Genomic DNA, 144179 nt, shown 5'->3' on the forward strand with positions numbered 1-144179 from the left:
CCACCTTTCGGTCCAGCTACCCCACTACTCAGTATATATCCAAAGCAATTAAAATCAGCATACTACAGTAACACAGCCACATCAATATTTACACAGTACAGTTCACAATAGCTAAGCTATGGAGCCAAACTAGGTGCCCTTCAACAGATGAATGAATAAAACAATTGTTATACACACACACACACACACACACACACACACAAGGAATATTACTCAGACATAAAGAAAAATGACTTTATGATATTCTCCAGTAAATGGACGGATCTGGAGATTATAATACTAAGTAAAATAAGGCATTTCCAAAAAACCAAAGGTCATATGTTTTCTTTGATATGTGGAAGCTAACCCACAATAAGCGGAGGTTGGGGGAGATAGGAGATAGAAGTCCATGGGATTAGACAAAGGGGGATGAAGAGAAGGGAGGAGGGACAGGAATAGGAAAGATGGTGAACTGAATCTAACATAACTTTCCTATGCACATATATAAACACCTCAGCGAATCTCACCATTTTGTACATTCATAAGATAAGGGTCCTAATTAGAATAAGATATATGCCATGCTTGTAAAATTATATCAAAATTGATTTACTGTCATGTATAACTTTTAAAAAGCAATAAAAATAATATTAATAAAAATTTTACTATTTCAGTCTTCTCACAAATTATTTCAAAATCACTTCTCCAACTCACTTCTCTATATCTATACCTTCCTACTTTCATTCTATCCTCTTTAAATTCTGAAATTCTACTACTTATGTAAGAATGTAGCATTTATTCCAATATTCATTTGCTGTTTTGTAAGTTTTTAATTTAATGAAGCCTGAATCTCTTATCCGTGCTTGTAGGGGTGTTGTGTTTGGGATTGGGGTTGATGACTACATACTACATGGTTGTGGCATGGAAAGTTTCTGTGCAAAGGCATAGGATGCCCGGTTGCTATGGTAATGCCCTCCATGCTAGAGTCTTATCAGCTTTGACCTTATTCTTAGGCACATAGCTCCTGGGAATAAAGAACTTGCTTGCTTGATAACTACAATGTTTCACCAAGCTCTCTGCTTCTGGAGCTGCCTGCCAAACAGTAACTTCAGACAATGGACCTTCTTGAGAACTACACAAAGCTCCTAACGTTGCATATTGTAACTATGAAATGTAACTGCAGAATAAGCAACCTTACTGATACTCTAAACAATAATGTGGTTATGGTACTAATGATCTAACATAACCTATTGGTTTAAATAATTGTGGCTGTTTGGATAAAGAGCCACTCTGCCATTTTCCCTGCCTCTGCACTTTGTCTCTTTGTCTCCTTATTATTATTCTTTACAACTGGTGACCAACATTGGGCACAAGAAGAATTCCCTCCCCCAAAGTCCTCCCAGGCCACAGAGAGTTTGGGACAACAGAATTCGCCTTAATAGAGACCCTCCCAGAAGTTGACAAGTAACAGGGGAAGAGAGTAGCTTACTTCTGCCTGGAACAGGTTTTTGACATGTGTCTCTTTCATTGGCTGCTACTGATCCTTAATCAGTAGACTATGGGTAATTGTCTATCCCTATCTGACTCGAAACAATGTCATCAGGCTGAGTTTTCTCTCCTACTTAGCACGGCTGGACATACTATAAGTGACAATGATCTTACTGCCTTACTGACAGAGAAAAGCTCTTGTTGTCTTTTTTATCCAGAAAGTGGGACGACACTAAATTTAAAAGACTGGGAGAAAATAGGTGAAACACTACATGAGAAGCCAGGAATTTCTATTTCTGGGCTTCAAACTTGGTTTCTCTGTAGAGATGCAATTGATATAACCTCTATTTATCAACCTACCTTCTCGTCTCCTCTGTGCCTGGCTATGCATATGCAGCCCCTTTAAATCTGCGACGGCCCCCACCCCCACCCCCCAGCAGCGGCCCTGCCCTGGCAACAACACTCTGCCAGGAACTGTCCTGGAGCCTCCCACACATGTGACCCCTCTAACTAATTCACTGCCATTGCCTTCATGGTCAGTTGTGGCAGCTACCCTAACCCTAGCTAGATCCCAGTTAATTCAGTGTTTGGAACAAGCTGTGGATGAGGGGGAGGGTCATAACATACCTGCCTGTACTATTAAGATAAATTCTGCTAACAAACCAAAATATGAACAGTTACCTTTTGCTGTATTTAAAGAGTTACAACTTTTAAATGAAAGGGAAAATACAAGGTTTAACTCTACTGTCAGTGAAACATGTTTGTCAGTTACTGCAAGTAGACCTACATTAACTCTTTGTTTAAATGAGCAGTCAGTTACAGGGTTATTGGACACAAATACTAATGTCATGGTGATATATACCTCTATGGTATGGCTTAATGCATGGCCTCAAGAGGCCACCTCAGTCTGGGATAAAGGAAACAAAAATAAACAAGTGTCCAAAAACTCCATGTGGCTACCATGCTCTGTCCTTTCCAATTCACAACAAATCATTACTTATATTCAACCACACATGGAAACTGTTACAAGATTTACAAGATTCAAAATAAAAAGAAAAAAATGACTCTCCACAAAATACGTAAACTATAGTATCATGCTTTAAGAGAATTATCTTATAATAGGAAGGGAAAAATGGTTACAACAGTTTCACTTACCTTTTAACTTCTGCTGGATCTCTAATTTTCCTAGCCTTATATTTAAAATGTAAATTAAGGACCTACAAGATTTAATAGGCTTATTAAAAAAAAAAAAAACAGTTACGACAAAAGGAAAAAAGTATCTCTTATAAATCCAAACTGCTTGGCTGACTCTCTTCTGTGTTCAGCTGGCTTTCTTGACCAGTTTCTCCCTAATGTTACAGCACAGAAAGACAAATATTCTAAATGTACAAGCTTTATTTTTGAAAAAAGTTTTTTCTTAAAAATTTCACAGGCTTCCAACTGGCTCTTATCTGAGCTAAAATTTTACTCTGACCTGATAAAATTTAGTATTACAGTGATGTAAGTTTTAAATATTCTACATAAGTTGATGTATTTTTCTGATCAGTCTTGTTTTATCTAACTATAAAGGTTTGTACATTCCGTCTTTATCCAAAGACCAATTTCTCCAAAGTTAACTCTCAAATACATTCAAAAATTTCTTTTAATAAATCCTTAAGAGAATATAAATATGGTTATGTTGGAACCATGAGTCTGATAAGTATCAAGAACAAAAATGCCGGCTAACCTGAAACTCTTGATTTCAGTGTCCATGATACCTGTTAATATTTCTATACCTAACATTTCCAATTATACAGGATATATATATACACACACACACACACACATATATATATAAAATCATGTACTTGATATCAAAATTCACATTTATACAAATGAGCACTAATAAATAAAAATTAAAATAAAAAATGGATCCAAATGACTAAATTCAAATCAAGTAATGAAATTAAAATATAAACATCTTTAAGGTTCTAACTTATGGGTTTTTCTAGGTGACCAAACAATAAAGCCTTAATTTCTAAAAAATATCTATAATATAATATCCATTACTACTAAAATTTTTCTTCAACAAAACAGGGATGATTAATACTATTAATCATGTTTTTCTTATGTTTTTATGTTACAATTAATATAAGTAAAATTAGATCTAACAAATATGGGATTAATTTTCATAATAGAGTTTCTTAAAAACATAAATTAAAAATTACAGCTAATGCCAAACTGACCTCTCATTTTTTTCCAGTAACAACAAAGAAACAGGACATTGCCTCCTTTCTTGGTTTAAGTCCTTCTTTAAAATAGGCTTTACAAAAAATTAGGAAGGATTATCAACAATAATGGTGAATCACTATTCAATATCTAATGTGCCATTGTCATTGATAGTTTTTGTAAAAAATACCTTATGCTTTTACAACAGTAGTTACTAATTATAATAAAAAATTTTATATGTTAAAATAATTATGTTGTCCTCATTTTTCAGGCTATGATATTTTGCCTTTTACTGTTATATATGCCCAATTAATTACTGATGGTCATACTAAAATTTTATCCTTAACAGACCTGGACATTCATGTTTTATGCCTTACTTATGGAAAAACTTTTACAGTTCTTCCTCTACTATCAAGTTGTATTAACAAGTTTTTTAGAACCAATTGAACTTTGCATGCCTCGTGACATGTAAATAAATAGAAAATTCTATTTGTTATATCAGGTTATACATTTCCCTTCTTTCTTAATTTTTATCATTCCTCTTATAAACAGATTAAAGGTGTATACAAATAGAGGTAAACAAAGAGGAGTAATACCTGTTCTTATTAATGATAAATGGACTGACTATTATACCCTACCTCAAATCTCTCCACAGCAAGCTGAGTTAATTACCATTGTCCTGGCACTAAAACTATTTTCTACTACTTTAAACATTGTTACAGATTCTCAATATATAACTAAATTTGTTCCTCATATTTTTATAGCTGTATTATGCCCTCCTTTGGATTCCAACTTACTATCTCTTTTGTTAACCCTTCAAACTCTTTTACAGTGCCATATGTCTCCTATCTTTCTCTCTCAGATACACAGCCACACCAAAATTCCAGGACCTTTGTCAGAAGGTAATGCTAACATGGATAAAGCTATAAAATCCCTTTGTCCTTTATTTTCAGAGGCTGTGAAAACCCATGGATTATTTCATCAAAATGCTTGATCACTAATGAAAATGCTTTTCATCTCTTCTCAACAGGTTCATGCTGTAGTCAACAACTTTTCTCACCTTTTGGGCCCCTATGTAAAACTATGTTTATCCACGAGGCCTACGTTCTAATACACTTTGGCAAACGGATGTTATCCATTTCCCTCCTTACTTCTTTCTTCATGTTTTTAATTGATACTCATTCTGGGTTCATTTGGGTTAGAGTCCAAAGGTCTCATAAGTTATCTACTTACATTTCTCATTTATTATTTTGTTTTGCCACCAGGGGCAAGCCTATTCATTTAAAAGTGTATAAGGCCCCTACATGTACATCGTGCTTTTTCACAATTTTGTAATCAATAAAACATAATTTTAAATCATAAAATTCCTCATAATTCTACTGGACAAATTTTGGTAGAATGAGCACATTATACTCTTAAAACTTGTCTTTAAAAAGAGGGGAGGGGAATTTAGCCTCTCTCATATTAATAATGCTTTAGATGTTGTTTTATTTATAGTTAATGCGCTCAACATGCAATACAAAGTTAATACTCACAACTGGTCATCCACTTTGGATAGACATTTTATTCCCAAATAGCCATTACAAAAAAATTTATGTAAAATATAGGGTTCCCCCAAACCCAGGATGATAAGACCCTATGCTTCTGATCACATGGGGAAAAGGATAGATTGCTATGCTGACACCAACAGGTTCAGTTTGGATTCTAGCTCCATGCATGAGAACTATCAACTGTGAATGGACACCAGGAACTTCACAACCTGATCCCCAAGTTTTGTTTGATTGTGAATGAAGAGAATCCCACCAAACAAAAGGACAATGATCACTCTCCTTCAAAGAGAAAATACACTGAAAGAGGATCTCAAGCTACTAGACTTCCAGTGACTTGAGGAGATATAAAATGACTAACAGCATCAGCTCAACATGGGTTGGCTCAAATGGGGTTAAAATGTACTCCAGAAAATTTAGTTACTGCTTTGATTGCTAAACTCACACAAAACTCGGTAAATGCTTTGGTCTTAACAATAATGTCGTTCTATTTTTGTACCCCAGCTAGGGAAACTCAGTACAGTCAGACACCTTAACTTCTAAAACCCATTAAAGTATCTGGGTTTGCTTGGCTAAAATTGTTATATACCTACAAAAATATCTTCTGGTACCTATTGTTGTCTTAAAGGCTAACTGTGTTCTTACCATCCCTATAGGATTTAATAGGCCAAAATCCTGCCTAATATATTCATAAAAGGGCTATTCTCCTTGATAAAAACTGGGATGATTCAGTGAGCCTTCTCTTTAAGGCAAAATTTGATCCCTGGAACAGCTCTCAGGGCTTACAAAACCACTATAAAACTGGACTATGCTATGGTAAATAATATTAATCATACCTCTATGACAATTAATATGCTTCATGAAAAACAAAAACAACATCATCAAACAATTGGGCTGCAATTGATTATTTGTTATTACATCATAAAAGCTGACAGGAGTTTAATAATACGTGTTGCTTTAACTTAAGTGATAAGAGTAATTCTATTTCAAAGGAGTTAGATTACTTTAATGATATCATTGATAAGGTCTGACAAGATGATGGAGGTTTAGACTTATTGGATTGGCTAACTTCATGGTTATCCAGCTTTACTTGGGTCAAACAATTATTCAAAGGTGGATGTTTACTAATACTAGGATTGTTATGTTGTGTTGTGCTTGCTATTGTCAATGCCTACCCTATTTTTTGCCTCGACCAGTATTAAGAAGAAAACAAATATTATTCATCCGAAAGGCCTTAACAAAACAATAAAGGGGAGCTGTAGGAGTTCTGTGTTTGGGATTGAGGTCCCTGATGACTTCATGGCTGTGGCATGCTCTTTGCCTGGGAAAGTTTCTGTGCAAAGGCATAGGGTGCCCGGTTGCTATGGTAATTCCCTCCATGCTAGAGTCTTATCAGCTTCAACCTTTTTCTTAGGCACATAGCTCCTGGGAGAAAAGGAACTTGCTTGCTTGATAACTACAATGTTTCACTGAGCTCTAGTACTCCTGGAGCTGCCCCCAGAAGAGCAACTTCAGACAATGGACCTTCTTTAGAACTGCACAAAGCTCCTAACATTATACATTGTAACTATGAAATGTAACTGCAAAATAAGCAACCTTACTAATACTCTAAATAATAATGTTGTTGTCATACTAATGACCTAATGTAATCTATTGGTTTAAATAAATGTAGCTGATTGGACAAAGAGCCACTCTGCCATTTTCGCTGCCTCTGCACCTTGTCTCTCTGTCTCCTAATATTATTCTTCTTTACAAGTGCTAGTTGATTATATTCCTTTTAGGGCCCATGTTCAAAAAATGCAGAATAAATTTAGAAGTTCCTGTGTACATATCTGAATAATAAGTTCATACTGATGACGATGCATTAATGATGGTGTCTGATCCATCAGGTTTTTTTTTTTTCCTCATTAGCTAAGTGATAGATGCTCTTTTACCCCAACTCACAATATATGTTGTCCAAATTTGTGTTTCATCTTATTTTCAAATCATGGTATACTTTGAATCTTAAAGTCATTCTAAAATAGTCAAATATCAAATACAAAAAGCTTACTGTATCTTTTTTGAGCTGCCCCGCCATGTCTTTATCATTGGATTCTATCACTAGAGAAAAGGTTTAGAAATGAGCTGTTCTTAGACATAAAAAAATGTAAGTCAGATGGGTAAGGGCACCTCAGTATACTATCTTTAGAAAAGACAGAAGAATATACAAGGGCTGCAGTGGCCCATGAATGAGTAATAGGAAAATCAAGTTAAGAAATAAATCTTCAGAAAAAAAAATCAAAATGAATAAAATTAAGCATCATTCTGAAAGAAATTTTGTGTATATACAGTCAGGGTGTTATTATTTGGATGAGAGGTGTTCCCTGAAAGCCCAGGTGTGAGACAATGCAAGAAGGTTTGCAAGAGTAATGACTGGGTTATAGCCTTAGCCTAATTAGTAAATTATTCCCTGATGGGACTAACTGAAGTGGTAGGGTGTGGCTGAAGGAGGTGGGAATTAGGGCGTGGCTTTGGAGTATATATTTGTATCTGGCTAGTGGAGTGTCTCTCTCTCTCTCTCTCTCTCTCTCTCTCATCACCTTAATGTGGACTGAGTAAATGTTAGTTCATCAATTTTATTGCTTATGATGTATACACAGAAAGGAAAAGATATATACATTTTAATGGATTATTATAAAATGAATACCTGTGAAACCACTCCCTCAAATCCAGAAATATATCATTACCTATCTTCTGGAAACCACCCCTTGCTGCTTCCTATAAGAACCCCTTCATTTCCCCAGAGGCAACCACTGACATGACTTTTGTGAGAAGAGTGTAATTCAGTGTCTACATGTTTTTTTTATCACATGTATGTATCCTTATGCAACAGTTCTGTTTCCCCCATTTTAGAATGCTATATGATTAAAATCAAATGGCATTATTTAATTATTGCTAAATTTTTAACAATTATAGCTGTAATATTGATCTTATCTATTTTCTGTATCCTTATTTGATCACAGTAAGACTAAATCCAGCATGTCAGTACAGTTCAACATATCCAGCTCAATATCAAAACACTGTACTTTGGGGTATCATTGTCTGGGCAGCAGCACATTCTGAGAACTCTAGTTCTGGCCTCTTCAGCCTTTCCCAAAATTTAATACTTGGTTCCCTGAAGTACATATCTCTCTTCTCAAAATCCCTCAGTACTTTAAAGTATGCAGGGTTTTGTTATAGGTCATTGAACTCTTAGTGACATCCAAAATTTTTAGAAATTGATAAACTGGTAGAAAATTAACTCTAAGTAAGAAAACTTTGAGTTAAATTTAATTTCTTTCTCTAATAAGTAGAGTAAGAAAACTTTTCCTGCAAAGGTGAGATTAAAAAGTATTTTAGGCTTTGTAGACAGTACACTGTCACAAATACCCAGCTCTGATGTTGTAGTGAGAGTAGTCATAGGCCATATGGTAACAAAAAAAAGGAAGAGAAGAGGAAGGAATAGGAGACATAGAACTATATTACAATCAAATTTTATTTATGCAAACAGGCAATTGAGCATAGTTTGCTGACCTATAGAAAGGATAAGATAACCCAGAATTTGATGAACATACGATTAATCAAAATGAAGTGCATATATAACATTCCCAGAATTCTCATTTTGTTTTGCTAAATAATAGAAAACATGACTTAAGTAAATGTGATTAATAAAAAAATAATTCTCAGTGAATTAGACAAAGGGGAATGAAGGGAAAGTGTTCTGTAGAATATAATTTATTTAAAATCTTATAAACTATTCTCAATTACATTTTGTGAAATTCTCTAATATTTTAAGGTGCTCTGCTTTATTTCAAATTAGACAGTTACCATTCTAAGAAATAGTACTTTTTTTAGTACCGGCTTAGAAATATATTTTTTGCACACTGTCGCATGTGATTTTTGGTATCATGCCATTTTCTTTGCCACAAATATTCTAAGGTTTAAAAATATTTACCATTGCAAGATTGTAGTATGCCTTCTTACCTGAACTGACTTTTGCCATTATCTTAAACCCAAACTGACTTGCATTACTTCTATTAATAATGTTTTGATCCTAATAGCCACATGGATCCACAAGTGGGCTAGAAATCATAATTTTCCAAATGCCTAGGAAGGAAAAAAGAATCTACTACCAGTAAGTACTAGTAATGTCCTCCACATATATCCTTTCTAGATTTTAAATCTAAACATAGGTGTGTTTTCTTATATTTATTTCATCAACCTATCTACAAGGTAGTCAAACTAGTTACAGAAACTAATACATATTTTTTTAAAAAATATAAGCAATATCAAAAATGTTGAAATCTACCCAAAATTATATATATATTATATATAGATTTTTACCATGATGTTATAATACTAAACTCCATAAGCAAATAAGTCAATGATGATAGTAAATACAACAAAAATATTTCTAAGCATTATAATATTTATATTATCTATTTAAAATTCTGAATTGTCAAGGACAAAAAGAAAACTATTGGTAGATAAGTAAATAAGAAAGTAGAAGATAGAACTATCCTTTTCTTTTGTTTTTATCAAAGTACTCTCCTCAGTTGATTTCACAGGACAATATAGTATGTCAATACTTAATTTCATCCTCATTTCATATATGTGTGTGTGTGTGTGTGTGTGTGTGTGTGTGTGAGTCAAAGGCCCAGAAACAAATGCCAAAAATTAAAATATAATGAAATCACAATAAAAATTATTATAATAATACTAATAGTGATAATTAGCTCATAATTGCCTACTAGAGGAAAGCACAGCTACAAACTCATTTATTTTTCACAACAAACCTACAAGATAGATTACTCCTTTTTTCTTATCACAGATGAGGAAAATGAGGCACCATGAGGTTTAATAATTTTCACAAAGTCACATGTGGAAGGCCATCCTTACATGTGATGGAATTACCTCCCCCACTGGGGGAGAGGCACTTAGACACATCTTTGTGTTCAGAGCTTTCCCTACCCTTCTAGGTCCAAGAGCTTGTCCGTGTGGAGGCGTGCCTGACCACAGGCCCTGAAGACCCAATCATCTCACCTGAAATTGGGACACTGCCCCTCTTAATCTTCATTGGATGGAATTTTCCCCAGAATTTTTTGTTCCCCAATAAAAGTCTACTCCTGGCATGTTCTCTGTCTCTCTCTCTCTCTCTCTCTCTCTCTCTCTCTCTCTCTCTCTCTCTCTCTCTCTCTCTCTCCTCTTCAGTAAACCTCACTACTTTAATAGGTAGCTTAAGGCTGGGGGTATGAGAAGCCATCCTGGAGCTGGTTTAAAGGTAATTAGAGTCTGTCTCTTTAATTCAAACTCCCTTTGGATTTCCCACATAGCCAAACCTTCACCTGTGAAGCCTGTGCTGGCCATGGGCTAAAGTCACATAGTTAATAAGTAGTGGATCCAAGGTTTGAAGCCAGATAGCTTAGCTCCAGAATCTGAGATTTTTACCACGATGTTATAATACTAGACTCCATAAGCAAATAAGTCAATGATGATAGTAAATACAACAACAATACTTCTAACCATTATAATATTTATATTATCTATTTAAATTTCTGAATTGTCAAGGACAAAAAGAAAACTATTGGTAGATAAGTAAATAAGAAAGTAGAAGATAGAACTATCCTTTTCTTTTGTTTATATCAAAGTACTCTCCTCAGTTGATTTCACAGGACAACATAGCATGCCAATACTTAATTCTCCCACTGTCAGTTACTGAAGATGAAAGAATCTTGCAGTTCAGTTAACATTTCCTATGAGATAGCTCCTTTAGGAAAACAATATGAATTTTAATGGAGGTGACTCAACGTTGGTTTTTCGTTTTTAAATTTTGACATTTTAATTCATACTGTTTATGATTTGACAATATACTTATAGATAGTATACTAGATATGAGAGACAATTAAATATGCTTAAAAATATGAACTCATCCCCTGGGTTGGATCCCTAGGAAGGCCAAATGATGATAATAACAATATGCTTAATTATAAAATAGGTCATTTTAAAAAAAGTCTCATTTCACTGATGACAAACTGAGGTTAAGTACCTTGCCTGATGTCACACAGTTAGCTCCAAAGACAGCATTCTAAACCCAGCAACCAGATATTAGTGTTCATATCGTATCTTCCACACTATACAAAAAAGAATTAAATATATATATAGTAATGAGCAATTATCACAAAAAGATAAAAATGTTTGGTTTTTGGAAATACTGAGGATTCTATAATGTGTTTCTTAGGTAAACAATGCCATCTTTTTTATTGCAATAGTTTTCTACTAGCTGATTCATACAGTATCATTAGAAGTCCTGCATTCCTCATTTTTCTTATGATTTGGATGCAAAGAGTTTATTTCAAGACGTAAATATAATAATTTCAGTACTGATTTTTGAACAATTCTCTTTCATCTTTTTTAGGTACTAGGTATTTTTAAATGTAAGAAATACAGTGTTTTGCGATAGATATTTAAAGACGGAGATGCCTGTTTCTACCACAGTTAACCAAAATAAAATGAACAAATAAGCAAACAAAAATCTCTTCCATGTGATGTGAAAACAACCAGAGAAGACTGCTCTCTTGGGTTAAGATAATGCCATGTGAAGTGCTATGTAAATTTGTTGTAAGCATTATGACAGATGGGGAAGAACTCATTTAAATTTTCAAAAAGCTTTTGCGTTGCAAAGGAATTTTCTTAAGATAATTTGTATTCATATCTCAATAATGGAAGGCTCAAGATTAAGCATTGCAATTGTCATTTATATTACAAAGACAAATGCAATCTTGAGCAATTTATGCTTGTTCCATTTCCTCATTTTTCTAAATCATACTCTTCTTTGAACTATTATTCAGAGGATGACATTGCCTTTTGTCTTTGTGGGGGTATCCTGAACTCTGGCTAATGATAAACAGTTGCCATTTTCTTTCATCCTCATTATCATAGGCATTGTTCTTCTTCATGGGGTGCTGTTTTAGATGACAGCCTTGTCCTGCAGAGAGCTGCAGGATTCCACCAGATCTCTTCAGGCACCTGAGCCTAATTAATGAAGTTTTTACTCTTTTTTTTTTTTTTTTTTTTTTTACCAAAAATTTAGTAAATGAGAATAGCCACTTCTAAGTCTCTATGGGTTAAGTGACTACTTTAAAATTGGTCATTACTAAAGATCTCAAAGCATATCTCATACCTAAGATATATCTGATGAAGAGAAATAGAATATGAAAAATTTTCACATTTATACTGTTTATTCATACTTCCCATGATTTGGCAGAGAGCTCGCCAATATAATTGGGAAAGTATAAATCATTAAATTTTGAATTATAAAAGCTGAATTTGAAAAGGAAGGAAGTAAAATGGGAAAGTAAGGGAAGGGGATGGAAGGGAGAAAAGGTGGAAGGAAGGGATGGAGAAAGAGAAAGTCCTGGAAGGTGGTGTTTAACCAGGTAATAGTGATCCATATTCCTCAGACCATCTGGTTTCTCTGCATCTGCTTCTCTTTGTTTACCTCAAGAATCATCACTGTTGTAGTACTTTTTGTGAAGGGGTTGACATTCTTAGAAAAACTCGCATCTGGAGGAAAGTGGTTGGTCTGGTGAAGAGTCCCTCACCAAACTTAAACAATCAGAGCTCATTTTTGAAGCCATTAGACTTGGAATCATCTGTAAATTGTGTTCCTGGATCAGAAACAATGTTCTGTAATATGTATCTTTGTTGAATGAAGGATTCAATGTAGAAGAAGCATTGCAAGAAAGAAAGGCAAGTTCATATCTTCAAGTCCTTTTTGTTTGATTTTGCTTTTCCTCAGTGAGTCTTAAGCATGTCATTTCTCTCTGGAAGAAGCCAACTATGATCAAAGACCGTATCAGGTATCAGGAGGTAGCAATGTTTGCCTTGGCTGTTAACATACAGCAGGACATATATTGGCCTTGTTGAAAGAAAAGTCCTTGCTCAACCCATGTAGCACTTCCAGTCTCTGCATCATGACTGTTTTGTATATGCTGTGACTGAGGAAAGATATTAACTAATTCACCAGATGGGCCATCTCATCAGTCAGATTATTGGTTAAGAGCTCTCTAGTGGGTATTTATATGGAAAATAAACATTTTCACACTCTGGTCCATTTTGAGAATTTCAAGCACAAATCATTCCCTCAGAGTCACAACCTTGCAACATGAATAGTTGATTGTGGCCCTGATCTCACCTGTCCTCCAAGAGGTGGGATATTGCTCATGGATTACCATCTTGGTGAAGAGGGAGAGTTCAGAGGCTTCCACAGTTCAAAAAATATCAATATGGATTCTTCCAATCGTCAATTTTATATCTTCTTAGTACATATTTTGTGTCTTGGGAAACAAACACAGAATGAGTCTACAATTCCCATAAAAGTGGATTTGAGCCAAGAAAGCACTCAAAATGGTAGGAATGCTGAGTCTCTATTAACAAGTTCTGGGTAGTCACTTTGTGATAATGGCTCAGAGATGTTATATTTCCCTCTAGAGATGGCTTCAAGGAAGATCTATAATACATTTTTTTTCTTATGGACTGAATTGTATCTCCCTCAAATTCATATGTTAAAGTCCTAACGCTTTTGGGTCAGGATGTGAGTATATTTGAAGACTTTTACAGAGATAATTTTACAGAGGTAATTAAGCCAAATTGAGGCCAATTGCATGGATCTTAATCAAATCTGAATAGTGTCTTTTTAAGAAGAGAAAATTCAGACACATTAAAAGCACTAAATATACACTTGGAGAAGTGACCATGTGAAGAGACAGAAAGAAGGCAGCTATCTGCAAGTGAATGAGACATTTGAGAGAAATCAAATCTGTGGACTCTTTGCTTGTGGACTCTGGCCTCCAGATATGTGAAGCAGAGACTTGTGTTTATTAAGCCACCCGGTGTGCAGTATTATGACACCCAAGCACACTCCTATAGTACTGTAATAACTTTCTTTTTCTACTATGATGTTAGCACAAACCTAGTAGCATAAGAGAATACAGATTTATTATCTCACAGTCCTATAGGATAAATGTTGAAAATGGATCTTACTGAGCTAAAATCGAGTTGTCATTATGGCCACATTACTTTCTGGATGCTTTATGGAAAAAATGACTTTCCTAGTTTCTATGTAACAACCATATTTTTGGGCAAGTGGCCTTCATTCTCCATCATCAAAGCCAACAATCTTTCATCTGTCCAGCTATTCTTCCCCCATTACATCCTTTTCTTGGACTCTCTTCCTCATCTCTCTTCAAATGTTAAAGATCGACTGATAACACTGGACTCACACAGATAATCCAGAATAATCTTCCTATTTAATGCCATTTGAGTGAGTCTAATGTAACTGAGATTTCACATGCAACCTTATTCCTCTTACCCTGTAATGTAACACTGTTTCAGAGAATTAGGATGTAGATGTCTTTGGGGGAAGAGCATTATTTTGCCTACCACAAGTCTTACTGCAAAGTTGTTGGAGAGTTCCTTAAAGAGCCCATCATTCAGGAACTGGAACAATTGAGGAACTCTTGTGAATCCCCACAATAAGGACAGTCAGATTTCTTCTCACCAGACCCAGAAATTTTCTATTTATATAGATCAAGTAGTTCCTTAAGAGACCACCCCACATTCATTTACTTCATTTTTTGATAATTATTTCGCATCTACTTCATTTTTTTGATAATTAATATAGAAAATTAACTCTCCTTCCTTCTACAAATGTCCTGCTCAATTGTCTTTTTGCCAAACCCAATCAGTAGCTAGAGGTCTAGGGGGCCACTTAGGGAAACTAGAGGGGTGAAGGAAGGAGGAGAGTGGGTCCTGCATAATAAGTGAGAAATTTCCATCTTTTGATGGAGACCAGGAGGCACAGGTCTATCCTTCCTGATGAATAGATTTCAAAGAAATAGCATTCAAGTCCTTGAGAAAGATTCTCCTGAGTTATAGGAGATGTGAATACAAAGGGTGAGAGAGAGAGGATTTGAAATTATATATCCTTCTTATCAAATGTTCTGAGAAAGAAAGGTCAGGTGGAATAAACAGTGAATTCTGTTGATAACTGAACTTTCCAAGACAGGAAATCAAAGGGGGCCTGGCTTGCCCCATGGGCGTGCCTTTAAGCTGCTAGCAGCCATGACAAAGTTTGGTGAAATCTCCAAGTGCAGGGTTTTCAATAGAGTGTGCCTGGAAAGTAAGTGTCCTTACAGTCCATATTATCTTCCCCACATGGTTCTTGGTTAGAATTTGCCAGTGAGTGGTCCTCTCAAGAGACCTGGGCAACAAAGGACAAAGGGACTTTTCTTCTCTGATTGTAAGCAGATGAAAGAACAATGAAAGATTTGAGCTTTAGAGACACTCCTGAAAATTATCAATAGTAACTTCCAGAAATATAATGGAGGGAAATGGGGATGTATAGCATATGCAATTATGTGTGTTCAGGAAGGCTAAGTGACCCATGTGGCTTATTGGAAAAAACTTCATGGAACAAATATTCTAGTAGGGGCTCTGTCACTGTCAGGTGACCCTAGATAATTTATTGAAGGGACTTTCAGTTCTCTCATTTCAAAATAAAGCGGTTTGGCCTTGAGAATAAAAAGATATGAAGCATGTGAAGTTGTTATAAAGCAAATGGTATCCACACTGCTTCAGTCCACTTGGCTATGGTTCAAGTCCCATTTTATTTTTGAGCCCCTAGGCAGACATCCTATAACAATTTCAGAGGCTTCTGGGTAAGAATTTGCTTGATGCATTTTACTCAAATTTAAGTTAAAAGACACTTTTTCAACATTTAAACTTTGATCTAAACCGCTTGGTCTTTCATCACAATTTTGAAGCCTTACTTCTCTAAACTTGATGCATGTGCATTCATGTTTTTAAAATAGCACAAGAAATAGGCTCACATTCACTTTTTTCCTTATATTTTTGTCTTTTTAGTAAGACAGGATCACGAGGAAAGGGTGGTTGTGAACATTGCTCCTGGTAGACAGCTGAGCTGGCAAGGAAATTAGTCACTAGCACTTTGCCTATATTTTACTTTTTCGACTTCCCTAATTGCCTAAGGAGTGTGTGACTTTAGGGTGGGGATATACTTGCTTGCCTTTCAGTCTGAGGTCTCATGTTCATCTGGCTAAGAGATGGGTTGTGTTTAATGGCTGCTGTAGGTACAGCTGTCAGGGGCTAAAATTTCCCCCACTGGCTTTGTTTTTGTGTCCTCTATTGTCTTTGGGTTTCCCTTCAGACTTCCCTTAAAAAGGACCCTAGAGGCTTTTTTAGTTGCTATCCCCTGGTGTAACACTGTAGCTGCTGAGGAAGTGGCAAAGTTTGGGGGAGGAGAAGCAATCTGTAATTTTAAGCATTAAATCTTAGTCTTGTAGTGAATCCTTTTCCTTGCTTGGATTGTGACCTGCACAAGTGTTTCTTGGCTTTCTGTGTTTTTAAAAAATTTAGTATTATTATTTTTCTATTCCCCTATCCAGTTGGACTGACAGGCCATCAGGAACTAGAATTGAGTAATTGCCCTTCAGCTGTTCAGGTAAGGAGACTGATAAAGTGTTTTCAATGGAGACTAGTTATTTGCTATTGAAAACACTCAGGGTATATTTTTAAATGATTGCATTTCCCCTACCTCTGCCAGAGACATTGAGTGATTTTTCTTAGCTCTACATTTTGAAAGCCTGATGGGATTCCTGGAGGTAAAGCCCATGAATATTTGAGGGGGGTGTGCCCTGAGACGGCAGCCCCTAGGAGTCTTTTGTTCTAGTGCTGGTCTACACTCAGCCTTCTGGAGTTTGCCAGAATTTCCTTTTAAGTTTTTCTACTAGGTTTTAACCTCCAGTGGCTTTTTGCAACAGGAAACTGGTGTGATTCTCTGTATCTGCCCATCTCTCCCAATGTCAAGATGGTGATTTTTCCCTGAACCTCAATTCTTTGATGGGTCCAAGAAAAGTCATTGATTTTCAATTTGTTTTGCTCTTTTCTTGGTATGGCAATGTTAGTAGCAACTTGTGAGCTCTTTAGGAATCCAAGCTAGAACTCTATATCTTCTATACACTTTCTTTGAAATGCTGACTGTGTGATATAGTCTAGTGTTTCTCAAAGAAAAGTAAATATGTTGGTCCCTCCACCCCAAAGAATGTTAATTATATTACCTATTTACACATATAAACAGAACTATAATAAATGAATGCATATAGATAGTCCATGTTTATATATGTAGAAAGAGTGAGAGATTTTTGTAATGAACAATTAGATTGGTGAAAGGGTGTGGAAGTAATCAAATAGAGAAGTGGTTAGCATTGTGGAAATACATCTTATACGTAACCATAGTACAGAGGCATACTAGAAATAGAGCCCACTCTGACCTAAAAAAGTCCTCAGTAGGAATTCTATGAATTTTGGAAAGTTGGTGTCTTGGCTTCTTTTTCCCAGAGTCTGATTTTTCTAATCCCATACTTGTGACAGGGTGTTCAAATTCAGCAATATAAAGAAGGAGTTCTTAAACTCCAGATTTTGAAGAACCCCAAAGGATCATATTTTCCAAAGATATATATATATATATATATATACAAGTGTTCGCAAGGGAAACGGAGTAAATTTGATGTTAGTTCCTTGTCAAACTTCACCAGGAATTTCTTGATAAACCATTGTGACAAAGGAATAGCCTAATTAGCCTTCAGACCAGTCCTGCCTGGCTCAACTTGTGATACCACTTCATGTGGCTAAAAATCATGTGGCTTGTTTTAATGCTTCTCTTACTATTTGCTTTTATTTGTTAATTTATTTTTTCTATGGAGCTGGGGATAGATCCCAGGGCTCCACATATGCTGGGCAAGAGCTCTACCTGAACTGTATGTCTCCTGTTCCACTATTAGCCTTTTAGTGACTCAGCAATGTTGTTGGTTTGTGTCTCTCAAATGCTGTGCACCACTCTTGAATTCTTCCTAGCAGCCATACTGTCTTCTGAGAGATGATGTCTATGGGCTTGACAGTTTGGGCTATCATTTATGAGGAATTATAATCCCGTCCTGTTTAGACACCAAAAAGGGCCTGTGGAGTAAAAGTAAACACATGCTCCCAGAACTATTATTTATAAAATTTAGCTCATCAATGTCATGTTGAATGCTTTCCATGTGTGTCTAATTTGAACTTGTTGAATGTTAATAATTAAACAAGTTAGAATGTATGCAACTGTGACAGGGCAGAAAATAAAGGGCTTTCCTCTCCCATGTCCCCATGCTTGACACCCTCCTGCTACTAGGACAATAACTTGTTAGGGGCTGAAAAGAGAGATGATGCTAAATTCAGTACACAGAGAGTCAAAGTGAGCATTCTTTGATTATTACTTTTATTTACTAAGCCTCATATCCTTTCCTTTTGTGTTTTATGCTTTAGTGTAAGGATAAAAGGTACAGGAGAAAGATGAAACAAACATGGTCTTCTTTCTATATTATATAGTATGAAAGAAGAGTTAGTGGGACTGATGAATGCTAACAGGGGGCATGAATAACTTATTAAAAGGGAAAAGTCAATCTCTTATAAAGTATGCACCCTGTTCCAATACCCTTGTTGCTTATCATTTTTAGTTCTCTCCCTCTTTATTTTTACATTCATTCATTCATTCATTCATTTATTTATTTATTTATTTATTTATTTATTTATTTATTTATTTATTTATTTATTTATTTATTTATTTATACTGTCTTACATGGGGAGAAGGAATGAGTTATCTGACAAATTTAGATTTTGCAAACCAGTGCATTGATGAGAGCACTACTGAAATACATTGCTAAGAAATTTTTCAACACAGGAATGTGTCATTTCCTTTCTTCATAGACCAGATGCTGAAATACTATGAGATAAAGATTTTGGGTTTCAATTGTAAAGAGAGGGAAGTGGACAAATCAGAGCTGCCTTCTTTACAATCAACGGTAAAAGATACTTATTTTTTCCCTCAAATTGCCTTTATTGATTGCATGAGTCTGGTGTGTGTGTGTGTGTGTGTGTGTGTGTGTGTGTGTGTATGAATGATAGAGAGTGAGAGAGATACTAGTGATACTACATATGATCAATAGTTCTAGTATAGTGTTTTATTCTATCACTAATAATTTGCTTTCATTGTTTTGAATGGTAAAATATATTTCTGTTCAGGTTTCCATGAGTGAAAAAAATGGATGTGTGTGTGCAAAATACACTAAATACTTTGTAGTTTAAACTGGAAATTTTTTGTCATAAGATTATTCATATTTTGTTAAAAATATTGGCTTTGTTCCAAGTATGATTAATGAATTTTCATTCTTCTTTCTTTCCTTTTCACCTGACACTTTTGGCTATAACTTTAAGGGGTTTATGATCCTTACTTGCTCATAGAGCAAATATTAGCTGATTACCTACTATATGCCATTGGTTGAACTAGATGTGAGGAAAGGTTACAAGAGATGAAATACATTTTTATGTGTGTTTTTAGGAATTACATGATCTAGTGCATGTATCCAAACAGGTGTAATGCAGTTTGAACACCCTAAGGAGCATAAAGGTGCTGTAGATAACTCCTAAGAGAATATAGGAGAAGCCAAATTATTTCACAGGAAGAAAGTACTATTAAAAAATCCTCATAGAGATGCTAGAATTTAGGTTCATCTTTAAGACTGGGCAAGATTTACACAGAATAGGATAGGGGTGGTTGTTGTCACCGGCCATGGTAGAAAAGTCACAGGACTGAGATTCTAAATGTCTTGTACAGTGTTCAGGAGTTTTTGTTTGTAGTAGCTAAGGGCTGATATTCTGCAAATATACTGCCTGTTTGCATTTAAATCTCCACACCCCACTTCAAGTTATATAATATTAAGGAGTTACATGAAGCTTCAGTAAGAATAAAATATTTTAAAAATGAATTTTAAAATAATGGTGATTTATTTGCTGATGCTTTCTGTGTACCAGGCAATTTATTGATTGATTGGTTTGAGAAAAAGGAAAAAAGATTTATTGCTTTGCTCGCAAAGGAGAAACACCTGGGACTCCTGTCCCAGAGGCTGTGATTCTGCCAATCAGCAGGAACAGGTGGCTTTTAAAGAAGTAATTTCATGTATTCTCTGTTGGAGTTGTAATTCAATTGATAATTTGGGAGATAGTCATTTCCGAGATCTGGTACCATCCCCAAACCCTGGATTACTTCTTTCCTATGGTGAGTATGTACTCAAGGACAGATTAACTATGTCTAGAAAAGAGAAGAAAGGTAATCGTGCTTCCCCTGAGATTAGGGAGGGGGAGAAATTAGGGAGGCGTAGGAAGAGAGGAAGAGAAAGAAACATGTCCTATTTAAAAATAAGTTTCAGTGGCAGAGCAGCAAGGGATATATTCCAAGCATAAAGTGGACCACTGTTACATTTCCCCACTTTCAATTTCTACATTCCATTTCTATGGAAAAATGAGCATTGGTATCTCCAAGCTGCTTCCTGCTGAAAGAGGGCAAAGTTGAGGAAAGTAACCCAAAGTCCTTGTTCTCTATCAGGTACAGCATGGACAGTTAAGGGTAGTCAGCATCAGAGCAGTCCAGAGGTCCACAGTGGCAGGTGGCAGGTGACAGGACAGGATATATATACGGCAGGGATCATGCTAAGGAAACAATAATCCTAGACAGCAAAGCATTACTTCTTTGTAAACACTTAGAACATAAGCAATTAGTTCTTCAGCCAGTCTCTGCAAACCATGAAGACAGTAACTCAGAATCATATTTATGAAAAAGAGATCAAGTTTATCATTGTAGGAGGAGAGGAATATTTGTAGATCTTGAAAATCAGACTCAAATTAACTCAGGACAAACTTGAAACTCTAGAGTCTTTTGTGATTATTATTGTTAGGCACTCCCACACAAGTACTCTTTCTTTATAGACTCCAGCTTTACTTACCTTTGTTGGGCTGACACAAGTGTACATCTTAAGCTACATTAAAAAAAAATAATCTTGTAAGTTGGTCAAAACTGACCTTGTTCCTATCTACTCTTAATAGTCAGCTGAGATTCCTCAGAGATCACTCTTGGGGATGCCTGTGAATCCTGTTGGCTTCTTTAGCTTTCCTCTACCAGTGGTGCCATGTGCCAGGACAGGTGAGGGTCCTGTTGATCATATATGGCTTCTCTTAGAAATATCAGGTACATTTCCATCTCCAATGACCTTCCTCTTTGCAGAATGTGCACTGCACCAGGCAATTTACCAAAAATATTTTTAGGCCCCATAATAATTTTAAAATTGATTTTGTAATCGTATATATATGTTTACATATGAAGAAATTGTGATTCAAAATTTAAATATTTTCCTAAGATCACACAGCTAGGTAATGTCATAGCCAATATTCAAGTCTAGATTCTGATTCCAAAATCAATGCTTTTTCTTCTTTACTCCCAAGGATGAATACCACTGCCATCAGGTACAATATAGATGTTTCTTATTAGAATCCTTCCCACAGACATATTCTTTAAGGGTAGAGCAGTTGGCTGTAAAGATATATTGATTAAAAAGTTTACCTACACTTTCAACTATTCTAACAAAACCAAGGCTTTTATTTTTAAATCATAAGGAAGCTTCCAAAATAACTCTTCTAACTTAATGGGGAATTGACCTTAAGAATATGCTGACACATCTAAACAGGGCACAATGTTAGAAGAATATACACCAAATTTAAAAAGACATGTGATAAGTATATGCTACAGATAGAAAAGTTATTACACACACACACACACACACACACACACACACACACACACACACATTAAAGCTGCCCTGGGGATGTCCAGCAGTGGATATGAATTGACAAAAACCCAAGAAGTAAGGTAAATAATCAATACTTACATGGAATATCTCTTGGGTGGTAATAAGAAAAAAAATGAAAATAAAAGCCACCTTGAAGTATTATTTTAACTTGTCTCAAAATGTAAATAATTTTTAATTATAAACATTGTTAATCAATGGTGCTGAATTTTGTTCAAAACTTCCATGCTCAATATGACATAAATATATATAAAATTTAAAACAAAAGGCAGTAAATTCCTAGAAGTTCAAGATAGTTTTCCTTTTGCCTATTAGTTCAACATATATATGGCAAAGTATCCTAAAGTGTTTGAAAAGAATAAGGACAAATTATGAAAATATTTCATTATAATTGTATTAGCAAAAAGTAGCCCTTTAGATAAAAGGGAAAAATTTTTTTAAAAATTTCATGATAAGAAAGTGGCTATATAAATAAGATATGTATATATAATCAATGAATTATTAATAGCTCATTATTTTAAATATAAAATATCACTTGAAGAATAAAAATGCTGATATGATTTTTAAGGGAAATGCATAATACTAAATAATTTGAACTGTGACAGCAACAATATAACATGTATATATATGTATAAAACTCAAGTTTCGTAGGAAAAATGAAGGTATTCTTTTTCCAGTGCTATGATAATGGAATGACAGAAATTTTGTTTTTACCTTTCCTTTAATATTGTTACAATATTTTCACAAACAGTATCCAAGAAAAATAAAGGGTATGGTTTCCAAACACATTAACCTTGAAATGCTTTCATTATGGTTTTCCTGTTTTTGCTTCTGTAAACTTTTCACCCTCTCTATGAAAAGCTGATATTGCAGACATGTGTTTCACTTCTCATGAGAACATGCTTTCAATAGTTTGTACAAACCCACAGGATTTCACAATCCCATATAGGTGCATTGACATTTGGTTGGAAAAGTAACTTTGGTGTAGTTTCTTTTTCTTTTAACTTTGGAAATGATAGTTAAAGGCACACTGGAAAGGTATGTGTTGTCTTCTGTCTGCCCTCCCTTGTGTATGTGTTTTAACGTTATTTTAAAAATTATAATAGTCAGAATAGAATTGAAAATATCTGGTAATTCTAATAATGAACACCTCTAAAGCAGAGTGAGGTCATTGAGGGTGATTTCTTTTTTAATTTCAGTTTACAAATTACATGCAATTCAGAGAAAAAAAACCCACTTTATCTTCCAATATGTAACAGAATTTAAAAAATATTTTCAAATTAATGAAATGTGAACTTTTCTTCAGGCATACACCAAGATATAAAATTTGGTCATCTTGCAAAATACTTTTTTTTCATCTGTGCAATTTTTTATATAATATAATGGATACTTCATAACTGTGAGAAACTCTCTGATTACTAACTAAAACAATGAAAATCCATATCAGGCACCTAACTTAGGTGAGAGAAGACACACAACAGTTAAGACAAATAAGGGAATTTTATTTGTGTTAGATGATGACACTTTTAGGAGGAGAAAAATCAAGACAGGAAGGGGAAAAAAAGAGGTATGATAATATGATATTTATTTTCTGATTTTCCACTATTGTTTCTGGTTCATACTTCCCTCCTGAATGCACACATAGGAACTCCACCTACCCTTAGTAGTGGGTCATAAGACCCTTATTATTCCACAGGGGTCCTTCCTACACTCTGGTGAGAGGATTGCTTCACTGAGAGGATTGCTTCACTGACAGGCCAAGAAGAATCTGAGTAGGCAGGCCTTGCTAGATTTCCTCACTCAGACTACCAGCCATCATGCCTACATGTGCAGCGAAGGGCAGATTTGTAAGAGCTTCCAGAGAGCTGAACATGTGCAGGTTCTTGGAGAGTGGAGCACCTGAAGAGAGCATGGAAGCTATGTGCCTCTTCTCCCATACCTTACCACATACATGTCTTCATCTGGCTGCTTATTGGTGTCCTTTTTACAATATCTTTTTCAATACACTGGTAAATGTGTTTCCCTAAGTTCTATGATCAGCTCTAGCACATTAGTCAAACCAGAGGAGGAGGGAGGTTATGGAAACCCTGATTTTTACTTGGTCACTCAGAAGTACAGGGGATACAATTGGGACTTGGGATTGACATCTAAAGCCAAGGTGGGGTAGGGGGCTATCTTGGGGAATGAGCCCTCTACCTGTGAGATCTGATGTGATCTCCTGGTAGATATTGTCAGAACTAAAATGGAGTAGAGAACCATCAGCTAGTGTTGGCTGCTGCAGAATTGCTTGCTTGTTGGTGAGGCAAAATCCCTACACCTCTGAGGTCACAGAAGTAACCTGTGTTGTGAGTGTCACAGGAGAATTTGAGTCTTGAGTGGTAGTAGTGGATTTGCCTTTTGTATGTTTATGAAGCAAAATGAGAAGGTTCTAATTCTAAATCTGATGCTCAGGAAAGGCCTCCTTTTGGGGGGAGCAGGGGAATGACATGATGTATCTACTGGAGAGAATCGCTTGGGAGACTGTGTGGAAAAGGAAGTATGGAGTGAAGACTGAAGTGGCAGATTGGAGACCTAATAAAATAGTGAGCAGGACGAAAGAGGATAAGACTTGGACAGGGTGATTGGGGGAATGGTAGAGTTGCAGTCAGCTTCTGAATTGGCATATGGCCAACAGGATCTGATGAGGAATGGCAGGTAAGAGAGAAAGAAGACCTCTAAGTCTGTTGTTTATGCCTTCATGCCTTTAACGTTAACTATTCTGCAATAATTTCACCCTCTAAGTGTGGAGCAGGTTAGAAATCTAAGTAGTCATGTTAGGCAGTTGCATATAAGGGTCTAGAGTTGAGTGGTCTGGGAAAGAGGTAAAAATGGGAGTGTTCCCACCCGTGTAGGTAGTATTTAAAGCAATGAACCTAGTAATATCACCAAGGGAGTGAATATGGAGATTAAGGGTTACAAGAACTGCACTCTAGCACACTGTGGTGTTAAGAGATGAAAAGATGAGGGGGAATACCTAGGAAATATTAAAACTCCACTCAATGTAGTGTCCCAGAGCATAATCAGCAAATCTCTTCTCAACAAGAACCATGAACATGACCAGCTTTCTGGTATACACACAAATCCTTTCATTTCATTTTATTTATTTATTTTTTGTGACATTTAAAAATTCTTTTGAATGATATACAAAATGGTATATTTTGACATATTTATATAAACATGGAGTATAACTTTTTAAATTAAGATCTCATTCTATGGTTGTACATGGTGTGGAGATTCACTGTGGTGTATGTCCATAGGAAAGTTATATCAGGTTCATTCCACTGTCTCCCCTATTTCTGTTCCTCTCCTTTCCCTTCATTACCCTTTGTCTACTTGCTGATTTCCTAAGAGTCTGTGTCTGCCTCTGTTAACCAAATGAAACAGCTCAAATCCAATATGGCAAGTCATGGATGTCATTGCATGTCTTGAAATTCTGTTATTTTCACCTCCTTCATGACCCTGACCACTTTTTTGCTCTACTTTTATGGTATCAAAAAATTCTCCCTTGTTTTTAGCTGGGTCTTCTTTTAGTCACCTATTTCTCTCTCTTGGGTTTTTGTCCTGAAAAAAGTACTTTCTTTTTATTGTATGATTTGATTCTCCTACATTGTTAAAATATTCCATTAGTAAACTTTAATTTTCTCCTCATTCTAAAAGCTCTTAGATTTTCCCCTTAATTTTCTATCCCGTTGTTACCATTCAAGATGCCTGGCTGAGGAGATAAAAATGAGCTAACATATAAAAATAAGGATAGATCACAGGAATGGATTCAAGGAGGTCAGTAGTTGTATATAAGTGAACATGAGTTGTGAAGGTGAGTGGGGTCTGGAAAAAAGCCCTGGCTTCTGGACTGAGTGACTGTCCCTCTAACTCTTTCTTCTATCTTGCCATATGCATGACTTTATCATGTGTTTCCACAATGAAATAAAATGATGATGATATAGTTATAATAATAGATCATATAAATGGATAACATGTCAACACTAAAAATCCTAGAAAATGAAAAGATGGGTTGGTGTGAAAATTGCACCATTATCTCTTTTTAAAAATCTGATTCTGAAACATGAGATTCAAGCTGGATAATTACTGGCTTGGTTGGTACACAGCAAGTAGTTCAAGTCATCAAAGTAGATGAGACCCCAGAAAGAATATATAGAAAGTAAGAAGAGAAAAGTAACAACAAAAAACACCAGCAATACGATGACAGCAATGTCTATACTGGGTCAATACCTAATTTCTTTTTATGGAAAAAAATATATATATCCTATAGTTCATGATGAACTGCACTACATTGTCCCAGAAAGAAAAAAAAATAACAGAACTATCATTACACCAGAATTGTCAAGGGGAATATTTTTAATTCATCCACCCACACATTAGATTTTGGTGTTCATCTCCCTTCCAGTCCCCTATACATGTCTGAGGTGTTACACAGACCAAATATGTTCATATAGGCTAAAGCACATATAGACACTGATTAGAGAATTTTCTTTCTGAAAATTTTAATGTCTTGCCAAAGAAACCTCAGTTTATAGATACAGGCATCTGTGAACATTTCTTATAAAATTCCAATTATTAATTTCTTATTAACTGAAACAATTATTATCATTAGTATAAGCTATAAAAAGATAGATCAAAACTTAAAGAAAAGCAGAACTAAATTTAATCTTTATTTCAGGGCAAAAGAGAAAAGACAAATGTTTAATAGACAATATTTATTATCACTACTGATATTAATCCAGGTTACTACAGTCAGAGCAAAAGAACATGTTATATTTTACTAATTTGTATAGTGACTTCAATATATTTTGGAAATCCAGATTGATTTATGCAATCAGAAAAATGAGAGAAGTCAATGAACAGGGTCCTGCCAGTTACAAGCTCTGCAGCCTCTCGCTTGGCTCTGTACCCTGAACTTCAGTTTGATGATGCTGATCAGCTTAAAGTGCCATGTTGTTCATGCCTTCATGCCTTTAACGCTAACTATTCTGCAATAATTTCACCCCCAATTTTTGCTTATTTTTTAAAGTGCTCCCCAAATGTCTTTTTTTTCTGTTTTTTTACCATGGTTACCTAGTTTCCCCAAAGAGTAAGTCAATACCTTTGGTATTATGCCTGTGCCTTCTTTGTTAAAAAAAATTATATATATGTATATATATGCATATATATCCATATATAAACATATATAAAAACATATTATGTGCATGTATATACATAGTTATATATAATATATAATATATAGATATATACACATGTGATATATCATGTGTATATATACAAATATATCACAATGCCAGGTGATTTTTTATAAAGAATACAGTCTTCCTAATTAGTACATAAATAAGATCTTTGGGTTACTAAGAGTATTCCATATAGATTGAGCTTGGCCTCCTCCTCAGTTGCACAGAACTTATTACAATGACTTGATATATAACCTGAAATAATATCAAATTGTGTAGATAAAAATACATTTATGCCTTGATAAAAGGCCAAGATTAGATCACTGCATCATCATCCTGGAAATTTTCATTTCCCTTTTCTTTAAAACATAACATGTTTAAGTTTTGTTATATAAGAAACATTCATACATGCTTTAAAGGCTCTCTTACACACACATACACACACATAAACACACACACAGTGATTTGAGAGATACTGCCACACAAAATTTGATTAATCTGTATTGTTGTTGAAACTCATGAAGATTTTTTTTTTCCATAAAAACTAATGTTATTCAGGATGCATGTAGCACAGTGATTCTCAAAGAGGGTATAAGTTTGGAAATATATAGAGTTGAGGTTTGTGTGGGGTAAGAGTTTTGCAAAACATTGGTGTTACAATAATTTAAGAGATATTACTGACATTTAGAGGGTGACAACCAGAGTTGGTAAATATTTACACAACTAAGATGGTCCCTAATTTAAAAAAAAAAAAGTTGTCCTAACCAAAAAACAAGCGACGTTTTCTTGAGAGAATTGCAGTGGGATATGGTCAAATCCAGTGGCTAAGTGGTACAGCCAAAATGCAAACAAACATAGGTTAGGAACAGGACAGAGGCAGTGTCTCAACAGTATAATTCAGTTCTAAGGAAGCTATCAAAAGACTAAGAATGTAAATTAGAAAAAGAAAAGCCATAAAATCTGAATCACAGACAAAAACTATTTGCCAAGAATCTATCAGAATAAGCACACCTCTTCACATTCTTATATTTCCCAAACATCCATCTTACCTCATACACAAAAGCAAAACTAATATATAAAACCAATGCCCTATGAAGCCAAATCATTCATTCAACAAATATTTATGAAATATATTCTATGTTCCAGGTTGTTTTAAGCATGTGAACAAAAACAGACATAATCTCTGTCCTTATGTAGTTCAGTTTAGAGATATTTTAGTCTTTGTTTTATGTTTTAAATTGATAAATAGATACTCTGGTAAGGAAAAACTGACTTACAAAGATATGCTTAATAAATTCAAACCAGACACTCTGATAAGAGGTCACAGGAAATATTTGTTCCAAATATGCATAGCTATTTGTTCTAAGGGAAATTATAATATTCTTTTCAGCCAAACAGTTTTTTGTCACTTGGGAAAAAAAAATTCTTTTATCTAAAAATCCTACCTCCACTCAAACTCAAAGACACACTATCTATAAACACGGAGACACGTTTGTGCATTGACAGATTCGCAAGTTCCACATAAGTCTCTTTATGGGAAAGTTAAAATTTATGTTTAATACATTGCTATATATGACATGTGTATTCATTTTACTAATAGTTATAAAATCAAATGTTAATTATAAATTTCAATTTGAAACATTAGGAAAAAAAAAACCCTAGCCAATTCATGTGAAATTAATATATTTTTCCATGTGTTTGATAGAAGTATGGAGCAGCTGGATAGCTTTCCTGACCAACTGGAGGACCTGGATACCTATTCAGAATCTGTGAAATTTGATGCTCGTTCAATGACAGCACTGCTTCCTCCCAGTAAGTAGAAAGGGGACAGAGTGCCTATGGGCAACAGGTAGCTTGTTTAGTTTTTGAGGGCCATGCTAACTGCCACAAATTGGGTAGCTTAAATTTTCCTCAATAGAAATTTTTCTTTCACAGACTTGAATTCCAGAAGTGTTAAATCAAGGTCCCTGGAAGTCTCTGCACCCTTGTAAAGGCTGAGGGAAAAATCCTCCCAGGGTTCTTCTCAGCTTCTCTTAGGCCCTGGCAATTCTTGGTATTTCTTGGGCTTCTCGCTCTATCAAACTCATATCTGCTTTCTTTTCCCCCCTGTGTAACTCTGCTCTTTTCTATTCTTGTAAAGACTCCAGACTTTAAGTTAGAGCTACCCTAGTCCAATATGACCTCATTTAAAAGAGAATATATTTGCAAAGACACTGTTTCCTATCAAGATTACTTCCTTGGGTATATGAGGTTAGGAGTTCAGCATATCTTTTGGGGGCACACACAATTTTGTGTGTGCCCCCAAAAGATATGTTGACAGATGAAATACATGTTTATTCAGGTTATGATAAAAGCTCAAAGTATTCAACTGTGTCAGGACAGAATTGTTTAGAATTCCAGTATGCCTTAAAGGATGAATATCTATATCCAAGGAAATGGAGAGGGAGGAGCAGTTAGAGAAAGCAGAACACACAAAGCTAAGGACTCCTACGTGAGTTTTTACTAAGGCAAACCTGGAATATAGCTCTCAACCCCAGCTGTGTGCTATGCTAATGATTGATGGGAGAAGGTGGCACCAGTGACATACACATTAAAAGATAATAGTAAAAGCAGCTATAAACAAAGATGCTCCATGATTGAGGAGGGAGGACAAAGGCATTGGGAGCAGGAAAAATAAGAGAAAAATCTGAGTTATTTAAAAGATAAACTACTCAGAACTTGTGATTAATAAATTGTACATGAGAAAGTGGATGGCCCACTGGCTTCAGGTTTAGTCAACCTGAACAATGGAATATTCCATCTTGCTTCTGTTATGGGTTATTCTTTTTCTTTTTCCAGCAATCTTTCCTTTTCTTTCCTTTTCACAATTTTTCTGCTCCTCTTGATCCTTCATAAAACATTATTGAACAACATGTCAAATTTTGTTTTTAAATTAGAAGTCAGTAAACAGAAAGGAAGTTACATTTTTATTGAACAATAAAAGAAATAGCCACAGAAAAGAAAATTTTAATGGATGTTTTATTCATCTAATCAGACAATTTGTCTTCCCAAACTACTGAGCTTCCCTTGTATGTTAATGTATTTCTACCACAATTATCTTTCCATTATGTGAATCACTGTTCCATATAAATGCATCAGGCTACAAAGTTATGGTTAATATGTTCTGAAATATCCAGAAGATAAGCTTCATTGATTCATTTCAAAATTTAGTCAGCATGTAAATTCTTTTATTTCATTTCAAAAATAATTTTGATATTATATTCAAATCATAGAGGTAAACAAATACAAAATTATTGAGATGGAATTGATAAAGAAATATTTTGCCTAGTGGTCATTGAAAGTAAATATTTCTCTAGTTTCAAAATATGAAAAAAATCATAATCATGTTGCTTGAGGAATTTTATTTGACCCAGAATATATTCCCATGAAGAAGAAATATGAAGAAGAAGAATATTTATGCCAACGTATGTTAGTACCAATATTAAAATTTACCAATTAATCCTCCCAAATGACATAATCGAACCTTGTAGAGGGGAGTAACTTTCTTTTGGACTTTCAGTAAATAGATAAGTGAATCAAGTGTTCATAGTCACACCTGAATCAGCTTTTCCTATGACTGTCCCTTTGTTTGGTACAGAGTAACTAAGAATCTAGTTTTCCTTTGTTTGGTTACAATAGGCTTGGTCCTAATCATATAACTAGAGATTATAAAATTTTAATCACATAAGAGCAGAAAGTTTTCTAACAATAGTTTTGGCTTTTGTGTTTTTTGTAGATCCTAAAAATGGCCCTGCCCTTCAAGAGAAACTGAAGTCCTTCAAAGCTGCACTAATTGCCCTTTATCTCCTTGTGTTTGCAGTTCTCATACCTATCATTGGAATAGTGGCAGGTATGGAATTCTAGAATATTGAAAATTAGCAATTCATCTTGTGAATTATTAAATGTAAAAAAACAGCATTCAGTTTTCTTTTAATATGGTAGATGCATAAGGAAAAATTCATGTGTAATTATTTCCTCAAGTTTGTTAAATTAAAAAATAGATTCTGTGCAGCCATAGTATAGAGATATTCCTTATTTATTTTTCCTGTAGTAATTTCCAAAAGTAAGCCCTAGAATCCATTTCAAATAACCTGCATTTGTAATCACACAAGAAAACTATAACACATTATGGGGAAAGAAAAAGGCAATTTTTAAAAAATAAAACCTTTTTGTTTTTTCTTGAAATAAAAAAAATAAAAAATAGATTCTGAAATGTTAAGTGGAAGCAAATAGATATTTTTCAAATTAAGAAAAAAACAGAATATGAAAGAATAAAATAAAACATAAACATGTGAAGATGGGAAGATTTTTAAAAATCTGTTACACTCCGAAGTTCTATGTATATAGGACTAGCAATGGACCATAAATTTCATTGCCGATGTGAACTATTCTAGTTGCCAATGTGAAGACAAACATGATCATTTACACTGACAATGAATTTACCATTAAAACAAGGCTGTTGTTCAGAAGATCTTCTAAGTCTAATACTGAGAGCAGAAAGAAATATTCCCACTATAAAGCAGTGCCTTACACCTACTTTTTAGGTGCAGTTTTTATAATTAACATGATCTCATACTTCATGAGCTATTACTTAAAATATCTTTAAAAATAACATATTGGCATCCTTTCACATCGAGCTCAAGTATATATTCCTTTGGGGAGTCTGACTTGGATTGGGAATAGATTTGAGGATATTGACAAAGGCAAATGGCTTGTATGTAGTTTATATATACATGTAAATATTTTTCTCCTAAATAACATTTTTATGAATTTGATGAATTTAAATTGGCATTTAAATTTATATGCCTTGTTGCTGTCCTCTTCTTTATGGCTGGGAAAACATATGGTCATATGTTCTGTCAAGAAATAAGTTTGGAAGAAGATGCATTTTTATGGCTATATTAATCAGCTTAACAAGAATATACTCCTGAATAAAAGTTCAAACTTCTTTTATTAAGAGGCAATGTAAGAGGGTATTCCAAAACAAAGCCAAAATTCCATACCAAAAATATAATACAGCAACAACAACAATTGTAATAGCCCCTGTCATTTTTCTTTTTTAAACATTTACTGTGTTTAGTTACTAGGCTAAAAACTCTCCACAAATTTTCTTACTATACCCTTATACTTTAAGCAGATGCTATAGTGTCCTCATTATCTGTACAAGAAAACTGAGATTCCTCAGTAATGGAGCTGGAGTTCCTATGACTTCTGAATTCTAACCTCTATGGTCTGCTGTTTCTCTAGGTTTTTATAACAAACTTGAATGGTCAGTAAAAATAAAAATAACAATAGCAACACAATGAGTTGTGATAATTTTAGCCAAGAAAATGGTTTCCTCAGGAAAAAATTATCTGATATTTTAGCCATTAAAATACAAATGAAAACAGAAATTGAACCATAACATCCAAACCAACAAGCAAATGCACTATATTCATCTAAATTAAAGGATTTGATATATCTAGCAGTAAAAAATCAACTTCCTGATGAGAAATAGTTATCTGTATGCTATTTGTACATCTGCTTATCTCCAATGTGAAATGCATAACTGAAAGATGCATCACTGTTTGGGATTACTAACTACACCAAAAATTGGATACATTTTATTTTTTATATAAATCACAGACTACAGAGCCAACCTCAGGAACTGAAGCTTCTGACAGTTCCATGCAGAAGGCAGGCAGGAATCTAAAAAGATTTCAGGGATTCTGATCAAGGTCCAAATACCTAGACTATTAGAAAGCACTGTAAGTGTCAACATATTTGCTCTAGAGTTGATAACAATTGATCTGAAGTAGTTTGTTTCCTAAAATCACAATAGGCACCTATTAAGATTGAAGAGAAGCTAATATATTCCAATATTATTAGTTTGCATCAGTACCAAATCCATGAGAATTTGGAACAGAACTCACTGTATCTGTCATTTATTCATAATAATAAAATATTGATAATCCATTTATAACTCAAAGTTGTAGATCAGAATATTTTAAAAATGAACTAAAATATAGTACATATCTCCACTTGACAAAAAATATATTAATATAGACAAAATATATGCCTAAGTTAATAAAAGGTACTCCTTTTGGAAAATATGAATTAATGAGCCCAAACAATAATTGCACGTGAAAACTAAATGTCCTCTTAGTTATACAGTTTATTCCATATGCTTTCTGTCCTTAAAGAAGCTGCTGAAACATTGTAAGAGCATAACACATAATGCTTTCCCATAACAATAAAATACAACCTAGAATTGATGTGTATAAATTGCTCCTGAAATACTAAAAATTCGTATTCAACACAATATAAATTTTGGATAGGAAAAGATATTACCAACACGAAAAGAGTAAACATGATCTGTAGAATCAAATATAACCCTCTCCCTAGATCTTTGCATAGGCCGTAAAAGTTTGTCTTCTTTCATATATGAAATAGGAAAGTCACAAAATGCCAGTTCTTTAATAAAAATGAAAGAAATGAACTTCTGAAAAGGAATGAACTCTGACCTTCTTTATGATAGCATTAAACATTTTTAAAGAAAGGAAAGTGTAAGTTAGTTTCATTCAGGTTAAGGAATTAATCAATGTTGTGTTTTTAAATCTATAAGCAAAAGATAAGTCTTTATTGTCAACTCTTTTTCAACTTGTTGCCAAATTGTTGACCTTTTCCAAAATTAGTTCTTCTCTTTCCATACAGTGAAAAAGACTAACGTTATCTGCATGAAACAAATTTTTTTTCATTAAAGCAAAATTACATGGTGAGCAATTAGAGTAATTCACCTAGTAAAATAAAGCACAGTGACTACTATATTCATGGGAATATCCAATCCCAGAAAAATTTTTATATTATACAAAATTAATTTTCTAAAGTTAATCAGTATGAAGCATATAGATAATTGGATCACATATATTGAGTTAAAAATTATAATGACAAAAACCCTCAAACTTATCCAATGCCTATTACATGCCACAAAGTGGTCTAAACATTGTATATTTTATTTATGTAAACACTGAGATAACACTAGATAATATTCCATTTAAACAGATAGCAAAATAGAAGCACTGACAAATTAAATAACTTGTTCAATGCTTGTCTACTTTATAAAGGGCAGAATCAGAGTTGCTAATGATGTAAGTTCTACTTCATAATCCAATCAACTGCTACCCAAGAAGTAATAATTATCATAAAAAGAAACAAAAAGAAAATTTTAAGAGGCCATCCAAATTTTTTCCCATATTGAATTTAATAAATGTAATGAGATGTGGCAAAGAAATACATTTTTATGTACAGTTTATTGATAAATAAAGAAATACAGAGTAACACACATTTAATACAGCCTCTATTGTATATCATATTAAAACATTTTACCTGAAGTTTATTAATTCAGGTAAGTTGATATTGAAGAACTGTAACCAGGAAAAATATAACACATTTCTAAAAATTAAAATTGCATTGCGTATAAAATATAGCATTTCTCAATATAATATTTAATATACTATATATTATGTTATATATAAAATATAGCATTCCTCAATATAATAATAGCAACAATCATTACACAAAGTTTTAACTAAAGGTAGTGGCTACAATGAACTCTATGACAATATCTTTTATGCAGAAGGCATTTTGTAATTGAATAGATTTGAAATATGGTCCCATTTGCTGCTATGGGATTTACATGCTTTATTTCACCAGATTCACCACCACAACTAAGGTAAGTATCTCTTTTGTATCTTTGAGGAAATCTAAGCAAGATACTCTTTTTATTGTTCCCTACTGTCATATATGGACAATCTGATGCATCCAAACTAACAAGAATGGGACTAATATTTGTGTACACGAAACGTCTACATTTATGGAGATATAAGTATACATATATGGAGATATAAATATACATAAGATACAAAGAACCATTGCAATTTAGTTTTAAAATGACATTTAACATTTTTTCATTGTGTATAATTGTGTATTATTTTTATCTGCAAAGTTAATGCTTGTGATTTATTTTTCTTCTTTCCTTTTAAACAAAAGAGCATATTGCTTTAGATCATTTTGGAATGATAATTATCTTGTTTAGAGAACATATGCCCATTTGGAAATATGTATCAGCAATTCAGTATGTTCCCCAAATGTCATTTAATAGCAATTTTTTTCTTCAGTAAATAATTTATCACAAGATTGTTCATCAAAATACCAGATACATTACTGGAAACAGAAGCAAACTAAATGTAGGTGGGTTATTAAATAAATCTGAGAGACCCATTCATAGAATACAATGTAGTTAAGAAATTATTTTTGTAAAACAATATTAAATAATACTAAGAAATGTTTGTGATATTGCATTAAATTTAAAGTAGCTTCCAGATTTATATAAAATATTTTTATTTCAAATAGTAATACGATAGTAGAAACAGAGAACAAGATTTGATATCTATACATCAAGATATTAGGAGTTTTACTTAGAATAGTAAGATGAGGATAAATTATTTTTTCTTATTATCCATATTTTCAAAATTTCTGCTGTGAATATATACTTTATAACAGGAAAAGAAGAGTTTGATGAAAACAATATATTTTTAAAATGTAAGAAAGTCATTTTCCCAGTTTGCTTCTCCACCAACTGGGAGTTGAACCTGTGAAAACTAAAATGACAATTCTCTGTCAGCTTAAGCTATAGGATGAAGGAGATGAACAATTAATCCACAAAAAGGATGATGCTCCTGCTTGTGCTTCACCTTTAACTACATATTATTTTGGTCAACATCATAGCTAACTTGTCCAACCTGCTTACCTCAGAAAATATGTTGAGCATTATCTCATTATATCCTAACAATAGTCTGTGGAGCATAATATAACAGATGTTTATATTTTTTAGAATGTTCTCTTACTGGAAAAGCTAAATTTAATGGCCAGGAAGCTTCATATAAGCAGAAATTCAGAAATAATGACATAATCCTGGAATAAATTCTTATGTAAAGAGGGAAAGGAAGGCTGTGTGCTACTCAGTAGTATACTATTATTCACATGTAGCATTTTTAAAATAAATGCAGGGTTTAGGCTATTATCCCACATGCAATGAAAATAAAGGAAAGGAGTTAAATGGAGTAATATAATGTATACTTTTAAGAACACAGGTCATGACTTTATTAATTTTTACTTAAACATGCAGCTCATCTCCTGAAGTGGGAAATGAAGAATTGCACAGTTGATCCAATTAATGCAAATGATATATCTCAAAGTCTGGGACAAAGAAATGGCAGTGAAGCTAAAATGAAATTTCAAGAATTTGTAATGGAAAGCATGGTCAACATGGAGAAGAGAATCCAATCTATTTCAGATTCAGAAGCCAATCTCATAAATTCAGAACACTTCCAAAATTTCAGTGTGACAACGGATCAAAGATTTAATGATAGTCTTCTCCAGCTAAATAACTTGGTTTCCTCAGTCCAGGAATATGAGAATACAATAGGTGAAATCTCCAAGTCCTTAATAAATCTGAATAGCACCTTACTTGATTTGCAGCTCAGTATAGAAACACTGAATGGCAAAATTCAAGAGACTACTTTGAAACAACAAGAGGTAAGAATTATTGTATTTGAAGGCCATTTTCTGGAATTAAATCTATCCAGATTCTGTTTCTTCGGGCAGTCCAGGACAAGGAGAGTTGCAAACTCTGTTTCTACATCATCGTCTTTACCTTGGCTCCTCTGGCAATCTTTTCTAAAGGTTTCAAGTGGATTTATCTAGTGCCTTCTCCATACTCCCAGCAAAAGGGATAATTATCTTCCATTAGATGTGGTCTCTTTAAAGGTATTTTCGTTTTATAAACACTATTATAGTGTCTTGTTAGGTTGTCTAAAGCAATTGTAATTTTTAGATTATTTTAGCAGACCTGAAGAGGTAGACACCCTGTATTTGTAAATTTTATATAGACCTAATGTTTTATCATTCAAGAATGGAAACCTTATTTACATGGGTATTTTTTTTAAAAATCAAATTTCAAAATAATTTATTTTGCCACTCCCAAGAGGTACACTCATGTTCTTATAAATAATTATATAAAAAACTAAATTTTGAGTAATTTATATAATGTTATCTTCATAAGCTCATAATAGAATAGTAATGTATGCTTATCATTATTGTTGGATTAAACATGCTAACTTTTCTACTTCTACATTATGATATTCACTGATCATTGGGAAACAGCAACAAGAAAAGCACTAGCATAACGGGGCTGGAGAATGATCAGAGAGTCCCCTATAATAAGAGAACAAGACATAGTACAGACCAGTTATCATCAGAATTTCTCTATCAAAGATCAAGTGGCAATATTTTAGCTTGTAAGGACCACACAATTTTTTGTCTCAACAAGCTGATGCTGCCATTGTCGAAAGAAAGCAGCCATTAGCAACATGTAGAGAAATGAGCAAAAGCTGTGATAAGATCAATATTTATTTACAAAAATAATCTGTTGGTTAGATTTTGCCCAAGGACTATAATTTTTCTGTCCTTTGCCCTAGACCATTCCATGGTTAATTCTGTCAAAGATCTATGTTACTCTATACTTATGAAAAAAATTAAGAAATAAGTCATCAATTCTAAAATTTTATTTTTATCCAGTAATACCATTTGTTTATTTTCATGAACAATAAATGTTTGACCTAAACTTCACTACTCACTTGAAAAAAATAATCTTCATATTATAAAATACCTAAGGCTTATGCTCCTTATAGGAAGCCTGTATTTTTATCATTAGTTAAGAAATGCCAGCATCATTGGAGTGGATTTTATTTGAGTAGATCCATTCTTGATTAATGTGATTGTTTTCTGTATAAACATATTACAACTCCTGATTTTAGAAAATGGACATCACTAGTCCAGCAAAGTTAAAAAGTTACCACTTTGGATGAACACCAACTAAACTACTGACTGAGAATAAACAAGTTAAGAAATAATGTTCTGCACATTTATAATTTGTAAGATTCAATCATTCTAAACTTTTTTTAAAAAAATTTTCCTCACCTTAAGAATGTCACAAGACAATGGCATGAGTGTTTAAATATGGGAACTCCGTTGGCAAGCCTCATTTCAATACCAGCCTTGATGTCCTGCTCCTCTTTCATGTCTTTCCTTCTCAACCCTGCCAGTGTTTTTCTCAGCCATTAATAAGGATCTGAGCACATCAAGACAGACTGGGATATCAAAGATTCAAGATAACGGGAGCGGGTAGTGAAAGACACAAAGAAGAAACCTTCCAGAGAGTTGAGGGACACAGGAGACAGACATGAAGATGAAATGTCAGTTACAAGAGTCAACTTAAAGTTGGAGAGAAAAGAACTATTATTTTATGTAGAAACAGGATTAGAGGCTCACGGGGGTGAGGTGAGAGGAGAGAGAAGCTAGACAAGATGAAAGAACAAAGACACAAAGTACATTTGGCAATGTACTAAATCCAGCAGAGATGATAGACTGTATTTGAACCCACTGTTAGTGAGGTATTCTAACCAAATTGAAAACTTTTTGAATGAAGTAGACATTCTGGACATATTTGAAGTGATAATCATTAGAATCAAAGCCTCATAATCAATAAGCTTTTCTTAGTTTGGATAGATTGCTTTTATATTTTTCAGGAAGTTTCAGCCTTCCAAAAGGGGGTGCAAATAAATAACTGCAAAATCCCCAAGCTACATACATTTTTAAAGGTAGCAGTCACTTGCAGCAATTGAGACACAAAGTTGGTAAGGCGGTGCCATTGAAAGTGCTTGCATATGCATGCATGTGTGCTTGGAAAACAACCTTGATGCTTTGATCCCCGTTGCTTGAATAATTTTATTGATCTTTGAATCTTGATCTTTTTTCCTGTGGTGCTGGGGAGGGAATCCAGTGCCTCACCATAGTAAGTAAGCATGCTACCACTGAGCTACACTCGCATTACTGATCTTTGATTCTGTAGCCCAAAGAGGGAATAGGCAATTAAATGAATGGCCAATCAGCAAATGCTGTTTGTTGAAAATGCTTATTGGTAATACTCTCTTACTATCAAGGATGACCAAATATTGATTTGAAAGGAAAAAAAAAAAAAGAGTACTGGTACCATATGAAAGAGAGTGTGGAATTTATCATCTCCATTTTTCGAGGAAATGACTTTAAGATGAAAAAATTACATATCCATTTTTATCAGGGCCACTGTTGATAGAGTGTGGAGAGTATGCATGGATATCCTCAAAAAATACTTGCAAAATTATCAAGCATACTGTGAGGATTTTTAAAAAATCAAATGCATTTTCCATCATTTGAATGTAAATAATTCCAAATGAAACTTGTTAAATGTGAGCATCATGTGCAGATTCTTTTTAAAGTGAATAAATATGAATAAATAGGTAGCTTCAGCTTTAGTATGAAAAACGATTGATTCTAGGTATCTAGGAAGTCAAATTGCTAGTTCTCTGACCTCCGCTCTGTGGACTTCTGAAATTATCTGACATATTTCCATCAATTTTTAGCCACTTAATACAGTTGAGCTTATCATGTTACTATAACAGACATTTCATCATTCTATCTTTATTATATGTACCATTTTGTATGAAAAATGCTAAATGGCCAGGGAAGGAGGACCTGGAGGGTAGAGCTATTCTAATGTACAGCAAGGTGCCTGTTGGAGGGAGACATAGCTTGAACAGACAGGATATTCTCCTTAAGAAAAGTGCCATTGGAGAGGGAAATCTGGGTAAACCTTTGTTTCTTGATCCTCACCATCTTGATCCTCTCATCTCCATTTGTCCAGTCCAGTCCAGAGAGATATAAATTTATTTTAATGCATGGAGAAAGAAATAATATGCTACTGGCTTGTTTCTATGTGCAGAGGGAAAATAATAATCTATCAACAGTTGAACATGGAAATACTTGTAAAATCATAAAGCATACCATGAAGACAGGATGGGATAAGTGCAGAAGAGAAAAAAAGAAAATATTACCATAACACATTAGAAGACTTGGTGCAACAAAAATAGAACCTAATGCTTGAAGAGAAAAGTCAGCAAAGAATCTGAAAGAAAAAGTAATAAAGAAAAGCATTAAGGGTCAGGAACTTGATACTTGGATACTATAATTTCATTATAGTTTGAAAAGCAAATTAAGTCACAGTGATTTATTATGTATCTGTTCTTACTCTCCAAATTTAAATATGTTGATGGTACCTAGTATTTGAATGCAAAAAAATGAGTACTGATACAAAAAAGTTAGGAAGAGAATTAATATGGTAACATGCATTTAGAGGGCAGTGTTGCAGTATTGAATAAAAATTTTAATGTTTTATCCCTTTGGTCAAATCTACTTCCAGAAAGCTGTTATATAGAACCTGTATGAAAATGTAAATGTATAAAAAATGGTATTCATTGCAGCATTGTTTAATGTTGTAAAAAGGGGCACAAGCTCTAATCAATAAGAATCTTAATTAAATTTTGAAAAATACACCCAATATGGTTCCACTGTTATTGGAAGTGTCAGTTTTATAGACTCTAGTAGGTAAATTTTCGTAGTATATCATTGCACAAAGATAAAAACATATTCCAGAGGATAGTATTCTCTTCTCACATTTTCACACATTCTGTACATGTATACACATACATGTACATAAATATGCACAAAATATATATGTATTTGATACTGTAAAATAATAATGAAGTCTCAATAACAGAAGTATAAATAGTGGAAAGTTAAATGCTACTCAATTGAATGTAAAAAAAAATCTATTCAATGTTCATTACCACTGACAATTACAACATTAAACTTTGGTTATTGCTGCAAAACAATTTCATACATAAAGTCATAAAATAGAAATAAGTTGCCATTCTAAGTACGCTCAAAAGAAATTCCACTTCAGATAAATTATTCTTCACATTTTGATATGTACATATTTGGAAATAGAAGCATAACTTAGATATATATTCAAATGATTTTTTGTTGTTATTTTTGACTGGGCACGTAAAAATTTGTCCATATAGTCAAAACAAGAAATGCTTTGCAACCAAAGAATCACTATTTTAAATACAGTCTCTTTAATTTTCATGTTCTTATTTCATAATATTCCTATAATATGTGGTATAAAAACAGAAATTCCAAAATTTCTTGAACTTACATATTTGATAATTTTGTAACAAAAGTTGTGAATGCTCACTATGTTTTACAGGAAATCAATAAATTAGAAGAACGGGTACACAACACATCAGCAGAAATTAAGTCTCTAAAAGAAGAACAAGTTTATGTGCAACAGGAAATAAAAAGAGAAGTGAAAGTATTGAATAACATCACTAATGATCTCAGACTGAAAGACTGGGAACATTCTCAGACATTGAGAAATATCACTTTAATTCAAGGTAAAATGTCTTGTGAGTCCTCCAAATGACACCTTAAAATGCACTGATATACATAGAGATTTGATTTTCAAAATGCAGTGGTTTAAAATAGTTTTCAAACATACATACATTTCCTACATTTCTGCACAGCAGATAGAATCTTAAGATTAGATCAAGACATGGTAAGATAATCAGAAGCATCAGTAGCTTGGTATCCTTGATAAAGGGATAAATAAATGAAATACTTCCTAAGATCCAACAAGCCTTTCACTGTTGAAATTGCCCCATTTATACTGAAGAACAGTGTAAGCTTTTCTGTCACTACAAAGTTCTCTACATGTTCATAACCCAAACTTGTTAATCCTGTCGGTCAATATTTCCATATTTTTCTTACCTTTTACGTTACTATATAATTAATTAGGAACTTTGTTTGAACTCTCCAAAATAGTGATAATTTGTCAATTTCTTCTTTAGTTCTCATTAGTAAAGCAAGGAGAATTGGATCATACTGATTTTTGAATAATATAAGTCACTTTAATTTTACACTAGCTTTTAGGTATTTTTACAGCATAAATATTAGTCCATATTTTGCTTCAACTTTTGATATCCTTTGCTCTAGCTTTGTCATTTGTAAAGCACATTTATCTTTTTTTTTCTTAATCTTTTTTGGTTTGCTTGTTTAATACAATGTGATAATTTCTTTTCACTTTATTTATGTTTATCATCTTATTTGTTCTTTTTAGTTATACTTGACAGTAGAATGTATTTTGATATATTAGACATACATGGAGTATAACTTATTCTAATTAGGATATTATTCTTGTGATTGTACATGATGCTGAGATGCCTTGGTAGTATATTTAAATACAAGGGTAAGAAAGTTATGTTCTATTAATTCTACTGTCCTTCCTATTGCCCTCCCCCATTCCTTCTCTCTTTTTTTTCCCCTGTATCTAATCCAGTGGACTTCTATTCTTCCTCTCCCCACCCTCCCTTGTTGGAGTTAGCATTCACATATCAGAAAGAATATTCAGCCTCTGTTTTTTTTCGGACTGGCTTATTTTACTTAGCATGATATTCTCTAGTTCCATCCTTTTACCACTAAATGCCATAATTTGATTCTTCTTTACAGCTGAATAATACTCTGTTGTGTATATATACCATGTTTTCTTTATCCGTGCATCCATTACATGATCATCTCATAATTATCTCATAGTTTGGCTATTGTGCACTGAGCTGCTATAAACAGAGATATGGATGTGTCACTCTTGTATGCTGATTTTAAGTCCTTTGGGTATAAGCTGAGGAGTAGGTTAGCTGGGTCAATTGGTGGTTCCATTCCAAGTCTTTTAAAATGGATAGTATCCATACTGCTTTCCATAATGGTTGCACCTATTTGAAGTCCCACTTGCAAAGTATGAGTACCTTTCTCCCCACATCCTTGCCAAAACATATTGTTGTATGTATTCTTTATAATTGCCATTCTAACTTCAATGAGATGGAATCTCAGTGTAGTTTTAATTTGCATTTTTCTAATTGCTAATGATGTTGAACATTTTTAATATATTTTTGACCATTTGTATTTTTTCTTCTGTGAAATGCCTTTTAGTTCCTTTGCCCAATTATTGGTTTGGCACTTTTTTTGTGTGTGTTATTTTTTGAGTTCTTTTTATAACCTGGAGATTAATGCTCTGAGCTGCAGGTGGTGAGAATTTTCTCCCATTCTGTAGAGTGAGTGTTCACATTCTTGATTGTTTCCTTTGCAGTGAAGAAGTTCTTGAGTTTGACACCATCCCATTTATTGAGTCTTGATTATACTTCTTGTGCTTCAGGAATCTTGCCAAGGAAGTAGATTCCTAGGCCGACAAAATGTAGTGTGGGGCTTACTTTTTCTTTTAGTAAGCTCAGAGTTTCTGGTCTAAAGCCTAGGTCCTTGATCCACTTTGAGTTTTGTGTAGGGTGAGAGCATAATTCACCACATCAATATACTTAAAGACAAGAATCGCATGATTATCTCATTAGATGCAGAAGAAACATATGACAGAATTTAGCATCCATTCATATTCAAAACACTAGAAAAACTAGGGATAGTTAGAAGATACATCAACATTATAAAAGCTATATACACTAAACTTAAAGCCAACATTATTGAAAATGGAGAAAAATTGAAAACATTCCCTCTAAAAACTGAAACAAACAGGAATAACATCTTATATTTATATTCCCCAGCCACCCTCCACCCCACAAGTTTGTTTTATGTTTCCTTTCTTTTTCTTTCCTCTCTACTTTGGGACTGACATGAGGTTTTTGTGAAAATTTTGTAGTGTATTTTTGTCTTCTTGATTGTTGCCTGCAAAAGTTATTCTAACCCTCTAAAGTCAATCATCAACATATTACTATACAAGGAAACAAATGTTTCATCTGATGATCTCCTTATGGTTTCCTGCTGTCTCTTAATGTAGCTATTTCTGGTTTGTTTTTGTGTTTTTTGTTGTTGTTGTTTTTGCTAGAAATTTAGTCATTGTTTTTCTTACTTTATACAGGCAATATTTATTGATATTTGTCTATGAGTTTACCAATTGTTCCACCTTCTCAATCTCAGCCATCCATTCTGATGTCATTTTCCTTCTGTCTAAATATATATCTTTTAGAAATTCATTTAATGAAAATCCATTGATGGTGAGAGGTTTTGTTTGCATTTTCTCTATTTTATTCTTGATATTTAAGATTGTTTTACTATACACGGATTTCTCAGGTTGACAGTTATTTTGGTTATTTTTGTGTTATAGTTGTTGGTCAGCATCTATGAGGTATTGGTTCTTTCAAGCAAAATGGTGGATGCTCAGCTGAATATGTAAACTGGCTTAGGATTTGTGCGTAACTTATGTTCATTCTCTTGTATAGTTTAAATCACTTCTAGATTGTTTATAATACTTAAAACAATGCAAATTCTACATAAACGTTGTCATACTGAATTGTTTAGGGAATAATGTCAAGAAAAAAGTCTTTATATATTTAGTACAGATGAAAAATTTGGGGGGGGGGTGGTCAGTTGGTTAAACTCACACATGCCAAACCTAGGGATATAGAACGCTGACTGTGTTTTGAAGAAATTGCTCCCTTGGCTTCTGGGCTTTCCTTGTTTCTCTTAAAATGACTGCTAGCAATCTGCTTATCCCTCTTTGTCTTTAATAGCTGTAAATTTATTAATTAGTGTGTTTTTTTTGAGAATTTATTTCTTTGAAATTTGTTGTATTTCATACATTTGGGGATTACTTGAGAATTTATTCATTTGATATTCATTTTATTTTCTATATTTGGGGATTAAAGCCTGTCATTAAGTTGAGAACATTATCACCTTCAACCCATTTGACTATTGCTGTCATGGTTTTCTGTCCTTTTCTCTGTCCCTTCAATTAAATTCTATCAAATCTTCTTACTCTGTCTCCCATGTGTGTTAACCTCGGTTTCATAATTTTAGTCTTCTCATTAGTAATTAAAGGAACAGAAATGAGGCACTCCATGATATTTCATTTTACGTATGCTAGTTTAGGAAAATTAAGAAATCTGGTAATCCAAGTGCTGACAAGATAAAAATTAAAAGAAATTCCAGATGAATAGAGAATATTTTTTGTTGTTAATGCTTATAATTTGGCAAAAGTAAATAATGTATATTTACACACACATACATGCATAACAAAAATGGTTATTTTAAAAACGGAAGCAAACAAGAAACACCAAATTCAGGTTAATCTTTATCTCTGGAAAGGAATTAGGTAAATGAAATGAGAAAATACTTAAGTAGATACTTATATATTGGATTGCGACTTTGAAGGGATATTATCTTTATTAATGCACTTTGTATCTTATATAGAATACATATTATATGTGTTCTTTAATTATGACATTAAAATAGATGATAGAGAAAAATTTGAATTGATCGGTGTTCTAACAGTTTGATACCTCTACTTTGGATTTCAAATGAATATCCAAAACTTTCAAATTCAAGACCAAACCCTTGACTTGACCAGTCCACCTGTCTTCACCCTCTCAAATCCATTGCTTTTCCAGGTTTATTTATTTATTTATTTTGTCAATTATAGCATTTTCCAACTAGACTCTCATTCAAGAACCTAGAAAGTTACTTTTGCCCTCTCTCTTGTTCTCTTCCGTTATATAATCCACCCACAAATCCTCTTAACTCTTATTACATATGATGTTTCTAATAAAACTCCTCAGTAATCACTGTCTCTACAGCAATTTCTATACTACTCTATTACTAATACCATAATTTGAAGGACCATATTCCAATTGAGTGCAGTATATCAATCTCCCAATTTGTTTCCTAGTCCACTATACCAATTCTACAAAAAACAAATAGTACTATTTTTAAAAATAGCCCCCCCCCATTATTTCTGTCTTGTTTTCTAATCTTCCCTCCAGCATCCCTTTGTGTAGCTTGGATAGGTGGAAGAATGAAGTTCCCTGAAGATGTAAAAGTTGAGAAGAAGGAAGTGTGAGTTTAATTGCTTGCCATCCACAGTGAGCGCTAGACTCCTTCTTTTGCTATCAAAATATTGTTTTGTGTCTCTCCACTCTCTTGTGGCTCCACTTAAAATCAGCTTTATACTGACGATTTCCTCTGATTCCCCCTTTCACATTGCTACCCTCCAACTCTCTATGCTATTATTATTTGCTTAGACTTATAATAGCAGTTATTATTGTATACATTATTTCATACATGTTTCCCTATGTGTTTACCATGACTTCCCCACTAGAATCTAAGCTTCTTGGTTGGGTTCTGTCTCTTCCATCCCTGCACACCCAACACCTGTTAGAGTGCTCATGTCATTGTCCAGGTAGCTGCTCTCTTCAAGATATTAGAATATCTTTGCCTTCTCTCTTGCTCTCATGGCCTGTAAATCCATCGGTGAGTCCTCTTAACTCTTTTTGCATTATATATTTCAAATAAAACTCCCAACCACCTCTATGACAGTGGATGAGCAGTTATAAACTATGTATATTGAGTGAATAAGTGAAGTTTGCACCTCCTTTTTGTTAAGTTGCACTTTCTAATAGCTGTGTCATTCCATTTCAGTTATTTTTATTACATCTTCCAAGACCACTATCGGTTCTTATGTTCTGTATACTCTATCCCCTTGTCCCTTCTTTATTTTTCATATAAACTATTCTTAAGACAACCCTGCTAGACTATTGTAAGCATTCCTTGCCTCCAGCTTCCAGACTGCAATTCTTTCCACACCCTTATTAGAGTACAGCCTTCCTAAAGGGAAACCTTCCATTGCAAGAATTCTGTCACCTCCTCGTTAGGCAAACATTTGCCAGTAGCGCTCAAGTTATTCTATAGTGTGTCTTTTCAATACGATTTGTGCTTCATTTCTGCCTTTGCCTCTTTTGTACACCAAATATTTCAACCAATTTGACTTTCAGACTAACACCCAGTACATTCTACATCCTGGCTCATGCCTTTTACATTATCTGAAATAATATATTTCCTCACTACTTGTATCTGAAAATATCTACTATCTCTCACTGTACATTTGAGATGTGACCTCTTGTATGAGGCTGTCTCTGATTCTTCCAGCAGTAATACCCAGCTGACATTTACATCTTGCTTAATACCATACCATCGAATATTGAATTTCCAATATGACAGTCACATTTGAAATTATCTCAAACTTTCTTCTAGGGAAATGTTAGCTTTTCTTGGATAACAGCTTCTGAAAATTAGGGAGTAATCTTTATAACCCATGTAGTACCTAACCATAAAATAAATAGTAAATAAATATTTATTAACTGATACTCAAGAGGAACATTTATATACATCAATGAATGCTTTATCATATGTTGGTGAAAGGTCACCATTCATTACTTTTGTTCCTCTCCTTTCATATTAACAATTGCTAAATAATTATAAAGATAAAATAGACAAGGTTTTGCTGTTGTCTTGTTTTGTTCTTGGTACATGCTAAATAAGGTTTTGCTGTTGTCTTGTTTTGTTCTTGGTACATGCTAAATATGTGCTCTACCACTGAGCTATACTGTAGACCCAAAGATTTTTTAAATTCCATTTCTCAGATAATTGTAATAATTAGAGTCTAAAAATACAAATAGTATTATAATGTTGAAATGGTGAAGTATTTGCAAAAATACAAATAGTATTATAATGTTGAACCAATGGGGTTGGTGGGAATATCACAATTTAAAGAAACAAAAGGGATAATCATTCCAGGAAGAAAGTTAACAGACATAAAATATGAAATGGCTCAGTGGTGACAAAATAACATGATGATTATTTGGGGAAAATATTTAGATATTTTTACTTTTCAAGATCTGAAAGCATCTCAAAATATATATTTATTTTCATGACAAAGAAGAGAAAAAAGCAATTGATGACATTTTAACTTGGAGTTTTGCTCAATTAATTACCAGGATTTAAAAAAAAAATGGATTGTCTTTTACCATTATAACAAGGAAAAGGTCAGCTCAAAAATAATGGAAAAATGGATGCCAAAAATGAAGACTTTTAGTTTTAGAATTTTGTTACATAAGTTATTAGGAAGTGTTCATGTTTTAAATTTACCCAGTTAGGTTTAAGACCTTAGGCAATCCACTCTTGGACCTCTGTAAATATGTATAATTAAGCAGACTTTAAGACCTCTTCCAGATTAGACATATTTACATCAGTAAATATGAAAAATGGAGACAGATGGATAGGTGTAGGCAACAATGGGCAAGAAGATCTGGTAGATCTTGAGGCAAGATTGAGGATAAAGTAGAGTATTGCTGATCATAATGAATAAAACATCATTCTAGAAATTTAGGAAGATGTTATTAGCACTATATTATCCTCTGAGGATTCATATACCTGGGTTTGATTTTTTAGTAAACTGGGTAATTTTTATCTGTGATATTTGTGATTGCAAAGTATCCTATTGACATATTTCTTGTGGCTTAGTCTTTCTTTCTTTAAAAATAATCATAGGACTATACGTAGTAAGATTTTTGTGTTTATATTTTAAAGAGGTAATTATTATAGATAAAGGAAAAAGTATGAATTTTATAGCTTCTTGAGCAAATCATACATTTTGGCTAATATTAATCCTGTTTCCTTTGACATATCATCAAGGGAGCTGACAGGTAGTATTATACCCATCAATTGAGGCACAGAGGCAGTTATTGATGTGATTATGGGGCAGAATTTTGAAGAGGCTGAATAAGAACAAAGAAGGTGACTACAATAGACTTCAAGTCTCTTGTCTTAAAAATTTTCAGTGCTTTTTTCCAAAACATAGCTGGATATATTACATTTCTTTACAGTGGATACGTTCTAAAACACATTCCTGTTTTCTAAAAAAAAAAAGAAAGAAAAAAAAAAGAAAAAAAAGGTAGAACTGAAGAAATACAAGGCTGAAATAGACACAGTCCATTTAACCCAGAAGGGACCCTCCAGCATTAATTTAGGGCTAGGAGGAAGTGGGCTATAGCAGAGGTGGAGAAGACAGCAGATTTGGAAGGTCACAGGGAAGCTTCCATTGGTAATGTTCTCAAAAGTTCCACCTGAGAAGCTAGGAGTAAAGTGGAATGTGACTTTTAGTTCCATCCCTCCAAATACTGAAAAGACATTTAAATCCTCTTCGAATATTCTTGGATGCATTGGAAAAAGTTATAACAATATATGGATACAAAATTCATAATTGGTGATTTAGGTTATGAGAAGAAGAGATTATGGGGGTAGAAAAGATGATGGGATGAGACAGACATCATTAACCTAAGCACATATACAAAGACATGAATGGTGTGAGTCTACTTTGTGTACAACTAAAGATATGAAAAATTGTGCTCTATATGTGTAATATGAATTGTAATGCATTCTGCTGTCATATATAACAAATTAAAAGAAAAAAATGGCAAGTGTAATATGTAGAACACCTAGTTAGAGCTATTTAAGAAAAATATTTGCCTGGATTTCTTATTTTAGGAATCAGATACCAGCTATCAATATTAGTATCTACAAACATAGGAAGATCTTTAACTCCAAATTTCATAAAATAACACAGATTTATTTGTGGTGATCAAGCTAATACTCCAAAATGAGCACTGTTACACAGTTCACCTTAGCTGCATGTAAAATATTTGAAGATAATAATTATAAAAGAGTTTCTTTTTTTTTAAATGAAAAAGATAGTGAAAACTTAATTTTAGCAAGGCATGATGGTGCAATTTTGTTATACCAGTGACTTTAAGGGGATCTCAATTTCGAGGCCAGCCTCTTCAACTTAGAGAAAGTCCATCTCAAAATAAATAAATTAATTAAAAGGGAACTTGGGTGTGTTCAGTGGTGGAGTACCCTGGGTTTAGTCCCCAGTACTGCACAAACAAAACAAAACTAAAACCTTCATCTCAGGTGAAGATCCTGAATCTGATCTTCGCTGCCTTGTTTCTTGTCTCAGATATTCTACTTGTTTCTGGAATGTCTGTCTCTTGCTTTAGATTCCTAATTACTAATTGAAAGTCTTTGTGTACTCCTTTTCAAAATGCCATCTTCGTGTACTGTGGGTTTATTTCTTCAATTTGCTCACCAAAATTCTGGCTGCAAACTGAGTCTTTCTGTCCTGCTTGTCCTCTAATTTGACACTGTGTAGTGATGAATGGACTACAGCTGTGTTCATGTAGTGGATGTTAAACCCGCTTCCGAGCTGCATTCTTTGGCATAGACTAGGAGGTCTGTGCAGATTCTCACTGTTGTAGAATTATGATGTTTCTTGTGCAACACACACACACATACACACACACACACACACACACACGTGTCTTTCAATAATTAAGCTGCATCTTAGAATTCACTAGTTACTTGCTTACTGACAAGTAGTGTGTAGTTTGCATGATGATTATGCGAAAAAAAATATCCAAACACTTACACACAAAAGAAATGTTAATGGTTATTCTCTTAAAATGATAGAATTGTGAATTATTTCTTTCATCATATTTTCCTAGCCTTTTATATATCCTCTAAGTAAAGTTGCTTTTCACAATAAAGCATGATGTCTGTGAAAAGAAAGGAATAATAACCTCAGCTTCTAAAACCCAAGTTGGTCCTTCAAAAAAGGGACAGATCAGGTAAACTGACAAGGGACAAGGATGCCAAAAGAAACAAAGAAAATAAGTAGAATATGCTTATTTATGAGACAATCTTTATTTATAGGCATCCCTGTGGAATTGTGTAGGTATTGTATCTCCCCATCTAACTAAAATTTGTAACAAACTCTAAGTAGGGATGCTAAATACAGTTATGTATTGTCCTTAGGTTGTACATTTGGCCAATCCGTAGCAACTAAAAATGCCTCTTCTAAAACATTACTGTTTCATTATTCAATGGTACATCTAAGTTTGTTTCTTCTCTTTGGATTTGAAAAGAAAATAATGTGTGTGCTTTCAATGAAAGAAGGATTACTTGTCCTGTACATTTCAGTTGGAAGAGGGATGCTGGAAGAGCTACCTTTAATTTTTAAACACATATTCAGTACAACAATCCTCAAGTGGTAATCATCAGATATCTATTTTGCTGGACACAGAAAATACGAAATGACTGAATCAATGCTCACACTCAACCCTGAGAAGTCACCTGGGGAACTGTGAAGACAAGAAGCCAAAGTTTTCTGTGCTGTCTCTCCATCTTACTTTATAATATGTATATTGATCTAGGGATTCTATTTAATATTTTACTTGAAGAAGCATCCCTCTACTTATTTTTACCTTATTGCTTTTCCCCACATCTCCAGAATTCTTTTCCTTCTTATTCTATTCATTCTTCAAAGCACTCCTCAAATTACACTCACTCCCTTAAATAAAGTCTCTTTCATCCTTTGTCACTCATGCTTATCTAAAGCTCTCTGACAGACATCTGAGTTTATGGTCAGTTCCAACATTGTGATTTTTTTTTTTTGACTACTGTGAATGAATTTGTTTCCCTGAGCATACCAAAAAATGTCTTTTAGTCCTTACTTAGATGTCACATTTTATAACACATCAATGTATTGACTATCCAGCTTACAATACAAAAACATTTTTTTAAAAAAACTGAAAACACAGCTTCTGACTCAATATAGTGATATTTGCCTCATATGTGCATAGTAAAATGCAGTTTCTGAACCATTGTGGTTCTTCTTCTCTGCTCCAAGTTTTTGGGACCTAGGAAAGTGTTAGCCCCACTTAACTATTTAATACCTATTTTGGTGTTTTAATTTGGGGCTATGTCATCTTTAGCAGTAGAGAGCATTACTGTTCTCAATAGCAGAGTAATTCTCCATTCAGAAAGATCCGTCTTATTCATTCTATCATATTGTACAACAAACAAATAACTTTGGATTTCCTCATATAAGTGTCCTCACAAATGATGCAACCATTTTCCTTATTATTTATAAATTATCATTAGTAACTGTATGTTTTTTTTTAAGGTCCTCCTGGACCCCCAGGTGAAAAAGGCGACAGAGGTTCGATTGGAGAGAGTGGCCAGCCTGGCATTCCGGGTCCAATAGGTACGGTCATTATAACTACTCAATCATCTAACATAAGGCTCAGTTGTACATCTATGAACGTGTGCAGGTGGAATAATTATTTTGTGTACTGTGGTTTCTGCAAGCGCACATATTGAAGGAGATATTATATGTTCTAGTCAAAATAATCATATATCAGCTGGGTGTGTTGGTGAATGCCTATGCTCTCAGCAACTCAGGAGGCTGAGGCAGAAGGGTCATAAATTCAAAAGCCAGCCTCAGCAAAAGTGAGGCACTAAACAACTCTGTGAGACCCTGTCTCTAAATAAAAATACAAAATAGTGGTGGGGATATGTCTCAGTGGTTAAGTGTGCCTGAGTTTAAGCCCCCCCAAAATAATCATATATAAATATATGTGTGTGTTTTTATATATATATATTCCTATCTGAGATTGAATGACAAGAGGTGACTTGATTTTTTAAAACAAAATTAAGTGCTTTAGCCAGAGTCACTCCTGGAATTATTCATGAGTCGAAGGGTATCATCTCTGTCATGGACAGCAAATAATATATTGCACAGCTAACTTCAGGTCACATATGAAGAATTTTAAAAAATCATCTTTGCATTGCATAAATTTGCAAGATCTTGTTTTTAAGATACAACAATATCTTAATATGAGTCAAGGAAAACTTGAGTGTCTTTCTTATGTAATCTTTGACCAGACTATATCTGCTTAAATTCACGAAATGTGAAAGCAAATATTGGCTGGAATGAAGGTGAATTTTACCTTTGCTGTTGGCCACTCTCTGTATTTTAGTTACAGCAATATTATTTTACATCATTTCTCTCTATGTTGTAATCTTGAAAGCAATATTTTGAAAGAAGATAATAGAAAACACAGAAAAGGAGAGAGAGAGAGCGAGCAAGCATGAACTTTCTTTGCTCTTAATAAAATGAAAAAAAAAAAAAGAAAATAACAATAGCATGATTGTCCTACTTCACTTGGCTAGAAATCAAACACCCTACATGCTGTTTGAAAGTAGAGAATATAATGCATGGCCTAATTATAACTAAAATGATTTGTGCTGCCAAATTTATCAAAATACCTTGTAATTCATCCTGTTTCTCTGTGTTTTGACAGATCAATGTATCGATTAACCCTGGTTACATAAGAAAAACATTTTTTTAAAAATTTGACACTTAACTTACCTTTAATATTATGCTTAAAAATCAATATATACAGTTTATATTTTTAAAATATTTTAAAGACTCTCTTGCCACGTTTTATTGTGTTTATCCTCTGTGTGTGTGTGTGTGTGTGTGTGTGTACCAGTGGGTTGGTGTTGATGTGCCTTTGAAAGTGATATCAGGTAAGAATTTTTACTCAGAAAGATTCTTCTAGTTGACTAGTGCTCAGCAGATCTTAACAATGGTACATTAATGTCTTAAGCAGGGGAAGTTACCAGCTTTATAGCAGCTGCCAGAGCTACTGTTGTCAAGGATCTGTGGGCTCCTTTATTACAAACTGCAATGGTCAAAGCTTTATAAATCAACCAAAACCTTCAGTCTGTGCTACAGTTTGCTGCTCCAGACTTCATCTTGGGCAGCATCTTTTGAAGCTCATTCTGTGGATACTTAAGACAGAAAGAGGGATTTAAGTTTCCAGTTTCACTAATGCCATAGGCAACATCACAAAGCTTCTTGGATTCAGTTAGCCAGGGCTCAGTTTGGTTTAGCTGTTACTGCTTATTTCCACAAATAGGTATTGCCCAGTTCTCTCATTAATTAGAATTAGACATAGTTGTTGCTGTGATAAATCAGCTGTTTTAGGCTATCAGATTGTCATTTGGCTTCATTCATGGCAACAAAACTTTTCAAATTATGAAACATCTCTCCTAATGGATTCTTCCAAACTTAATTGCTGTATTCTCTCTAGACTCTGCTGGATTATCTAATTGCTTCAAATCTGACACTGAGATCAGGAACTAAAGACTGCATGGTAGACAGTCACAAAAATTCTGCTCTCTGAATTGAGGAAGTTCATAAAATCCCCTACCTATATGCACTAAACTTAGCTAGACAAAGTCAACACCTACACTCACAACTGTGATATGAATATCTGAGAAATTTAAGTGGTCATCAGAGTGGTCTTAAGTAACCAATACATCAAATACATCATATTTATCAGTCATGCACTAGAGTGGATATTAAAATAAAATATTCTTTAACTCAAAATAATATAATAGAAATTAATTTTAAGGTGCTAATTCCTTGGAAGCACACAGAAAGTGTGATCTCTCCCTTTCACCTGAAAAATTCTATACTGAGCACCTTTTCCATACCTGGGGTTCTGCAGTACATTGTGGAGGAAACAGAAATTGTGCTAACTTCACAGAGCTTACAATATGAGTAATTTTATCAGGGAGATGATCAAGGATTCTTGATCTTATCCTTTTGAAAACCAGATTTATGGTCATTCTTTCATGACAATAATGCTCAAAGTTTCCTTAGTTTCCAAAGGAAAATTTGTAGGCCAGGTAATGGAATATTTACACTCAGTGGAAAAATAGCAAGGTAGCCTGACCTATAGACACAGGAAGGGATCCCTCCAAATGATGCTTTGAGAGAGAACTTAAGTCTCCACTGGGCACAAAATTTTCATCATCCACCAGTGCTATGTATTTTTCTTGTATAGCCTAAGTTTTCCACCAAGGGAATCAAGCTCCTATAGTAGAAAATTGAGTCTACCTTGATTGTGGATGTTGGGAGATGGGAACCATATTTTATTAATATTTATATTCATATATTTCTCTACTTCCACTCCAACCCTTTTTCCCTGTTGCACTCCAGCAAGGGCTTTCCCTCAGGCTTCAACAAAGACAGAATTCCTAAATACATGTTGAGTAGGGAACTTTGCCAGCTGCAGGCTGTCTCTCTGTATGCTGAGTATTGAAAGCAGATTTCTTATGGAGGTTAAAGATAGTGTTGATAAATCCAACAATGCCACTAATAATTGTGTACATATTATTAAATATAACTAAATTAGCAGCCTTCACAAAATGTTGGTGAAAATAATGATTTTGTTACGGGAGGAGAGAAAGAATGAAGAGGAGGAGGAGGAGGTGGAGTAAAAGAAGGAGAAGGAAGGCTAACATGAAGTGTTCATTATATGATAGACTCTTTTCTAAGTGTTTTTTTATATTTATTACTTCTAGCCATCACATTTGTCTGTGATGGACAGACAAATAATAATAAGCCTATTAAACAGAAGGACAGGGAGGCTAAAATGTCTCACTCAAGGTCAATGAACAGCAGATAAATGCCAGAAATGGCATTTGAACCCTAGTGAGCACAATGGCAGAAAGAAGCCTGAATGGAGAGCTGAGAATCCAGGATATATGTGAATAATTATCAGGCCAACTTTATGCAAGTGAGTTGAACTCTGAAGTTCTGTGTCATTGCACTTACGTTGTTTGTGAGTTAGAAGCTGGCACAGAATCTTAAAGAAAATTAGCTGAATGCTACCAGAAAGGCTCAGAGAATCCAGTCTCCTGGAATAAAACTCAACAGTGGAGTTTATGGTTAGGGGCCATATTTCAAACCAACAAGTCACATAACTCTCTCTACCGTATAGAATCTGCTTCAACTTTTCCCATAATGGTCTAAGCATTGATTGATTTCTATGAAAATATCCCATGAGCTTCATTGGGGAGTGTATTTGTTCACTTGTTGAAAAGGTACCATAAATCCAACAGCTGCATTCTGAGTGTTACTGTGCTACAATCAATGAGCCATCATCAGAGAGGTCCCTGCTCTCCTTCTCTAAAGAAGATCCCAAGGCATTGTAGATGACAGCGCTTAGGTTTTCCCAAATTACCTTCTTTATTTATTTGTTGCTTATCTCACCATCTGTCTCTCCCTACTGTGTCACCACATTGGAAGATCTTTTTGGATAAGGATATTTTAAACTCTAAGAATATGCAGAGACTGGCACAGTATGTGTGCTCAATAGATATTTGTTCACTTAATGGAAAAAAAACGGTGGAAATAGGAATTACTTGTGAACAGTACACTATTAAGATTCAGAAAATATTTAATTTTTTTTAAATGAGAGAATTTAGTGTCAGTGCTTCTTTTATTTTTTATTTGTTCTGTTTAGTTATGCATGACAGTAGAGTGTATTCTGACATATCATACATACATGGATTATAACTTCCCATTCTGTGGTTGTACATGATGTGAAGTTACACTGGTCATGTATTCATATATGAACATAGGGAAGTTAGGTCTGATTCCTTCTACTGTCTTTTCTATTCCTATTTTTCCCTTTCCCCCCATTCCCTCATATGCAATTGGTGAACCTTCTAATTAAAACCCCTGCCCCCTATTGTTAGTTAGAATCCCCTAGCAGATAATAACTGCTAATTCAGAGGTATGACTATAGTGAAGGAAGGTATAAATATATATCAGGTTGCCCTGAGAATATGTTAGACTTTTTTAGACAGTATGATAAAAAAATCCAACCAATATATACTACAAAATATATAGAACATATTATATATATATAATTATGTAAACAAATTAGTATATATTGAGTAATTAAGTTAATTCTTTTAAAACATATGCTTAATTTCTGATGGAATCAAAGTTTTACAATGAGTTGAATATTATTTCTTACTATTTATAATAATATATTTAAACTGAACATTTCTTAGGGACAGCCAAATTTGGGGGTGTCTATGTGAATGAATCTCAAGAAATGATTTTTAAAATAAATTAAATATGTATAAATTCTTCCTCCTGAATATTGTGAACTAAAGGCAATATTCTAAAAGGTTGATACTAGAGAAAGAAATTAATCAAGCCTCTTTTAATGTGGCTCCCTAAAAGATTCAACTGAAAATTTAATTAATGGAATCTCTATGAATGGATAATTACACTTAAAATAAGAAAATAAGACATAAACTATTTTATGTTAGTTTGTTTCAATCACTGAACTCTAGGATGAAAAATTTTATTCCAGAAGAATATAATATTTTATTCCATAGGCTTTCATGGCCACCATAGATATGGGGTAAAAATAATGGCCACTTCAATTTTAATTTAAGTATATAAAAGCTTTGACTTATATATGTATATACTATATACTCATAAATAAGTCTGTGTGTGTGTGTGTGTGTGTGTGTGTGCTTACGTTATATGGGATTATAATGGAATATGTAAGAACATGTCTAAGACATGAAGCAGTTAACTGAAGAACTAGTACTCCAATTTTTAAATAAATATCCTTTGATAATTTTCATTGCTTGAGTTTTAATTTTTCTAAGACAAATCTTAAAAATTCAATTTTTAGAAAATCATTATTTCAGTTAGAGCAAAAAATGTGACATTTAAAAGATTCCTGATTAATTACATAAACCTTCTAATTAAAACTCCAAGTTTTTTTATTATATGTTTTTACTTCTAACATTATGTTATTTGTTGAATATCTGAAATGTATTAAATGCAGTAATGTTTAGACCTATTTTATCTTTCAGTGGCACAAGTGAAATTTTAGAAAAGAAACTATCCTCAATTGGAGATTCACTTATTTCATATTCATTTATAATACCTTCAAAACTATGTAAACAATGAACTGTTAACCACTTTCTTTTTCATTAACCGTGCAGGTCCTCCAGGTCTTAAAGGTGATCGGGGGGCAACTGGCTTTCCTGGCACGAGGGGACTCCCAGGATTTACAGGAAAGGCGGGGAGGACAGGTACTTTAATACTGTGCATTCTGCTGTCAAATATGCAAATAAACATCAGATCATCATTTCTGAAAATTTCTTGGACAACAAAAAAATGCTCATCATAATAGGAATAGTAGCACACACATGTCGTTTATTTTGTGGTCAGAAAATTTTTTGAAGCTGGTTTCTGTCCACCTGAGGAAAGCTTCTGTGTCCTGAAGGAAAATAGTTTAAAAACACATACACACACAAAGGATTTATGCACTCTATACAATCATAAGTCACCATGAAGAATGGTATCTATCTTAGAACAAACAGAGTGGAAAGACTGGCAAAGAAAAACAAACTAGCAAAATATAAATACCCCTGTAACCACAACTGGCCAAACTCTGTTAAGACACAGTTGGCAAAATGCTGAAATCTTATTTCATGTGCAATAAACTTCTTGCAATATTTATTAATCCTTAATAATCAACACGGTCTAGCTCTTTAACATTTATACAAATGACAACAGTATTTCCACCAATGAGGCCAATAGCCTAAGCTTGGACACTGTACTCTGCATAGCAATTTTAGAAGAAAGTAAGCCTAATTTTTTTGTAATATCAATGTAAATTATTACCAAGAGAAAAAGATCTCTATTGTTGATCTAATTTTTAACATTTTATTTTTAGAGCAGTTTTGGGTTTATAGGAAAATCATACAGAAAACATAGAACTCCAATGTATCACCACACACTTTCTCCCATATTAACATCTTGAATCAGTATGATAAATTTGTAATGATAAATAAACTAGTATTGATACATTATCATTAACTAAAGTTTTACATTAGGGTTCACTGTTTGTGTTTTTCATTTTATGTGTTTTAGCAAGTGTATAGTGTCATGTGTCCATCATTGCCATATGTCCATCCTACAGTATATTTTCACTGCCCTAAAGATCCCCTATCTTCCATCTGCTCATCACTACCCTCTGACATGGGCCAAGCCCTTAGAGACCATTGATCTTTATACTATCTCCATAGTTTTGCCTTTTACAGTGTCATACAGCTGGCAACAAGCAGTATGTTGTCTTTTCAGACAAGCTTCCTCCACATAGCAAGATGTATTTAAGGTTTCTCTCCATATTTTCATTACCTGCTTGTTCATTTCTCTTTATTATTCAATGATATTGCATTTTATGGATTTATCATAATTGGTTTATCCTTTTACCTAAAGAAATAAATCTTGGTTTCTTCCAAGTTTCAGCAACTATTAATAAAACCACTCAAACCTTTTATTAGCATGTATTTTCATGGACCAAAGTCTATCTAGGAGTATATTTACTAGATTGCATGGCAAACATATTTAGTTTTGAAAGAAGCAGCTGAACTGCCTTCTAAAGTGACTCTACTGTTTTGCATTCCTACCAATGAATTAAGAATTTCTGTTGTGCCACTTGCTCACTGACATTAGGTATCATCAGTGCTTTGGATTTTAGAAGTTCTAAGAAATGTGTTGCAGTGTTGCTGATGACATCAGTGTATATGACAGCCACAAATAAGCAACCTGTAATTAGTCTCCACTAGAGATGTGATTATCTGAAATGAGTGGTGTGTTTATGTATAAACTACCTCTAAACCATCTACCTTTAATCAGGCTTTTTGGGCAATATAGGAAGAAGTGTGTGTTCGTAATTTGTTTAAAATTATCTACAACATCAGGGATCTCATTTCCAATATGGGCAATTTGAATTCAATAGACAAATATATTTAGAACCTTAAATTTGATGCAATTTCAAAGCTACTTATAGTTGCAAGATAATTTAAAATAATTTTGTGAAAAAAGAAGAAATAATATAACTTTACTGTAAACTTAAAGTAAAAATGAATCTATTTGTCTATGATCCATCTGAAATAGTAATGGTCATTTAGCTTCCCAGGAAAACTCAAAATAAAGTTTTGTTTTGGAATCTTTTTATACTTTCCTAGTTTTATAAAGCTACAAATTAACATTAAAACAAATATACAAGACATAGCTGTGCAAAAAGACTTTCAAGAATGATGCACAGTCTTTTTCTCTTTCCTAATTGTGAAATTAATGCTGAAGTAATGAAATTAAGCAGTATAATTTTATATTATCTTCTCTGTAAAGAATTAGTACTGATTAATTGCATCTTGTTTTAACTCTCTAGACCATTTTTTTCCTTTAATTTCTTAGATTTTTCCTCTTGAACATCTGAAAATTTGGCCCTATGACAAATTTAGGTCAAAAAGATAAGAGAGGTTTGGTAGGCTTTGGGTTACTTAATGATTTTTGTTTTGCCAATTTAATACTACTTGAAATTATTCAATCAAAATTATGAAGTTAATTTAATGATACAGAATAAAATAATAATATGTAAATTAATTCAAAACCAAGAAATTCTCTTTATATTATTCTAATAAGAATAGTTGGGCTTTCATTATATCTTCAAAATAAAATTCAATTGGAAATAATTTGTACATTTTAAGTGCTTCAAGTCTTATACTCATTACCTATTACATTTTTAAAGATTTGGTATGTTAGAGGTCAGAAGAAATCTTCTCTAAATGGCAAATAAAGACAAATGTCCAAAAATAAGCACAGATGTAGACAAAATAAATTAGAGAAATCAACAGTTAATCAATAAATTAATATTACAACTTTAAATGAAAATTTAAAAAGTATACCATAAAAATTGAATTGAGATGAAAAGATCTTTGTCTTTCATTCATTGAGAATAAAACTTCAGGCATCAGATTCTAGCTAAACTATGGGAGATTTAAAAAAAAAAGGAAATAATAATAGAGGAACTCCCTTCTCTTATGAACAAGTGCTTTGCAAATATTGTTACTCATTTTCAAGGCAACTCTCCAATGAAAGATTTATTTTTTTAAATTTCACAGAAGAATATGCTTTAGCTCTAAAAGTTGAAAGACTGTCGTCAGCCACATTTCTATTAAGTGACAGAGCAGACTAAGTCAATATAGAGGTATTTAAACCATTAGAGTCATTCAAAATTCTGTTGTTTTTAAACTACATCCCCTAGTGTCTACATCCCATAATGTATTTTGGATGGAATTATGGAGATTCTTGATTTTGTAGGGGGAAATAAAAAATGCTAACAAAATTTTGATCTTCAGCCAGAAATCATTAGAATCAGTCCTGTGTTTATGCAAGAAGGTAATTCCTTAGAAGATAGATATATGATGCCTGTTGGAAGAATTAATAATCAAGAGCAGTGCTACTGTCATGAAGTTTCACCATAAAAATCACTTGTTAGTACTAAAGAATGTTTTCCTGAGTATCCTTTAAAAATGTAACTGTGTGTGAATTAGCAAATCATTAGCAAAGATCAAGGTCTAGCAATATTTCCAGGTCTATTTAAATCTTTGCCCCTTATAAAATGATAATGTTTGTACTACATCTTTATGTAAATGGATGCTGGTTTTTGAAGTCAAAAGTGACCAGCCTAGTGGTTCATATGGTGCACAGACCTTTTTGCCTTCTGTCAGGAACCAGGTTGTCAGAATCTCAACACTCTCAGCAATCCATCCACAGTCTAGTGCTTTGGCTGCTAAGTCAGAAAGGAATGGAAAATGAGATAGGTAAATTATAATAGGAAAAAAAAAAAAGGTTTAGGATAAGGTGGAAGATACTGGGCTTCCCCAGGATGGTAGGGAGGCACAGTCAGATGAAAAGAAAAACATAAGAATGAATAAGTACAAAATAAACTATTTACACATCAGCTTTGCTTGTTTTACAAAAGTGGAATATGCATCAGCTTTGTAATAATTTGAGGTAGTATACCAGGTTTGCATTAGGTTTTCAAAAGTGATGCAATTGTTATTATTATTAATATCTGCATAATTATTATTTTGCATTATCTATAGGTTGCTATACATTGATATTTTAGATTAACTGGTGATGTCCTATCTCCATTTAAAGCAGCATTGTTGGGGCTGGAGGTGCACTCAGTGAGGGTGTGTGCTTAGTACCAAAAAAAAAAAAAAAACAATTTCTTTTTTTTTGTTATTGTTTTTTAAAGGAAATCCTGGACAAAAAGGCCAAAAGGGAGAAAAAGGAAGTGGAAGCACATACAGTAAGTTTATAGTTTCTGTATGCATTTTTGTAATCAATAAGATTGTGATATTGGTGGTCTGAGCTTGAGACAAACTTTGAGAAATTCAGCATTGATCCATGGAGAGTCTGTGGAAGCCAGCCACAGTTTTCTACAAATAAAACATGCTAATTGGAGTAAAACAAATAGATGAGATTATGCAACTCTTTCAATCTCATTACCCATTTGTATTCTGTTTTTGTGATGAGTACTATTTTCTAAAAATTCCACATAGAAAATTGTTCAATTCTCAAGTCAATTTCTATCCACTGAGGGAAAATCAAGCTTATGAATAGAAACAATTACAGCCTCCTTACCTACTAAAACTGAGCTAACTGAAACCTTATATGTAGGAATTTAGACAGCCCAAGAACCCTGACAGATTAATTCTCTGAAGGCTGTGTTGGTCAGGGGCTGAGGAGGGGTGTTTTGTTTTGTTTTACTGAAACCTTGAAAAGGTCACATTCCATATTCTAGACTTTAAGACCTTCAACAGAATAGATTTAGCAGCTGGGATCTTTGTCAGTGGAATGCAGGCCCCAGGTTGCCATGTAGAGAATCTATAAAATGGACCTCAAAAAATAAGCTCATCTTATTGTTAAACGAAACGTTTAACAATATTATTATTATTATTAATATTAATAATATTATTTTAACAAAATTATTATGCATTATTTCTTGTGTGTCTAGGTGAAAGCTTCATTAATACAATGAAAGGGTTATGAAGAGGAACGAGGCTTCTTTACCATTAGGAGTGCATGTAGTGTGTGTGTGTGTGTGTGTGTGTGTGTGTGTGTGTGTGTGTGAGAGAGAGAGAGAGAGAGAGAGAGAGAGAACAGCTGATGTGAACAGAGTTATAGTCTATTCAGGGGTGCATGTTAGACAGATTATAGCAAATCCTTTGATGTACCAAAATCTTGCAATTTTTAGTTGTAATGCTTGTTTTAAAAAATTCAGTACCAGTATATCTCTGCTTTCACAAAAAATGATTTTTAACCTAATACCATGTATGGCTGGCACATTTAGACAATGTAGGGTTATGATTGTGAATAGCAGCCAATAGCAGGATCTTTCGAAGTTGAACAACTCAGAATATTGTGTATCTCTTAGAGTGTTTGGTATTAGCGGTATTATCATTTTTATGATTATATTAAGATAACGGGAGCATTAGTATATTTTTTTGTGTTCTCTTTTTTGTGTATTTTTCCTTTAAGATGGTCACTTTTACACAAAATTCTTCTTATTCTCCTTTGTCCTTTTCCTCCATTTAAGTTCAGTTGAGCTCCACTTGTCAGTCTCTCTTCCCCAGCTTTATGTGTATCTTTATCTCTACCTTTACTTTTTTTTGTCTTTATTTTCTTTCCCTGAGGCTTTCTCTGAGCTTCTAAACACTCACTCTAGTTGAGTTTAGAAACTAAGGAACTTATTTATTTATTTATTTTGTCTGTAAACTGAACAGTCACACTGTCTACTGTTACCTGGGGTTATCAAATGGTTGGAAGATTTTTTTTCAACTATGTTTGGAAATGATGTCAGTTACAGATTTTTCAGGGCTATTTTGGAGTTTATGTGCATACTTTCTTTGACAAATCCATAGAGGGCTACTTATGTACATATGTGTACATAAACTTCATATTCCTCTCTGTGCCTACCCCAAAGAATATATATAACAAATTCAGAATATTTTGAAAAGGAAGAATCATTTACACGTACATCTAATATAAAATGTTCTATATTTTTCATGTTTAATTTGATGTGTCTGTCATCTGTCTTTGTCACTATATACGGCTCTCTTTCCTCTGAAGGACTACACATTACTCCAATATTCAGCTGTTCCATAATTATCATAATAGAGTCATTCAGTCCCTAATCTTGAACCCTCAATTTTGTTTGGCTTTAATACATAATGCTAATATTCAACAACTTCGTACATGATATTGTGAGGATAATTTTTAATATAGGATTTACTCAAAGTAGAATCAATAGGTCAAAGGTTATATGCATATTTTTACAATTTGATTAATTCTAACAAATGGCTTCATAAAGTTGTACCAACTTATGCTGAATAAAAATAACTTGCTCCCCACATAATTAATTAACTGTGGTATATGAAAGGATCATATTGAATTATTTTAATATATATTTGTGTATGTTTCAAACACAATTTAAATGTAATAAAAATAACCATTGATTTCCTCTTTTATGTATATGTCAGGACCAGTACAACTTCCTGATCATATTAGGGGAAGACCCTTTTAAGATCAGGTGGGTTGGGCAGGACACTCTCTGATTCCATCTAATTAAAAGGCCTTTCACCTCTGGACAAGTCATCAACACAACTGACTTCCAAGATTCCTTTTGTGACTCCTCCAAATGACCCTGGTTCCTGTGTCAAGCCTGGCTTCTACTGGCTTCTTCTCCTGATCCTTGGTGCTGATTGGGTCTCCACACTGCCACATTCATACATTCTCCACTCTCCTACCATCACCCCTATCCCCTTTGCACCCCTTGCCTGACTCTCCCATGCAGTGACTGGTGGGGTGCCCAGGCCCATCCTCAGGTACCAGACCAGCAGCCCTCTGCTGTTCACTCTCTTAGTCATGCTAATCCCTCTTTAATTCATCAGATCCTAAGGAGAATTGATCATATGAGAACTGATTATATGTGGTTCTTTAAGTTAAAAACATTATTCTCAACCAAGGTTAGGGATGGCATAGAAGAAAATCTATTCATTCATTCATTCATTCACTTAACATATGTTCACTGTATTCATCCAGAAACAGGATGTAACAACTAGTGAGATAGACATCGTCTCTGGCCTTGCAGAGATAATTGTGCCTGAGAGATTCAGACAAGCCGGCAATTATAACATACTAGAGCTCTATGGGGAAAGAACAGGACTTTATAAGTGTTCCGAGGAGATAAAGATTCCCTAGAATATTAAAAAAAATAAATTGATTTAGTTTTCTTAGTTTACCTTCCTTTCTGATCTCCAGCTTATAGCATATTACTTTTCAAGTTTTTAAAAAGTAAGGTAATGTGGAGCTTTGGATAATTTATTCAACCCATTTGAACCAAAATGTGTTTCCTTAAATTACCTATTTCAAACAAAAACATCTTACGCAATGATAAAACAATGCTGAAAAAAAAAATCATTACAACAAATCTCTCTGTATTTTAAGCTTTAAGTATAAATTCTGGAGAAAGATAAATATTTTAGTAGAAGTAGAGTTATTTTGTGTAAGTGAAGAAGAGGAAGAAATTGAAGAAGTAGGAAAGGCAGACAAAAAAGTATTGGAAAAATGTGGGATGATCCCATGTTATTTTTTAGTGCCTCTGTACTGAGAAATGTGTGACCACATTTTCACACTCTCCTTTTCTTCGAGTTTTAACACACAGCCCCAAGGTTTACACCATTAAGGTTCTTGTAGAATTCCATGTAGTATGTCTATGTGTCTCTCTTCATTTCCTTTCCCTGCCCTTGTTAAACGGTCATGTTAACACCTACCTCACAGGGTTGTTGTGAGGACCATATGAGATATCCTGTGTGTGAAGATGCTCTGTAATATCATAAAGTGCTTTAAAATCATAAGATATGGTTCACAGTGGTCTCTCTGAACGGAAACTGCTGTTCCTCTCTGGTGTAATGCAGACATTTTAAATCTGCAGTTGTAATAAGAGAGAAAGCAAAATGTAAATGCAGGGAGCTAAATAAATGTCATGGATGAAAAAAATGCTAGAGAATAAGACAAGATTTTATATAAGAGCAATGCAAGTGTGACCAGATCACAAATCAATGAGTCTGTGTAAAGAGCATTAGTTATAAATAAAAGAAATGACTACACAGAGTGCACACCAGAGGATGGAAGCTGTCAACAGAGATCAGAACAAAATGTCAGGAGAATAAAACAAGTATTCGGACTCTGAAAGACACAGCCTGAGCCCAGGATGCTTCTGTTGAGAACATTATAAGAAGGCAGGAACAAATTAGCGTTTCAATGAAACTGGTTTGTGTCTGTTACTATATGACCCCAGAATCTCCAGGGATGAAAGAAAGGGATGATTAGCCAATTTTTCAGAGTTCTCAGTATCAGCAAACCATCACCATTGAATAGCTAGTTAGTGCAAACATCTAGAGATAAATTGGGCCTCTGTCCATGGTTTAATTTGATGTGATTTCCTATCCCACATTTCACCAGAGGCCAGGTTGAGTGTGGGAGATGTCTCCTGCCACCAGGTCTTGATCCCACCCTGGCTAGAGAATGACCCTGAACCCAGAGATCCTGGGAGGCAGTTCCAGGGGATTCAATTCACAAGTCATTGGATATCCCAGACTAAATATAGGTTTTTGAGACAAAAAATAGATGCTGTCCAGTCTGAATGCACCCACTTCACCAACTTTATCATTGTACAATGATAAGGAGTCTATACCAAACCCCAAGGTTGGTCTCAATGAATTGTTCAGTATGTTCTCACCCTAAATGAGAAGAACAAGTGTTTCAGTCAAGTGAAAGAATTCCTACCATTCAATTAAGCACTTTGTGAGGCTCTGTCCTACACAGTCACATTATGGAGGTGTGGTTTATTAGTATCTTTTACTATGTTTTGCTCAGACCCAATGAGACTATAAGAATTTTGAGTATCTTATTCAGAATCTCATACAAAGAGAAGAAAAATTTATTTGTCTTTGGTTTCACTTCAATTGAGGACTCAGTTCAATCTCAAATTTCTCAAAGCACTCAGATCACTAATTTTAATCATGAACACTTAAGGGCACTGGCTGAACACCATGTGCTTTTGATACATCATTCTATCTAAATTTCAGAAGAGTGATCAGGGTAAGTACTATTAAGATCTCCATTTAATGGATTAAAAACTGAGGCCTACTGCTAATAAGTGGAAGAGCAGAAACTCAAGCCAAATCTATCATTCTCCAAAGTCCCTATGACTTTTATTCAACATCTCACACTAGTTTAAAATGTGTGTGTTTGTGTGTGTGTGTGTGTGTGTGCATATATACATGAATAAATAGTACAAATATTTAATAGGGAGTCTGTGGAAGGAGGGGAGAGAACAAGATTTGTAATGAGCAGTTGGATTTCCTAGAATAAGCTTTATAATTTGAGGACTCTGAGAAGATATAAAGTCTTATAGTAGGTCAAATTCAAAAAAACCATTTTGATTAATCTTTATTTGCTTATGTTTCCACCTTTGTAACCGCTCTAGACATTGCCTGCAGTCTCTCCCCCAAGAATATTACTCAGAAGCATAGACTCCTACAATGCTCACAGGGCGTCCATTATCACTAATGAGAGTTACTTATGTGCACCTGGGGAAGAGCTACCTGTTAATATTCCATCTTGATTTCAGTAACTGGCTCAGTTTTAACATTTCTCAGTATCATTTGGCTGCTTTGATCTCTCTCTTCTTTTATTGTTTCTTTTTTTTTAACTCCACAGTGTTCTTTCCTTAGTCGCACTAGTTATGAGCTAGCCGAGCAGAATATACCTGAGAGTAATGATGACTCTAGGTAAATTAGATAAATGCTACTAATTCTTGATGGTTATGTGGTGCTTAAAGCTTGCTGGGATTGCAAAAATTGTTGCTAAAGACATACAGCATTTCAGTAACACAATAGTTATGTTCTTTAATAGCATAAATATCCAATACGTCTTTAAATTTAAATGGATATTTAAATCAGTAATAGATCAAGCAGTTAGCACTTGTCCTATTTAGTTCCTACCCCAAATAACTCTTGCAGCCTGACTCACCAGAGTCAATTGGAAGGGAAAAAAAAATCAATACAGACCCATCCAGGTCTTTCGCACCAGCAAATTTGAAATTCATACAGTATGTGCAGGAAAGCAGATGGAGAAGAAATATCTGACACCCTGCTTCCCAGCCCTCCACAATCTCTGAGGACCAAAAAACTTTCTTGCCCCTCTCCAAAGATCTTCAAAGATCCTATTCTGCTGCAAGAAATTTAGCTTTACGTGAACTAACACAAGGTCATTTACTTTGTTCAAATTAAAGCGCCTTTGAGGATAGGTTCACAATCTATTATTTGGTCCCTTAACCTGCCATCTCTAGAAATGTGCTGCTCTCATAATGTGAATCTCAAGACCAAATTCCTTAGAACAACATAGATTGCTTGTACATGAAGTGTCCGGGAAATTCTTCCCATTACGACTTAACCAACAGACTCTTTGATTTTTCCCCGGTGCTACTGTTATTCTCTTTTTTTACGTCCCTGAAATCCTCCCATAATGCTTGATCCACTTCAAAGTCAAATACCTGAATCCCAGGGAAGTTAGAAAGCTGTTTACAAGATTCTAATGTGAATTCTTCAGCAAATGACCCTACTTCCTAATAATGTTTTGTATAAATCTGAATTTTCACTTCCCAGAAATGCTGACCGATAAAGCTGAATGTAAACATCCTTTTGTATGCACAACATTTTCACAAAAACTCCACATGGCATTCAGCATAATACCTCTGCCACCTGCAAAATGATTAGCTATCCTATCATGAAATATCCTCCACCCAGAACTCTTTCCTGTTATATTCTTAAATCTCATAATCAGTACATCAACTATACCCAAGGATGTAATTTCTGGGCACCAAAAGAAGACATAACATATTAATCATGGAGAGTAACCAGTTGAATAAATTATTATTAATGTATTCAGGTATTATTGAGGTAGTTAAGGTCCTTAATAAGTACTTCTGTAATTTTTAAATAGGACCTTCCTTCCTTCCTTCCTTCCTTCCTTCCTTCCTTCCTTCCTTCCTTCCTTCCTTCCTTCCTTCCTTCCTTCCTTTTCCATCATTAAGTTGGACCCATAGCTCTTAAATGAGAATTTTAAGTACTCATTTTTTTAAAAAACAAGATGTTTGTTGTGCTGAAATCACATCCTAGTTAGTATACTTGGTGCTGTAATTACCATCTATGAATTAAAGAAAATGTTTATATTTTCAACTTTATGCCACCCAGGTTCTCTATTGATCCTCTTTCTTATAAATATTCCAAAATTCAAAACATAACTGAAAAGGGGGAAAGGAAATTTGTGTGAGTCTGGTTGTAATACCAAAACAGAACACCAAAAGTTGGTAGCTTAAATAACAAATTCATTTTCTCATGGATCTGGAGACTGGAAGTCCAGGACCCAGCTGCTGGCAGAGCTGCTCCCCACAAGGCATCTCTGCATGGCTTGCAGATGGCTGTCTTCTCACTGGGACCACATTTGGTGCTGTGAGTGCTGTACTTGTGTTTTTTCTCTGCTACAGCACAGATCCTACTGAATCTGAGCACCTTCCGGATGAATTCATATGATCTTACTTGCCTCTGTGAAATCCCTACTTCTAAATACACATTGAGAGGCAAGATATCAACATGTAGATTTGACAAGGACACAATTTAGTCCATTAGAAGAAGGTATCAAAATTGATCTTGTGTCTTGGATAGTTTCCTGTCTAAATTTTCTCAGCATAGGGCTGAGAAAATGTTTTGAAAAATGTTTCAAAGAAAATTTAGTTTTCTCTGCCTGTCTTTCTATCAATTTGTTCTTAAGAGAGTTTAAATTATACCATAAACAAATTCGAGGCATTCTGGTACATTTTATAGTTCTGAGAATAAGTTCACTTTTATTTGTTTCTGAGCAATATTATGTTTTCTCAGTTCACTGACATTCTTCTACATTATGGCATTTCATGAAATAAAAGTAAACAATATCCAATGTCGAAGCTATTAATGAAAAATAGAATGACCTTGGAAATCATTTATATTTTCCCCAAAATGATCACCACCAATGTATTTGTAAGAATAGATAAGTGGAAAATAATGAAAACATGGTCAATCAAGAAATAAAATGTGTTGGTTCATATGAATATTCCAAAATGCAAAACATAAATGAAAAGGGGGAAAGGAAATTGTGTTAGTCTACTTGTAATATCCAAACAGAACACAATAAGAAAGAAAGAAAGAGAGAGAGAAAGAAAGAAAGAAAGAAAGAGAAAGAGAGAAAGAAAGAATTAACTCTTTCAGAAAGAAAGAATTAACCTTTTCATAAGATGGGTTTTGCTTCAAGAATGGAAGGATCCAAGAGTTCAAATTAGATCATTTGGACTGAACCTCTGAAACTGTGCACTCTCTCTTTCTCTCTCTCTCTCTTTCTTACTTTTGTTTATTTTTCTTTAAAGAATGGTCTTGCTGTGTTTCTCAGGATGAACTGAAATTCCTGGGCTCAAACAATATTCCTGCCTCCTCCATTTCCTAAGTAGCTGGGGTTAGAAGCATATACTTCTGCTCCCACTTTTCTCCCTTACTCTTTATGTGTCACATTCATTGTCAGATAGGCTTTTGCTGAGCTGTCTTATCTTTACATTTAGCTGTGCCTGAGAAAAAGTGCCTCCTCCTCCTCTTCCTCCTCCTTCTCCTCCTCCTCCTCCTCCTCCTCCTCCTCCTCCTCCTCCTCCTTCTCTTCTTCTTCTTCTTCTTCTTCTTCTTCTTCTTCTTCTTCTTCTTCTTCTTCTTCTTCTTCTTCTTCTTCTTCTTCTTCTTCTTCTTCTCCTTCTTCTTCTTTTTTGTCTCCACTTGGATTTTTGAGCTTTCTCCTTGATTAACTCCTGTATCTGGAGAGGCTCTATATTTATTGCCCAACAGGTGGAGAAAATACTAAATAGGTGGTAAAACAGGATAGTCCCTTCAGAATCCCAGAGTGTAGGGTCCAAGATACAGAAAAAGTGGACCAACCTCACTGTGTTGTTCAATAATATTTAGAAATATTATTGCTGCTTGTTTATTAGAAAGCAATGCACTAGTTCAGTTATTCCATAATGTGAAAGATTTAAAATTAAGTAACCATACCAATTCTGGTACATATTGATATAGAAGTTGTTTCTAGTTTATGTAGGATATCAGAATATCCTCTGAGGATTTTATCATACAGAGATGACTGAACTCATCATGCAGATTCAAATTTCAGTGGGTTTGTGTTATGGACAGTGGTAGGTGATTTATAAAAGTTCTTTTTGGACTCTGAATTGCAAAGCAGTAAAGAAACTTTTATAATAATGATACTTTTGTGCTACCATCACCTATTTCTAATTATTTGTCCAGATATAAGAGTTTTCATAAATAATAGTGTCATGATTTGGATATGAGATATTCCCCCCAAAGCTCCTGTGTTAATACAGGAATATTCAGAGGTGAAATAATTAGATTGTAAGAGCTGTAACCCAATCTGTCCATCTTAGTTTGAATGGACTAACTGGGTGGTAACCAGGTCGGCCATGTCCAGAGGTAGTGGATCACTAGAGGTGTGTCTTGGAAGGGTTCCTCTTCTCTGTATCCTCTTCCTCTATTTGCTTTCTGGTCACCATGAGCAGAGCATCACTTCTCTGTCATGTTCTCTGCCATGATGTTCTAATTCATTCTGGGCCCAGAGCACTGGCATCAGCCAACCATGGACTGAACCTCAGAAACTGTGCTCAAGTAACTTTTTCTCCTTTAAGTTGCTTTTGTTAGGTGTTTTTGTCACAGTGACAAAAAGCTGACTAACATAACTAAGCATTTATAATATGCTTCTGTGCCAGGCGCTCTGCAAATCACTTCATATACTACCTCTCCTTTACTTAATCTCTCACAAGAAATCTGTAAGTCTGCTATTTCTCCTATAAGGAGTTAGGGCTATTAGTAATCTATGAAAATCACATAACTAATATACGTGTCATAGGTCTCAAGTTTTAATCTTGGTTTATCTGATTCTAAATTTTATCACTTAAGAAAAATACTCCAGTATATCTTTTCTCTCTAACCTCTTCACAATAAATTTATCATTTCTCACATAATAAATTTATGTGAGAATCATATAATATTATACACAAGATTATGAATTATCCTAATGCATTGATTGATTCTCACAAGAATCCTATAAGGCCATAACAAAAAACATCATAAGGAATGTAGAAATTAAGATGCAAACTGGCAGAACACCTGGGTCTAGAGCCAGGTCTCCTGGCTTCTAGCCCAGAGAAGCATCCTGTTTTAAGAATCTGTCCTTACCCTGATGAGTGAGAACAGAAGTCCTCTTGAAATAAATAAAGCCTTTACTACTTTGATCTAAGAGCCCACATATTGATGTCCACCAGTTGCTAAACATATTTCTCTATTTTTTTCTGTTACAATATATGCCAATATTTTTTTCTTAATTCTAATGAGTTTCTACCATAATTACCCTACAGTGATCCAGCAAATGAAACCAACTGTTTCTTGGAAGAGGAAAGAGCTTCTTTTTAGAATTTTTGAAGCTTCGTGTAATATATCCCTACCCATTTCTGGGCACAGCTGTTGACATGAATTATAGTCACTCCTGCCAGGTTTACACAGAATAAAGACCATACACAGTATTGTCTTCTGCCAATTCCATGAAATCAATCTGTACATACAGGAGGCATATTGTCTTTCAATTATTTCAATGCAAAGTCAAGGTCCAAACACTCAGTTTTTTGGAAAGGTATTTTTCCACCATAAAACATTAGAAAATCCTACCCTAGCTTTCAGATCTGCCAATAATTAGAATGACTAAACTTTAAAGGGCCAAATTTGGGACATTTTACTTCACAGTACCCAGATATCATATCCCTAAGTTTTTAACTTTATAGGCTCCTAAGATTACTTTCAGAATAAATTGTATTCATAATAGTATTACTATTTTTATTTATTTTATTTTTTTAAAGAGAGAGAGAGAGAGAGAGAGAGAGAGAGAGAGAGAGAGAGAGAGAGAGAGAGAGAATTTTTAATATTTATTTTTTAGTTCTCGGCGGACACAACATCTTTGTTGGTATGTGGTGCTGAGGATCGAACCCGGGCCGCACGCATGCCAGGCAAGCAAGCTGCCGCTTGAGCCACATCCCCAGCCCAATTACTATTTTTATATAGTACTTTGCAGTTTATAGTACAAATTTTTCATATATTGTTATATTAGAAACCTCAAACCTAGGAGATAGGTGTTATTGTATTTATTTTATAAATGAGCAAATCAGGGCTCAAGGGGGTTAAATTCCTTAACCAATGTCTCAAGCCCTTAGAAGAAGGGTTATAAGGACTTTCATGTTATCTGATTTTCAGAAATCAGAAAGCATGGCAACATAATTTATGCTGTTTTATGCTGAGATCCTTCTAAATATTAAATTTCAAATCTTAATAGATGATTTGACTATTTTTGTGTTCCAGGATTTTAACTGAAGAGCAAAACTTTAAACAATCCACAAATGGATAGTTTATACTATAGTTTATACTATTCCCCTTTATAAAGTTTTTAAAGTTCTCTTTCTGAGTAATTCTAGAAATTAAGAATCACTTAGAAATGAAACATTAAATAATAAAAAGATTTCTCTAAAATGGCAGCAAACATACCAATAAATGAACACTATCCTTCAAAAGATAAACAATATACTTCTGGAAATACAATTGTTTTTATAATTGACAATTTCAAACACAAAGTTCTTCTCTCATCTTAAATATTTGCCATTTTTAGAAAGATCATTCTAACTTTTATCTATTGATTTAATTAAAAATTGACAAATTAAAAAGAATTGACAAATTAATTTTAGGAAATGACAGTCTTCTTTCACATTTTTATTTATTGTTGTAATTTTTTCTTATCATTTGGACTTCCACAATATCATCTGAGTTTAGTGCAATTTTATCTTGAGTTCTCAATGAGTTGAGTGCAATTTTATCTTGATTTCTCAATCTTTATTTTAGTTGTTCAGCAGTTGAATTGTGTGTGTACAGAGAACCTTCTTCACTGCTTGGTTTCAGGCTTCTTACTTCCAAGACTATGAGAGACAACTTTCCTTCAAGCTAGGGTTTATGATCATTGACTATGGCAGCCCTATGAAATTAATGTATGTAGGCATCTTTGGCCAGAAACTTCTCTCCACACCAACTCATTCCGGCAATGAGCACCACATCTCTGCCTTCATTTGAAGAAGTGCCTTAGCTTCACTTGGGAATCTAAAAGAATTTAACCAAGATGTGGGCATAATGGGAAAGCATATGCAGAAGCATCTACAACTTCAAGTTGAATCTTAACTGCACTTGAAATTCCCCAGCTAGTGGGTACACCAATCTTTTCTCACTGATCATTCACCTCAGTCTCTCCTCAGCAATCATAATAACTTTATAGACTTTATCTCCACTGAAATTTTCTCCTTATAGTTTTCTTCTCTTTACTTTGAGATCTCCAAAATTATTGTATCCCTTGACTTTTGAACTAAGATACAAAATATTTTTCTAGAGAAAAATAATGGTATCTGGGTGTGCATTCCATAGCTAAATACCTCACTAAGGTAATTATCTTAAATAATCATTTTCTGTTCTGGAAGAATTTTGCAATATTGTGAAGATTTCAGGTCAAACTGCAATCATATATATATATATATATGATTTCTGTATTACATTTGGAATTCAAATATAACAACTACTATTGTAATAATTTTAACCTTAAAATATAATTCCAATAAGTGCTACAAAAGAAAGAAACATGACCCTGGGGTGAGCAATATAACAATAATGTTATACAAGCTTCTGAATTTACAATGAAATTACATCGTTATAAGTGCACCATAAGTAGAAAACATCATAAGTTAAAAATGCATTTAATACACCTAAATTACCAAGCACGACCTACCAACACAGGCCAATAGTCTCAATAGTCCTTGTGGTGATGGGGCTCATTGAGAGCTGCAGTTTGCTACAACTTCCCAGCACCTTAAGAGGGTATAGGATGGTGTTTCTCTGGTCATGAAAGGACCAAAATTCAAAGTTCACGATTCGTTTATATTGAAAATGCATTGCTTTTGCACATTTGTAAAGCTAAAAAATCATAAAGTTAAACCATTACAGGTTGGGGACCATCTATAATTGAACTACTCCTCAAAATAATTTTTTAACTTTGGTTTTTTACTTCTACTCAATAGCAGTGGTGGTCACATGTGAAGAAGACCCCAGAGGTCACATCCTCCCTGACTTCTGTGTGCAGATTAAAGTTTTGTCTATCATATTAATATTGTAGATTCATAATATCTTAAGGAAAGACATATAAAAAACTCTTTGATAATGTGTTTAGGGCCCAGGTATGACACCATTAACATTGCTGTGAATTTGTTGTTTGATTCTGTAAGTAAAATATATTTCAAATGTAAAGATAGTGTAAAATGTAAAGAAGAAAAAATATTTATAGCAAATAGCTAATAAATAGTTATGTATAAAACAAATTGATTTTTAAGATGTGGACAATTACTATTTGACTGTACATATTTTTTATTTTGGGGGGTACCAGGTATTGAACTCAGGGGCAACCACTGAGCCACATCCCCAGCCCTATTTTGTATTTTATTTAGAGACAGTGTCTTACTGAGTTGCTTAGCATCTCACTTTTGATGAGGCTGGCATTGAACTCCTGATCTTCTTGTCTCAGCCTCCCTAGCTGCTGGGATTACAGGCATGCACCACTGTGCTGGGCCACATACTGGATTTTATAAAAATATATTAAGAATACCATCGAGTTCGCCTAAGCCCACCTCCCTTTATTTTCAGAGTGAGCTTTTATCTTGGCGTTTACATGCTTTCTTTTACTTACACTTTTATGAATTTACTACATGTATGTATACATAAACAATATATGGTATTATGAGTTACTTTACATAAATAACAAAATACTGTTTCTCTCCTTCTGAGCTTTGTTTCTTTCCCATCAATTTTGTGAATTTCAGCATTATGAAATCATCAATGCTTCATAACAGTAAAGACATTAGCAAATATTTAGCCTACTAATTATTTTTATTAAATTGGTCATAATTTTAAAAAATAACGTAATTAAGAAAATAGAGAAAAGATGTATTCAATTTCTGCACCACATGCAATAATACTGTTCATATGCTTGAGAATTTCCTTTTAGTCTTATTATGTAGCAATTTTTTACATAATTATAATTAATTTTTTATTGCAAATTAAAATTTTCTAACTTTCCCTTTCATTGGTGCATTATAATTACACATAATGAGAATAATCAAAATTTTAATCTTAATATAATCACCTAATATGCTCATTTTAACAATTATGCTTAATTCCTCTAAAACTATCCACTAAACCCAGGCATGGTGTTGTTTGCCTGTAATTATAGATACTTAGGAGGCTGAGGTAGAAATATCTTCAGTTTATGGCCAACATCATCAATTTATCCAGACCCTGTCTCAAAATTAAGAAAAAGAGGGCTGGGAGTATACCTCTTTATTTATATAATTAATTATAGAATATTAATTATACTCCTCTATTCTGAAATATTTAATACATTTCTGTTTTATCTCCAGCTTTAAAAAATAAAATTTATAAAAGAAATAATTACTGAAATTGTTAACTTTTATTATATTTGGAGTTCTCCCTCAAATTAGACTACAAAGCTATTTCTTCTTTTGTTTACCTAGCTCTGTTACCTGTTTTTCTTTTGATGTCTTATAGTAATAGAAATATGAATTAACTATCTGTGTAATAACTTCTTTATATACTTTTTTATTTTATATATGAACTTTAGAAAGTATGAAGAAATTGTTAGTATCTATTCGTTCCTCAATAACTAGAAATAATGAGGCAGGAGGATCGTGAGTTCAAAGTCAGCCTCAGCATAAGCGGGGCACTAAGCAATTCAGTGAGACCTTGTCTTTAAATAAAATACAAAATAGGGCTGAGGATGTGGCTCAGTGGCTGAGCGGCCCTGAGTTCAATCCCTAGTACCAAAACAAAGCAAAACAAAAAACAAAAAAAAAATAAGAATAGTGAGGTTGCCTTTAGAAAGTTAAACTGCAAATGAGCATACAATGAATCAGAGCAGAGATATGTCAAATCTCCTAACCTGACAGAATGTATTAACATATACAAAAAGCTAGCATTGGCTATTCCCAGAGGCAAAAACCTCACTGATATGTCTCATTGTAAATTTATAAATTAGTTAAGCTAATAATTCACTGGTTGTGATTTGACTTTGCATGTAGTTGCCCGAGGGGAAACACTATCCTGGTCATGCAGATTCAAATATTCAAGTTTTTGAGGCAATTACATCACTCATTGTAAACTGGATTGACATTTAGTCCCAATATTCTGTTTAGCATGAGTCTGTCTCTTTACAAGTTAACAAAAATCAGGTTTTTAGAATGTATAAGGCTTCTAATCAGACCCTCCTACCACGTGCTTTAAGCCTGGCAGGTTCTCAGTAGTTAGCCATGTAGGTTTTGCCTTTCAGACCCATGTCTATATGTCAGTTACATCAATCTTTCCTTCCAGTTTACTCTGTTTCTACACATAGGAACTGTATTTCCTCTAGATATTTGAAAAACACTAAATTTTGTTTCTTCTATTCTTTTATCTTTAAGTACTTGCCAATACAATCCACTCAGGTAATGCAGTCCACAAATCCATACCAAGAGGAACTCACCATCCCTCATGCACACATACTATAACTTTTCATTAAGTGACCACTAAGTGACAACCTACACACTGTTGGGTGCTAAAGAGATAACCATAAAGATCTTAAGTGAACTGGGGAAAATAGACAAGGTCTTGATGCTTTTGTACAAACCAGTAGTGCTATAGGAACCCCAAAATGATACTTTACTGTACCTGGGATTGAGGGTGGAGAAATGAGAGGGGAAGTAGGGAAAGACGAAAAATGTATTTCAGACAGGGACCAAAGCCTCAGAAATCAAGGAGAGTTAAGCTGGGCACCTCGGCATATGCCTGTACTCCCAGTGGCTAGAGACGGAGGCAGGAAGATTGCAAGTTTTGAGGCCAGCCTTAGCAACTTAGGAAGGCCCTTATCAACCTAGTGAGACCCTGTATCAAAAAAAAAAAAAAAGAAAGAAAGAAATCAAACAGAGGAAGACTTACATAGAAAATGTGAGTAGTGACATAACTGGCATACAAAGCCTAAGAATGTAGAAGTGGAGAACTTTTCAAAGGGTTTGACTGGAGAGGTGAGTAGAGATCAGTTATGACCTCATTTATCCCAGGAGTCAATTGTTGGGAGTATCCCTACTTAAATCCTCTTTCATTCTAGTTTATTGTCTTGGTAACTATACCAGGATGCACTCAAATGTTTCTGTAGACCAGATAGCAAATATATGTTTTACATTCTCTATGGTCTCTATCACAACTATTCACCTCTGCTCTGGTAACCTGAAAACAGCCATAGACAATAGGTAAACCTATAAATGTGGTTGTATTCCAATAAAACTTAATGTGCAAAACAAAAATCAGATTGGAATTGGCTAGTGGACCACAGTTACTACTGGTCCGGAAGAGTCCCTCCATAAGGTAAAATTCGTGTTTGTAAATAATAAAGCCTAACTAATCTCATATCTAAAACTACATGGCAGATCTTGTCTTTCTGCAGAAGCTCATCATAGTTGAATCATAGCTCCTCTTCAAGAAGAATAACTGCTAAATGGGAAATTAAAAATCTCCTGAATTTGTAATGACAGATATACTCTACAGTTTTAGATACAAAAAGTTACAGCACTAAACATCTAATATTATTAATATTGCACAAATATACCAAGATTATTAAAATATCTTTTACAGAATGGACTTAAGATTTTGTCTGCTGAAAACTCTTCCTTTAACAGGGATGAATCCCCACCCTCACTCCAGGAGAGCCATGTTATTGCAGGTGACCTTAAATATTTGACCCAAGCTATTTAGTCCAAATGTGGGCATCTTTCCCAAACAGTGCCCTAGACAGCATGCTTGGACCATTAGACGTACCACTAAGAAAGATACCATATAACACAAACTAAGGGTTGTTAGCGAAGTTCCACTATGCAAACTGGAGAGCAAAGATACACAGCTTGCAACAAAAGATTAGATTGGAGCAACCTACAGATAGAAACCTGGATAACAGTTGGGTAGTTCTGAGCAGATTTGTCTTGGTTTATCAGTTCCAGATACCTAACTGTGATCTATATCTCAGTTCCACAAGATATCACATTTTCCTTAATTCTATGTTATCCTTTTCATTTCTGTTATTTGGTTTCTGTTTTCATTTTTTTCACCAATTAAAATGTTATAATTAATACAGAAAATTATTCAGCAGGCACATATTCAATGCTTTTCTGTGTTTATCTGATTTGAATCTGGAAAAGTCTATATTAATAAAGTTAAAAGAGAATTAGGACAGTCATCATATATACATATATACAAATACGTGTGTGTGTGTGTGTGTGTGTGTGTGTGTGGTGTGAAAAAATCTGTTTGACTAAATATATTAGCTTGATGCCAAGGAAGTATAGATATCATATAATGATGAGTTAGTTAAATCAGAAAAAATCTGATCTGCAACCTAACAGAATAAAATGCTGTGACTAAGATTATATGAAATGCTGTGATTAAGACTGATGACAAAACAAACTTTTCTCCATCAAAACAGAGTTGCACAATGGTATGGGATGTCAATTCTCCATTGAGTCTTGACTTGCCTTAGTCCTCTTTATTAGTTCAGAGATAACTAAGGATTAGCAAAGAATGATCACCTGTCAATAGTTGATTTATAATTGAAAAATATTTCAGGTGACAGATAGGCATAAACATATTTGATCATTTTGGCCCTAAAGAATTTGATAGAAGGACTTCCTCCCTCTTAGAATCCTGTGAGCATAGATAGGATTTGAGAAAGCAGTAGTCGTTCTCTTTGCAATAAATGAAACGAAATTATTTTATAATTATTCTATAATTATTTTATAAGCATTGGTAGCTATTTCTGATATAACATGCATCCCCTCTTAAATATCTAAAAGTATGTAATGTGATCTTCTAGTTAGGGTTTCTCAAAGTGTCATATCTGGACCAACAGCATCGGCATCACCTGAAAACTTGTTAAAAGTAATAATTATCAGGCCCCATTCAAGACCACTATATCAGAAATTCTGGTTGTGGGGCCAGCAATTTATGATTCTGTTACATATTAATGTTTGAGAACAACTGTTTCAGGACAAGCAAGACTCATTAATGATATTTTTTGAGAAGTAAAAAGCAAAGAATGCACACTGAGAATGCCTACATACACTAGTCTGGGCAATGAGACAGCCAAGTTCACATAATGTTTGAATATTCCTGCTTTTCATAGCATGTATGATAAATACATTAGGCTTGGATATATTTGACTCACATAAAAATAAGCATTTGGACATGACATAAGCTAATAAAAGTTGGTTCTAATTTTGAAAATCTTTACACAATTCATTCTTGGATTATTCTTTCTCATTTTCGTAGGCAATTATAGTGAATGATTGGGTCACCCAGGTATTTTACTCAGTAATTGAAAGTTTAAATACCTTAATTACAAATTATTTCTATTTCAAAAATATTTTTAACTTATGCTTATTGAGTGAGGAATGACTTATGCACTTTGGCATGATTATATTAATTCAGTATTTAGCACGGAATTACATTTGGAAGAATCAAGAAAATAATTATAATAATATATATTAGCAGGTCACCTTTTTATATTTCTGAGTGGCTCAGTTAGTTTTGTTATGGGATATGTTCAATTTTTCTTACATGTCATTGACTTACTGGTTCAACCAAATTTCTTAAATTGGGGGGAAAATGTTACTGAATTCAATTAATTGACCTCTGAAAACTATACCCTAACTCCATTTTCACATTAGACAGATATTTTTGTTATGATAATTACTTCTTGATCTTTTTATAATATAGTGTTCCTTAGGCTTATATTTAAAAGAGATAAATAGAACTGTATTTATTCATTGACTTTTTATGATTATTAAGAATATTAATAATTGAATATAGTATTAATTACATTTTTAAAATATCTTCCTTTAAATTTCATTGTATTCTTCACAGATGAATTTTTAAACAAATACTCACTGGAATAGCATAGGTTATTTAAGAAAACTTCATTACTCAAGATAAATCATTTTATGTTAATTGTATACTTTTATTTATCTGCCCCTAGGTTGAAAAATGTATATATTTGTTTTTTAAAGTAGGAAAGAAACATTTGAAATTCATGTGAATCTCTCTGTAGAATGATCAAAATTTTTCAAAACATCATACATATGATAACTTTCATTGGTTAGATATTACAAAACAAAATTACTCTTATAATTATGATCACAGTTTATTTCTTTGTAAAGCTTAGTGCTCTAGTCATTTTTCAGAATACCCACGAACTTTCTGATTATATCATTAACTTTTATCCAAATGCATGCAAGAGGACACACATACATACCCATACACAGCACCCATGTTTGGGGGGAAAAAATCCAGAAACCGAATAAGAAGGAATGCCCCTGCCATTTCTAAATGAATGTTGTTGCTAGTTGTACCTTGTTTCTCTTAGCAAAAGATAGGAAATTTGCTATGTTTTTGTTTCTGGTATTATAAAATAATCTGCTCCTTGACATCCTGTACCACTGAAAATCTCTGGATTTTGTGTTCAAGATTGTGTGTTAAAAATGTGTCAGGAAAATACTGAATCGTTTTGTTATACATTTTTTAAATAGTATGAAAAATTTTTAAAACTTTAAGAAACGTGTAACTATTGATTTTAAGCTCACGGAAACATAATCATTGAAGTGTTCTCATACATAGAACATAAAAATGTTAGAATGGATTTTGCTCATCTCTTACCAATGTGATGCTTGCAGTTAAACTCTTGAGCAATAGGTGGTGCTAGAAAGTTTAATATTTATTCCCATAGTGGAACTTATTGAAAAAAAAAAAAAAGCATGCTAAAACACTTTTTTGAAAAGAAAAATGCATTATGAAACAAAGTGCACATAATTAATCCTATTGTTTATTTATTTATTGACTTCACAGCTCAGTCCAAGACAGTTCGGCTGGTGGGCGGTAGTGGGCCCCATGAGGGCAGGGTGGAGATCTTCCACAATGGTCAGTGGGGCACAGTTTGTGACGATCGATGGGAGTTACGTGTTGGACAAGTCATCTGCCGGAGTTTGGGATACCAAGGCGTTCAAAGCGTGCACAAGGGAGCTCATTTTGGACAAGGTAATTTAAACACAATCTTGTTTAAATAAAACATGAAATGTAAACATTCTTTAATGATGGGGGACCCAGATGGGAAAGGAGCTATACCATGGGAGAAAAGAATTCCATGTAGGATTTTTAATGGTCAATCCTAGAAAACAGAAATAAAAAGAAAGGGATGTTACAAATATATTTCATATTTAAACTAAAGCAACCCAAATATTTAAATTTCATTTAGACTCAATTGGTTCGTGAAGAATATTGACATAGAGGGAAATATTGTTATTGATAAGGCAGATAAAGAAGAGTAGAGCATAATGAATTACTGACAAGGCATGGCCCATCCTGGGTGACACCTGGGGGGGGCATCTATCTGGGCAATATATATGCTTACTAATATTCTTTCTTCCATGTGACTGAAAAGCACCAGCCTTAGTTATACCTCCCATGAAGTCTCATAGAAATGAGACATACTATTCACCCCTGATTGACTACTTGCATTCACCCAGGACAGTGAAAAAACATGGGAGAGAAGTAATTGCAGAGAGTTTCTGTCCCTACTGTTTCTGGCCTGTGCTCCTTAAGAGAAAGATGAGAAACCTGGTTTTGAGGTTAATAAAACATTAAATAATTCTTTGGCTGCATACACATTGGTGTATTTCACCTAGATGACTCAGTATACTGCTGTATGCATGTATTAGCAGGATGCAAAATGTTTTAACGTATGTCCATGAAACTTTTACTGTCATTTATTTCCAAATTGGCATATTAGGCTAAGCTTTATGTATAAATAAACATACACAGATGCTGCAATTCTAAATGACATAGATAATTGGAAAAGATAACCCCACACCCAAGCATTTTAATAAGTATTTCCCACTTCAATCTGATACTTTGTCTCAAATGGATGTTGACAAAAAATAAGATGTAACCTTCTTAGTTTCCTAAGGGTTATTATTCTAGATAGATGTAGGCAATCCGGCAAAATGGGAAGGAAAGTGTATGTAAAATTATAAAGACAAAATAGGAGCATTTCCAGATAACCTTATCTATAGTGATAAAATAGGAGAGCATGTCAAATCATTATATCAGAGGACTTGAATAAGATGAAATAGCCTTTCTAAATGCATAAAGATATTAAATGACATTATGCTACAATTTAGTGAGTAATGAGTATATGCCAGGCATTGCACTAAATGTCTAAATAATATTGATAATAGGTCATAGCTGCCTCCTTTATTCCTTTATGTAAATGAATCCTCATATCAAATGTAAGAGACAGAATTAAGCAGGGATCTGAGGTTCTGAGGCCTTCCCAGACCAGGAGGATATTTTAATTTCATGAAGAGACTAGACAGATAATACAGAGTGGTAATGTGCAGTGTTTATGTATCCAGATTCAGCCCCTAGCTACAAGATTTTCACTTGTGCCTTAGAGGTTTGAATGTAAAAAAAAAAAATGGAAAATATATTTAATTTTCTACTACCTGATAGATGTTGGAAGTTTCCAAATTTTCTATCCACACTCTTTCAGAACTTGTTTCTCAGGCTCCAAAGTATATTCCTAAATCTTTTTTGCACCTGTAAAATTTACCTACCCAAAAGAAATGTTTTCAAGGTCAATTTTTTTTGGGGGGGGGGAATAAAAAAATAAAATATCCCCCAACCCTTAGCCACTAGAGGACCAAATGATGCAGCCAATCTCCTAACTAAGTCTGAACTGCCAGTCTGCATTTCTACAAATATTTTATGGAGTGAAAATTCATTTCTATAATAACTAAGGTGTACACAATGAAAGGCTCTTTATTTTAAATACATAATTATATAAAACATTTCCATTGAATGTGAGCATCTGTGAAGCAGACACCTGCAGTACTAACATAGGACACACAGTTCCCTTCAGGGTCTTATTCACCTGTCAGAATAAATTCTCCAGTTTAAGAAAATACAAAGTGTTGATGGTTTGGCTTCTTAGAATGTAACACTGGGGCAAAGTGAAATACAGAATTTACCAGTTGTTCAGATAATTTAATCAGTATTGATAAGCTTAATCTGAAAAAGAAAAATATCCTAAAATGCCTTTAATCAAGATGAGTTCTTTGGTAGCTTTCATTGTCCAGAGAGTGGCAACTCTGCATTTAGCTTTGTTTCTATAAGAAACCCAGTAGTACAGTTTATTAATCTCTTGTGTCTTCAGGTAAACTTTTTATCTATTACAGAGAAAACCAAATTGAGAACAACAATAGTAATATATGTAATAATTCGTGGGGAACTAATAACCTTTGGCAAAACACGATGTATGGTTCTCTAGCTTTTTTTCTTCTCTGAGCATGAAGACTTGCTTCTTTGCTTTCCCTTGGAGTTCCAAAGGTTATTGTTTAGATTGCATTAACTTTAATGTCTAAGCTCACGAGTGAAATATGCTTTTTTTCCTCAAAGCTTTTTATTTATTCCTGCTTATACCTCTAGCAATTTTTGGTCTAAAGCACTGGTAAGAAAGTTTGGAAGTAAGTATCCTGAAATCCTGGGAATTAGTATTTCCTATTTCAATAAGGAATGAAAAAATAGGGTTTAGTCTCATGTTAAATTGTTTACTTGGTACTATCAGGATGTTGGTTTTCCTTTTGTATTTTTTGAGCACCTATTAAAACAAATTGGAAAAACTAGGAGCTTTGTTAGAGAATATGAGAGAGGTGAAACCTTAGCTCTGCTACTCATGCCAGAGAATTACAGTTTCCTTTCTTTTTAAAAAAAAATATCAATCTGGCAGATTTACTTTGAATCTTAAGTGCACTAACATATGGAAAGTAATCACCACAAAACCCCACAGTATTGTTCAATACTAATAGAGATCACAGCTAATATGCTGTATAATTATAAATTCATTTACTATTCTTTTTGAAAGAAGAGTCAGGTTAGTATTATATGGTATAGAGACATTGATGATGTTCCAAGAGTTAGAAATGTAAATGTGATTTTCCATTGTACAAAGGTGTGAGAAGTGCTCTCATCATCTCCTTATTTCTATTGGTCCAGCTCTTGTTTCAGCTTTCTATCTGCAGTTCAATACCAAACAACTAAAGAATGATTAAGAGAATTTTAAATAATAAAGCAAGATGAACTGGGACAAAGACATAATAGAACCAAGGTTATTTGTTCTGAAGGGGAAAACAGTGTTTGAAAAGTAAAATTTATGATCTGCTTCGTTGGATATTATATTTTAAGAGACAGGCTTACATTATAAGCTGCTTTGGGATTAGACATGCTGAACAACCTTTTTATGTAAAACTATTTAGACTCCCCCTTGTCTTTTTACTCCTCTACTTTAAATTTACAGTTTTACCCACAAGAGTGGAAAAAGAAAAAGCAATTTTGAAGCCAGAATAGAGACAGAAGAGGAAACTTAGAAATATGAGTGAATATGTAGAGGAATAAAAGAGAAACATGCATGAGAGTTCTAATTATTATTCTCTTAGGAAAATAAGAAAAATAAGATTAATATTATATTGTACATAATTACCAAAATTAAAACAAAAAGAGAAAAATTTAAATTTATCCCTTTCGTGTAATTCCTCCATTACAGAAAGAATATCATTTTCTGGACACAGGCTCCCTGACCCCCCTCCATTTTTTTCTGGTTTTAAAATAGCAAACCTGGCTTACAAGTGATAATCCTTGTTAGCTTTAAGAACAATTAGTTTTGCAGCTGCAAGCAAAATGATTTATTGGAATAAAGCTTAAAGCATGCTCTTTTAAATAGGTTCTTTCATTTGGATGCACCTTTTACATGAAGTAGAATGTTCTTTCTATTTCCTGAGTAGACAAAACCAGTTAAATTAAGGAAGTACTAAGAGCCATCTGGTATTTATCATTGTGTAGGGCAGGGAAGGGAGGGGAGTCACTTCTCCTTCCTATCTACCTCTTGTTCCAGTGGCCTCCCTGTAGCAAACTCGGTTGAGTTTTATCAGACAGTGGTACTACCTAAGGGAATTTGTTCAGGTGTATCTGAGCCTATGTGGTTTCCGATGAGAAAACTAAGAGCTGAACTAGGAGTAGCTAATTCATCTTAAGTTTATAGTGCTGAACTCCAACTTCAAAACAGAAGCAAAAGGAAATTTTACACAGTAAGTGCCAACTTTTATTCATTCTTAGCTCATTATGCTTTGTTTTATATTACCACTTTCACATTCCATAACAAATTTTATAGTGGACTTTTGTTTTTAAATGCAAGGAAAAATAGCAAGCAACCAAAAAAGTGTAACTCCACACCTCTGAACTAAATAGGGAATGGGAGTAAAATAATCCCCAAATAAATAAAAAATATCAATAGTTAAGAATTTCAAGTTTTACATAATTCTTCTCCCTCCCATGGAAGGTTTTGAAATGTAAATATTAGGATGTTGGGTATTTTGGAAACCCTATAGGGTTTATATCTATTTTGTTACTTACAGTAACAAAGATAGTACTAAGAATGGGAGAGAATCAGTTGTTAAGTACTATTTAGATAATCTCCTTTAGTGCTCACAGAGTTTGTGAGAAATAGATATTATAGCCCTAGTTTCTCATAGAGCAAGTAAGTATAGCTAGGAGAGGTCACAAAACTTGCCCAAATTTACACACCCATTGTGGGGGGAGTGTGTCTCAGTTTCATTCCTGAACCTGGAACTCATGCCACACTATTTTCACCACATAGAACATCCTTCTAAACCCTTTATCCTTAAGAACTTCATTTTTTAAGGAGTTTTCTTCTTTAGAATCTAAGACTCATGGGATGTTAAAAGTAAGTGAAATCTTAGAACTATTTGAGCCCCACTCCTTTTTTTTTCTGCATATGACAACATTGAGAGAAAATAAATGGATTCTCCAGAACCACAAAGCATCCATACCATAACCTATGTCCACATGGTCTGCTATATTTCCATCCCAATGGCATTTTCAACTTTGATTCCAAACATAATATTTTTTTTTTCCTCAAAGGAGAAGGTCTCCTTAAAGTACTTCCCTGATAAGTCATCAAAATGGTAAAATTCATGTCACCCATCCATGACTAGATATAATGAAAATACATCCAGATGCTTTTAACCATTAATAATCTTTGCTTCCATTTCCATCTACTCAGCAGTTAATCTCAAATCTCATCATTTTACTGAGTGTCTGATCAGTGTATGAACTCCAATTACCTTTTTTCCCCATAGCAATGGTGGCCAACTGAAGATCAGATTAAAGATACCCAAATCACTTAAACTTGAAGAGGCAGTACTGGGGATGTAGCTCAGTAGTAGAGCTACATGTATGAGGTTTTGTGTTTTTCCTAAGCATCTCTCTCTCTCTCTCTCTCTCTCTCTCACACACACACACACAAACACACACACACACACACACACACTTACTCACCCACTCACTCATACATTCTCACACAAAAGATTAATAGGAAATATAATTACCTGTGCACTATACTCTCAAGCATCACAAACCAAGCTCATAAAACTACAGAAGCCATAGACAACAGTTTTATTGTTTCCTGCTGTTAGAAACAAAATAAGTCCACTTGTCCTTCCTATAGCCCTCAAATTTAAAGAAAGTCACAGATGCATAGATGCCCGGATAGATAGATGAAATAGATATATAGATACGTAGGTGACATGAGCAGATGACAGATACATAGAAATAGATGAGATAGATGATGAATACTGATATAAATAGATAGGATTGAAAAATTCAGGATAAAAGAATAAAAATGTATCTAAAATGTACACATCCAATTTACATAATTTTCCACTGAGTAGGAAATATGTTTCAGAGACAAATAAAAAAAAAACAGCAGCAACAACAAAAATCCTTGAGTAACTGTTATTATCTTTAAAAAACCCAGTTTTTTAATCTTGTGGGTTCATATGAGTATAAAATTTTATGAATTTTATGCTACCTTTGCATTAATTTTTTAATGCAGAAAACAATTTGGAATGAGATAGAAAATATGTTTTAAATAAAAATTTCCCTTAGGCTCCATAGTCTTGAATATATTAATACAAAAACAACAACAACAAATATTTGGAAGTTCTTTTTATAACTATTTAAGCATCTACACAGCCAATGAATATCATTAAGTGAAGTGTCAGTATACTTGGCTGTATTCTTTGCTGTTTTAAGAAAGTCATATATCCTTTCTGAGTGACAGTTTATCTGTGAAATGGAAGTATTTGCCATCCTTTTTCAGGGTTATTATGAGAAGAAACACTTAGAATTGTATGTGAAAATACCTAGCATATCGACTTATACAAATGCACTCATAGCATGTTTGCTGTGCCTGAATCTTTTCTGCATAGCAAAAGACACAGTTACCAAAACCTACAAGTGTTTATCGCATCTGTGTGTCCCCAGTAGAAAAAAGAAGTTCAAATAGAGGTTCTAAATGTAGATATCACTCTGCCACCGTACATGTGTGTGCAGTTGCTTCACAACCCTAGAACTTAAGGCCCAGTAGAAGGTCAGGGAAAGTGCGTAGGATTTTGGTTTTGTTCATTCCTGTAGATACTCAAAATAGACTTCTGTCATGGTTGTCTAAAAACACAGGGGTGTGCAGTACATCGTTGATAAAGGGCACTGGCTCTGGGTAGAAACAGGTTAGGAATGCCCTGTGACCTTGGGAAAAGTTTCTTATTCTTTCTGAGTTTCAGTTGCTTCAATGATAAAATGGCATGATATCCGCCCTTAATTTTTTTTAACAGTTATTTGAGGATTCAATGAGATAAAATGATAAATGGACATTGAATGTTTCCTGTTACATACTAATTCCTTAAAAGAGTAAGCTTAAGTTTCCATTATTATCACCACGTCCTTGCTATTCTGACATCCATAATTCCTTAACCACAGCGTCTAAAAATGGGCACTCACACATCAGCCCATCAATTGACTAAGTCATTTCTTCCCTGTGCTGCCCCTGCTGGAACGGTGCTACAGCCCATAGAAAATTCTCACTTTCATTCTCTTTTCTAGGAGTCTAAAAATTCTGCACTTAATCCAGTCACTGGGTTCATAAAATATAGAGGAAAAACCTCACAGTAGCCAGTGACAGAGGCCATGGAGCCTTCTATTCTTGTGCTCCCAGAAGTATAAGAGTCATGGTTTTCATCAACATTTCTCTTTTCTTTATTTGCACATATTTTTTTTTATGTCCATAAATGTGATGTGTACAACTTATAAAGATCCTAGTGTCTTGACTCCCTTCCATTTTGGCACTTGTATTGTCTTACTATCTGTAGAGCTGTTTGTTGTTGTTGTTGTTGTTTTTGTTTTGTTTTCATATTTGATACTGTGGATTGAACCCAGGGCCATTTAGCCCACTGAGCCACATCCCCAGTGATTGTATATGTTATATATATAATTTTGAGATAGGGTCTTGTAAGTTGCCTAGGGCCTCATTAAGTTGCTGAGTCTGGCTTTGAACTCTTGATCCTCCTGCCTCAGCCTCCCTAGCCACTGGGATTACAGGTATGTACCATGGTACTCAGTTGCTTGTTTTCCAAAACTTCTTTTATAAACCTAAAAGGAAATACACACAAACGTATTCACATTTCAAAATATGCATAAACAAAAGGGAATATGCCCCACATAACAAAAGCAATTTGAGAACCAATACTGTTATAAACACTTCAAAAAATTGTTGTGCTCTTCAGTTTACTATTACTACTTTTGCAATTGATCAGCCCAGGAAAAATCATTGTTTCTTCATAATAGAAACACTGTGGCTGGGGCTGTAGTTCAGTGATAGAGCTTTTGCTTAGCCATGGTTTCTATAACGAACACCACAAAAACAATCAAACAACCCATAGTAGAAGCATAGTTTGGACTCTGATTGTTTAATTACTGTTATGGTAAATGAAAAATGCAATGTTCATAGTTACTTTGATAATGCAAACCAAAAATAAATTTTGTCTCATGCTTGGATCTTTCTAGTGAAGGCATAGATTACTCATAAATTAAATGAATGTATCATTTATTTGATATGTGAAAACCAAAACTTTCTGTTCAATTCTAAGAGCAAATAAAAGCATGTCATTAAAAAATTTCTATATAGACATGTATTAAGTTTCCTTCTGTCTTACAAATTATTTCTTCTTCAGTCCAACTATCAATCTTTTGCCAGACATACAATATTAAAATGTGCATCTGATGATGTCATTTTTTTGGTGACTTAACAATACAAAGTTTAAGAATTTTTTTAACATGGACCCCACTTTCTACCTAACCTTCCTAATGAATCTTCCTTCCTCCTGTGATTAATGTATTTTGTGTTTTAGATGCCCAGAGACTAATTATTTTAATACATCAAGCATTTTTATGATGCCCTTATTACTTGAAATAACTTTTTAATATATACTTATATAAGATGGAAAGCCTCCATAAATTTTTAAGGTTCTTTCCAGTGTTATCCACATAGTAAATAACAAAAGCACCAACAGCTGATTATTTATACATGCACAAACCACTATACAATTATGCACATTATTAACCATGTACATATTATTATATTTTATTTGTTGAGCTCACAGAATGTTTGAAAACTTGGTGAGAGTAATATCATCATGCATGCCTCTTTGAAAAAAAAAGTCTTCTATAGATGCACAGAGGTCTAAGTTGAAGTTATTTATAAATACTCTTGTGACAGAAAGAGAACCTTTCAAGATCATATTGGTCCAACTTTAGGAAAATCATCATAATTATGCATACAGTATTAAAATATTTGTTTATTATCCACCAGTTTTGAAAAGATTTTGATTAATTCAGTGTGGAACCATTGGTATCTTTATGGCATGAAGTGTTCTTGAAAACTCCTCAGGAGATTTGCAATTTTATCTAACTAACAAAACCTGATGAAACCATTTATTTAAAAGTTTTCCAATGGTTTGAACTATCTCAAGAATAAAAAAGAAGGAGAATGTTTATAAGTGATCTACTTATGAAACTTTAGGGAATGACACATCCAAACATTTATTTTTAAAATTATCTTTTCTTTTCATTGCATGAGTTTCTTTTAAATAGAGTTGTTTGCTTATTGATAAAAATGGAGTATTTACTTGGAAGTGGTGGTTAAGTATATTCATTTAGTTAAATATCTGTCAGGTAGCTTACTGATGACAGCCGTTGTTTTTCTTATAAAGGCCTGAGAAGGATCTCAGACAAAGAACATGTGTGTTAGCCCTGACATTTTCATGTTATTTTCTTATTCTTGTAGTTAATAATATTTTCAATCCATGGTTCCTTACAGTATAGTTTGTAAATTCTTTCCTGATTGGATCAGTTTTAGTTGGATTAAAATTAGATAATATTTTGGCAAACTAGGCACAGCTCAATTAAACATATTGGAAGCTAAAAATAATGAATATGCGGCTGTGGAGTCCTCCCGCTGGTATTTCTTATGCTCCAGACATGCCCCAGGGTGTTTCGAAAAACAGTTGCCATAGTTTGACATGTAGATCATCTGGTTATCACATATCTCCATTGCTATTGGCGCTATTTCCTTCCCTATGTTTAGATTAATAATCAATCTCATTGCACCCTTAGAAAAAGAATCAGTTATCCTTTAATCTGTGCTTTCATGGACCTGCAGAGGAACCTTTGTTATAACTCTCATTTCTCGGTACATTAGTAGTTTACATGTTGACTGGAGTATAAAGTTCTCTGAATCAGGGGATTCATTTTGGAATTCTAACAGAGCACAGAACTTGCATGTAGATAATGATCAATATTTGGTTTTAATTAGTGAATGGGCTAATGGCTTTGTCCCACTACACATGACCACTTACTTATGCTTACTAATGCAGTTGTATCTGATTTTTGCAGGTACTGGTCCAATATGGCTGAACGAAGTATTTTGTTTTGGGAGAGAGTCATCTATTGAAGAGTGTAATATCAGGCAATGGGGTGTGAGAGTCTGTTCACACTCTGAAGACGCTGGAGTCACTTGTTCTTTATAATGTATTGTGTTTGCATTCATATTTATGAAATCTTTGTTGTAAAACGAGTATTATCTTTTCCCACTAAAATTAGTTTAATGAAAATTTAAGGCATTAAGAGTATTGTCCAAAGACCAGTAACATTTTTAAATAATCTGATAAACATATTGAACACCTTTATACTTACTCTATATTTAAAACATTTTAACTCCTCTAGGTTTTTAAATGGAATTTTCTAATGTAATAACATTAAATTAAACACATTTGACGTTTAAGTCTCCTAGATCACGAATGTCAATGATAATTGAAAGACACTAATCACTGGCTCTAATTTCTGATACTTTCACCACCAAATTATAATTTTGTCATTTTAACCTTCATTGTAACATAGTTAATTGATTTTAATTACTTTCTGAATAATGGGAGGGTTGAGAAGATCTCTTTTGTGCCCAGTTGGCAAAATTCTCCATTGCATACATATTTTTAAAGGCAGAATCTTATCTGGATATTAATATCTGTAAATGTAACGTGGGTGTTAGATAGCATTGCTAATGATCTCTTGGCCACGATGGAGAACTTATTTTCATGGCCATGTGCTGACCGCTGTTAACTATAAACTTAGTTGAAAGGACACATATCGCTGCATGTGTCCAGGTAACTGGTGGATCAAAAATGTTACTTGTCAACGTACAGCTCAGTTTGTTATGCATTTTTAATTCAGTTGAATGCCTAAGTTGTTATAATTCTAGGGCACTGTGCTTAAAATGTATGTGTGATTATTCCATTTTAACACATATAATGCAAATGCCTTGAGTATAGAAGACAGAGAAGTTTCGACTATTTGTCTTTGGAATTTTTCATGAAGTCAGTCAACATTTATAAACACAGAAAAGGTGGGGTAGCAGGCATTTTCAGGCTTTAAAGGACAGTAATCCAGGGTATGCACCCTCAGAAAATCCCCAAAGCCTATCCTAGAATATGAAAACCACCCTTTAAAGTAGCTGTCTACATGTAGGGCAGAAAGACCAGTGGGTGTTATTGAAATTCAACTGAATCCTTAAAAAAAAAAAAAAACCCTTAATTTTCAACTGTCCTATATTCAACTCATAGGAATCTGTGATTATATAATAAGTTTGTTAGAGAATTGCTCGACTCTTCTTTCTTTGTGACAATAAACAAAAGTACAGGCTTCAGCCTTTTTAATCACCTGAGTCTGAGTACCCAATCACTTGAAGAGGCAAATGTTATTTTGGAATTGCAACTGTTGGAAATAACTTACTGAGAATGCATTTTATGATGTTGTATTCTTCCCCTGTGGACCACTGGCAGTTTTCTCTATCTCTAGGGTAATTTTGTAGTTAAGAAAATGGATTCTGAATCTAGACTGACTGTGTCCAACCTTAGTACCAATTTTGCTAGTTACAAATTCTGTGTGATCAGGTCCACTGTCTGTGGATTTTATTCACAAGGCAAATAAAAGGGTTTTAAAGATAATCTTTGCATCATCAGCCTGCATGACATGTCTGAAAATTAGTGCCTATGGGCTGTGAATATTATATTGCTATAGAATATATGGATACTGATTTCCCACTTATGTATAGCTAGTTGTATTTTTATTAAGTAATCTAAAAATTATTTTTCTGTAATTGAGATGACCTACAAAGCTCAGTCAAGTCTAGGAAAGAAGTTAATAACACCAGTGTAATCTGAGGACTTAATTTACTTTGAAACAGTGAATTGCATTAAGTCCTTCAAGTATCCTACATTTGTGATTTGATTTTAATTTTTTCAAAAGGAACCAGCTGATCAGAAGCAATGAATTTCATTCATCTAATCATCTAGCATCAAAATAAACATAAAGTGTTTATTTAGAAAGAAAGGAAGGGAGGCAGGAAGGAAGAAAGAAAAAAGAAGAGGAGAAGGAGAGGGAGAAAAGGGACTTAGAAAAGAGGAACAGTTGACATTTACAGTCTAAGCATATTTCACTTCAATTATCTGAATAGTTTTCAATCAAAACTTTCAATTTTTCCCAAACTCATGAACCATAACAAAATATTATTCTCAGGTGAAGTGTTGAATAGTGGTACGTGCCTATTACAAATTAAATAGTGATACTTGCTATTAAGGGAAAAATGCAACTTTTAGAGCCTTGGTAATGTATTTGTGTTCAGGGTGGCAGTAACATTTATGCCAAAACCAAACACAGTCTGGTAACACAAATTTCCCATGCCTGGCTTACAGTGATATCCTAATTATCCTTCAGTGGCAAATGCGTAAAGATTTTTACTATATAATGCTATATAAAAATACAATGGTAAATCACATCTCCATATATAAATTTTATAAGAACACAAATTATTGCTTATATTTTCAATTATGCATCCAGATAGAAAAGCAAGTTCAAAGATGATATATATCTTATAATTATATTTATGTTAATATTTAAATATCTAATAAGTTATTGTTTATGGATTCAAACAGGTGGAGTAAATACACACAATCGTATATTGAAATGGTACCATAACCTCAGCACAGTGATTACCGCTGAGGTGTAGGGAGGACAACTGAGATGGGCAAAGTGGGCTTTAGACAAATCTGTAGGTGTATGCAGATGGAAATATAACTATGGATGCATATTTGAAAATATAAGAAAGCAACAATATCTGTTATAAGAGTGTCTGGTCCATTATTTCTGTATATTTAAAAATTTTAATAACTAAAACTATGAAAGACTTTTTACATATGCTATGACATTAAAAATAGAGCAGACTCAGCTGCTTGAAATAGAGTACAAAGATGCTTGCTTCTGTATGTCCTCTAACTGAAAGACAAGGATTTTTACCTTCCTCTTTCCTGAATGCTGCTCTTTGAGGCAGTTTACGTGGTATTCTTCACCCAGTGAGAAAGACTGAAGCGTCCAAAAAACAAGCAAGATGCTGAGTCAGGCAAGGGCATGATGCAGCATGTTGGGAAATACAGGATCCCAGAGAACATCTCCCAAACACTTCATTTTTTCATGTTTTTCATCTGTTAAGAACATCAGCAAGCCTGGAAGCAGGGGCTTTTTCATTAGAAGAAGGTCTAATAAGCTCTGGGACTTGTGATAGGAGCTCTGGATTTCCAGTAAGAAACGTGTGTTATTTATACAATGAGATTGTTTTCTAATTTGAAAAATTAAAAAAAAATAGAAACAGTCAATATTCTTATTGATTTCAAATAGGACATTTGTGGCACAGATAAAATATTTACTTGAGATTACTCAGCTATGAGAGGGAACCAAGTTTCCTAATTCACAAGTCAAGTCAGCTAATCTCTGATGCTTTGGTTGTCCCAGAAACTTTGTATGTTTCAAATGTGTCCTCTAAAGCCCAAGTGTTCAAAACGTAACCTCCAACACAACTCTGTCTCTTCACAAGTGTTGAGATGTGGACCCTTTAGGAAAGGCCCTCATGAATGGATGAATGTCAATGTCACAGAATTGGATTTTGTTATTGGGAGAGCAAGTTTGGTGTAAGTGGGAGTTGGTCCCTCTCTCCTGCTCCTGTGCTCTCTCGCCCTTCCACCTTCTGATGCAGGATAATTCAGTAAGAAGATCCTTATCAAGCCTGTACCTCTGTCTTGGATTTCCCAGCCTCCAGAACTATGGGAAACACATTTGTTCTTTATAAATGACCCAGTCTATGTTATTCTTTTAGAATAGCAAAAAAAAAAAAAAAAAAAGGGACTGAGAGAGACTTTAATGGGCAAATAATTTTCTCTCTATATTTTATTTCTTGAGTAAAATTCCACAGATCAGCTATTACCAGCTTTACATATAGGAGGGAGGTGTAAACAAATTAATCAACTCTGTGCAACTTTACAAGAGCGGTATAGTTTTTTTTTAAAAAAAAAATGTTAATACGGGAAGTGTAAAGCAGATTCAAACCACTGGTACAGAAATTAAATATTGCAGTGCTCTTACTCAACTTCCCTTTTCTCTAACCTACCAAAACAAAGAAAAAAAAAATAAGTTAAACACACAAAAGCTATAGTAACTAAGCCAAATCTTCCCTCGCTCCTTCACTACGTTGGTGGATTTACATTTCATGATTATAGCTAAGCCAGAACAATATTTTGTTCAACTTAACTTTGTACCTTGCTCTGGTTTATCATTGGCCATATTTTCTTCATGCTTAGAGAGTCACCACAGGACCAGCAGGATGCTGACACAGCATCTACAGATTGCAACTGCTGGCTGACTTGGTTTGTGGGGGGCAGCAGCTCTTGTTCCCCGTGAGGTAGCTCCTGGAGCCCTCAGGAGCCCCTTTCAGTTTCTGTCACTCCCAGGGCCAGGTACATGCTTAACCCCATGGTGAATTCATCCCTTTCCCTGAAGCCCACTTGGATCATGGAAGTTGGAGGCAGTGAGGAACTAATGCAGGTTCTGGTCTTCCTCCTGGGTTCCGTCTTAGTCAGGTTCTCCCCTAGTTCATGTCCACCTTTCTCATGGCTGACCATGCTGTGTTCAGACTAGAACTAGGTACTAAGACCACAGACTTGCAGAAGCTGCTTAATCAGCAACCAAAATCCACAATTGCATAAGACTGAATCCCCCCGAACAAACTCCCTGTATCATTTATATACGCTTCTCTACTCAAACTGTAACCACAATTTCACACAAAAGAAAGACTAGTGCTATTTTGTTTTTACATAAAGAAGACTGATGGAAAATTGATTGACTTAACAAAGAAATGGAAAGAGAACAAAGAAAAAGAAAGAACCCCTCCCCCCCCCCCCCCCCCCCCGTGATCTGGGAACATAAGACGACTTATTCTCAACTTTAAGCCTTCCACAGAGAAATGGGCAAGAGAATATAGGACATTTAATAATTGCAGCTATGAGCCGAATATTTAATCTCTTCAAGCTTATAAAGAATACAAGTTAAAAATGCAATTATTTTTAATTACTTTGTCAGCTGAACTGTGCTTTCTGAAGGCAACACTATGCTCTGAATGAAATACAGAAATCCAGCTATGAAAAGAGTTATGCAGAGTTTAAAGCTATTGCTTCATAGTTTTTTTTCTATGAAAAAGTTAAACACAAAAAAAACATAAAAGGGAATTAAATATGACCCTTAAAGCTCTTTTATTTAGGGTTCTCTGAATTAAAAAAATATAGAATTACATGCCTACAACAACTTTAGGGGAAAAAACAAAAGACTAAGAAACACTTACTTGTTAATCATTCATTAAGAACTTCCATATAACCAAATAAGTTCAATCAAAACTTCTAGAAAACTTTTCATTCTTCTCACAAAAATGTCTTTGGTACTTCATACTTACATTATATTCCTAAAAAGACTGCTAAAACTAATGACACAAAGTGATCATTTTTTTCTTTTTCTTAAAATTACAAGGAGCACAAAACAATTATTCCACTGTAAAGTTTCAATGGCAGGATAAAATGAGAACACCGATTTTATTTTGAATTAAGGAATTATTTTGAATTAAGGAAGTCAAGGCCCTCTATTTCTTGCTCAACTGACATCATATATTCAAGTCAGCTACCAAAATGATTAGATGAGAAGAAACTATGAATTGGAAAATCTAAGAATTAAAGAAAGAAAGAAAGACAGGAGGTACGGAGGGAGGGAGGGAAAAAGGAAGGAAGAAAGAGGGTAACTTCAAGGAATAACAAATTTGCTAATCATCTCTTCGTTATTTGCCAAAGATTTTGAATAAGAAGTCAGTTTGTGATACTTTTTCAACATCTATGACAAATAAATAAGGTAAAACTATTTGAAAGGAAAGGGTTTTGGAACTGTAGTAATATTAGATAATTATTTTTATCATGATTATTCAAATTCTAAAGTTTATTTATTACTTAATTAAAAGTCTCATCCACATTCATCATCCACATTGCAGGTAGTAATGAGGTAGTAATGAAATCAAGAAACAAAAGAAGATCAGAAAATTATTATATAAAAATTTTCTTCCAGTATCTGAATTCTCATATTATATTTTGGGGGATATCTCCACCCCAGAATTGGACTTGCATGCACAGACAAAAGAACAGCATTTCATATGCGAGGACTCCATGTGTTCTATTTTGTCATTTTAAAGTAAAATGATATTAATTATTATGTTAATCATCAAGATAGAGAGAAATTATGTCACACTGATATAAAGTACAAATGCATAACATTTTACATGTGTGGATTATGTTATTTAAACAGAGAATAAAATCTTAAAGAGTCCATTACTATTTGCTAAGTGACTTGTCCATGCAAAGAGAACAGTGTCAGGAAAGAACTGGCATATTTATTAGAAAACCATGTGATATGGTAAGTGTAGCAGGAAGGAGGACGGGGGATACGTAGCTTGAGTATCCCTTATCGTAAATGTATGGGATCAGAAGTGTGTAGGATTCCTGATTTATTTTGCATTTTGTAATATTTGCATATATGTAATGAAATAGCTTAGGGATGGGAGCCAAATCTAAACATAAAATTCATTTATATGTCATATACACTCTACACACGTAGCTTGCAGATAATTTTATTCTATATGTTCAGTGCACCTGCATTTTGACTATGACCCAACACCTGCAGTCAGATCTGGAATCTTCTTGTTGATGTTTTGTTAGTGCTCAAAAAGTTTCACATTTTGAAGCAATTCTGATATCTGGTTTTCAAGTTAGAGAAGCTCAACCTGTATTTTTGTACTGGCTCTATCTCTACTAGATGTACTTTTTTAAAGGAAGTCATTTAGGCTGGAAGTCTCAGCCTCCTCAGGTGGAAAATGGAATGAATGATTATATATGACCTACCTCATTCAGGCTGTGATTGTAAGAATCTGAGATGAACATGAATTACCAGCAGAACAAAAGCTAGTAACTTTCACATGCCCCTAATATTTACCACCGTTCTGCATTTGATGGTGTTGATGCAGGTAAAGAAGATAAGAACTTTTAATTTACCCAGATCTTTAGGGAAGGAAAAATGCTTTGTGAAACAGCTCAGTCTAATTTAGTGAAGGAAGCATCTTGCAAACTGGAAAACATAAATAAAACAGAGGAGCATTTCTAATTCTGCCTGAGCATCCTTGGTTTGCACAGTAAAGACAGCCAACTGTATGTCTCTGTAGGATTCAGATAAAGAAGAGGAGAAAGAGAAATTTTTACAAAGACTGATTCTAAATGGAGCCCTCACAGAAATCTCTAACCAAGAAGCATTGGTAAGCCAGGTGGTGGTGCATAACTGTAATCCCAGAGGTTGGGAGGCTGAGATAGGAGGATCATGCATTCAAAGCTAGCCTCAGAAAAAGTGAGGTGCTAAGCAACTCAGTGAGACCCTGTCTCTAAATAAAATACAAAAATAGGGCTGGGGATGTGGCTCCAGTGTACTCCAGTTTAATCCCCAGCACCCCCGCCCCCCATGAAAAGCAACAGCATTGGCAGATGAATCCTCCCCAGAGGAATCCCTTCCTCCTGCCTTGCAGAGTTTCTGTCCCTTTCGGTCTTCCTCTTTGTCAGTTTTCTTCATTCTTACTGTTTCTTCTCTTACCATTCTCACTCTAGAAAATGACCGGAGTTCAATTTAAAGGTGGTTAAACTAAAATTGGCAGGTCCTAGAGAATGCCCCACAAGTCAGCATCTGACCCAGCACACCCTGGTCCAAGTTAGGCTGCAGGAAGATATAGAGAAGTAGGCAACAGGGAGGAAATCTGGACCCCACTCTGAAGTTCTTATGATCTAAAGAAGAATAATGTGGTCCAGCACAAAGGTCTTTATAAGCAGTGGTAGGATAAAACTTTAAGGGTCAGGTGCAACACCAACAGCAGAAAACAAACCAATTGCTAGAAGAGCAAAAACTACAACTCAGGAATTTTTAACTGGATGGAAGTGGCATCTGGGAACCACCGAAAAGTCCCTGGAAAGGGAATTACTATCTAATTATGATCGTGACTAGAAGAAACACTGGTTTTCTGCAGCCTTGAGAGACTGGGTGGGCGGAATAACCAGCTCAATGAAACTGAAGTCTTGTTTAAGCTAAAGTGATAGTTCTGACTGTTGCCCCAGAGCCATTGAAAACTGGCCTCAAAATGCAGATCAAGCCTTCTCAGTGACCCTGATGAGTAGTGTAAAGTTACACAAACCGATGCCACTTTCCATGCTTTAACAATGTTTTCATCTTTAAAATTAATTATTTACACCCTGACACTCTATCTCACAGCACTCCTGTTGTGATAAAAATTATTCTGATAGAAAAATGGGTGTAAATCATACATTCTAAACATCTAAATTAGAACTATTTTTGTTATGATTGCTATCTAGGAAGAGAGGGTGAGAGAGGCAAAGAAAACTTCTTTCTGTTTTGCACTTAAGAATTGAGTCTGAGAGATCCAAGATGGCGGACCAGAGGGAGGCAGCATTCTGTGTCATTCTGTGACCTGGGACTCAAGCAGTGAGAATACTGCTTCTCTGTGAGTGATATTCCTGCTCCCGCTCAGGAATCACAGTCCCCTGCTGGTCCAGGGTTCCAGACCACGGCATCAGAATAGGTCTCCCAACTACTCACCCATGCAGGACTACTGGGTACCCTAGCAGGACCATCAGAACCTGTGTAAAACTTTTGGCCACTCACTTGAGCAGAAGTCACTGCTCCCTCACAGAACATCTGGCAGCTTCCCAGCCTCAGGAACTCTGGCTGCCACTCACTCTTATGTGGACCCCCATCTACCAATGTGGGGCTCCCCCAGTCACTGCCATCTTGGGATTTAGCAGCAGCAGAGATAATGCATGCATAATGGCCAGCATACACCCAAGAACTTCACACAGGCTCTGAAGTCAGCCAATAGCCACACATTGCAGGCCACAGAGCTTGTCTCTGAACTCATGGTCCAACGTCATCACTCAGCTCCCCCGACAACATCAGACAGTCCACCACCTAAAGCAGGCACATCCATCTTGAGTCACCTTCATCACCTTCTTCAGTGGGGGGCAATACCCAGTTTGGAACTCTGGCTGGCGAGGTACCCAGTTTGGAACTCTCCTTGCTCCCAACAGTCACTACCCCAGCACAGTGACCCTGGTTACCTTCACCAACTAACAACAGACAACCTCACCTACTGGATGAGAAGGGAAGCAGGAAAGATATGGATTTCCAACCAAAGCAATCCTGTTACTTCCTTCAAGATTTTTTTTTCTTCCTCTCCTTCTCTATTCTCCTGCCTTCACGTCCCCAACATATGTGAAACCAAGTATTTTGCATGAATTAGGATTTTGAGGACTAGGACGTCTGAATAGTATATTAGAGTTGTGTTGTATATTTTTATTTTCCTTTTATGTCACCAATTTATAGTATTTTAACATTTTTAAATTTTTCTTAATATAAATGTGTTTGTTTTATGTACTCTACTGTCTCCACAATTACTTGTCTACCCCAAATTGCTTCCTCTTCTTTCTCCTGTTACTAATCTTCTTCTTTAGATCTCTCTTTCACACTTCCTAAGATATAACAACTCTATATCCTCCCCTCCTACCTCCTTAGCATGTCATCCTACTTTTTAACCCTAGTTCTTTCTCCACCATCAGAAACGGTAAACCCTTTTATAAACTTACTGAGTGTATTGTAGATAATATTGAATTCACCATTTCTGTACATTGTGACCAATCCGTAAATGACTTAATAGCAAACATTTGTTTTTAGGGTGTATACTGTTTATATTGGGGTCTGATAACATTGTCCTTCACCTCAAATGAGTGGTATTGGATCCTACAGGGGCACTATAAGCCTGTAGGGTAAAAATGGTAATGCCTCAGATCCACAGTGCTAGAAGGGAAGACACGCAAACAATATGAAAGACAAGGGAAGAAAGTGCCCAAAACATATTGAGATACCATGTTATTAGAATCCATGCCCAGCACAGCAGAAGAAATTATAGAGAAAAGTTCAGGATGTACATAATTAAAATAATCTGCAAATTAAAGGATGATATAAGAAAGCAAATACAGGTAGCAAAAGATCATTTTGACAAAGAACTACATAAACACAGGAAGCAAAAGATCACTTCAATAGGGAGATATAGTTTCTAAAAACAAACAAACATACCAACAAACAGAAATCCTTGAAATGAAATAAACAATAATCCAAATTAAAACTTCAATTGAAAACATCAACAGCAAATTAGACCACTTGGAATACAGGACCTCAGACAATGAAGAAAAAATATATAATCTTGAAAATAATGTAAACAACACAGTGAAAATGGTAAGAAACCATGAGCAGAACATTCTAGAATTATGGGACAGCATAAAAAGACCAAATTTAAGAGTTATTGGGATAGAGGAAGGCATAGAGTTCCAAACCAAAGGAATGAGCAATCTATTTAATGAAATAATAAGAGAAAATTTCCCAAACACAAAAAATGCATTGGAAAACCAAATTCAAGAGGCTTACGGGACCCCAAATGTACAAAATCACAACAGGTACACACCAAGGCACATTATAATGAAAATGCCTAACATACAGAATAAGGAGATAATATTAAAAGTTAGAAGAGAAAGGAATCAGATTACATGTAGGGAGAAACCAATTAGATTACATGCAATTTTTCAAACCAGACCCTAAAAGCTAGAAGATCCTGGAACTACATATATAAAGCTTTGAAAGAAAATGTATGCCAACAAAGAATCTTATATGTACCAAAATTAAGCTTTAGGTTTTATGATGAAATTAAAACTTTCCATGATAAACAAAAGTTAAAAGAATTTACAACTAGAAAGCCTGCACTAAAGAACATCCTTGGCAAAATATTCCATGAAGAAAAATTGAAAAACAACAATAAAAATCAGCAAAGGGAAGTATTACACTAAAGGAAAGACTAATCATGCAGAGACCAAGTCAAATTAAATACCAAAAATAAACAAAAATGGCTGGGAATACAAATCATGTCTCAATAATAACCCTGAATTTTAATGGCCTAAACTCACCAACCAAAAGACATAGACTGGCATATTGGATTTTTAAAAAAGACCTAACAAATGCTGCTTCCAAGAGAGTCATCTCAAAGGAAGAGACATATACAGACTGAAGGTGAAAGATTGGGAAAAATCATACCACTCACCAGGACTGCAGAAGGAAACACGGGTTTCCAACCTCATATCAAATAAAGTAGACTTCAAGCTAAAGTTAATCAGAAGGGATAAAGAAGGACAAATCATACTGCTTAAGGGAACCATTTATCAACAAGACATAACAACATAAATTTATATGCCCCAAACAATGTAGCTTCTACATTCATTAAACAAACTCTTCTCAAGTTCAGAAGTCAAACAGACTACAACACAATAATTCTTGATGACATTAGGACACCTCTTTCACCATTGGATAGATCATCCAAACAAAAGCTGAACAAATAAACTATAAAATTCAATAATACAATCAATAACTTAGACTTTAACTGACATACATAGAATATTTCATCCTTCAATGAGTGAATACACTTTCTTCTCAGCAGCACATGGATCCTTTTCTAAAATGGACCCTATGATATGCCAAAAAGCAACTCTTAGCCAATACAAAAAAATAGAGATACTACCCTGAATTTTATTAGATCATAATGGAGTGAAATTAGAAAACAATTACAAGATAAAAATAAAAAATACTCCAACACCTGGACACTAAATAATATGCTACTGAATGAACAATGGGTTGGAAAAGACATCAAGGAGGAGATTAAAAATTTCTTAGAGGTAAATGAGAACACTGATACGACATATGGAAATCTCTGAGACACTATGAAATCATTACATGAAGTTTTGTTTTTTTTCCTGCAAAGAAGAAAAAGTCAACAAATAAATGACTTAACATTATATCTCAAAGCCCTGGAAAAAGAAGAACAAACCAACACCAAAAGCAATAGAAAACAGGAAATAATTAAAATCAGAGCAGAAATTAATGAAATTTAAACAAAAGAATCAGTTGAAAAATTGACAAAACAAAAGTTAAGTTATTTCAACAATTAATAAAATTGAAAAACCCTTTGCCATGCTAACAAAGGGAAGGAAGGAGAAAACTCAAATTACTAATGTCCATGATGAAAAAGAAATTATTATGCAGATACTACAGAAATACAGAAGATAATTAAAAATTATTTTGAAAACTTGTACTCCAATAAAATAGAAAATTTTGAATGCATTGGTAAATTTCTAGAGTCATGTGATTTGCCAAGATTGAATCAGGATGATATACACAATTTAAACAGATAAATTTCAAGAGATGAAAAAGAAGATGCCATCAGAAGCCTACCAACCAATAAAAGCCCAGGACCAGATGGATACACAGTCTAGTTCTACAAGACCTTTAAAGAGGAATTAATACCAATACTCTTCAATTTATTTCAGGAAATAGAAAAAGAGGGGAAACTTCCAAACTCATTCTATGAGGCCAATATCACCCTGATTCCAAAACCAGGAAAACATCTATCAAAGAAAAAAAAAACTTCAGACCAATATCTCTAATGAACATAGATGCAAAAATCCTCAATAAATTTCTGGCAAATCGAATGCAAAAACATCAAAAAACTATTGCGCCACCATCAAGTGGGGTTCATCCCAGGGATGCAAGATTCGTTCACTATATGGAAATCAATAAATGTAATTCATTACATGAGTAGACTTAAAGATAAGAAACATATGAACACCTCAATAGATGCAGAAAAAGCATAACAAAATACAGCACCACTTCATGTTCAAAATACTAGAAAAACTCAAATTAGCACTATTTGCCGACAATATGATTCTATATCTAGAAGACCCAAATAATTCCACCAGAAAACTTCTAGAACTAGTAAATGAATTCATCAAAGGAGCAGGATCCAAAAATCAACACCTATAAGTCAAAGGCATTTTTGTATATCAGTGACAAATCCTCTGAAAGGGATAAAATGAAAACTATCCCATTTACCATAGCCTCAAAAAAATAAATAAATAAAATTCTTGGGAATCAACCTAATAAAAGTGGTGAAAGACCTCTACAATGAAAACTTAAAATGCTAAAGAAAAAAATTAAAGAAGACCTTAAACGATGGAAAGATCTCTATAGGTCTTGGATAGGCAGAATTAATATTGTCAAAATGACCATTCTATCAAAAGCACTATACAGATTTAATGCAATTCCAATCAAAATCCCAATGATATGTCTCATAGAAATAGAAAAGGCAGTCATGAAATTCATCTGGAAAAACAAGAGACCCAGAATATCTAAAGCAATCCTTAGCAAGAAGAGTGAAGCTGGTGGCATCACAATACCAGATCTTAAACTATACTATAGAGCAATAGTAACAAAAACAGCATGGTATTGCCACCAAAACAGACTGGTAGACCAATGGTATACAACAGAGGACACAGAGACTAACTCACATAATTACAGTCATCTCATATTAGACAAAGGCACCAAAAACATACATTGGAAAAAAGATAGCCTCTTCAACAAATGGTGCTAGGAAACCTGGAAATTCATATGCAATAAAATGAAATTAAACCCCTATCTCTCACCATGCACAACACTTAATTCAAAGTGGGTCAAGGACCTAGGAATTAAACCAGAGACCCTGCACCTAATAGAAGAAAAAGTAGGCCCAAATCACCATCATATCAGATTGGGCTTCTACTTTCTTAATAAAACTTCCATAGTGCAAGAATTAAAATCAAGAATTAATAAATGGGATGGACTCAAACTAAAAAGCTTCTTCTCAGGAAAAGAAACAATCAGTGAGGTGAATAGAGAGCCTACTAATTGGAAAAAAATTCTTACCACACACATGTCAAATAGAGCACTAATCTCTAGAATATATAAAGAACTCAAAAATCTTAACATCAAAAAAAAAAAAAAACCCACCAAATAACCAAATCAATAAATAGACCAAGGAACTGAACAGACAACTCAGAAGATGATATACAATCAATCAACAAATATATGAAAAAAACGTTCAACATCTCTAGCAATCAAAACTACTCTATGATTTTATAAGTATTGGTGAGGGTGTGTGGAAAAAGGCACGCTCCTACGTTGCTTGTTGGACTGTAAAATGGCGCAGCCAATATGGAAAACAATATGGACTTTCCTTGGGAAACTGGGAATGGAACCATCATTTGACTCGGCTATCCCACTCCTTCATCTACACCCAAAGAGCTTAAAAGTAGCATACTACAGGAACATAGCCCTGTCAATGTTCATAGGAGAAAAATTCATAATAGCTAAACTGTGGAACCAACCTAGATGCCCTTCAGTAGATGAATGGATAAAGAAAATGTCACACACACACACACACACACACACACACACTGTAATATTACTCAGCAACAAAAGAGAATAAAATCATGCCATTTGCAGATAAATGGATGGAGTTGGAGAATATAATGCTAAGTGAAGTTAGCCAATCCCCCAAAACCAAATGCCAAATGTTTTCTCTTATATAAGGAGGCTGATTTATAGGGGTTGGGAGGGGAAGCTTGGGAGGATTAGATGAACTCTAGATAGGGCAAAGGAGAGGGAGGGGAAGGGAGGTGGCAAAGGGGTAAAAAAAGATGGTGGAATGAGATGGACATCATTACCCTAAGTACATGCATGAAGACACAAATGGTGTAAATATACTTTGTATACAGAGATATGAAAAACTGTACTTTATACGTGTAATATGAATTTTAATGCATTCTGCTGTGATATATAACAAGTTAGAATAAAAAAATTTTAAAAAGTGACTTGGACCTGGTATAATTCTGTACATATAATATTTGTGTAGGGTGAATTTTTAATGTATGATAACAAGTTTCTTAGTAGTTCTGATGAATCAGTTTGGCATAATTTTCTTGCTTTATTGTATAATTCACATTATGACATTGCTAATCGCTTCCTTAACAATATCTCTTGTTCTTTTCTCCTGGCCCCAAAATGTGAGGTTCATGCCGGGCTCATCATATGCAAGTTTAAACCCCAAAAGACTCAATCCATGAATAGCAACTTTCCCATAGTGTTGGAAATAAAAGTACTTACGGGTTCTTGTTAAAGTCAATAAAATAATGGAAGAGCAATTCAGTACAATTTTTAGTTGTTGGCATTCTACAAGAAGTCATTTGGAAAGAAGAAAATTTTCAAAAGCAAAAGGCTGTTCTGATTGGGATTTTATTAAAACTTTAGTTATAGGGAGAATGAACAGAATTCTGTGTATTAATTTCTAGTCTTGTATGACAAAATTCTAATTTCCCATTCCTAGAGTCTTTAAAAACGTACTCTGGGGACATTAAAGTATTCAGGAGAATGCCTATTTAATAAATTTATCATTTTGAATATTATAAATGTGTTTTTATGGTGATGAGAAATTCTTAAAGATCTAGATTCCCCTTTCCAGTGATGGGGTTGGAACTCAAAGAGTCTTCAGCCTGCTGAGTGTGCTACCAGGCACTCTACCAATGAACTATACCCCCAGACCAGATGCAGATTTTTAATCTATGCTGAATTACAAAGTGGGAAGATAACATGTGTAGAGAATTTCTCTTTTTCTTATGGTCTGGAACGAGGATGTCTTGTAAAATTAGTAAATTCTTTGATATTAAACAGATTGATCTCCTTTCCCACCATAGGAAATGTCTCATTCATCCATTTTACTTTCTCTTCTCAGCTACCACTTCTTTATACTCTTCTTTTTTCTAGGACTCTCACCTAGCACCAAATGCCTATTAATTGCTTATTTGCCACCTCTATGATTTGCACAAGTCCCCCAAAAGTCCATGTGTTAGAAACATAATCCTCAAATTGATATGTTGATGGTATTTGGATGCGAGGTCCTCGGGAGATAATTTAGGTTAGAAGAGGTCAGGAGTATGGCACCCCTAAGATGGCATTAGTGGCTTTTTAAGAAGATGAAGAAAGACCTGAGTTTGTACACTCTTGCTTTGTGCCATGTTATAACACACCAAGAGAGCTTTTACCAAATGAAACTCCTTGATTTTAGACTTCCAAGTCCTCAGAACTGTGAGAAATACATTTCAGTCTCATATATTGTGTTGTAGCAGCACAAAGTAGATTACGACAATCACAAACCTTCATTTTGTTTTATTTTATAGCTGTGTTCCAGAGTGAAGAGTCTTACTTTCCTCCTCTAAATCTACCAACAGTAGCTTATTTGCTACAGTTATCATTCTGTCTAAGAGGATCAGTTTTGAGCTCCTAAAGCGATATTCTCCTCTATTCTGCAGATCATTTTCAAAGGGAGAACATCACCACACACAATAAAACTAAAAACAGGTAGGTATTTATCTAGGTACTGCATGATGCAAAAATGAACACGATATACCAGTAAATAAGAGGGGGAACATGATGCATCAGCAAGGTTTTAGATATCCTGAGTTAATAATGTTCAAATTTTGAAGAAAAATATAGCAGAGAAATAGGCACTGTTAATTAATGGCTCAGCTGCCAGTTCTTCAAAATGAAACTAAAACCCTATAAAAAATGCAATCTCCACCGAACAGGTGTGAGTTGAAATCACTAGTGTAACTCTCATCCTGGTATCCATCCTGTTTCCTGAGAGCTACAGGGTCTTTGTGCCTTAGAAACCTGATTTCTCTGTACCCTACTACATTAGCTGGCTAAGTTACTATATATTGGTCTCGGTATTATCTATAATAACTTCTAGTTATCCTAAAGGTTCCCCACTAGCCTTGAGAAGTTTGGAGATGCTCCCCAGGTTGATGGGGTCTTATGGTTATAGTTAATCCACATCAACACCCTCTCCTTTTTGGTCCAATAAACCCTAACTATGCCTCTGCTCTTATCAATGGAGACCACGAACACTATAGTACTCTCTATCCTGATTTTTGGAATTGTCACTTGTTATATGGACCCTAACTGAAATATCAGTCTTTTTTATGTAGCCCCTTCAGAAGAGACAGAACTTCCTTTACCCAATCCTTAATCCATCTAATGCACAAACTCATTCATCTTGTAGTATCTCTCTAGCTGTCATTTGAAAGCAGTTCAACTGTTTTATCACTTTATTCTATTGGTAATGTAATACATAATTTTATAGTCCAATGCTTTGAAACAATGCCCCATTTAGAAGATAATATGAATAACTACTAGTTTAAGCATGGAATTGTTAGTAGACCATAAAAAGGTATTTGTTCATATAACGTATCACTCATTTCTTTCTTACCATACCCTTTATCTAAGCACTGTGTTGATGTCTCTGTGCAGTAATAATTTTGTTTTTGTACTTTAAAATAAGCCTTGAAATGGCTTAAAGATCTGCTTAGCCAAGGAGGCATAACCTTCCCTGGGTATTGGTGTCAGGGAATATTAACTGGGCTCTCTGAACATTTTCTGACTATTCATAGCATAATTTAATAAATTAAAGTTAATGTAAAACATTTAAAACTTTAATATTAGACAGGTTGAAAAATATAATAAATTTGTTATTAAACTTTCTTAGCTGAATGTTCTCTCAAGTGAAAATGGTGGAATCTCAGAATCAGGAGCTCTCATACAATGGAAAGAAATAAAAGAAACGAGAATTAAGAAGAAAGGCTGTAAATGGGGGAAACTGTTGATTTTCCCAGCATTTGTTCCATGCAAGGATTCATCAATAGGGCAGAGTGGTAAAGGAGGATAGAGGGAGTGGAATATGGTGGAGGGGATGGTTGTTAGAGATCTGTTAAAGTGTAGTCATACACTTTGCACATCTACCATGATGCAATAAGATCATCCAGGCTTTGGGTTAAACAGAGAAATGTGGGATCTAAGTACTTACCATGGTTTTGCAAAGCACAATGGAAGGAGTACAGAATCCAAAGCCAGAGAGACCTGGGTTCAAATCATGATTCTGTGTTTTGTCAGTTTACGAGTTATAGAACCTTAGGCAAATTATTTAACCTTTCTTACACTCATGGGTCACATCTGTTACATTAGTGTAATAATTATTATAGTAGAGAATCATGGTCATCTCATACCCTTGCTCATTGGAAACCTTACTAAATGTTATACACTCTGTTTGATACAGACCTTGGAAGGGCAGGATAGGGATTAGCATCAGGGATATTTACTTATAAATAATGGAGTGAGATTCTGATCAAAGGGGAAATAGGAAGGAGACTAGTATCTGAGACATTTAAGAGGTTATAAATTTGGGACAAACTTAAAGTAGGATGAGCAGTTTGGGGTTCTAGGATTCAGCCCTGGTACATGATGAGCTGCTGGGCTCTGTAGTAAGGAGGATGTTGAACACGGTACCATACAGGAGCCAAAGAGATGGCACTGCTGTCAACTCCCAGTTTACCTAATAGAGGCAGCCACTGAATCTAAGAGAATGTTCTTTGCTTCTGCCTGAAGGTTGTCCCAGAATATCCTGCCTCAGAGTTAGATTGGTATTCAAACTAAAGACTGTTGGTCAACAAGAAAAGGGAATTACCCATTCCCAACTTCTCTCATGGATTTATGAATACACTCATTGAATATTCCACCAAGCCCTTAAAAATTGTCTTTGTAATTTAGGCATTAATTTTTAGACAATTTCTCCTGGGTTTTCTTACCCTGCAGTGTTTTCTCAGGTTTCTGTGCATTGTTGAAACATTAACTCCAAAATCTCAAGAGATATAAACCACGTGAACTGCCTCACTGTGATAAAATTCAAAGATAGAGGCCAATATGTGGAGAATACAAAAGACTAGCACTGGAGATCTATTGTTTTTTAAATATTTTTTTAGTTGATGATGGACATTTATTTATTTATGTGGTGCTGAGAATCGAACCCAGTACCTCACACATGCTAGGCAAGTGTTCTGCCACTGAGCCACAACCCCAGCTGTGGAGGTCTATTTTTTTAGTTCCAGGTGAGAGTCAGGTTTATAGGCCATTCTTGAGTTCACCTGCTGTGAGATTCTCCTGAATTTTTTCCTTTTTCTCTGCAGACTTGAGTCAGGCATCCTGCTGTTTCACCTTTGTTATCCCTGCAGTTGAAGTCTTATCATGTGAGGATGTGAAACAAGAAACAAAAGTGTTTTTCTGTTTCCATACAGAGGGCAGGAGATGTGGCTCAGTGGAGTATGGCTAAACTTTCCATTAAAATTTATATCTATATCTATCTATCTATTTATCTATCTATAAAACACATAATAGTATGAGTTAGCTGAATGCTCAAAGATGTATACTGGTTCCTATATTCAACGTCTAGCCCAATAGCAATCAAGAAGTATGGTTTTCAACCTTAAATATATATATATATATATATATTTATATTGTTGGTTGTTCAAAACATTACATAGTTCTTGACATATCATATTTCACACTTTGATTCAAGTGGGTTATGAACTCCCATTTTTACCCCATATACAGATTGCAGAATCACATCAGTTACACTTCCATTGATTTACATATTGCCATACTAGTGTCTGTTGTATTCTGCTGCCTTTCCTATCCTCTACTATCCACCCTCCCCTCCCCTTCCCTCCCCTCTTCTCTCTCTACCCCCTCTACTGTAATTCATTTCTCCCCCTTGTATTATTTTCCCCTTTCCCCTCACTTCCTCTTGTATGTAATTTTGTATAACCCTGAGGGTCTCCTTCCATTTCCATGCAATTTCCCTTCTCTCTTGCTTTCCCTCCCACCTCTCATCCCTATTTAATGTTAATCTTCTTCTCATGCTCTTCGTCCCTACTCTGTTCTTAGTTACTCTCCTTATATCAAAGAAGACATTTGGCATTTGTTTTTTAGGGATTGGCTGGCTTCACTTAGCATAATCTGCTCTAATGCCATCCATTTCCCTCCAAATTCTATGATTTTGTCATTTTTTAATGCAGAGTAATACTCCATTGTGTATAAATGCCACTTTTTTTTTTATCCATTCATCTATTGAAGGGCATCTAGGTTGGTTCCACAGTCTTGCTATTGTGAATTGTGCTGCTATGAACATCCATGTAGCAGTGTCCCTGTAGCATGCTCTTTTTAGGTCTTTAGGGAATAGACCGAGAAAGGGAATAGCTAGGTCAAATGGTGGTTCCATTCCCAGCTTTCCAAGAAATCTCCATACTGCTTTCCAAATTGGCTGCACCAATTTGCAGTCCCACCAACAATGAACAAGTATACCCTTTTCCCCACATCCTCGCCAGCACTTGTTGTTGTTTGACTTCCTAATGGCTGCCAATCTTACTGGAGTGAGATGGTATCTTAGGGTGGTTTTGATTTGCATTTCTCTGACTGCTAGAGATGTTGAGCATTTTTTCATGTACTTGTTGATTGATTGTACGCCCTCCTCTGAGAATTGTCTGTTCAAGTCCTTGGCCCATTTGTTGATTGGGTTATTTGTTATCTTATTGTCTAGTTTTTTTAGTTCTTTGTATACTCTAGATATTAGGGCTCTATCTGAAGTGTGAGGAGTAAAGATTTGTTCCCAGGATGTAGGCTCCCTATTTACCTCTCTTATTGTTTCTTTTGCTGAGAAAAAAACTTTTTAGTTTGAGTAAGTCCCATTTGTCGGAACAGGTCAACCTTAAATATTTATGTAAAACCTCATAAAAAATCTGGAAACAACTTTTAGAAGACATTGTGTGTGCATGGGTGCTCCAAAAGGCGGTGATGAAAATGTAATTAGAAGTGTGATAGGTTTATTAGGATCACTGTCTGAATTTAAAAGAGAGAGGAGCTTAGGAGAACTCTGGACTGTGATGCATGTGTGGTACCTGTGGAAAGAGAGGGCAAGGAAGGAGGGTGGGGTAGAAATCATCTGTCTGTAGTGCAGGTGTAAGAAAGTTTCTGCCAGGCCAGTGGGGAATCCTTGGGCCAAAATTACTTGTCAGAAGAGACCTCAACTAATCAGGAATGGGCTTACATAGGTGGCCCACTGTGCTCAATCACTGCCTGGGAGCATCCTGGGGGAAATACAAGGTCAGGTGCCCAGTGGGGTGAGAGATCCAGAGATAAAGCAACTGGAGCCTTCAGCAATCAACTGTCCTCTCCAGGGGTGATCAGGGAAGTGAATTTTCATGATCATCACAACATTAAGAAAAGTACAACCAAGTAGCAAGATATCCCACATTTGCAAATAAAAAGACTGAATTTCCCTAAAACAAAAAATAATAAAAATCTCAATTTCCCCCAGATTAATCTAGAGTCAGTGTAAATTCCAAATCATATGCCAATAGGATTTTAAAATGTGTTTATTTCTAGTAGAAGTTGTCAGGCTATCTCCAAAATTATATAAAAAAAGAAAACAAAAACACAAGACACTCTTAATGAAGAAAGAACTAGATGGGGATATTTGCTTTCCCCGTGTGTCAAAATAGCATAGACTGTACTAATTAAAGAGGATGGCAGTAGTTTTGGAATAGACAACAAACCAATACAATGGAACTTAGAGCATGGAGCACACATATGAAACCTTGACATGTGATAGAAATTTGGATAAAATGTTCTCAATCACTATGCTGAGATAACTTGTCAGTCCTTTATGGAAAGAAATGAATCCGGTCCCGGACTAAAAACCATGAAAAAATCAATTCCTGGTCAATTAAAGACCTAAATCTTTAAAGTCAACCAAGAAATATAGAAGAAAATCAAATCACTGAGTGTTCTCTGTATAACTTCTTTGTGGGACATTTCTGAAATGAAAAGAAATATACATAAACTTTAATGGAAAGATTAATGAATTTTACTATATAAAACAAATAAAAAACAAACAAAAAAACCCCAGAAAGAATAGACAAGCCCCAAATTGATAACTACCAGAGTCTCAATTGCCTTCTTTTTTTTTTTTTTTTAAGTTGTAGTGGGAGGGCAGGACAGTACTAGGGGTCTCAACTCAGGGACTCTTGTATAGTAGGCAAGTGCTATAATACTGAGCCACATTCCAGTTCTATTCTTGTCATCCTGTTGGTGGCAGTAGTTTGAGTGGAGTGGTAGGAACAGACATTGAGGAGAGATTAAAAATTATAAGGAAGAAGCAATAGCATAGAAGACATTTCTGAAAGGTATATTACTCCAAGAAATCTGTTGTAAGGTCGCCTGGGCACTGTTCAAAAGCAAACCTAGCATAAAGAGCTTTATTGATGCTTTTCGCTGTGTTTACTCCTACATCACTTGAAACCCAAATTATTGTAATCAGTTCCTCTACTGAGAGGGAGCAAAAGCATGGCAAGTACTTGTAGTTATGCACTTTGCATTTTTAGAGCCTTTGATTGCTTCGAACTTAGATGACTTTACATAAATTAGAAGCAGCAAATCAAAGGTCAACAGGGTGGGTACCTTTGGGCAAATTTACCTGATTGAAGTACAGAGTTTGCAATTGTTGTCTCAGTTTAAGGCAATTAGAACAAAAAAGAAAGGTGAAGGGAAATGGATCCAAAAATCAGGAAAAGACAATAGAAAAACAGGAGAAATAAAATAGTAGGAGAAGTAAGGATTAGGAAAAACATTCCTCAATTTGCAATTACTGACCCATGAGAACACATTTAATACTTTCTTTGCCTTCAATAAATACACTCACAATTAAAAATGCATTATCTGTGTATAACACATTGTAAAACTATGTGCTCACTTCTGGAAGCAGCCAAGCTCAAGTATTTAACTAAATGCTTACAAAAATGTTAATCCTGTGGCAACAATGTCTGGAAAATTCTGTATACCAAATGAAGGCAGAAATAAACTACCACAAATGGAGGTTAACTCAGAACATCATACTAAAATGTAAAGATGAGAGGAAAGAATTTATTGGTAGTCATTAAAATGAGATAAAGTCAATGATCTTTTAATAGAGTTGCCAGATTCAGCAAATAATAACATGATGACCACTTAACTCTGAACTTAAACCATAAATAATTTTTATAGTATAAGTATGTTCCTTCCGTTATTTAGGACATATTTATACTAAAATCTTAATTTGTTGTTCATAATAAACTCCAAGTTTAACTGAGTTTCCTGATTTTTATCTGGAAATCCTAGTTCTTAGGTTCTCTCATAGATCTGACCACCTGAGTTACACATTTTATTCTTTCTGTTTCTATTCAATTTCATTTTCAATTTTTCTACTGCATTGTTCTCTTTTCTCTACATTAAATATCTTTCAGAGAAGTAACAAACTGAATGGGATTTCATTTCTCTGAGAAGATCTTATGTTTTAGACTAATTGCTTTTGTCAATGCAAAACATAGCTCTTGCTCTGCAGGAAATAAGAAATAGTTTATTCTGAGCCAGAAATGTGTTACTAAGTCCCAGGAACACAGATTCAGGTCACCTGAATAAAATGTTCCATCACAGAAGAGTTTTTATATGAGTTTTTATAATCATAGAACAAAAGATAGTCATAAATCAATGCATTTGTCAAATGCATTGGTGGGGGCCGCAGCAAAAGGGGAAAATCTTTTCTATTGGTTTCAGATGTCACTGCATAGCATTCTTATGTTTAGTGTTGGCAGAAGCTAAACATCTGCTAAGCTTCATGATACATTTTAAGAGTTTTACCTAATAGTCACAAGTACATTAGGTCTGATATAGAGGTTGAAAGTAAATTGTTATTAAAGGAACTAAAGATAACCGGAGATAATTTGGATGTCTTAATGTGCAACATTGCATCTGTCCACAACCATGACATTCTAATCAAAGAGTCTGCAGGATCTTTAATATCGATGTGGCTTCTTTGGAGAACTTCAGTTCAGACTTTATTTGCAACCTTCTCTGAATCAACCTGCTCTGATTGATGTCTTTTTGGTAATAAGGTTCATTAGTATCCTCTCCTCAGAACACATTTTTTCAGAAGACCTGTCCCAGTTTGATGTCTGAGTTTTGGTTTTTCAACAAGTTCAGTTGAAAAACACTATAGATATGCCACTATCCTTATACCACTTTTGTTTAAGAAGCAAGAATTCTTACCATATTGATAATGTACTAGGGCTTTCTAGAACAACAGAATCAGAAAGAGCTATGATTACAAAAGGGGGGATTTATAAGATTGGTTTACAAAACCAGAAGCTGGATAGTCCACAGTGGCCATCTGCAAGTTGGAGAGCTGAGGAACCAATCCAAGATGCTGAAGCCTCAAATCAAGAGGGATTAAAGATGCTACCTGAGTTTGAGACTGAAAGCTTCCAGAAACTCCCTAGAGAATTACCAGCAGAGTCCAATTTGGAAGAGTGAAAGAGAGAGAGTCTAGGACATTGCAACAGCAATCAAGAAAGAGTTCAAGAACAATCAAGCTTGCATCAGCTGCCGCTTTCTTATTCTACCAACTTTTATTCTATCCAAGCCTCCAATCTATTGGATGGTACTGCCCACACATAGGGAGGGTCTCCACTTAAGTTTGCTATTGCACATGCCACTCATTCCTAGCCTCTTAATCTTCAGGATCACAACTCGACAATTTAAATTAACCTTTACAGATAATGATAAAGATTCTCTCCTTGACTGAATTCAAGTCAGGCTCTTATGAACACTGTTCTCAACTAATCCCTAATTTTTTAACTTCTGTACTTATGTCTGCATTGTCCAGTTTTAGCAAAGAATCTTGTAAACCAAGTTAGATAAAATCCCTGACCCTCCATATCTAATTGGGTTCTTCTTCCTTCACTAACCCATTAACTAATATCTTATCATTCTGGCTGCCTGTAGTAAGACCCCTGTCAGGTATGGTTAGCAGAATCCTCCCTTACCCCTAATGCTTCCACTTAAAAAATTTTTATCCATTGACACTCCACTACCAATCCAATCTTCCTTTTTGATATTAATGCTCACTTTTCTTTGTCCTATTCAGAGTTGAACCCCATTTCTCCTCTAGTTAAAAACCCCCTCATAGTAGCCTCTTCATGACCACCTTGTACTTGATCCCTAGCAAGTAATGAGTAGGTGTGAGACACTGCTATGGAGTAATTGCTTAGAATTGCTGTGTCCTAAAGAATCTGAAAACACTATATGTCAGAGAAAAAAATTTTGTCTTTAGTTTTTGGGGATTGACTTACTTAGCATAATATTCTCCTGCTCCATCCATTTAACTGCAAATGCCACAATTTTATTCTTTTAATGCTGAGTAATATTCCATTGTGTATATATACCATAGTTTCTTTATCCATTCATCTATTGATCAGCATCTAGGTAGATTTCACAGTTTAGCTATTGTGAATCAGCTGCTATAACACCTGGTGTGGTATGTCACTATAGTATGCAGATTTATAGTATGGGTATAGACCGAGGAGTGGGATAGCTGGGTCAAATGGTGGTTCCATTCCAAGTTTTCTGAGGAATCTCCACACTGCTTTCCAAAGTGGTTGCACCAATTTTCTGTCCCACCAGCAATGTATGAGTGTACCTTATTCCCCACATCCTCTCCAACACTTATTATTACCTGTATTCTTGATAACTGTCATTCTGTCTGGAGTGAGATAAAACCTTAGTTTTGATTTGAATTTCTTTAATTACTAAAGATGTTGAACATGTTTTCATATATTTGTTGATTGATTTTATACCTCCTTTTGAGAAGTGTCTGTTCAGTTCCTTAGCCCATTTATTGACTGGGTTGTTTATTTGGTATTAACTTTTTTTAGTTTTTTATATGTCCTGAAGATTAGTGCTCTATCTGATGTGAATGTGGCTCTCTCTCTACCTCAATGATTGTTTCTTTTGCTGAGAAGAAGTTTTTTATTTTGAATCCATCCCATTTATTGATTCTTGATTTTATTTCTTGTGATTTACGAGTCATATTAAGGAAGTTGGGGCCTCATCTTACATGATGAAGATGTGGGCCTACTTTTTCTTCTATTATATGAAGGGTTTGTAGTCTAATTCCTAGGTCCTTGATCCGCTTTGAGTTGAGTTTTGTGCATGGTGAGAGATAGAGGTTTAATTTCATTTTGCTATACATGGATTTTTGATTTTCCCAACACCATTTGTTGAAGAGGCTATCTTTTCTCAAATGTATGTTTTTGGCTCCTTTGTCTAGTATAAGATAACTGTATTTATGTGATTTTATCTCTGTGTCCTCTATTCTGTACATTGGTCTATATGTCTCTTTTGGTGCCGATACCATGCTGTTTTTGTTACTATTGCTCTGTAGTATAGTTTAAGGTCTGGTATTCTGATGTCTTCTGCTTCACTTTTCTTGCTCGGGATTGCTTTGGCTATTCTCGGTCTCTTATTTTTCCAGGTGAATTTCATAATTGCTTTTTCTAGTTCTATAAAAAATGTCATTGGGATTTTAATAGGAATTGCATTAAATCTGTATAACAGTTTTAATAGTGTGGGCATTTTGACAATATAAACTCTGCCTATCCAAGAACATGGGAAATCCTTTTATCTTCTAAAGTGTTCTTAGTGTTCTGTAGTTTACATTGTAGAGGTCTTTCACCTCTTTTGTTAGATTGATTCCCAAATATTTTATATTTTTTGAGGCTATTTTGAATAGGGTAATTTTTCTAAATTCTCTTTCAGTAGACTCATCACTTGGAGAGTGGGGAAGGGTTATGAGGGTAAGAAAGATGGTGAAATGAGATGGACATCATTACCCTAGGAGTGATATGATTGCATGAATGGTGCATCTCCACACTGTGTACAACCAGAGAATTGAAATGTTGCACTCTATTTGTGTATGATGAATCGAAGTGCATCGTTCTGTCAGGTACAACTAAGTAGAACAAATTAAAGAAAAACTATATGTCAGTCAATGTGAATAATCTCCAAATTAAAAAAAAATTAAACTCATATATCTGCATTTATAGGTATACAAGTATTAAGTATTAGAAAATTAGAAATAAAAGAGATAAATAAGTGTTTGAGCTACTGGACTTATGGAAATGAAAAGAGTAAAATGTAATTACACTAGAATTGCTTTTTGAAAGTGTTTAATATTGAAGAAGTTTAGAAGGCAAAATTTTCCAGTTAGAAAATCCACAAGGCTGGCTGAAATCCAGTATGATAAGTGTAGTGATTAGGAACACCAACGCTTATTAGAAAATACCTACTGAAACCAGGGAGTGAAAAAGGATTCCTGAAGAAAATGTTCATGCCAACTCAGGTGACTCAGAATCTAAAAATAAGGGGTAAGAGCTATATAGCTCATTGCTGGAATGAGTGTTTAGCATGCACGTGACCCTGGGTTCAATCTCTAGCACGAAAACACAACAAAAACGAAACGCAAGACCTAAAAATAATTTAGAAGAATTTTGCGATGTTCAGACGATGAGAGAGCCCATGGCCTCATTCCCAGAAACTGTGAATATGTTACATGACAAAGGGCAATTAAGATTGTGGTTGGAATTAAAGTGATAATCAGCTGATCTTGAAATAGGGAGATCTTCCTGATTATCCTTGAGGGCCCATGCAATCACAGGAGCCTAGGAAGGAGAAGAGGGAAGCAAGAGAGAAGGACTCAACCTATGATTGCTGGCTTCTGCACCAGCCAGGGAATGCAGACAACTCTAGAGGCCAGAAAAGGCAAAGAAATGGATTTTCCTCTAGTGCTTCCTAAAGGGAAAGAAGCCCTGTTGATACCTTGACTTGGGCCTACTGAGACCCATGTTAGACTTCTGACTATATTTGTATTGTTTTGAATGACTAAATGTGTGATAACTGGTTATTCTTCCAGCTTTAAAGAGCTGTCAGCCTACTTGGAATTATGATTGTACCTCTCCAAGCTCTGTCTCCAAGATCACAGTGCCTCCAATCACTCCACTCCATGTCGGGTCTCCCAGTCTGCCTTTCATTCTGAAACTTGTCACTGAATTTAGGGCACAGGCAGTAAAATTCAAGATCTCCTTACATGCAAAACTATGAGAAACATAAGGAAAAGTCATCCTATACATCTGAGCCCTAAATTCTGAAAATACATTGCATAGTATCTAGAAGTTAAAGTCAAAATACCAGGCCATTAAGTATAAGACATAGTTACTAAAAATAAATAAATAAATAAACTTTTTAAAAATGACAAATGTTTTTAACATCACATATATTGTAAACTTGTTGAGCATATTAGATGATAATAAAAAATGTTATAGCAATATTGGTGGAGAGAAAGGAAGTTTTCTTGCAATCTAAAGGGTTCTTTTGCTTGTTTCAGGAATGCTTGTTTTTTATTGTTGTTGTTGATGATTTTTTTTCCCTCATATTCAAAAGAAATGGCAACTGGGGCTGGGGATGTGGCTCAAGCGGTAGTGTGCTCGCCTGGCATGCGCTGGGCACTGGGTTCGATCCTCAGCACCACATAAAAATAAAATAAAGATGTTGTGTCCACCAAAAACTAAAAAATAAATATTAAAAAATTCTCTCTCTCTTTCTCTCTTTAAAAAGAAAGAAAGAAGAAAGAAAGAAAGAAAGAAAGAAAGAAAGAAAGAAAGAAAGAAAGAAAGAGCAACTGTTTATTTTCATTTACATGACAAGGGGCTAGGGTTATGGTTCAGTGGTAGAGCACCCACCTAGTGTGTGTGAGACACAGGGTTTAATCCTCAGCACTACATAAATAAATAAATAGATACATAAACAAGCAAATAAATAAATGAAGGTATTGTGTCCATCTACAACTAAAAAAAATCTTAATTCAAAAATTTACATGACAAGTAACAAATTAATAGATGCTTTAAAACATTTCATCTAACACATTTTTCTGTGCTGGGATTAAAGTCAGGGCCTTGCATATGCGCATTGAGGGCTCTGGAACTGAGCTACATCTGCAGCCTCATCTGAGACATTCTTCAATCCTACAGTTTATTAAGAACCCATGCTATTATCCCTGTTTTGTTTAGAAAAACATTAAGGCCAAACATTTAGGCCACACTGAAGGTAGAAGCACTAAAACATGAATACAGGTGATTCAATCAGTGAAGAATCTTCTGTATTATACCACATAGTGTTTTACAAATTTTATAAATATTTGGTACTGTTATTAAAAAGTATAGAGTTTTCTTACATCCTCCAAGCTAAACATAAGTAGAATATTATGCAGAAATTCTTATCTCTCTAAATCCAAGAGTTTCAAGCTACCTTATCTGCAATAGAATTTTCCTGGAGCTAAAGGTGCAAGGGGAGCATCTACATCACACAAGCATAATTGCCTCACTGAGCCAGTTCATGATGTGGGTTATACTGAGGTCTAGGCAGTGGTAGATGTATTGCTGCAGAATGAGCTCACAAAGGCCAGAATTTCTCACTGCCCACATGAAGTGACTAGTCATGTAGAAGGCTGACTAGTCCCATTTGCTATAGTTATCTCATGTCTTTTGTCTGAACTTCTTATCTGGCTTTTGAACTATCTGTACCTTTGTATTGATTCTCTAACTTCTTAACTGTCTTTGATCTTGCTGTCTTTTATAATGAAATCAATTTCTAATGACAGTGGTACCCCATCACAACTAAGTTAGAGTGAAGATACTTCACAAACTTTTAGAAAATAGCTTAATTTTTTTTATTGATTGTTTTGTTACGACTCTCCCACATTAGTAATCATTTACATCCAATTCTGCATTTTCTAGGACAAAAACACAGAAGTAAAAGTCCCATTTTATACACCTTGTCAATTCTTGCTCTCTTACTTCTGTTGACATAATTCTGATGTCCACAAATATCTTCACACCAGACCTCTCTTCTTCTCTGAATAGAATCAAGTTCTTCTCAATCACTATTCCACTACATCAAACAGTGGTTGAAATCCCATTATCCTGTTACCTGGACATTCTGTTCTTTCTCTTCTCTTCTATTTGTCTAAAACAGAGAGTGACACTTTGGCTATATGCAACTTTGCTCCCACTCTCACCACCTACCTCCCTTCTACATATAGCATTCCTAATGTCTCTATCTCCAGTTAAGAAGTTCTGCAGATCTTTTAACTGGGGCATACATTTTTGAAAATGAATTATAAAAGTCTAAACAGATACACTTATATTCATATATAGCACCAGTTCATCTCTGCAAAATGTCTAACATGATGGTAAAGAAACGGATATGATAAAATGGCTACAGATAACATCAGGGCCAAAACCCTAGAGACAAAATTACAGTTAGTGCTATGTTAGTTTCATTTGTCATTGCATGGGAATCACGGTATTGAGAAGATGAGTAGAAATACTTCTTCACGAGATTTGGAGGCTAGTGTGGTCAAACAGCTAGGACTGATAGGCCAGGTATCTAGCAATCACTTCATTTATTACAACTGCCTTTAAATGAATGAATAAGAGTTTAATCAGGCCACCCAAAGATAAAGCAGCCTCTCAGACCATTTCTACCTCAATATTGCCTTAGGAGACCTCACACTGTCTTTCATCTGCCAATGACTCAGTAAAATGCTTAGCCCCAGCTTTCAATCCATGTAGGGGCACATATTTTGTCAACCAAAAGCAATCTAAAGTAATTTTCCCTCTTCCTTCACCCTTAACCTACAGCTTTTCTTTCTTTCTTTTTTTTTCTCCAGGTAAAAATTAGTGGGAAGAAAAGGAAGGAGAGTGATAGATGTATGGAATGATTCTGACTTTATTTTAGCATCATTGCTAGGAAAATGTGAACACAAAATTTTTTGGACTGAAATTTTAATATGTGTAAAAACTCAAAAGCTGGTTCAAATATCAACCAAAGGAAAGTCAAGGTTTTTGAGTTCCAGGGTTAAATTTAAAAAAAGAAAAAGAAAAAAAGCACATATAAAGACTAAGGAGTGTATTAACAAAATGTTGAAACGTGAAGCATTACCATGGTAAGAAAGAGCCCTTCTCTGAGATCAATCTGAGGAAGAGGTGGGTGGTCCCCCCTTATGTTGATTCCCAGGTGCCCATGAGCCTCAGGAAGAAATCTGAATGAGGCAGCTCACACAGAAGTGGCTCCTTGAGAGCCATTGTAAACTTTGCTGACTCTACTTAGTAAGAGTGGGAAAGAGAATACATGTTAAATGGCTAAGAGATCTTTAGGGCCAGAGAAGACATATCCACTATTTGAAAGTGCCACGCTTGCAGCTTTCTTCCAAGATGTAATTTGTAGTTAAAAACTGAAATTACTGATGCTTTTAATTGGCTCCTGTCCAGAGATCATATTTTTAGTTGACAAATTATTCAATCTGCAGGTGCAAAATCTGCTAGATGGAGGATGTATATATTTCAATTCTATTTTTTGATATTAAAATGTTGAAGCATTTCAGCTGAAATATTTTCAAACATACTGTTTTCTCCCCTCCTTTCAGCATACCTTTCTTCTAGAAACACTTTCTTTATACAAAAATAATTTGTTTCTATTAAGAGCACTTTTAAATATTTTGTGAAACTTGTACGCTGCAAAATCATGGGCCTTTTCATTTTATTTCAGTGAAGAACTGAATGTAAATGTATTCAGTTATAAAAAGAAGAAGTGCCAAAGATTCTTTCTACATGTTGAAATATTCCAAAGCATACATATAATTTTGAAATTATATCTTTTACACTGAACTCTCAGCAATTAATTTGCTCACTTTTACCTTTGCTCTCTTTGGAATAATTTTCAGCATTTTTCTGTATGCAACCATCATTTTCAAAGATGTTTTGACATTTTTTATGTTTATCAGTGTTCGAAATGATGTTAAATCTTTGACAAGGAAAGTTCTGAGTTATTGACATACATGAAATAGAAAACAGATCTTGAGAATGCAAAACCATTCAAAATTATGAAGGAACAAGAAATATGCAAATCTTCCCTGAGATCATAAAGGGAAAGACCATTTCCTGTACTCCTGTTCTCCCTATTAATTTAGAATGGTGCAGGACAGAATTTTTTACTTATTCATTAATATTCAAACTATCTTCCACATATCACCTGGCTGTTGTGATTCCCAACCTCTACCTTAGATAAGGATGCTTTTAACAGCCCTAACTGTACAAGACTATATAGTCTTGTATATCAAGCTTTGGCCAAAAGCAGAGAGATGAGCATGTATTATTAATGGGGAAAACATATAGATGTATCCCTTAGTAACACTGGGTGGGTAACCTCTTATTCTTAGAAACTTATGCAAATTAACTATTGAAGAGAATATTAGCTTATATTCAGGATAGTATAAAAATAGATTAGCAAAAGAGAATATTAGTAGGTATAAATTAGGAAAAAAAAAAGATTGGGTGTTCTGCATGAATTTGTTCCACAAATACTCTTTATAAATTTGATGAAAGAAAAAATACTAGATAGGCATGTTGTAGGTATCCCACTTATATGCTCCATGCCACAGTGACAAGGAAGATCACTTTTGCTCAAGTAGTTCCTTGGGAGCAATACCATACCAAAGATTCTATCATGTTTGTGTCTATACTGAGGGAAGATCAAAATCTAAGTGAATCAATCTATAAAGATCTCTAGCTCTCACCCCAACTCTTGACAGCTCCAGGTGGACCATGTGAACATCTCTAAGGACAATATAAACATTATTTCCTCATTATGTGAGAAGAGTATTGAACTATACAGTCTCAATGCAATCTTTTTAAGGCACCACATTGCCTCATTCCCCTGACAGTTGTCAATTAGTAACAGTATTGGCTGCCACCTCCAATGCAAAAATTGATGGCAGAGTCCAATATTTGATAGTTGTAAGCAGGCTTGCCAACCTATAAATCTTTGTTTCCTTAGTACATTGATCTATACTTGGGAATGACTAAATAAATGTTTGACAATTAATTGAAAGGTATGAGTGTGACTTATTTCTGGAATTCAATTTTTCACCTGATATCAATTTATGGGCGTATATAATTGTGAATTAGAGTTGGGTAACAGTTTCCTAAATTTTCAAAGCCTGTGCTTCCCTAGCTCTACTTTGACCTTGAAAAACTTTATTTTCTTTCAAGTGTGTATTTTAGCTGTGAATAAGTTCCATGAAAATGAACCATATTCTGCAAATTTTATGAAGTTTGAGAACATCACCATTTTCTCCAAGGTGGCTATTGAAAGAAGTGATATTTATCTGTCTGGTTTAGATGATATTGAATCACCTTTCTCCTTTTTCTATATGTTGAAAAATGTGTTTTCTTTATTATTATAATTGAGAAATCGTATCATTATTTAGAATAATCTTTTTTAAAAAAATATTTTTCTAATAAAGCAGGCATAGTAGTTCACACGGCTTCAGAGGCTGAGGCAGAAAGACTGCAAATGTAAGGACAGTCTCAGCAATTTATCTAGGTTTTAAGCACCTCAGTGAGACCCTGACTCAATAAAAATTAAAAAAAAAAGGAGGCTGGAACTCAGTTCCCTGGATTAAAAAAATATATATTTTAAAATATTTTTCTCAGAGAAGTTATATCAGCTTCTTTTCAATAAATAATCATTTTACGTTTCTATTTTCTAAAGCCTAAGTATGGTTTCCTTATTTTTCTGGTATCCTTGACAGATATGTAAGGTTTTATTTATAGCCCATAAGTTGTAGTTTTTTAGTTCGAAGGTCAAAGAGGTGATTTTTTTCTTACTATGTTGAGTTCCTCTAAAAAGGACACTTTTACTGTTTCTGTTCTCTATATTGTCACAGCTCACTTTTATATTTTGTTTCTGTACTTACTTTTTTCCTATAAAAGCCAACTTGAATTCTTTCGAATTTCTTGCCAAAATGAATTGTTTTCATTTCTGCCTCTACTCTCTCCCTTAGCCTTTTTTGCTGGGTTTTTGATTCCAGTATCTATATCTTTGCTCATGTATGTGTGTTTCTGCCTCCTTTCCTACATTTCATTACAATGATTATTTAAAATACATGTTGTAGTCATTTCTTAGTGCTAGATAATCACTCTTGTATATTGGAAAACGTAATTTATCTCCCAACCAACTTGACCAATGTTGGAAGGAATGCATTGGTTCCTTTATCCCATAAATTGGGAAATTCTACAAAATAGCAGTGATCTGAATTTATGGATGCTGGGGATCTACAAATGTGGGTAGAGATAGGTAACAATTTAGAATAAAGAACAATAGCTCTTAGCAAAATGAGAACATGAGCTGAAGGAGAAAGAAAGGAATTCAGGCAAATAGATAAGATCGTTGGCAATATAAGTAAAATATACTTTCCTGATTTATAAACATATTTAAGAAGTGGACATAAGTTTCTTGTCCAAATATTCAATTCTGATGAAATTTTAAATATAGAATATGCCATGCAGTATGTATGAGTCTATCAGGGGTTTCAGCAGCTAGAAAAAAAAATGGTATGCACATCATGATTCCTTTTTCTGAGGGTTTTTTTTTTTTGTGATGGGAAAACCTAAAAAACAAATGAGTGCACAAGAAAATAAGAGGTGGGCTGGGGATATAGCTCAGTTGGTAGAGTGTTTGGTTCTCATGCATAAGGCCCTGGGTTCAATCCCCAGCATCTCTCTCTCACACACACACACACAAAGTGATACTAAAAGGCTTACATTGATTAATTTGTCAATTAATAAGTGGAATAAACCATTATGATTCTAACCTCAAAAAGAAAAAGGAGTGTTATTACTGAGATCAGTGCCTCAATCCTACTGCATTACTAATTAAAATTCCTTTCTACTAAATAATAATGCTTACTATTCAACACACTTTTGCATATATTTTTTAAGTTTATAGCTATTGATTATAAGAAATCCAACATCCATGGTTGCTTACAAAGGAAGTTCAAAATGTTTGTAACAGAAAGTTTAAACTTTTCTACTAAACAATAATTCTCATTGTTCAGTCCATTTTATACATAATGTTTGAAGCTAGTAACTTATTATAGGAAATCAAACATCCATGGTTACTTAAAAAGCAAGTTTAATGTATTCATAACAAAAAGTTTGAAATGGTTTGAAATTTAATTGAAGACCGAATAATTACAAAATATATGGCCACCTTTAATAAATGTTCTTCACCATTTGGTGCTGGAGACGTAAATATGTAAATATCCAGGTGTTCGGTAATCAGGAATGAGTAAAGGCTTATGCTGGGATACCAGATACAGGAGGCCAGGCGATCTTAACATATGGAAGAAAATTGAAAGAGAAATCTAAGATAATAGCTAAAATCATAGATTACATTAAATAAATGATAAAATAGCAGGGTTTGAGAGAGAGGTTGTCAGAAACTGTACACCACTTTAACTGTATTTTTTAAAACAATTTTCCACAATTTTCCACTTTTTCTGCTGAAGCTATCAAAGATGAATACGGCAATTTTGTTTGAGAGATGTTCCACAATTTTCCCATGGCATTGATTAAAACTTGGTAGCAAATATTTTGAGCTGCCCCCCCCCACATACCACTTACTGGAAAATAGATCCTAATCACAACAAATAACTTAAATCTTTCTCAAGAAGTCATGAGCTGCCATTATACATTTTTGAGTGAAAAGAAGAAAGCACTGAATGAGAACTTTTTTCTGATATTATTTCGGATTCCCTCTCTTCTGACTTTATAGATTCTGTTAACATAGATTGGATGCACTTGGAATATACACTACAGGAAACAGACCAGCCTTGGGAAACTCCTAGTGGCTCGAAAACAGCTGTGGCTGAATCTTCAAAGATTGGCCTCCTTAAAAATGCTTCACACACAGCCTGACTTAAGTTTGAAGCAAGTAATATTTCAGCACTCTCTAGATGAAGATACTCCTAAAACAATGTCCAGCCATTTGCTTATCAAATTATAAAAGTGTATGTGTGTATGTGTGTGTGTGTGTGTGTGTGTGTTTATAAATTTCCTTGAAAAGTCTTTAATCAACTTATTTTTGGACATTTTTTAAGGGAGAATAAGACACTCTTTAGGCTATTTTAAAAACCCTTTAAGGGGAGCGTTGCCCACAAGGTAAGATGCACAAGGTAAAAATGCACTTCCATGGAACGGAAAGTCCCTCTCCTCACTTTTCTGATTTACTCTGTAAAAATTAAAAATGAAAAACATCCCCAATTCTTCCATTCTACCCTTGACTCCTTCAAAAACTACCCTTTCTTCCTTTGATTTTTTGCACAGTCCCTTATACATACAGGATCCTGTTGTCATCACAGTAACACTGTTTTAATTAGATCTAAGGCAGGAAATATGCTTTAATCACCACAAACAGATACAGTGACTGACACAGAGTAGAAACTTGTCAAATATTCCTAGAAAGAAACAATAAGAAGAAAGGAGGAAAGGGTGTGTAAAATAGAGAATAAATGGGAAAAGGAATAAACAAAGAAGAAAAGGAGTAGGGGCAAGGAAGAGAGGGAAGAGAAGGAAAAGAAAACATAAATTGCATGATCAGAAAATACATCACCAAGTGTGTGCACAAAATAGAAATGTCACTATTCACCGAAAATAAACATTAAAATGTATTAAATTATGAAGCACAGAAAGTAGTTAGTAAATGCCTATAAAAATATCAAAATAGGTTAACAGCTAGCCAATAAATATGAGAGTGACTCTGTAGAATTTCATTCCAGAATCCTGAAGTCAACGGGATTTCTTAGGTACGATTTTGTCAACACGAATCTACTTTTATTAGACTCAAAAATGAAATCAGGCAGCTGTCATCACCTGGAGATGAAGATGAAAACGCCTATTTCTGATCCCGGAAGAGCCATTTTTGAGAAACAAACTCAAATCTCTGACCGTCAAGTAAGAACTAATGAGATTTATTCTAAATTGGGTCTCTTTTAGAATTTACTGGCAAAAGTAGAAGGCTGATGATAGAAATAATAGGGTATGAAAAAGAGAGAGAAAGCAATTGCAAAGATACTTAACCCTAATGTGTGCACATCTTTGAGTGTATTTAAAATGTTTTATATTATATATCAGACCTGTATTGGTCCAAATCAGGAATGAAAAAAAAATAGCCACAAGATCTCCTTTGGTGAAATGCAAACAATCTGAGTTTCTGTGGTGTGCCCTTAATTTCTCTTGTGTTCGGTAATTTTTATTTTAAATTGCATTGGGCTCACTATTATATTTTATCAGATTCATAGTAGAAATCTATTTCTATCAGTACCATAGGGTTAATTCTAGATTAATTTTGTTAAACAGGTTTTCTTTTTTAAATTTTTCGATAACCTGAAGCTTCCTTGCTACGCATTTTGCATAATGAAGACAATATACTTCATGACGCTTGCTCATCCAATATGTACTCATCTATATTTAACTTTCTGTGATAATGAGTTACCTAAGTTTGGTCCATTGTAGTGGGTCTGGCCATGCTTGCTCACTGCACCAAGTGTAGTGACGTTTTGTTCCACTGCAGTTATACTTAAGAAAGGGAAAAGATGGAAAAGGAGTGATGTGCCTCTTTTCTTTCCATTGTTCCTTTCTTTCTTCAGTTTTTCAATAGAGTTGAAAGCAGGAAAGACTAAGCCAGCTGAGACAAAAAGATAAATGCTAGATGGGCAATCTCAATTATGTGAGAAAATTACTTATAAAATACCTTGCTGCCATTTTCTGCCTGGTCATCACAGACTGCCCTTTAGAAGCAATGTTGAGGGAGCCATATTTTTTTCAACATGTTCAAACAGCCATCTTCTTTTAAAGAAGCCAACAGGTAATCACTGTTTCTGGAAACTATAATCCTTTATCACTAATGGCAGGTTCCAGATGAATTCCCAAAGACCAAACAATGAATTACCTTAAAATATTTTTATATAGCATCCGTGGATGTCTCTAAGTTCATTTTTCTACTCTTTGTGACAGAAATTCCCTAAGAGTTCCATGAAATTATATTATGAAAAGCCTGTTCTATGCTTCCATGTTCTCCCTGGAATCGATTATTTTAGTAACAAATCCATAAGGTTATAGTCAAGCATGATCTTACAGACTTTTCAATTGGAATCCAGTTGTAAAACTATTAAAAGTAGTTTTAATTCGATTCTTTCTGTTCTTTATGCTATTAAAAATTTTTTTAAAAAAACCTACTCATTCAATCCTGATAATACTTTCTTTGTTCGTTAGCCATTTTAAAGCAACATGTGACTCAATAGACCTTAGTCCTCAGACTGGTTATGGTTCTATCATTTCCAGAATCTCTGCTTTGTACCATTCACTGGCCCCATTAGCAAAGCAAACAAATAAGCAAGCAAATAAAGTTTTTTTTTATATGAGAAAAACGTTTATAACTTCGAACATAAAATAATAGAAAAATCTATAAGATCCAAGGCAAATTGTCATGTCTCTAGGTGAAAACTCTTGTTTTCTGTGGTGGGATAGAAAGGGTGGAGCCCTAGGCTGAATAAAATAATTTGAGATTATCAAACCTCAAATGATCTCCAAACCTCATTTTGTCAATCATTTTGTCTGCCTCCTCACCTTGCTCATCCATGGGCTGCCAGCAGATGGACTGGATTCTAGCTTTTTCTATTTCCCTCTCTTTTTCTGATGGTGCTTCAACTGTCCAATGATGGATATACATGATGTGGGCAAGTTCGGGATTCTATCAAATTAGACGGAATAAATGGACTTTCTGATCGCCCACAGAAGTCTTGAAAATCTCTGGAGATAATATTAATGCTTTTTACCGCTTGTTTCATCTCTCCAGTGGGTACAGCTGTAGGTTTGGAGGAGAGAATTTCTCCTGATACAGCATTAGGCAGAAAGAGGCTTTCCTGGTATAGTGAGCTGTTCAAGGAGAGAAATTGCTTTTACAATACTGACATGCCTAGTGCCTGACTTATTAGGTACTTGATTATGAGTAATAAATGAATAAGTCAATGACTGAAGCAGAGAGTGGGAATGAGAATCAAAGTCAATCCTTGCACAGCCTCTTACTAGTCTTGTGAACATGTCATTTCACCTATTTGAATATCAGTTTCTCCTCTAAGAAGTTATCACAGAAATTGGAGTTCTGCTATTCACCAGCATTATTCTGAGCTTCCCATGAGATAATGAATGTGAAAGCTCTTTAAAACCTATCTTTATTAGAATGAAAAAAAAATGAGACATCTTTTCAATCAGGATCATGATTTATATATGTTTTTCTCTTCAGAGTCCTCTCCTCTAACTCAATGAAGCCAGCCAGTCAGGCTAGATTGATTGGGTCCTCATTGGAACCATATTAAAACTCTGGCAAAGAAGCTTTAGTACATCCTCATCCGTTCCTCCTTTGTAATAGGTCTTTTCAAAATTGTCCAATACAGTCATTTCTTTGAATTTTGAAGAAGATGTTTTATTGCCCTGTGCTTGGATCCTGCAAGCCACATCATTCAATGGGCTCTCAGCTCTTAGCAATCCCTTGATAAGTAACTTCTGTGCCCTACCTTGGAGCTGACCTAATTGGGTGTAACTCCTGCCTTGCTCTTAAGCCCGACTGAAGTCTCAACCTCTTTTCATATCTATGGAATCAGACGGGCCTCCACCTACTGCATTGGTGATCATATACAGACATCCCAGACACAGACTCAGAGCCTTCCTACATTAATCTTATTGCTGATGAGAACATCAAATCACAGAATCCATTCCCATTGGATCATAGGTGGTTAACTTGGAAAGCCCTGCACTGCCATTCTTTAAAAAAAATAGTTTGGGCTTTGTTAATAGTCCAAACTATTTTTTTAAAGTATAAATAAAAATTTCTAATTTTTATGCTTAATTCTCACCATCTCCCCCGGTTTAGGAGAATAGATGATTGCTTTTGTTCATTTACCCTTCCAGTGCTTCTACTCAATTGCAAGAAAGTACAAGATATACATACATGATCTTATTTCCCTCGTATTTTTTAATGAAAGTCATGTATTATACCCTCCATCCCTCTGTATCTTTACTCAACAATAGGTACCTATCAAGACATGACTATCAGTATATAAACGTTCCAAAATTTTTTCAACTATACAATATTCAATTGAAAAACATGTATCTGTTCTGCCAGTTTCTGTGAAATGAGTCCTTTCTGCTATCAAGCTTTTACTATTTACAAAAAAAGCCTTGTATATACATATATATGGTCACAAGAAAGTGAGTGCCTTGTATGACTCCTTCTGTAATAATTATGGTTTATAGACAGTATTAGTCTTTGCTCACAGAATTTATATCATTTTGCAATTTTATTAGCAATGTTTGAAAATATTTTCTCTTTTTTACTTTATATTTGTTCATTTGCTATGCAGAGATTTCTAGAATTTAGCAAGTTTTTCTTTTACAGTTTCTGAATTTTGAGCCACTGCTTGGCCTTTATTTTTTTAAATTGACCTTTTTAATTATGATGTTTTGGATCAAAACAGAGTAAATTTTTAGAAATGTTCCATTTGTTTTCCAAAATAATGTGCATTCTTGAATATAAAATTTTAAGCCTCTATAATAATTTAAATGTATGAATCATTGTTTTCACTTCTTCTATAACTTTATTCTCTTTCTTCCAGTTTCTGAAAACTATAAGTTAAATCTTCAAATGCATATTGATTCATTTATTTGTATGTCGAATTCTGTCAATTATTGCCTCTTACAAGACTCTATTTCTCTGGCACAACTGTTAATGATCAACTTTTTTTCTTGATTGAATATATATATTGAATGTATTTATCTCTATATAACCTTACATTTTCGTCTTAATTCTCTTAGCTATTAAAGTAAATACTAATAGTGACTACTAAAATAGCTACTATAGATTATTTTTGTTTGTATTTGTTTTTTATATAAATTTTCACTTATGTTTGTATGGAACCTACAAAACCAAGACAAACCTCAACCATGGTACTAGGACAGATTCCTGGACATCATCTCTCTGCCAGGGAGTCCAGAAGCTACCCAATGTGAGAACATGGTGGCCAGGTGGTGGGCGATAGAGCACTCCAATACTGTGAACAGTCAGTATTTACTAAGGGGTATGAAAGCCTATTAAATTAATAACTTTATTGCAATAATGGTGCACCAAAATATCAGTACCATTCTCCACCTTTTAGTCTTAACTCCATTGTATCCTTTGTTTCCAAAGGTGTCTCTTTTAGAAAACAAATTAATGTAATCTTTTCTCTAAATGGCTTTGCATTTATTTGTTTCATTGCTTATTATTTTCTGTGAATTCAGCTATTATTCTCATTTCACCCCAAGTTTATTGCAGTATAATCGATGAGCAAAAATGTATATATGTGGCAAAGAAAAATCATAAAAATTGTTTATATTGTATATGACAAGATTTAATACGTGTGTGCATTGTGAAATGATTACTACTATCATGACAATTAACTTATTGCCTTGAATAGTTCCTTTAATTTTTAGTGAGAACACTAAAGCTCTATGGTCTTAGCAAATTTCAAATAGACAAAACTGCATTATTAACTATTGTCACCAGGATGTACATGAGATTTCTAAAACGTACTCTACTGATCACTTAAAATTTGTACCCTTTGATCAAAATCTCCCCATTCCCTGGGATTCATCACTCTACTCTGTTTCTGAGTTCAACTTTCTTAGATTCCACATATAAATGATGTCACGCAGTCTTTGTCTTCTTGTGTCTGGCATAGTTCACTTCACATAATGTCCTCCCAGTTAGTCTGTGTTATGGCAATGACAAGATCTTTCTTAAAAGAAAAAAGTGGACCACATGGGCAGCATCTCCCATAACTAGGGGGCCAGCCACTTGCTCACCAGGTCTCACTTCCTGGTGGGCAGAATCTCTGCCAACCTGTTTCTCTTGACACCAGCTGACTGCCTTGGAGGAGATTGAGGGGAGGAATTGCCTCTTATAAGACTGTTTCTCTGGCACAACTGTTAATGATCAACTTTTTTTCTTGATAGAATATTACATTTATCTCTATATAACCTTACATTTTCGTCTTAATTCTCTTAGCTATTAAAGTAACTACTAATAGTGACTATTAAAATAGCTACTATAGATTCTTTGTGTTTGTATTTGTTTTTATATAAACAAATACAAGGAAATGTTTTTTCCTTCTCTCCTGGTGTACCTATCTTGTATTTTCTTGCTCTCAGGGTAGGCTGAAACTTCTCCACTAGAGGCCTGTACACCCCCAGAGTTATTCTCACCCATGGGTGGTTGTCATAGTTGGTGCACTGTGTGGAGAGGACAATAAAAATTCATGACTCTATCTTACAGCTATCACTCTATTTTCTATTATTAAGAAAACCTTGAAATCTCCTTTTCACTTAGTGGGATTTGCATTTATTATAGTTGTTAAATATTTTTGAACATTTATGATGAATTTTTATTTGCTCAACTTTTTTCTTTTTTTATTATGGTTTGAAAATTCTGCCCTTTTTTGTAGTTGTTACTAGTTTTTTGGGTAAGACTTATATTTGAATGTATTTTCTTCTGTCAGCTTTTTAAAGTTTTTTTAAAAAATCTATATTTCCCTAAACCCCTCTCTCAAACAATGTATTATCTTCATTTGCCAAATTCCTATATTTTCCCAAACCCCTCTCTCAATGTAATATCTTCTTGTGCCCTTATGTACCTTTCTCTGTTCTCCTCACTGGCATGCTCCTCAACCATAACAAAATTGTTTAGAATTTTAGCTTAAACTTGTTTTTACTATGTCTTTGCACTATTGATCCTTGCTTTTATATTACTTATGTATTATTTGGTTTGGGTCTTTCTTACCCAGTATTTATGCTTCCCATATATTTAGACAGTTAATTCCTTGAATTCATACTCCTTTGGACAAATCTAGTAATCTATTTTGGGGGGCTGGGGGAATGAGTTGGAAGCCCAGGCCCTAGATTCATCCTTGACTGCCTATTTATAAAGAAATTCCTTCTAGAACACAGGGCTCTGATGTTCAGTAGAGTCCTAACTCCTCAAAAAGGCACCTTCTCTCCCATCAATCAATGTTGTCTTTCAAAAAACCTTTTTTAAAAAATCTCAGAAAATCTTTAAAAAAATATCTCAGTTCAAGAGATTTTTTTCAAAGAATAGTCTGGGTGCATTCATCCAGATGGTAGACGGGAAAGGAATGCATCGTGGCCCAACTTCCAACACAGGATGATTCTCATCATCCATTCACCCACCAGCAGCACCTCCTTAATGCCGCCTCAGCAAGTTCAGAGTACTCAACTTCTCCTATCGCTTGATCACCCCCAAATAGAGCTGGCATAGTAAATGCCCATGGCACAATCAGAAAAGCTGATAAAGGGCTCAGTGTGACACCTTGTTGTAGTCAGCTTTTTCATTGCTGTGACTAAAGGACTGGACCAGCACAATTGTAGAGGAGAACAGGTTTAGGTGAGGGCTCCCGGTTTCAGAGATCTTAGGCCATAGAAGGCTGACGCTGACTCCATTTCTTAGAGCTCGAGGTGAGGCAGAACATCATGGCAAAAGAGTGACAGAGGAAAGCAGCTCCTATCATAGTGATCAGCAAGCAGAGAAGGAGACTCCACTCTCCAGATACAAAATATATACCCCATAGCCACGCCCCCATTAACCACTTCCTCCAGCCACACCCCACCTGCCTCCAGCCACACTCACTTAATCCCATCAGGGACCAATTTACTGATGGGGTTAAGACTTTCACAACCCAGTCATTTCTCCTCTGAACCTTCTTTCATTGTCTCACATGTGAGCTTTTGGGGGACACCTCACATTCAAACTATAACAGTCCTATTCTTTTCTACCTGATCATCATTTCTTGGACATACATTAGGACCCACTCACCATTTAGCAAATCACAGTGCAGTTTCTTGGGGTTTACATATTAGGTTCTGTGACAAATCAGTCACTCTCTTGTTTCTCTTATTCCTGGAATATCAGCCCAGGTTGTGTTAGTGAGTGGGAGTTAGCTGCTGTTAGTTTACTATCTTATCCTGAACCAAGGCTTTAAAATCCCCTGCCTTCCTAATAAATACATGTGCACAGTTAATAACTTCATAGCATCTATCCTAGAGTCCTGGTAAGATGTATATTGGGGGAAAAAAGAGCTAAGCCTTTATTGTGTATCTATTTCATACATAATTCAAATACATAAAATTCTTGAAAATTGAGACCATCTATAATTAACTGTTGGATTTTCCTAAACACCTGCCAAAATGCTTTGAACATAGAAGGTTCATCATAAAAGTGATTTGATTTAATGGGCATTTTCAGCATAACTTCAGGAGGATAGCTTTTTTACAAAGATATGGAGTATGCAAATTCATGCCATTTCAGATATACCATCCATATTATTATGCATATAAAAAATATATCCTCTATCATATGGTTTCTGAATGAAGTGTTTCCATGAATATTATAGCTTGAAATATCTCCATTTCATTAGTTTTAAGAACTCAAAGCAGAAATCTAGTGTAAAAATCTCTCACTGTGATGTTGAGGAGCTATATGCTGTTTCCTTTATGTTTTAAAACATAACCACACCACATGTTGAGTGCAGAAAATGCAATCATAAACTTGGTTTTGTAAGAAGTGGTGGTATAGTCTGGTATTAAAATCCTGGGTTTTATTTATTTATTTATTTATTTATTGGTTATTCAAAACACTACAAAACTCTTGACATATCATATTTCATACATTCGATTCAAGTGGGTTATGAACTCCCATTTTTACCCCAAATACAGATTGCAGAATCACATCAATTACACATCCACATTTTTACATAATGCCATATTAGTAACTGTTGTACTCTGCTACCTTTCCTATCCTCTACTATCCCCTCTCCCCTCCCCTCCCATCTTCTCTCTCTACCCCATCTGTTGTAATTTAATTCTTTCTCTTGTTTTTTCCCTTCCCCCTCAAATTCTCTTATATGTAATTTTGTATATCAATGAGGGTCTCCTTCCATTTCCATGCAATTTCCCTTTTCTCTCCCTTTCCCTCCCACCTCATGTCTCTGTCTAAAGTTGATCTTTTCCTCCTGCTCTTCCTCCCTGCTGTGTTCTTAGTTGTTCTCATTATATCAAAGAAGACATTTGGCATTTTTTTAGTGATTGGCTAGCTTAACTTAGCATAATCTGCTCTAATGCCATCCATTTCCCTGCAAATTCCATGATTTTGTCATTTTTAGTGTTGCGTAATACTCCATCATGTATAAATGTCACATTTTTTTTTTATCCATTCATCTATTGAAGGGTATCTGGGTTGGTTACAGAGTCTAGCTATTGTGAATTGTGCTGCTATGAACATCGATGTGGCAGTTTCCCTGTAGTATGCTCTTTTAAGGTCTTTAGGAAATAGTCCGAGAAGGGCAATAGCTGGGTCAAATGGTGGTTCCATTCCCAGCTTTCCCAGGAATCTCCATACTGCTTTTCAAATTGGCCTCACCAATTTGCAGTCCCACCAGCAATGTACAAGAGTACCCTTTTCCCCACATCCTCTCCAGCACTTATTGTTGTTTGCCTTCATTACTGGAGTGAGATGGTATCTTAGGGTGGTTTTGATTTTCATTTCTCTGACTGCTAGAGATGGTGAGCATTTTTTCATGTAGTTGTTGATTGATTGTATGTCCTCCTCTGAGAAGTGTCTGTTCAGGTCTTTGGCCCATTTGTTGATTGGGTTATTTGTTATCTTATTGTTTAATTTTTTGAGTTCTTTGTATACTCTGGATATTAGGGGTCTATCTTAAGTGTGAGGAGTAAAAATTTGTTTCCATGATGTAGACTCCCTATTTACTTCTCTTATTGTTTCTCTTGCTGAAAAAAAAACTTTTTAGTTTGAGTAAGTCCCATTTGTTGATTCTAGTTATTAACTCTTGTGCTATGGGTATCCTATTAAGGAATTTGGAGCCCGATCCCACAATATGTAGATCGGAGCCAACTTTTTCTTCCATCAGGCGCAGAGTCTCTGATTTGATATCAAGCTCTTTGATCCATTTTGAGTTAACTTTTGTGCATGGCAAGAGAAAGGGATTCAGTTTAATTTTGCTGCATATGGATTTCCAGTTTTCCCAGCACCATTTGTTGAAGATGCTATCCTTCCTCCATTGCATGCTTTTAGCACCTTTATCAAATATAAGAAAGTTGTAATTTTGTGGATTGGTCTCTGTGTCCTCTATTCTGTACTATTGGTCCACCCACCTGTTTTTTACCAGTACCATGCTGTTTTTGTTACTATTGCTCTGTAGTACAGTTTGAAATCTGGTATCGCTATACCTCCTGATTCACACTTCCTGCTTAGAATTGCTTTTGCTATTCTGGGTCTTTTGTTTTTCCATATGAATTTCATGATTGCTTTATCTATTTCTACAAGAAATGCCATTGGGATTTTGATTGGCATTGCATTAAACATATAGAGAACTTTGGGTAATATCGCCATTTTGATGATGTTAGTTCTTCCTATCCATATATATCCATATAATGTGGTAAATAACATTTATTGATTTCAATATATTGAACCAGCCTTGTGTCCTGGAATGAATCCTACTTGATCATGGTGCACAATTTTTTTGATATGCTTTTGTATTCGATTCGCCAGGATTTTATTGATGATTTTTGCTTCTAAGTTCATTAGAGATATTGGTCTGTAGTTTTCTTTCTTTGAAGTGTCTTTGTCTGGTTTGGGAATCAGGGTGATGTTGGCCTCATAGAATGAATTTGGAAGAGCTTCTTCTTTTTCTATTTCTTGAAATAACTTGAAAAGTATTGGTATTAATTCTTCTTTGAAGGTTTTGTAAAACTCCACTGTATATCCATCCGGTCCAGGGCTTTTCTTGGTCGGTAGTCTTAATGGCTTCTTCTATTTCCTCCTTTGTTATTGGTCTGTTTAAATTGTGTGTATCTTCCTGACTCAATCTGGGCAAATCATATGACTTAAGAAATTTATCAATATCTTCACTATCTTCTATTTTATTGGAATATAGGGTTTCAAAATAATTTCTAATTATCTTCTGTATTTCTCTAGTGCCCGTTGTGATATTGCCTTTTTCGTCCTGTATGTTAGTAATTTGAGCTCTCTCTCTTCTTCTCTTCGTTAGCATGGCTAAGGGTCTGTCGATCTTATTTATTTTTTCAAAGTACCAACTTTTTGTTTTATCAATTTTTTCAATGATTTTTTTTGTTTCAATTTTGTTGATTTCCACTCTGATTTTAATTATTTCTTGCCTTCTACTGCATTTGTTGTTGTTTTTCTCTTCCTTTTCTATGGTTTTGAGATGAAGTGTGAGTTCATTTATTTGTTGGTTTTTCCTTTTTTTGAGGAATTAACTCCAGGAAATGAATTTCCCTGTTAATACTGCTTTCATTGTGTCCCATAGATTCCAGTATGTTGTGTCTGTATTTTCACTCATCTCCAAGAATTTTTTGATTTCCTCCTTTATGTCTTCTGTAACCCATTGATCATTCAGTAAGATATTGTTAATTTTCCAGGTGATGCAGGATTTTTCCTTCCTTCTTTTATCTTTGATTTCCAGTTTTATTCCATTATGATCAGATAAGATGCATGGTATTATCTTCACAACTTTATATTTACTAATAGTTGCCCTATGGCATAATATATGGTCTATCTTTGAGAAGGAAACATGTGCTGCAGAGAAGAACGTGTATCCACTTGATGATGGTTGATATATTCTATATATGTCGATTAAGTCTAGGTTACTGATCGTGTTATTGAGTTCTATAGTTTCTTTATTCAGCTTTAGTCTGGAGGATCTGTCCAATGGAGAGAGCAGTGTGTTGAAGTCACCCATAATTATTGTGTTGTGGTCTATTTGACTCTTGAACTTGAGGAGATTTTGTTTTATGAATGTTGCAGCACCATTGTTTGGTGCATACATATTGATAATTGTTATGTTGTCGTGTTGGTGGATGGTTCCTTTTAACATTATATAGTGTCCTTCTTTATCCCTTTTGATTAACTTAGGTTTGAAGTTGATTTTATTTGATATGAGTATGGCCACTCCTGCTTGCTTCTGGGAACTATGTGAGTGGTATGATTTTTCCCAACCTTTCACCTTCAGTCTGTGTATGTCTTTTCCTATCATATGAGTCTCCTGAAGGCAGCATATTGTTGGATTTTTTTTTTTTAATCCAGGTGATTAGCCTATGTCTCTTAATTGGTGAATTTAAGCCATTAACGCTTAAGGTTACTATTGAAATATGGTTAGTACTACCCGTCATGCTTGTCTATTTATTTATTTTAATATGGCTAGTTTTTCCTTTTTGGTTATTTTTTTTCCTTCCCTTTACTGAGTTACCTCCCACTGTTAGTTTTGGGTGCTGTTTTTCAATTCCTCTTCTTGTAGTGTTTTGCTCAAGATGCCTTGCAGTGCTGGTTTTGTAGCTGTGAATTCTTTTAACTTTTGTTTATCATGAAATATTTTAATTTCATTGTCAAATCTGAAGCTTAATTTTTCTGGATACAGTATTCTTGATTGGAATCCATTATTTTTTAGTGTTTGAAATACGTTGTTCCAGGATCTTCTCGCTTTCAATGTCTGTGATGAAAAATCAGCCGTTAACCTAATTGGTTTACCCCTGAATGTAATCTGCCTCCTTTCTCTCATAGCTCTTATTATTCTCTACTTGTTCTGTATGTTGGATGTCCTCATAATTATGTGTCTTGGAGTTGGTCTATTATGGTTTTGAATGTTTGGGGTCCTGTAGGCTTCCAGGATTTGGCAATCCATTCCATCTTTCATATCTGGGAAGTTTTCTAGGATTATTTCATTCAATAGATTGTTCATTCCTTTGGTTTGAATGTCTATGCCTTCTTCTATCCCAATGACTCTCACGTTTGGTTTTTTTTATGACATCCCATATCTCTTAGATAGATTGCTTGTGTATTTTAAGCATCCTTTCTGTGTTGACTATATTCTTTTCAAGTTGATAAACTTTGTCTTCATTATCTTATGTTCTGGCTTCTACTTGATCTAGTCTATTTGTAATATTCTTGTTTGAGTTTTTAATTTGGTTTATGGTTTCCTGCGTTTCTAGGATTACTGTTTGATTTTTTTTTAAATCTCTATTTCCTGGGAGAGCTCCTTCTTTGCCATTTGAATTTGCTTATTTAATTCGCTTTCAAAATATACTTTCATTGTTTGAACTTGCTGTCTAAAGTCTTCTCTAAGATTCCGTTCCATCTGAGTTAGGTATGCCTTGAGTTCTTTCTCTGTCCATTTTTCTGATGCCTCTAGGTTCTCCTGTGTATTTAAGTTGTCCTGCATTGTTTGTACTCCTTTTTTCCCTTGTTTTTTTCATGGTGTTCATGTTACTTTCCAACTCTTTTTAACTGCTGTGTTTCTGTTTTCTCCTTTAAATTTGTTTTGGTTTTTATATTTCCACTATCTCTCCTTTGTGTTAGGAGACAATGTTTAGAGATGTTGGATTTAATTGTGATTTAAGGTAAATTCATTAGTTTCATTAAAGGCCTTCAGATATTGATGGCACATAGAGAATTGAGGTTTGGACTTAGGATTTTATGTTAAGGTCAGGCGATTTGATGGTATGGAGGTTAGTATATGTTAGCTTCTTTGGGGGGTTGCTCAAATGAAGGCGGATATTAACAAGAGAATAGACAGGAGTACTTGGGGGTAGTTAAGGGCTTAGGCAGACTATAGACCTATTCATAGTATTCATCTATTTGCATTTAGTAAGTTATATGTTATCTGGGTGTTTATGCATAAGAGGAAAGATGGGGAAAAGATAAGGATGCAAACCAAGAAAGAGAGAGGGAGAGAAAAAAGAAAGAGAAAAGAATAGAAAAGAAAAGAAATTATAAAATAATAATAATAATAATAATAAAATGCAGTAAAATAAAAATTACAATTGAAAAAAATACAATTGAAGAAAAAATAATTAACAAAAAAATTTAAAATTAAAAAAGTAAAGAATTAAAAAAATTAGAAAAGAGAAACAAACAAACAAACAAACAAAGGGCACTGTTAGTCTTCTATTTTCTTCACTTCCAGTAGGTGGTGCTGTGCCCCCCTGGTGTCTCTCAAAAACCTGTTAGCTTAGGTGTATTCCTGGCCTCTCATCCCCTGGCTTCTCTTGCTAGCCAGGCCTTCCCTAGTGTGATGCCTCTCGGCAGTTCAAACTGTACTCTGGGCCTGCAGTTTGCTGGGCTATTGGAACCGGCATCTTATTGTTTTGATTTTTTCCCACTTGCCCCTCCCCCAGAGCTGGCAAGACAGGTTTCGTTTACACCGCTGATGGGAGGGGAGTTGGAAGTCAGGTGCCTTTACCTTTCCCCATGTTTCTATGCAGGCTCCTTCTGATCATCCCTCCCCCGGAAAGCCAGGGAGAGATTTTATGCGAATTCCCTGCTGTATGGGAGATGGGCTGAATAACACACACTTGTTTTATTGTTGCAATCTGTTGGAAACTGGCGATGGTGATGTCATCTCTCCAAGATGGTGGCCACTGGCTTCCTTGGTGGACTGTCTGGTGTGGAGGATAGAACTGGACCTCTTCCTTCCCCCATCTTAAACCCTGAACTCAGCCCGGAGCTCAGTGAGGGCACAGCCGAGAGGACTCCACAGAATCCACAGAGCTGTTTCTCTCTGCTTGCTGGCCGTTTCTCGGCGCGCCCGCTGTCTGTAGCCGCAGGGTGGGCCACAGGGTGGGCTGCGGGGCGGGCTACGGATCAGTCAACCTGGATCCCCGCACAGTTCACTCGTGTTTGAGACCCAGTAACCGGTCCTTGGTGATGGAAATACTTCCTCTAGGTTTTGGTGCACCCCAATTTTTCTAGAAATTCCTAACAAGATAGCTTTTGGTCGTTCTAATTCGTTATTCACCTGCGCAGTGACACAGTACACGGGGGTGATGCACTCTATTCACAGCCATCTTCAAAATCCTGGGTTTTAAAACACAGTTATTTTTACAATCAAACTTTTCCTATAGGAAGAAAAAGTAGGGAGACTTTCAAGAAATCAACCCAACATATTAAATTAAAATGGAAAGCAAAAGAAAAAGAATAATCTAGAGTAACTTTAAGGTTTGGGGCCATTTGAAATGTCAAGGCAGAAACCTGGGAAAGTGAATAGCAACACAGAGTTTCTGATGAGGCCATATAACTATCACTTCCAAGAAATCAAATGGTTATTTACAAATGTAACTACTTTTTTCCCAATACTCTAAAGTTGCCTGACCTTCTGTTCTTTATTTACACCCTCAACTGTGTGCATTTTTGTTGTTGGTACTTGGATAACTCAATACAGTAGGGGAAATTATACAAAATGCATGGATACAACCATTTTCTCTTAAAAAAAAAAAGTTGACTATGTTTCTTTAATTAACTATTTCTTTAATTTAATTTATTTCATGCTCCCTGCTATGACAATTAAAAACTTTCTATAATTTCTTCACTCCTCCTAGCCTAGGCTATTACTAACTCTTGTCAGTATGATAGCCTCCTAACTGGTCTCCCCAATACTATTTTTATTCCTCTCAAATAATTTCTTTATTAACAGCTAAAGTGAATTTTATTTTTACTTTAATTTTTTTATTAAAGTATAGCATGATGTACAACAGTCCACACATTGTAAGATAACACTTTATAAGTATTCACAAACAGAAAACACCCACGTAATTATTTCTAGTCAGGAAATTGAACACTGATGGCACATGGCACATTTAATGTTGCCTCCTTTGTGCTTTATTTAAATATATTAATATAATATGTATTATTTGTCGACTGGATTGATTTTGCTGGACATTATGATTTTAAATAAATTGTTACATGTGGTTGTTTTATGATATTGTATGAACACACACATTGTACTATTATACACGCACATACACACAGTGTGCATGTGTGGATATACTAAGATATAAATATCTACTTATTAAGGCCCATTTATATAGCAGGCATTGGCTAGTTTTCAAGTCAAGTTTATCATGCAATAGTGTACTACCAGCACAGCTGTTAATATCTTTTGTTAAGCATTGTATGTGCCTTACTATTGCATAATACGTAGTACCTAAAAGTGTGCTAGAAAATGCATTTCTTCAGTTTTACTATATACTGACAGTCTACCAAAGTTTAATTTACACTAACAATAAGCATGTGAATGAAACCTACAGTTGCTTCAAGTTTTTGTCATTCCTTGATATTCAGTCTTCTTTGAACATTTTAATTGTTCACAAGGATTTGTAGTTGGTCTATTGTGGTTTCAATTTAGATTTCCTTGATATCCCATGAAGTTAAATAAGTTTTCATATATCTGCAGGACACTTCAATTTCTTCTTTTGTTAAATACTTGTTGAGTTGAGCCCACTGGCTTTCCAGTGGAGGAGTCCTTTAGATAGGACTGAGTCTTCAGTTAGACATATATATTGCAAATACCTGTCCCCATTCCCAGAGTTGGCTTTCACTTTCTCAATGGTTCCTTTTTTGGAACATGATTTCCTGATTTTAAGAGAATTCAATCTATCTCTTTTACCTTTTGTGAGATTTTATGTGTCATTTAA

At 34.5% G+C, this 144179-nt stretch overlaps 1 protein-coding gene across 2 annotated transcripts; it reads left to right on the forward strand.

Moving 5' to 3' along the window:
* Positions 1-19041: 19041 nt before the first annotated feature.
* On the forward strand, positions 19042-94041 carry Msr1 (macrophage scavenger receptor 1). Of its 2 annotated transcripts, XM_078031091.1 has the most exons (10): positions 19042-19153; positions 28913-29019; positions 30983-31096; positions 36413-36822; positions 41432-41618; positions 52076-52156; positions 57784-57873; positions 61896-61949; positions 81865-82053; positions 91876-94041. In XM_078031091.1, exons 2-10 carry the CDS (start codon positions 28917-28919, stop codon positions 92007-92009), a joined length of 1362 nt encoding a protein of 453 aa, XP_077887217.1. In that variant the 5' UTR covers positions 19042-19153; positions 28913-28916; the 3' UTR covers positions 92010-94041. The 2 variants fall into 2 exon arrangements, with proteins under 2 accessions (XP_077887217.1, XP_005330849.1); XM_005330792.5 differs by lacking the exons at positions 81865-82053; positions 91876-94041 and adding an exon at positions 64183-65559.
* Positions 94042-144179: the final 50138 nt, after the last annotated feature.

This window comes from Ictidomys tridecemlineatus, chromosome 14 (genome assembly GCF_052094955.1).
Source record: "Ictidomys tridecemlineatus isolate mIctTri1 chromosome 14, mIctTri1.hap1, whole genome shotgun sequence".
In the NCBI taxonomy this organism is placed as follows: domain Eukaryota; kingdom Metazoa; phylum Chordata; class Mammalia; order Rodentia; family Sciuridae; genus Ictidomys; species Ictidomys tridecemlineatus.

Bases quoted from the DNA above. Each gene is read 5' to 3' on its own strand.
- Msr1 (XM_078031091.1), top strand. From the start codon at position 28,917: ATGGAGCAGCTGGATAGCTTTCCTGACCAACTGGAGGACCTGGATACC. The intron at 36,823-41,431 runs GTAAGAATTATT...TATGTTTTACAG, and splicing joins CTACTTTGAAACAACAAGAG to GAAATCAATAAATTAGAAGA. The intron at 57,874-61,895 runs GTACTTTAATAC...TGTTTTTTAAAG, and splicing joins AGGAAAGGCGGGGAGGACAG to GAAATCCTGGACAAAAAGGC.